At 34.4% G+C, this 142,922-nt stretch overlaps 13 protein-coding genes, 2 long non-coding RNA genes and 1 pseudogene across 23 annotated transcripts; 11 read left to right on the top strand and 5 right to left on the bottom strand.

Moving 5' to 3' along the window:
- Window positions 1–907: 907 nt before the first annotated feature.
- On the bottom strand, window positions 908–3,166 carry LOC112703685 (pectinesterase/pectinesterase inhibitor). Its single transcript, XM_025755246.3, has 2 exons — window positions 1,957–3,166; window positions 908–1,869 (listed from the first exon to the last, which is right to left on the bottom strand). Exons 1-2 carry the CDS (start codon window positions 3,020–3,022, stop codon window positions 1,100–1,102), a joined length of 1,836 nt encoding a protein of 611 aa, XP_025611031.1. The 5' UTR covers window positions 3,023–3,166; the 3' UTR covers window positions 908–1,099.
- Window positions 3,167–30,149: 26,983 nt separating this feature from the next.
- Window positions 30,150–33,110, top strand: LOC112703666 (exopolygalacturonase). The gene is made up of 5 exons (XM_025755222.2): window positions 30,150–31,365; window positions 31,451–31,777; window positions 31,860–32,149; window positions 32,251–32,476; window positions 32,557–33,110. Exons 1-5 carry the CDS (start codon window positions 31,153–31,155, stop codon window positions 32,782–32,784), a joined length of 1,284 nt encoding a protein of 427 aa, XP_025611007.1. The 5' UTR covers window positions 30,150–31,152; the 3' UTR covers window positions 32,785–33,110.
- A 1,211-nt stretch (window positions 33,111–34,321) lies between these two features.
- LOC112703676 (exopolygalacturonase) lies at window positions 34,322–36,426 on the top strand. The gene is made up of 5 exons (XM_025755234.3): window positions 34,322–34,683; window positions 34,774–35,100; window positions 35,191–35,480; window positions 35,578–35,803; window positions 35,887–36,426. Exons 1-5 carry the CDS (start codon window positions 34,471–34,473, stop codon window positions 36,106–36,108), a joined length of 1,278 nt encoding a protein of 425 aa, XP_025611019.1. The 5' UTR covers window positions 34,322–34,470; the 3' UTR covers window positions 36,109–36,426.
- An 8,439-nt stretch (window positions 36,427–44,865) lies between these two features.
- On the top strand, window positions 44,866–46,889 carry LOC140183999 (uncharacterized). Its single transcript, XR_011880644.1, has 2 exons — window positions 44,866–45,128; window positions 46,505–46,889. It is a non-coding gene; the product is annotated as an uncharacterized lncRNA (long non-coding RNA).
- A 14,343-nt stretch (window positions 46,890–61,232) lies between these two features.
- Window positions 61,233–63,417, top strand: LOC112703656 (exopolygalacturonase-like). The gene is made up of 4 exons (XM_025755212.3): window positions 61,233–61,846; window positions 61,967–62,256; window positions 62,353–62,581; window positions 62,664–63,417. Exons 1-4 carry the CDS (start codon window positions 61,283–61,285, stop codon window positions 63,243–63,245), a joined length of 1,665 nt encoding a protein of 554 aa, XP_025610997.1. The 5' UTR covers window positions 61,233–61,282; the 3' UTR covers window positions 63,246–63,417.
- A 4,094-nt stretch (window positions 63,418–67,511) lies between these two features.
- Window positions 67,512–69,530, top strand: LOC112758831 (uncharacterized). The gene is made up of 3 exons (XM_025807640.1): window positions 67,512–67,728; window positions 68,080–68,642; window positions 68,730–69,530. Exons 1-3 carry the CDS (start codon window positions 67,512–67,514, stop codon window positions 69,528–69,530), a joined length of 1,581 nt encoding a protein of 526 aa, XP_025663425.1.
- A 5,828-nt stretch (window positions 69,531–75,358) lies between these two features.
- LOC112703646 (multiple organellar RNA editing factor 3, mitochondrial) lies at window positions 75,359–77,099 on the top strand. The gene is made up of 4 exons (XM_025755201.3): window positions 75,359–75,953; window positions 76,040–76,137; window positions 76,471–76,536; window positions 76,648–77,099. The coding sequence occupies exons 1-4, from the start codon at window positions 75,577–75,579 to the stop codon at window positions 76,878–76,880; spliced, it is 774 nt and encodes a 257-aa protein (XP_025610986.1). The 5' UTR covers window positions 75,359–75,576; the 3' UTR covers window positions 76,881–77,099.
- Window positions 77,100–77,833: 734 nt separating this feature from the next.
- Window positions 77,834–80,760, top strand: LOC112703636 (uncharacterized; annotated as a pseudogene).
- Window positions 80,761–84,456: 3,696 nt separating this feature from the next.
- On the bottom strand, window positions 84,457–85,328 carry LOC112703628 (uncharacterized). The gene has a single exon (XM_025755181.3). The coding sequence runs from the start codon at window positions 85,189–85,191 to the stop codon at window positions 84,610–84,612; it is 582 nt and encodes a 193-aa protein (XP_025610966.1). The 5' UTR covers window positions 85,192–85,328; the 3' UTR covers window positions 84,457–84,609.
- A 1,345-nt stretch (window positions 85,329–86,673) lies between these two features.
- On the bottom strand, window positions 86,674–96,509 carry LOC140176331 (uncharacterized). Of its 7 annotated transcripts, none has more exons than XR_011867516.1 (4): window positions 96,363–96,509; window positions 96,054–96,151; window positions 95,577–95,905; window positions 86,674–86,762 (listed from the first exon to the last, which is right to left on the bottom strand). It is a non-coding gene; the product is annotated as an uncharacterized lncRNA (long non-coding RNA). The 7 variants fall into 7 exon arrangements; XR_011867517.1 differs by having other exon boundaries at window positions 86,674–86,752; XR_011867479.1 differs by having other exon boundaries at window positions 95,577–95,883.
- LOC112703612 (phospholipase D zeta 1) lies at window positions 89,900–96,986 on the top strand. Its single transcript, XM_072206611.1, has 16 exons — window positions 89,900–90,173; window positions 90,741–90,914; window positions 91,003–91,245; window positions 91,363–91,479; window positions 91,705–91,844; window positions 92,206–92,355; window positions 92,632–92,788; window positions 92,882–93,415; window positions 93,790–93,900; window positions 94,511–94,657; window positions 94,748–94,945; window positions 95,043–95,144; window positions 95,708–95,839; window positions 96,117–96,182; window positions 96,345–96,406; window positions 96,482–96,986. The coding sequence occupies exons 1-16, from the start codon at window positions 90,078–90,080 to the stop codon at window positions 96,726–96,728; spliced, it is 2,676 nt and encodes an 891-aa protein (XP_072062712.1). The 5' UTR covers window positions 89,900–90,077; the 3' UTR covers window positions 96,729–96,986.
- A 633-nt stretch (window positions 96,987–97,619) lies between these two features.
- Window positions 97,620–101,045, top strand: LOC112703596 (probable protein phosphatase 2C 41). 2 transcript variants are annotated; one of them, XM_025755132.3, is made up of 6 exons: window positions 97,620–98,235; window positions 98,448–98,701; window positions 98,798–99,109; window positions 99,640–99,757; window positions 100,209–100,432; window positions 100,657–101,045. In XM_025755132.3, exons 2-6 carry the CDS (start codon window positions 98,456–98,458, stop codon window positions 100,849–100,851), a joined length of 1,095 nt encoding a protein of 364 aa, XP_025610917.1. In that variant the 5' UTR covers window positions 97,620–98,235; window positions 98,448–98,455; the 3' UTR covers window positions 100,852–101,045. The 2 variants fall into 2 exon arrangements, with proteins under 2 accessions (XP_025610917.1, XP_072057204.1); XM_072201103.1 differs by having other exon boundaries at window positions 97,726–98,262.
- Window positions 101,046–101,107: 62 nt separating this feature from the next.
- Window positions 101,108–104,148, top strand: LOC112703606 (uncharacterized). 2 transcript variants are annotated; one of them, XM_025755141.3, is made up of 8 exons: window positions 101,108–101,994; window positions 102,079–102,209; window positions 102,485–102,562; window positions 102,857–102,901; window positions 103,000–103,044; window positions 103,160–103,211; window positions 103,520–103,616; window positions 103,788–104,148. In XM_025755141.3, exons 1-8 carry the CDS (start codon window positions 101,694–101,696, stop codon window positions 103,951–103,953), a joined length of 915 nt encoding a protein of 304 aa, XP_025610926.2. In that variant the 5' UTR covers window positions 101,108–101,693; the 3' UTR covers window positions 103,954–104,148. The 2 variants fall into 2 exon arrangements, with proteins under 2 accessions (XP_025610926.2, XP_072057209.1); XM_072201108.1 differs by lacking the exon at window positions 102,485–102,562 and having other exon boundaries at window positions 101,560–101,994.
- Window positions 104,149–115,299: 11,151 nt separating this feature from the next.
- On the bottom strand, window positions 115,300–119,953 carry LOC112703588 (uncharacterized). The gene is made up of 7 exons (XM_025755121.3): window positions 118,841–119,953; window positions 118,566–118,763; window positions 117,573–117,845; window positions 117,231–117,333; window positions 116,633–116,751; window positions 116,338–116,514; window positions 115,300–116,140 (listed from the first exon to the last, which is right to left on the bottom strand). Exons 1-7 carry the CDS (start codon window positions 119,147–119,149, stop codon window positions 115,394–115,396), a joined length of 1,926 nt encoding a protein of 641 aa, XP_025610906.1. The 5' UTR covers window positions 119,150–119,953; the 3' UTR covers window positions 115,300–115,393.
- A 2,399-nt stretch (window positions 119,954–122,352) lies between these two features.
- Window positions 122,353–123,622, top strand: LOC112703583 (uncharacterized). The gene is made up of 4 exons (XM_025755108.3): window positions 122,353–122,637; window positions 122,733–122,784; window positions 122,881–122,948; window positions 123,027–123,622. The coding sequence occupies exons 1-4, from the start codon at window positions 122,488–122,490 to the stop codon at window positions 123,561–123,563; spliced, it is 807 nt and encodes a 268-aa protein (XP_025610893.1). The 5' UTR covers window positions 122,353–122,487; the 3' UTR covers window positions 123,564–123,622.
- Window positions 123,623–123,859: 237 nt separating this feature from the next.
- Window positions 123,860–129,167, bottom strand: LOC112703577 (pumilio homolog 24). The gene is made up of 17 exons (XM_025755096.3): window positions 128,632–129,167; window positions 128,484–128,537; window positions 128,279–128,340; window positions 128,099–128,180; window positions 127,849–127,972; window positions 127,691–127,774; window positions 127,211–127,325; window positions 126,506–126,656; window positions 126,299–126,412; window positions 126,128–126,199; window positions 125,796–125,846; window positions 125,648–125,698; window positions 125,320–125,427; window positions 125,009–125,209; window positions 124,656–124,730; window positions 124,318–124,565; window positions 123,860–124,219 (listed from the first exon to the last, which is right to left on the bottom strand). The coding sequence occupies exons 1-17, from the start codon at window positions 128,854–128,856 to the stop codon at window positions 124,087–124,089; spliced, it is 1,950 nt and encodes a 649-aa protein (XP_025610881.1). The 5' UTR covers window positions 128,857–129,167; the 3' UTR covers window positions 123,860–124,086.
- Window positions 129,168–142,922: the final 13,755 nt, after the last annotated feature.

The following is a 142,922-nucleotide window of genomic DNA, read 5'->3' as shown; positions in this document are numbered from 1 at the left end:
ATATTTCCGAGAATTGAGTTTTTTGAATGGTTTATTCTAGTCGGTAGGTTAAATATTAAAAAGAGGTTGAGTAGATTAGGCGTTATTCACCAAGGTGATAATAATATATATATCCTGTGTAAAAAGGAGATAGAATTTATTCATCATTTGTTTCTATTATGTGGGTTTATGTGACAGATGTAGTGTGTTTGGTTGAGGTATTTTCATAAAGTTTGGATTGTCCTAAGAATTATTAAAGGCCTATTTGAGCATTGGATTGATATGCCTAATAGAAAAGAAGAGTAAAAGATGTGGCTGACTGTTTTGTAGTGATTTAAAATATTTTAAAATATTTAGTTGGAACATAATGATAAAATTTTTAACAATAAAAAAGCAAGTATTGAAGTCATATAAAAAAGGATGTTTTTGAACTATAAAAAATATACTAATATTGATTCTATATATTGATTGTTGATGATAATGTTAGAAATCATAGAAGATTAATAATTGTTGTATTTAAATTTATTTTTTTGTTGTTTATTTGTTGTTTCACTTTAGTACGTAGAATTTTTTTTTTATTTAAAAAAAAACATATATGCATGTTGCAACTATATTAGATATCTAAAAATATTATAAAGATCAGATAGACAGACATAGCAAATATAAATTCTAATTGGTGTGACCAATGAGATTATTATACATTTTTTTTGAGATTATTATAGAATATGATAATGTTATGTACACTTTAGGGATGATTTCATTACCATTTTTACTATTATGGTCATTTTCTACACGTAAGACCTGGCCTGTGTTCTTTTTTTCTTGTGGCCATTAATTTTTTTAAATAAAAACAGAATGAAATTAATATTCTTTTTAACCAGTTATTTTGTTTCTCTATTTCCCTCTCTTGTTAATTAAAAAGTTAGAGTCGCTAATTATTGGAGATAAAATTAATGATAGTGATAAACAAATAGTACCACTCATAACAAGTTTAATTAATCTCCTCAAATAGTGATATAGAGGCTTAAAACGGTGGAGAGAATACGGTTGGTTGGCGCCATATGCATGGAGCAAGAAAGAATTTTATTGGTGACGCATACAGAGTATACGATTTATTTAATTAAACCAACTTAGGGAAAGTTATGGATGGGAGTGAGAATGATAAGGATGGGAGCTTGAAGGGGCTGTTTGGGCCGAGATTGTAAGGGACTCCAGAATCAACGATCCAAGCATCACGCTCAGTATGGTTAGAGATCTCATAGAACCTTCCAGGGTAGTATAGATCAGCCTCGAGAGAGGTGACGACCCTAACACCAGGCCATGTGACTCTACCTTTTGTAACAGCACCAGGTCCCCTGTTGTTGTATTCAAGATACGTGCATGTGTCCCTGAATGCCGTTCCCATCCACGGCATGTACCCTTCTGGACTGAAGATATCATCAATATCAGAGTCCATTATCACAACCTTGGAGAACAGTCTCCATGGCCTTCCAAGGTACGACACCTTGCGGGGCAAGCTCTTCAACTCTGGTGTGCCCGTGAAGTGGCAGTCCTGGAACACCAGGGCGGTTGGGCTATCAATCTTGGTCCTTCCACCAGCAGTGACCATGCATTGTTGGGTTTCCAGGGGCTTCCTCACAATGAAGGTGCAGTTTTGGAACACTCCCGCTGCGTCACCAAACACGAAGTCAATGGTGCCCGTCACCGTGCAGTCGCGGTAGTACTGCCTCTGTGATTGCACGTATAGCGTGTCTTGGTATCCATCCATGTGGCAGTTGTAGAACACTGCTTGATCTGCTGTCACGCGGAGTGCCACCGCTTGGTGCTTCTCCGCTCCTGCTGTGTTCTCAAACCCAACATTTACCGCCATGAAGTTAGCGGCATTTACACCTGCAAATACAAATATTAATGAATGGTTATATATATCTCTCACATGAATAAATAATTATATCTCTAGTTAATAAGTAAAATACTCACTGAAAGTTGAGGTGTAGTAAGTCTGGAGACCATCAACATAATTCTTGCTGCCGGAGAATCTGGTCTTTGTGGGGCCATCTCCGATAATGGTGACGTGGGACATGGACTTCTGCAAGTTAACATACTCCTTATAGATGCCTGCCTTGACGTAGATGACGAAACGCTTCCTGTTGTTCTTAGGAACAGTCTGGAGGGCCTCCGTGAGAGTCTTGAAGTTTCCGCTGCCGTCCTGAGCCACAACACAATCGGGTTTCAGACGAGTGGGGTCTTCCAGAAGACTCCTTCGGCCTTGCTCGATCCACGAAGGCAAACCCTCATCCACGTCAGACAGAAGCCTCCTGCCCGCGGGGACTGGGGATGGGGCGGCGGCACTATCCCCGAAGAAGGCATCCAAGTTGAAGCTCTTGTAGATCTTGCTGGCGCCATTGATGATATCCAAGGCGTTGCTGCTTAGCTGGAGAGAGGTGTTCAAAACCTTAGCCATCTCCTTGCCAGCTTCGGTCGGAACGTTCTCGAAGGCTTCCAAGCAAGTTTGCTGGTGAGCGAGTGTACCGGCGATCCAAATCTTGAGGTCATAAGCGTACTGACCGATCCTTCTCAGCTCGAACTTCTCCATCATGTGAACAGATCTGTGGATATCGTCAATGGCGTAACCAAGAACCTCCTTGCAAATATCCAACGCCTGTTTGCTCCTGTCGTCGCTCACCAACTTTTGGACGAGGCTTGAGTCGTTGATCTGATTCTCAATTTCCTCCGCGGTGGCGTTGAAGGCAGCAATGATGAGTTGTTTCGTGTCGGTGGTGCCGTTGGCGGTGGCCTTCTCGAGGCTCTTCTCGCACCTGTCTTTGAACTCCGCTGATTCGCAAATCACATGCACGTTCTTCTGGTTCTTTACAATTGTGTTTGTGTTGGTGCTGCTGGTTTCTTCTTCTTCCATAGCGCTCTTGTCAATTCCCACTGCAACGCAAGCAACCATGGCCACGAGGAGAATGGAAGAGACGCTAATCAAGGCGATCCTCTTCTTCCTCTTCTTATCGTCCATGGTGTTGAAATGATCACCCGCCATCCTGATTCCTGAGTGATATTGAATTGAAGCTAAGGTTGTGATGCCTACACCTAGCTACGACCTAGGGATGGATATCTACGATGACGAAGATGATAGAAGAGTAAAACTTGTTGGCCCTTTGGGCTATGGCTTTTCTTTCACAGCCCGAGGGGCTATATTCCTTTCAGGCCATGTGTGCCTTCAATTTATACATACACCATACACCTTCAAATTCGGGATGAGCTTGAATCCGTTGCTAAACTTGGCAAATCACAAACATATATAGCCATTCACTATTTTTCATCCCTCTAATTCTGTAGTAAATTTAACAGTGGTAATATATAGGACCTCCTTAAATCGTGGACTTACAACAACATTCAAGCTGTCCATATTGCAAATTATGGATAGATCGTGGTTATATATTCGGTTACATGTAACTACTTTCTGATACCAGACTATAGCTATGGCTTTTTTAATTGTATATATATAGTAACTTCTCTGTATCATACCAACTTAATCAGTAATATTTAATTGGAACTTGTAAGTTTCGATCTCAGCTTCTTCTGGTGTATACTGGCCGATAAATAATTAATTTTTTAGGGGTGTAATTAGGAGAAAATAATTTACAGTAGTTTGATGTACTTGGAATTTAGTATATGAAGAGTAGTAGGGACAGTAACTTTTGTGATTTGTAATTATTATATAGCTATCAATAATGATTTAATGGTGTGAGATTAGTGTGAAATTTCATTCAATGGTTTATTTTTTTGTTGGTTACATGCTGACCAAAATTTAATAAAATTGATGGCTCCTAAACTTCTCCTTTAGTATATATATATATATATATATACTTACTCAAACTGATACTGATGATGAAGCTCTATATCATTATCATTTATCCCATCCCATAAGATATCCTATATGAGTATGAATTTAATTAATTGAAAGTTATTCGAAATTGGAAATTATCATGTTAAGAATCTTATCTACTACACCACTTTGTAGTATATATTGATTATTGAAAAAGTCTAGGGCCAGCAGTTTTATTGAATTTTGGCCAGCATGTAACTAGCAGAGGAAGGTGAGCCATTGGATGAAATCTCATACCAATCTCATACCATCAAATTATCATTGATAGCTAGTTGATGGCTAACAATCACAAAAATTGCTGGCCCCTAGCATTACTCTTGATTATTTTCTTTTAAAAGTAATCATATAGTTGACACAAAATTATTATAGAGGCCACTAGATAAAGACGCTTAAAATAAAAAAAAAAAGATTTTCTTCAAAAAATTTTCGGTGTTCCTTATCACATATTATTAAATTCTTCAAAAGATTTTCTTTCCAAAAACAATAAAAAACATTTAATTTGGATTAAAACAAAAAAGGTAATAGATTAACTATTAGATTTTTTTAAAAGATTATTTACATAAAAAAATATATCACATTCATCAATATATATATATATATATATATATATAAAACAAACTCTTAAAATTTTTATAAATAAAAAAATAATTAATTTTTATTCGTATAATATATAAAATAATTACTATATTATTATTATATTATAGATTAAAATTTACTAATTTAAATTTTGTTTTTATTTTTAATATAAGCATTAGAAGTAAATAATTTTTTTATAATAAGATGTAATGCAACAAAATATATATAATATTAATTAGTTTTTAAAAAATTCTGAAAAGATGATTTTTTTTAATAAAGTGTTATTAAAAAATTAACATTATAAAAACTAATTTCAACCAATATGATATAATAGGTTATTAAATATATTTAATACAAAACACATTGAATATAAATTTTTATTGAGTTTAAATTTTAAATAATTTTTAATTGAATTTCAAATATTTTTATTTTAAAGAGTTAGAATATTTTAACATCATTTTTTTCGTATCTTTTTAATTGAGTCTTTGATTTTTTAAATTATAAACCTTATTTATAATTAAGAGTAATGTTTTAACACCAATTAGTCACACATATAAAAATACAAGAACAATTTTATTGTCATAATTATAATCTAACTTTATAAGCAATACAATACAATGAAACTATATATAAGTAATATAACTAAATTTTATCTACATCTATAATCACATTTCATAAATAATATAATTAAATTATATTTATGTTTATAATTAAAATATGAATAAAAATAAAAAAAATTATCAGGATGGTTAATTTTTTTCGTTCATAATTTTTTTATTATTTTTGTTGTGAAAAGTTTAATTATTTTAATAATTAATTATTTTTAAAAAAGATAATTGAATAACACAAAAAAGTCTTATTAAAAGTAATCTATTTATATATGATTAAAAAATAATTGAATAATTATATACGGTAAAAAATTAATATTATTAAAAAATAAAAATAAAATTTATTTTAAAATTAAAAAAAATTTATTTAAAAATAAAATTAAAAATCATGGTTTTTTTTCTTTTTTCCAAAATTTATCTACGAGTAATTCTATAAATATTTTATGATGAATAAAAATATTAAACTCGTACTAAAATTTATTCTAATAAAATTTATTTTTATTCTACTAAATGTTAAATAAACTATTAAAAAGAATTTTGTTTCCTCCATTAGAGAAGAATGATAAACTTCCATACTTCTATTATGTTATGACAATAATTTGGCCCGTTATTTTTTAATGTACATAATAATAATAATAATAATAATAATAATAATAATAATAATAATAATAATAATAATAATAATAATAATAATAATAAACAAGTATATTACAGTAAAAAAAGAAGCATGTCACCAAATAATTTATCATCCGAATTATATATGAATCAAACTGATAATATGAGGGGCTAACACTACAAAAATCGATAACAAGGTTAGAGACTTACAAAACTTTTCTTAAGATCATAAAAAAAACTTTTATATTTGTGTGATATAAAACAATTATCATATTATTATTATTATTATTACTTTATATATACATGAGCAAAAAAAGTTTAACTGTTTTAAAGTAAATTTTTTTTTTAATATTTGATTAAATGTTCTTGTATTTAGTACTTTTTTTTGCAATTCCTCTTAGTTAAAAATATAATCATTATAATTTTTTAGTTATTATTGCTATGGGTGTTTACAGATGGGATATGACTGAAATTTCGATCCAATTCGCACTAAACTCATTAGATCAAATTCGATATTCGCACTTTTTATGTTTGGATCAGATATCAAATATATCCATAAAATAAAAAATATTAAAAATTTTTATTTTTATAAAAAAAGTCAATAATTTTTTTATTTACTTTTTTAAACATATTTACTTCTATCTTATTAGAGTGTGGATCCGATTCGATCCAATCCGATCATCTTACAGATCAGATCAGCTGGTTCGACCGAAAAACTAGTGAACCGGACTAAAACCGGACCCTAGTTCGATTTACACTTTGGACCATTTAAGGAATAAAACCGGTGTGAACCGGTTGATAAACCCCGTTTTGACGGTTTATCTTGTATTGATTTTAAGAGCTTTTATCACCTTTTACCCACATTTATTCAATGAAATAGCATAGTTTTGTGATTGTCTCCTTATTTGTGCTTAGATGTGAAAACATGCTTTTCAACCCTTAATTTGATGGTTTTAATCTCCCTTTGATTCCACTAGATGCCTTGATATGTTTGTTAGTGATTTCATATTGAAAAGGCTAGGAATGGATCAAAGGAGTGAAGAGGGAAAGCATGCAAAGTGGAGAAATCATGAAAAGTCAAAGAAGTTGAACTCGCCCATGGACGCGCGCGCGCACCTGGCGCTTGCGCGCACCTTGCGAATCACCCCATGGACGCGTACGCGTGCTGTGCGCGTACGCGTCGGTGCTGGTTTATGATTTTTTAATGAAAACGTGACCAACGAATTCTCAAGGGTGGTTGGGCCCAATATCAACCGACTTTGGCGCCTAAACTGCTATTTAAAGCCAAGGATTGAAGAGAAAGGGGATTCCATTCATTACACACACATTAGGATTAGTTAGAATTAGTTTCTAGAGAGAGAAGCTCTCACTTCTCTCTAGAATTAGGATTAGGATTAGTTCTTAGATCTAGGTTTTAATCTTTGATTTCTTTTACTTCTACATCTCAATTCCTTGTAGTTACATTCATCATTCTTCCATTCTTTTCTTGTAATTTCCTTTATGTTGTTCTTATGTTTTGTTGTAGATCTACTTTTGTTCCTTCCTTTCTCTTTCAATTCAATAAGAGGTAATTCATGTAGATCTTTTTTTCCTTTAATTTTTGTTGTTAATTCTTTACATTTGATTGTTGTTAGAATTAATTCTTGTTGTCAATTTACTATGCTTTCCTTTTATGCCTTTCAAGTGTTTGATGAAATGCTTGGTTGGATTTTAGAGTAGAGTTTTATGTTCTTGGCTTGGAAAGGTAACTTAGGAACTCTTGAGTTACTAATGTCTAAGTAATTGATGATTGGAATCCATTAACTCTAGTTCTCACTAATTAAATTAGTGGAGAGTTAGGACTTATGGACTAGGATTGATATAGCTCATTTGACTTTCCTTTACTACTAGTTAGAGGATGATTTAATGAGATTAATCCTTGCCAATTCTCATATTGTGGTTAGTGATTAGGATAGAGATCCTTGACCACCAACCCTTGCCAAGACCTTTTTAGGCCTTAGTTTACTTTCTTGCCATTTATCTTTCATACTTCTTATCAAAACCCCAAAATAATTCACAACCAATAACAAGACACTTTATTGTAATTCCTAGGGAGAACGACCCGATGTTTGAATACTTCGATTTATAAATTTTAGGGGTTTGTTTTAGTGACAAACAACCTTTTGTATGAAAGGATTAGTGATTGGTTTAGAAACTATACTTGCAACGAGAATTCATTTGTGAAATTCTAAGCCGTCAAAAATCCAATCATCAAAATGGCGCCGTTGCCGGGGCATTGCAATGGTATTATGTTATTTGTTATTGTATATATGTGAATATTGTGAATAGCTTGCTTTTTAGATTGCTTGTTAGCTTTTGCTAGTCTTAGTATTTTGTTTCATTATTTCTTATTAGTTTTTGTTTCTTATTTTCTCTTGCTACCATGAATTCTCATTTTGGCTATGAGTGTGATTACAATTATGTTGTAGGTGATGAGAGCTACAATGAGGATGTGTATCAAGGATGGGACAATCAAAGGTGGGAGGAGCAATGCGCATATGATCAATCTTCATGGCAACAACCTCCACCAATGCACTATGAAGAAGAGCCATTTTTTGATGCATATCAATCCAATGGCTATGGTGAATCTCCTTGTGATTTTCAAGAACCACCACCATATGCCTATGAATCATATCCTCAACATAGCCCTCAACCACACTCACAAGCCCATTTTCACCAACCACCTTCATATGACCCTAACCCATATCCATCCTACCAACAACCATATGAGCCATATGAACCACACATAGAGCAACCACCACAACATCAATATTTTCAAGAGCTACCCCCTCCATATTATTACCAAGATGAACCACCTCCAATAAATGAAAATTTTCAACCACAAAGTGAATACTACCTTCCACCACAACCTCCCATGGAAGAATACTCATATCCATTGAACCAAGAGCCACATGATCCTAATCATATTATCCAAGAGGAACAAGAGTCAAGAGATCGTCTCAAGGAAGCATTGGATCAATTTCAAGCAAACATGGAGTGTGTTGTGCAACAAGTGGAAAACATTGAACAACCACAACTCTACCAAGACGAACCACCTTCCTATTATAAACCCTTTTCCCAAAATGAGGAATCCTTCCATCCACCCCAATCTCTAATGGATGAAACCCTTGGTGTTCTTGCTCAAGGACAAGAAGAGATGAAAAGGGATGTGCAAAATTTCATGGCCGCCTTGGATGCGGTAACAAATCAATTAGCTTCCCAATGCTTGAACACCCAAGGAACTCCCATGGCTACATGTGGAGAATCAAATGAAGAACATAGCATGAAGGAGAGATTGGAAACTCCGGTGGGAAATGAGGGAAGTTGCTTTGTATTGGAACAATTGGAGGAAGCTTTAATTGTTGAAGACAAGGAAGAAGTGGTAGAAGACTTAGGAGATGCGGAGCTTCCATGGGAACATAGAGTTGAAGAAAGCCCCTCCAAGATGATTGAAATTGATGCTAGGGAGGAAAGTGCACACCTTCCAAGGCATACTCCATATGAAGACTTGGATGGGATAGAGAAAGAATTGAGTTCCCTTGGTGATGAAGATTAAGCATCAAGTCTTAGTGGTGAAGAATCCTTTGAGCATGAAGAACCTTCTCCGGTTGGATTTGAAAGCGTTGAGGAGGTAAATTTTTCTCACCCTCCCTATTATGATTTGAGTAAAGGAAAAGGTTTAGATAAAATTGTTGAACAAAGGATTGAGATTAAGTGATCTTGTGAAGAGGTGGAAGTCACTAGAATAGAAGGATGGGAGTGGAATACGCTTTGTCAAGATCGTTGGAAGCATCTTTGCCTAGGTTGTCATCTACTCCTTCACTTGAGTGGGTAAAATTAATTTCTATTAGCTTTATTGTCCCACTTGAGTACGGCTTGCTTGAAACAGATGGTCAACTTAGGATGCTTTGTGGGATGAAGCGTAAGCGGAACATGTTTCGTGGTTGGCGTTGCAAATCAAGGCTCATTATGGTTGATGCATCAAACATGAGATATAAAGGTTGGAGTAGTGCTCAAATAGATGGGTCTAGGAGGATTGTTGGCCACTGTATAGAGAATTCACCTTACTCACCACCCGGATGGACTAATAACAATGATCAACTTCAAGACGAGTGTGAAAATAAAGTGTGGGATCCCGGATCGCACAAGGAGAATCAATTTTGGGAGCCCCAAGCTTGTGAAGAACTCCATCAACACTTGGCTCTATCCATGAGAAATCTTGGGGCACAATGGAGAACCAAGCATTGGTGGGAGTTCCAAGATGAGTACAAGCACAAGCCACCTTGATGAGGAGCTCCCCATAAGTCCAACTTAAGGACAATAAACAAAAGTGCTAGGTGGAAGACACCCCACCATGGTAAAATCCTTTCATTTTCTCTTTTGTACATATTGGTAGAACTAGTTTAATTTCATGTTTATATTAGTTGGTTGAGTTTAATTAGTATTTTAACATGTTAAAAAAGGTTTTAGGGTGTTTTGGTAGTAGCTTGGAGGTTTGGAATGCTTGGATTGGTGCAAAAACATAGCAAAAATTTTTGAAAAATAGAACACCATCCACGCGTTCGCGCACATGACGCGTACGCGCACCTGAGCATGTTTTGACCACCCACGCGCACGCGCACTGTACGCGTACGCGTGGATGCAAAATTTCACCTCCAGCAAAAAAAAACCCGAGAGTTAGGCCTGCACTGTGCAAACATTGGGCCTGAGGCATAAGTCTATGCACGCGTGCGCGCACCTGGCGCGTACGCGCACATGATCTTAAATTCGCAATGCACGCGCACGCACACTGTGCGCGCGCGCGTCGATTGCACAATCTGCACCCCTGGTACTTTTACCCGAGAGTTGTGCCAGACTTGGGCCGACACTATGCCTCCGGCCTAACTCGATGCATGCGTGCGCGCACCTGGCGCGTACACGTCCTTCGACCAATATACCCATCGACGCGTAAACGTCCATGACGCGCACGCGTCGGTAAAAAAAAAGAGTTTTTTTTCTCATCTTCCATTTTCTTTTGTTCACTGCATTCGCATACTTCTACTCTTTCCATTTTCATTTTGTTTCTATAGCATGTTTTCAGTTTTTTTTCTAAGTGTCATTTCAATAATGGTGTTGGATTCTTACACTCAATTGTTGAGAAATTCTTGCATTATTTTGGTGCTTCTTGACCTGTTTGATATTGTTGGGTGATGAAACTTTTAAATCAATGCGTCATCTTGTATGACTCTTGTGTCCTTGTGCATTGATATGACCTCATATTGTCTTTCATGACCCACTTCTTCTCATTTGAACTTGATGCTCAATACACTCTTCATGCTTTAACTTTACTCTTGCATTGATCTTAATGATATGCCTTAGCTTACATTGTTTTCTCACTCACATGCTTAGCTAACATGTAGTAGGGAATCATACTCTTAGTTGGCATTAGCCCCCGCCTATGTTCTAATTGCCTTGATATCTTTGTTATAGGCTTAATTTTCTTTCCTTTTCTTTCCTTTTAGGTTGGCCACCAAGGAGGGAGAAAGGAAAAGCTTTTAAATGGGGCAACATACAAGTCCTCCGTGCAACCTTGTGAAGAAGCTCATCAATTGTAGCAACCCGTCCACCTTGCTCTTCTTTGCATGCACCGAGGACGGTGCAATCTTCAAGTGTGGGGAGGTCGTTTGATCGATCTCCATGGGTACCAATTTCCTTTTCAACACCAATGTTAGTTAGTTATTGCATTTGCATGATAGGTTGCATTTTAGTTAGAATTTATACATATTTTTACTACTTCTTTCTTATTAGGACTACTTGGTTAAAGTGATAATTTCTTTCCCAAGAAACTGTTTTAGGGCAACCTACCAATTTGAAAATTTTTTGTTGAACTTGCTTGAAAGAATGTATTTTGGAACATAGTTTTTGAGCTAAGAACACAAGCTTGTGAGATTTGAGCCTAATGGTATGGTTACATCTTATAACCACTTATTTTCCTTTCTTGTGTGCATGATTCTCTTTCTATGATTGTAATCTTTGATCTGTTTGAATATATATGTCCTATTATTCCTTGTATTCATGCATTTATATGATTGAGGCCATCATTTCATTAGCTCACTTATCCAGATAGCCTTACATTTTACTCTCCTTTGTTAGCCGATTTTGAGCCTACGCTTAACCCACTTGTTCTTTAATTTAGCACATTACAAGCCTTAAAGCGGAAAACAATGAATGTCCTTTATTTGGATCTTTGATTGGCTTAGGCTAGTGAGTGTGAGTGTCATTCAAGAGTGGGAAAACTTTGGGACATTGGTTGGGATAAAAGGGTGTTTGTGTTTTGTATTTTTATATTGAGGAATTGGGTACATACTCATGTATTGATTAAATGTATAGACCTTATGCATTGATGTTCTTGTATATAGTTTGAAAGAAAAAGAAAAAAAATGAAAAGAAAAAGAGATCAAAGTGAAAAAGAAAAAAAAAAAGAAAAGAAAAAAAATTGTATATAGAAAAAGAAAGAAAAAGAAAAGCAATAAAGGGGACAAAATGCCCCAAAGTAAAGTTCAATTAAAATTAATGCATAAGTGTTGTGAAATGAATAGAAAATGCATGAGTATGTGAAAAAGTGAGAAATGAGTAGTTAGGTTATAATTTAATTGTATAGGATGTCATAGGTTAGGTGGGAAGTTTAAGCTTATCAAAGATTCAAATTTCAAACTCACTTGACTAAATATGCATCCTACCTTGACCCTAGCCCCATTACAACCTAAAGAAAAGACCTCATGATAGATGTATGCATGCATGAAATATTTGTTGATTGTTAGAAGAAAAATAAATCTTAGAAAGCATGATTAGGAGAAAATTGAGAGAATCAACCCTAAACACTTGAGCGAATAGAGTGCAAACACTTCCGGTGAGGGTTTGATACTCAATTACATGTTTCCACCTATGATCATCTTGTTTCATGCAAGTTTGTAAAAATATTTAATAACTCAATTCAATTGTGAATTAGACTTGCTAGTCCTTAGCCCTTGTGCATATATGCTTCTTGAGAATTTATTTATTTTGACCAAGCAATTGCATTCATATAGATAGTTGCATATAGGTAGATTGCATTTAGTTAGTTTCCATTGAATAAATGCCATGCCCTTTGCTTTCTCTTGGTTTAAGCATGAGGACATGCTTGGTTTAAGTGTGGGGAGGTTGATAAACCCCATTTTGACGGTTTATCTTGTATTGATTTTAAGAGCTTTTATCACCTTTTATCCACATTTATTCAATGAAATAGCATGGTTTTGTGATTGTCTCCTTATTTGTGCTTAGATGTGAAAACATGCTTTTCAACCCTTAATTTGATGGTTTTAATCTCCCTTTGATTCCACTAGATGCCTTGATATGTTTGTTAGTGATTTCATATTGAAAAGGCTAGGAATGGATCAAAGGAGTGAAGAGGGAAAGCATGCAAAGTGGAGAAATCATGAAAAGTCAAAGAAGTTGAACTCGCCCATGGACGCGCGCGCGCACCTGGCGCTTGCGCGCACCTTGCGAATCACCCCATGGACGCGTACGCGTGCTGTGCGCGTACGCGTCGGTGCTGGTTTATGATTTTTTAATGAAAACGTGACCAACGAATTCTCAAGGGTGGTTGGGCCCAATATCAACCGACTTTGGCGCCTAAACTGCTATTTAAAGCCAAGGATTGAAGAGAAAGGGGATTCCATTCATTACACACACATTAGGATTAGTTAGAATTAGTTTCTAGAGAGAGAAGCTCTCACTTCTCTCTAGAATTAGGATTAGGATTAGTTCTTAGATCTAGGTTTTAATCTTTGATTTCTTTTACTTCTACATCTCAATTCCTTGTAGTTACATTCATCATTCTTCCATTCTTTTCTTGTAATTTCCTTTATGTTGTTCTTATGTTTTGTTGTAGATCTACTTTTGTTCCTTCCTTTCTCTTTCAATTCAATAAGAGGTAATTCATGTACATCTTTTTTTCCTTTAATTGTTGTTGTTAATTCTTTACATTTGATTGTTGTTAGAATTAATTCTTGTTGTCAATTTACTATGCTTTCCTTTTATGCCTTCCAAGTGTTTGATGAAATGCTTGGTTGGATTTTAGAGTAGAGTTTTATGTTCTTGGCTTGGAAAGGTAACTTAGGAACTCTTGAGTTACTAATGTCCAAGTAATTGATGATTGGGATCCATTGACTCTAGTTCTCACTAATTGAATTAGTGGAGAGTTAGGACTTATGGACTAGGATTGATATAGCTCATTTGACTTTCCTTTACTACTAGTTAGAGGATGATTTAATGAGATTAATCCTTGCCAATTCTCATATTGTGGTTAGTGATTAGGATAGAGATCTTTGACCACCAACCCTTGCCAATACCTTTTTAGGCCTTAGTTTACTTTCTTGCCATTTATCTTTCATACTTCTTATCAAAACCCCAAAATAATTCACAATCAATAACAAGACACTTTATTGTAATTCCTAGGGAGAACGACCCGAGGTTTGAATACTTCCGTTTATAAATTTTAGGGGTTTGTTTTAGTGACAAACAACTTTTTGTATGAAAGGATTAGTGATTGGTTTAGAAACTATACTTGCAACGAGAATTCATTTGTGAAATTCTAAGCCGTCAAAAATCCAATCATCACCGGTAAAAACCGGTCTAACCGAATTGGTCTGCTTGAAAAATTTTTTAAAATGTCTCCACGAGGTCTTGAACTAAGAACTTTGGAACAAAAGCAACATATACTTGCCACTTAGCTATTGCACTTCAAAGTACTATATTTGACAAATACTAATTATATAGTATACATAAATATATCTAATTTAATTTAATTTTTGTTTTTTCTATTTTTAAAATTAATTATATACCATTATTAATATAAATATAAATTTCACTAAAAATTTATTAATTTACTTGATCTATTTTATTGCTAGTATTGTGATTAAGGTTATTTGTTTTGATGTTAGTGTTAAAATCTACTGATATTATAGTTAGATGATAGGCTTTGTGAATTAATTATTTTTTTATTGTGTCAAAATAAGATACTATTGTAGTATTAAAATTTTATGGTTTTTTTATATTAGTTATTTTTAGAAGTTGAGACTTTATTCTTCATAAAATGTTAATGAAGATATGTATTTCAAATTTTAATTTTAAATTTTTAACTATTTTATATTTTATATTTACGTGAGACCGGTTTTATCGGTTCAACTAGTGATTTATCGGTTGAACCAATAAACTAGTGAACCAGTAGTTTGACTGGTTCGATCACTGGTTCAGTTCTAATTAACAACTATGTTTCAATCTAATTTCAAAAATTTCGATTTACTCAATTTAGTCTCCCAACTTAATAGCTATGACTCACATTGGTTCCTAATCTTATTTTTGTCACTATCTCACAAAATCGTTAACGACATGCTGAGATGGATTAACGACTGCTACATTATACATTCTAGCGACTATTTGATGTAACAATTGAAATTTTTTTTACCTTATTTTTTTTCAACTAAACACTTAAAACCCTAATATGAGTCATGGATACCTAAGTTAAAAAATCAAACTAAGTAAATTGAAACTTTAAAAATCGGATTAAAGCTCGAATATAATTTCAAAACAGAACTTTAACTTAGGTAGTGATTAATTTAAATGAGAATAAAATAAATCAAAATTGAACATAATTTGTATCAATATTTTCAAATTCGAAATTTCTATACCAAAATTAACTAGGATTTTTTTTAAATTAAAAATTTAATAAAATAGTGACTTTAATTATCTTAACCAATATCCTAATTAATAAATTTTATGTCTTAAAAAAACTGTATATGAGAAGAAAATAATTAATTTGTCTACTTTAATAAATAGTTATTTTACTAAAATGAAAGAAATTATTTTTTAAAATTTTTTAAGAACTAATTAATATTATATATATTTTGTTACACTACATTTAGTTATAAAAAATTTATTTATTTCTAATGCTTATATTAAAAATAAAAAGAAAATTTAAATTAGTGAATCTTAATATATAATATAATAATAATATAGTAATTATTTTATATATTATACGAATATAAATTAATTATTTTTTTATTTATAAAAATTTTAAGAGACTTGAGCTTGTTATATATATATATATATATATATATATATATATATATATATATATATATATATATATATATATATATATATATATATATTTTGATGAATGTGATATATTTTTTTATGTAAATAATCTTTTAAAAAAATCTATTATTTAATCTATTATTTTTTTTGTTTTAGTCCAAATTAAACATTTTTTATTATTTTTGGAAAGAAAATTTTTGAGAAATTTAATAATATGTGATGAAAAACACCGAATAAATTATACAAAAACCAATTAAAACACAACATAAAAATATCTTTAAAAAAAGACGTTTTAGACATCTTTATTTGAGTGGCCTTCGATCATTATAATTCGAAAAGAAGAATAGATCAATCTAATGTATATTGTATGTATCAGCTATTGTTTAAAGGAAAACAAAGCAACACTTTATTCAAAAGCAGAAAAAAAAAATTCAGAAAAGTATATATGTATATATACAGAATAAAATGTCATAATTATTTTTGGATCTATACTATTTCTAGTTAGCTTTTTAGTCCAATATTCTTTATTATCATCATTTTTTTAAATAAACCTAGCAATATAGCATTTAAGTATTGTTTAATTTTAAGTTATTTTATATATAGTTTAGTCCTGTAGAAGCTTTTTGCTAAATGAAAAATAAACAATAATAAGAAGGTATATATTCACCGTCCCTCTAATAATTAATTAGCATTGGCTTCAATTTATCTTATTCTCAAATTTGATCAAGAGAACCTTCATCGATCTTATACGTATACGTATTAGTATTACGTAACACAAATAATACTCCCAAACAATTTAAGTGATAAATACGAATATATTCTATCTATAATACTATATATCCGTCAAGTCTACTGATAAACATACCATAATGAAAAACTCAACTTAATTAAGTTCGCTGTAATCATTTCTAAAATTAATATTAAAAAGATAATAATTTAATATTGGTGAATTCTATTCAACCCTCTCTAAAATAACATGTAAGTTACCCTTTTATGATGTGTCACACTTTAATTGGTTATTATCTTAACTTTAGTTGGGTTATTTTTGTAATTTATTATTTGAGATGGGTAATTGTATAATTTTTTAAAATATTAAAATTCTATTCCTTAACTGCGATCTATTGCCTCTCACGCAATCTCTTTCTACAATGCATCATTCCTTAACAAGTCGTTGAATTCCCATGGTTTGTAACTTTCCTGTTCTTCCCAGTATAGCCAGCGCCGACTTCATTGCTATATATATAGGTGAATTCTATCCAACCCTCTCTAAAATAACATGTAAGTTATCCTTTATGATGTGTCACACTTTAATTGGTTATTATCTTAACTTTAGTTGAGTTATTTTGTAATTTATTATTTGAGATGTGTAATTGTATAATTTTTTAAAATATTAAAATTCTACCCCTTAACTGCGATCTATTGCCTCTAACGCAATCTCTTTCTACAGTGCATCATTCCTTAACGAGTCGTTGAATTCCCATGGTTTGTAACTTTCCTGTTCTTCCCAATATAGCCAGCGCCGACTTCATTGCTATATATATAGGTGAATTCTATCCAACCCTCTCTAAAATAACATGTAAGTTACCCTTTATGATGTGTCACACTTTAATTGGTTATTATCTTAACTTTAGTTGAGTTATTTTGTAATTTATTATTTGAGATGTGTAATTGTATAATTTTTTAAAATATTAAAATTCTACCCCTTAACTGCAATCTATTGCCTCTCACACAATCTCTTTCTACTGTGCATCATTCCTTAACGAGTCGTTGAATTTTCATGGTTTGTAACTTTCCCCTGTTCTTCCCAGTATAGCCAACGCCGACTTCATTGCTATCTCTTGTCCTCTCACTTAATCCTTTTTTTTTGCCATGGATCACTCCTTACCAACATAATTAATGGTTAGTTCGGTTATTAAATTTTTTTTATTAAAAATAATATATGGAATATATATTCATATGTAAAATATAATATAATAAAATAAATCTATTCAGAGTACTTAAAAGTATAATTAAAATTAGGAATATACAAATATAATAATAAAATTTGTACTCTAAACAAGTAAACATATCTTTTATCATACATAAATTATTTAAAAAAATATAAATTATTAAAATTAATAACACAAATTTAAAATGATAAAATTCAACTTTCTTACAAGTATTTTTATAGTATTTTTATTCTTTTAATTTTTAATTTATTAATATTTTATTATTTAATTAATGATTAAACAAATTATTTTCATGAAAAATTATTTTTGTATAATCTTAAAGAAGAAACCAATATAACAGTTTAAAAATTAATGTAAAAATTATATTTTAAATAAAAAATAATTAATATTAAAATTTTTAAATACAAAAGCAAATTGTATAGATATTCAAGATATAAATATAAAATACATGTTTAAAATAAATAAAGAAGACAAAAATAATTATTTATTTTTCATGAGTACTCCCATTTTATCTGTTTTATTTATTTTATGCATATATTTATATTTATCTTTTAAATATTTATACAAATTATTTTTGTATTTAAAAATTTTAATATTAAATATTTTTTATTTAAAATTTTATTTTTACGTTATTTTTTAAACTATTATATTGGTCTCTTCTCTAAGATAATACAAAATATAATTTTTTATAAAAATAATTTGTTTAATCATTAATTAAATAATAAAGTATTAATTAATTGTAAATTAAAAGAATAAAAATATTATAAAAAATACAATAAAAAAGTTAGATTTTATTATTTTAAATTTGTATTATTAATTTTAATAATATATTTATTTTTTAAATAATTTATGTATGATAAAAAATATGTTTACTTGGTTAGAGTACAAATTTTATTATTATATTTATATGTTCATGATTTTAATTATACTTTTAAGTATTTTGAATAGATTTATTTTACATATGAATATATATTCTATCATGTAATTAAATAAAAATATATTTTTTTAATGAAAAAATTTTATAACCTAACTAACCATTAATGATGTTGATGTTGGTAAGGAGTGATTCATGGCTTAAAAAAAAGGGATTGAGTGAGAGGACAAGAGATAGAAATTAAGTCGGCGCTGGCTATACTGGGAAGAACGGGGAAGTTACGAGCCATGAAAATTCAACAACCCGTTAAGGAATGATGGACTATAGAAAGAGATTGCGTGAGAACGTGCTTCAATTAACGGGGTAGAATTTTAATATTCTAAGAAATTATACAATTACCCATCTCAAATAATAAATTACAAAATAACTCAACTATAGTTAAGATAATGACCAATTAAAGTGTGACATATCATAAAAAGTAACTTACATGTTATTTTAGAGGGAATTGGATAGAATTCACCTTTAATATTTATAATTTTATATATAATATTTATAATTATATACTTATTACATCTAATATTATGCATATACTACAAATAATAATAAAAAAAGCAAACTATGACTACTTTTGTCCCTCGAAACTTTGGCCCCCTAAACATTTTCGTTTTATAATATGGAGAATGATAAGAGTTAACGTAATATTTGTAATGTAAAAAACAGAAAAGTCGACTAATATTAGTTTAGAGATATATATAAAAAAAAATAAATCACATAAACAAATTGAATGGATTTTAATTTTACATAAATATTTTAAATTTAATAAGCTTATATGTATATCTCGTTTGCATATATTTATAAAAATCGAATCAATTAAATTCGAATTAATATGAAACACAATAAATCGAATTGATTATATTCGAATTAGTAATAAAATTTATTGATGTCAAGTGTCCATATAATAAATCGAAACAATGAGATTCAATTTACATTCTATACTAAATTGAAATAATTAAATTCGATTTACAGTCCATAATATATTGAATCAATTGAGTTCGATTTATAGCAAAATGAGTTTATGGTAAATCGAATATAATAGATTTGATTTAGTTTTGGTGTACCTGTATATACAATTCAAATTTACTTGTTTCAAATTATAATTTAAAATTTCATTTCCCTCTCAAATCCATGAAAGAGAAAAAAATTAGGTCACAACACCACAATATTCTTAACTGCAGACGTGAAGAAAGACTCAAATCGTATATTTATCAGTTGGACGAAATTGTTCATGTTGCTGGTAGTATTAATAAAGAGGTTAATAAGTAAAATTAATTTTGTTCTAAATAGATTAAAAATGTTGGAAATGTTAATTCGCTTAGAGTATTTAATTATAAGCGTTAGTTACAAATGTTAGTTAGAGTAGGTTTTAGTAGTTTGTTAGAGTTTTAAAATTACAAATGTTAGTTAGACTAGTGGTTATAAATGTATGTTAGAGTAGCAATCAGATGTTTTGTTAGAGTAAGTAAGTTATAAGTGTCAGAATGATTAGTGAGTAGAAGTTTAGGTAGATATTATTTTAAGTTAGAAGTGTATGTGATAATAGGAATGATATTAGAATTTTCATTTTGAGCAATTGCAACCAGCAATATTTTTTCATATTTTTCGTATAAGTGGGTCTCATTAATACTAACCAGTGGCTTATAATACCTGAATGCTTTGATGCACGGTGGAAACGACCAAAAAAGTTGGTAAAAATACGATGATGACTTGTCAATTTGGCCTCCAAGTCGTACAAGACTCCTCCTGACGTCTTCAGTACTACAAATACTACTTGGCATCATTATCTGCACACTTAGTATCCATCTTGGTAATTTATTGTAGACCTCTTTTCAATTCTTATAAATCTTTGTAATGGCCTTCTGCTTAACCAATCAAACTGTAACATCCCGAGTTTTTAAAAATTGAATAATGAGTTATTTGTAAATTATTATACTTAATTATGATTTTTTTTTAAAAAAAATTGTTTTACCAAAAGAAATTAAATCAAAGCTACGAGACTTTGAGTTTTAAATTAATTAGAACTCATATAATTTTCATAATGATTGGGTATTTTCTTATTTAGAATTTAAAGTTTAGTAATTGAAAAATAATGAGAATTTTATATGGTTTTGAATATTGAGATTTTGAAGTTTATTTTTATGAAAAAAAAATTAATTTGATTATTTCTAATTTTTAATTATAGTATTTATTTGAAAATAATTGGTAAGTTGATAATTAAATAGTATTCTTAAATATAATTTTATTGGGTTAAATTTGGTTTTTAATTACTACTCTAACATACACGCACGCTCACATTTCACTCCCAACCGCCACCCTCTAACCCTAGCACACCCGTCCCCAACGATACAGAGAAGAGAGAAAAGAAACAAAAGTTGCAGAAAGAGAGATCAACAAGGAAGAAAAAGAAGAGAAGAGAGGAGGGGGTTGTCCTATCGTCACCTCCGTCGCCCTGGAGCCTATCGGAGTCGCAGTGGTCAGGGGTCGTCGTTGAGGAACTGTGTGAGAGAGAGAGAGCGACATTTAGAGAGACGCCAGCCAAGGACCCTGATGAGCTAGAGGAGTTGTGTCTTGTCGCCGTCGTGTTCGTTGCTGCGGGTTTCGAAGAGAGAGAGAGAAATGTGTGGTCAGGGAGAGGAATAGGGGTACCTCGTTCTGCCATTCTTCCCGTTCTTTCCGTTGTTGCCCTGGTTGCTGCTGGAACTCCACGCTGCCATTCTAGCCACAGGAAACTACTACTGGAGCCCTTGTTGTCTTAGTAAGCTCTATCCGTGTTTCAAATTTCCTCCTTTGTCTGTCGATATCATTATTATTGTGAGGGTTATTACTGAGGTTGACTGTGTCAGAGAAAAATAGTTACCGTGAGTTACTCTACCGTTGTTGCCGTCAGTAAAGGTCACCAGAGCTGCTAGCACTCCATCCCCGTCTCTTTTTAATCACCGTAAGTATTCTTGTTCTAGAATCCTCGCCGTTATTGTTTCATTATAAGTTTGTTAAAGATTTTGAGGTATTGGTGATATAGGGCCGAGTTTTGGAAATTGCATGTTTGTAATTAAAGTTGTTGCTATGGTTGCATAAATAATGGAGTTGTAATCACAACTGCCGCTATTGCAGGTCAATAGAAAAATGAATTTTTGACGCATTTAATTTGAAAGGTTTCGACTATTCGAAGTAGAGGGTTTCGTTTTAAAATTAAAATTTTTTATTTAATAATACCTATAAAGCTTATTAAATAGTTGCAAATATGTTATAATATTTTAGAATAATTAATTGATGAGTTTGATTTGGATTTATGAGCGAAATTGTGATTGATTTGAGTGTAGTTTTGTATGGTAGTTGATCGGATAATAATTGTGATAATTTGGTTGAGAATTTTTATTTTAATTGAATTATCATAAGTTAATTATAAGTTAATTATTGATAATCCTATTGTTTTGATAATTGTTGAGAATCTTGAGAATTGTTGAGATAGAGAAACCCGTAAGGGTAATTAAGTCCACTTTTAGGGGAGGTTATACTCGAATTTTTATAAAAATATACAAATTTAATTAAATTAATTGTGTAAGTAGTGCCTGATTAATGAAATTGATAGTTGGAAACGGATATTTAAATACTAGATTGATGCTGGTTATTAGTTGTTACAAGTTTGTAAAGTGAGTATTCTTTATGGTGTTAAAGTTAAATTTTTTAAGTATTTGAGAATGGACCGAAAGAATGCTTAAGAAAGTTAAGAAAAAGTTTAAGGAAATATACGAGAATAAAGGTTAAATTGAGTTTGAGTGATAAAAGATAATTATTTGAAAGTTTAAGGTAAGAAAGTAATTACGTAAAAGTTAAGGATTAAAGTGCACACACAAAGATAAGGTTAAGAAAGGTTTGAAGATTAAGGTTTAAGACTTAAGATTTAAGATTTAAGGAAATGAAGTTTGAGGTTTGAGGAATAAAAATTGAGAAAAAGAATGAATGATTTGAAAAAAAAGATATGATATTGAGCACAATCTCGTGAGGAGGGTGATACGTAACTTTCATTGAGATATTGTGCATGAGATTCAATAGAGACGGCGATATGTAACACCCACTTGAGACTGGAAGGAAGGTTTCCTATAAGGACAACGATACGTAACGCTCATGGAAGGGGCATTGGCTGAGGTAAAAATGGCGATACGTAACGCCTATCTTAGGATCACTGTCGGGTATTGGGTAATAAACCGACACGTAAGCTCACGGCCTGTATAGGAATAAACATTCATCATATGCATCTATATGAATTGCTTGGGTGTGTCTTCTATTGCTGTGTTATGTTATCTGTAAAATTTTCTGCTATTTAACTTGCGTGAATTGTTTGTATGTTTGTATTGTGTACCTTTGTTTGTGCTTGTTGGTTTATAAATGTGACTGCGAACTGAGATGATTGAGGATGAATAAAGTAATTAAAAATTATTTTAAAGTAATGTAATTTGAAAGAAACTACTAAATCGTGTAAAATAAGACTCCGAATTTCAAAGGTTTAATAAAAAAAATATTCTTGAAAGATAAGTGAGCTATGTGCACTTCTTCCTTACTTTTATGCCATTCTCATCCTCTATTGAGAACTTGTGGTTTAGTTCTCATCCCAAAATTTCCACCCTTTTCAGTGACACAGACTTAAAGACTCAGTGTAAAGCTATAGACGAAAAGTGAAATTTGTTTATGAATCAAGTTGCTTTCATCGAGTTCCCTCATTCTTGTTGCTTAAGATTATATTTTATACAGAAGGGTAGGTATTGTATCTGAGTTTCATTTGAAATCACTTGAATATTATTTACTATTATTAATATTTATGTGGTGATTATTATTGTTTGGAGATCTTTGATGAACGATTTTATTTGAATAAAATAAAAATTATTGGAATTTTTTTATAACCGGAAATAAGTTAGCGATATAAAGACTCAGTATTAAATAATTAATATTAGTAAAGTTCACGTAATGTTCTTTCTAGTAGAAAGACCATGACTTAAGCAATGTATTTTGCTGGAAGGGACATTACACAAATCTTCCTGTAAGTCGGTCTGAATCCAAAATGTGCCTTAGTTGCATTCTGCAGTATCTTGATGGACACAACCGCATCAGTTCTGATCATAGGAATGATGAAAGCAGATATCACATCATAATCAACTTTCTTGTGATCACTGGAGATCGATATGGCTAGGCATGTTTGAGGTCTGTTATACTGTGTTACCTCCTAAATACTCTTTCGCTGGCGAAGAGTGATCCGAATCAACCATCTGCAACTGTTTCCAAACTCCTTACACTTTCTATAGTACTTGACATGATTCGATTCCAACACTTTGTACTCAACCCCACGGCGAATGCTATAAATCTTCGCACATAAGATGACTTTCTCTTTATTTTGAAACTATTGACCGACTTGAAACTCAACTAGAGTTGTTTATCATGTGAAATCTCTAGCCCCAAATCGAATTCTACATCGGAACCCATGTTGTTTTGTGGCCTCCAAGTCTAAAGTCGAAAAGCGCGGGGGTACTGCTGAGTTCCTGAGCTCAATACTCCGCCAGCCCTAACAGGAATATTCTTTCCTATATCTTCATTGCTATCCTCATCAATCATGGCGGGCTCCACATCATCGTTATCCCGTAGTATATCTTCTACGACATCTGGTTCTCCAACCTCCCTAGAAATCGGAATCATAGTAGGAGTATATGCCATCGCAATAGCAAGCTGGCCAAAAGATCCATTATCACCTATTTTTCCATTGTCCTCGCAGTTTGGATCAGCTACGAAAGACGGAGATGCCACCAAAACTGCCGCAGACACCATTACATGCACAAATGAAGATGCAACAATAGGGGTTGAACTAAAGGCTGCTGCCATTGCCACTGATTGATGATTCTGATTCGATCTTCCTGGACTAGAAACCATGTCTCCAAACTTTTCCAATAGTTCATGGATTCTTACCTTGGAAAACCAACGATGACAATGAAATAGAATTTGCAAATCATCGTCACTATCTATTACAAAGGAGTCGTACCTTATCCCATCGCGAACAACAAAAATCGAAATTCTATAAAATAATTTCTCTATCCATTTTATTCCATGCAATTCCAATTTCTGGAGTATAGTATTTTGAAACTCAACAAAATTTGTAGAAGGTTTGATAAAGACATTCAACGGATCCTTATTAGTAAATTTTATTCTCTTTCGCATTTTTTTAATCGTCCTTCTATAGTGCACTAGAACTAAAAAACTATGTTTACTAGATATTGTGAATTCTACTCTAATAAATTCTTCACATTCTGATCCTACACGTACTCCTTAATAAATCAAATTAAATGAATTCGATTTAATTAACTGCATGCCTGTATTAGTAAATCGGATCAATTAAATTGATTTACTATGGTTTATTAAACAATGTTTTGATTTAAATAATATAACACTCTTTTTAAATAAATCGAATCTAATGAATTTGATTTACATTGATTTATTGTTACAGTAGTTAATTTAAATCATATAGATTCGATTTACATAAAATTATTGTAAATCAAATTAAATCACTTCGGTGTACATAATTTTATTGTAAAAATGAGAGATGCATATAAGTTTATTAAATTTAGGATATTCTTATAAAATTAAAATCTATTCGATTTGTTTATTTGATTTACCCTAAAAAATAAATAAATAAAAAAGTGTTGTTTATTTAGAATTTCTTATATATTAGTTTATTGTTGTAATATATTATTTACTTATACAGATAATTAAGTTTTGTTTACTCTGAAGTAGAAAATAAAGAATGAATCAATAATATAATGTTTATTTAATTTGAATGCATATATACTTTTCACCATTTTTTTATTTGTTTTATTTTTATTTTATTTTTAGAAAGAGAGCTTGAAGTAAGAGTTGATGAGTTGTATACATTAAGATATTTGTGTATAGGATTTTTTCTTTTACCTAATCAGAATAAGACAATAGGATGCAAATTATATGTAATCAAACTCGCATTATTTCACTTACTTAACAATTTTTTTTTTCAAAAACAATATATACAATGAGTGTACGTATGTATGCGTGTGTGTTTTAGTGTAGATATAATACAAAAGAAAATATGAAGAAACAATCACTTGAATGAATAATATGAACAAAATCTAATAAGATTTGAGTTTAATTTTAATATATTTATAATATAAAATATTTTATATAATTTTATAATTATATTTATTTTTTTATGACTTTAGTGTATTAAAATTAAATTCATAAAATTTTTGTATTATTGTTTTAAAAAAAATACTATTGACTAATAATTTTAGTTTAAAAAAAGATAAAGTATTATTTTAGTCTTCATTGTTTGGCCATATTTTAATTTGGTCTTTTAACATTTTAAAAGTTTTATTTTTATCTCAAAAATTTTAAACAAGTTTAATATTGTCTTACCATTAAATTTGATACTAATAGTTAACAGAATGAGTGACGCAGACGTTAATAACGTTACTAGTTAAGTCATATCTTTTTTTATGTATTAAAAAATATAACTAAAATATTTTTTAATACTTTTTTTTCTCAAAATTTTTTATACAAAACTCTAAATTCTAACAATTAATTATCAACGTTTCAAAATTAAAGAAATTTTTTTTATATTAGTTATCGTTGGTGGATTAATTTTACTTATATATTCAAATCGAATACTATTAACTTTTTAATATGCTAATTGTTTATGTCAAATTTAATGGCGAGATAATATTAAACCGACTTAAAACTTTTTTGAGATGAAATATGACTTTTAGAATTTTTTAAATTAAAATAAAATATTTAAAATGTTAAAAACTAAATTAATATTTGATCCAAATATTAAAAACTAAAATAATATTTATCAGTACTAATTGATTTTCTATTCTTTTCAAAAAATCTTTTTTTTTTTATTTTTTAAAAGAGGTCTGCTACACATACAAGTCTTTTTGCCTTACAAGTCTTACAAGTCCAATAAAACACACGCATTACACTCAATTAACGCATTACACACTTCCATATTCAAGAGTAAATAAAACGCACGTTATTCAATAACTTCCTATTTCCAAAGCGCGCTACTCACCATACATTATGAACGACTCTTCTTCTTCTTCCTCCATGAAAACAATTTTCTTGCCAAATTTGAAGATAATGGAACTTCAGAAATACACCCCAACGATTACAGAAATACACCCCAACGATTACAGAAATACACGCAAACGGTTACAGGAATTCGCTCAAACGATTATAGAAATACACCCAAAGGATTTAAGAAATACACCCAAAATTCGTTGAAGTGCACCTTATGCATATTTCAGAACTCTTTCTCTTTCTCCTCCTCATTTTCTGCTGCTTCTTTTTCTTCAAAAACGATTTCAGAGCTTGATGTAAAAAAAATGAAAATTGAGAATAATGAAGAAAGAAAACAGAGAGAAAAGCACGTAAATGAAGAAGAAGAATAAAAAGAGGAAGAAGAACGTGCAGCAAGAAGAAGAAGAAGGAGAAAGAGAAGGCAAGAAACGAAAGAAAAGAAGAAGAAGAGGAAGAAGAAGAAGAACGAGAAAGAGAAAGCAAGAAACGAAAGAAAAGAAGAAGAAGAAGAGGAAGATGAAGAAGAATGTGTAGCAAGAAGGAGAAGAAGGAAAAAGAGAAGGCAAGAAATGAAAGAGGAGAAGAAGAAGAAGAAGAAGAGGAAGAGGAAGAAGAAGAAGAACGTAGACCTTACACTGCGTTTTTGAGATTTATTCGTTAATTAACTTGTAAAGCATACAAGCCCTAATGACTTGTATACAGAGCTTTTCTCTTTTTAAAAATAATATTATTTTTCAAAAGGAATAAAGGAAGAAGCATAATTTTTTTCCCTTAGTTTTTCTATCGAGGAGTGTTAGGATACAACAAATTTATTAAATTTTAGTCAATATTTAATTATTAAAAAATTAAATAATTTTACACTACTAAATATAATTTTATATTATTAAAAATATTATTAATAACTAATTAATTATTAAAAACCATAAAATTTACTGAATTTCTAGAGCTTCTCTATTCTATATAAGCGGGAGACACGGCTCCTATGATGTAGCCTTAAAAACAGAGGAGAGGGGTTTTGTGTGATTGAAAAGCTGTACGGCACTGCAACTACGACTGCACCCAACAGAAAGAGGGTATAACTGCTGTAACAGAACAACAGAAAAAGAAAAGGAGTGAGTGAGTGACAGCTAGCTAGTTAGAATTACTGAATTAGCCTATTTGCAATGGATAATTAAAAAAAGTGATGTATAGTATATAATTCATTATAGAGAGAAAAAAAATATGATTCTCAATTCTTCTTTTATGATCAATAACAAATCACAAAACTTAATTCTTCTTCTCAGTAGTTTCTTGCTTTCTATTTTTCTGATTCAAGATAATTCCATTTAACTTTCTTGCGAAACCTAATAAGCAGCTCCATGATATAGATATATATAATTTTATTTACCTAAGTTGATTAATTGTAATAAAATAATAATTAAATAAATATATAAAAAGTTGGTACCATATATGTAAATCGTAGTATCAAAAAATATGGATGACTTAATAAAGTAAAGTATAAACGAGTATGCTAAAAAATTTTGCATATATTCTTTATTCTTACGAATTTATTTAAAATAAGCATTTTGTATATAGAAACACTAAAATTTTATTGTCATTTGTGTTAGACTGGAAAAGTAAATTAAATGAAATTTTTTAATAGTTAAGAAATATCTAAGAAATTATAAGTTTCTATTTTAATCGAAATATATACAATAATACACGAATAATTTTTTTTGAGAGGATTTCTTTTAGTTTGGGACGTGGAGTAAAGAGATGTAATTTGTAAAACGGATTGTTGAGAGATCTTTATTTTTGTTAACAATTCTCATGATAATGCCAGGTGTATATAGATCTTTTGCTGTTTAAAATTAGAGATATCATGACTTGGAATTGACACGTTGATTTTCTCTTGATTCTGCGAGATATAAATACAGTGGCGGATACAATGACAAAGATGGCGTTGAGATCGCATTCGTAGCAGGTAGAGTTTTCAGTGCTTTAAAGGAGTTTGAGATGAGTATTTAGAGGGATTATCCTGCGCTTTCTTAATATTTTAATTTTTTTTCTTCTACTTAGTTATTTTAAATTTAGTCACAAAAAAATAAATAGCTTTTTAAAAAGCATATATATATATATATAATTAAATAATTAAATAGAGGTCAGTTTTTATAAAATTCTCAAATTAAAGTACTTAATAATTAATATGCTTGTTGTAAGTTATTGAAATTAAAATAAAATAAAAACTGAGATAGAGTAATGGTTAGGCACAACCACCTATCTAATCATCCCCGGTCCACACATCACTATAGTTGATTAGGAATATGATATAGAGCTGATAAGGCACAAAGTTCTATTTATAAGGTACTGATTCCTTCACGAAATTGAATAAGAACTGAATCACCATCTCATTATTGCCTCTTCATTATCATTTCATTCTCTTTCGGCTCATACATTAATATATAGTCAATATAAAATACATGTCCATATCATTGATACATTACTAGAATAATAGTTAAGTAATAATAAAGATGAAGAGAGTAGAAGTTTGTCCAATGAGATTGAAGTCCTGAAAATACTGATACATCTCTCTTTGTTTTCAACTATTTGGTTATTTTTCTTTTTCTTATTCGATATTATGGTAGTTTATTTTAAAATGATACCCAGGCCAGCATCTGGTCGCCGACCAATGGATTGGAAAGAATAATTTGACATTGAGGATCGAATCATGGAGAGATCTCAATGCAAACTTATTTCACAAGCTTAATTAATTGGTAACACTTGTTGACACTATCCGATGCTGTTTTTCTAGATAAATCTTCTGTTACTGTTACATAATGTCATCATTCAAATTGGTCAACCAAAACAACTAACCCTCACTCCCTCTCTCTATCTTATACTTATTTTTTTACTTCAAAAAAAATGACGTATTAAAATTATGTTTATGCAAGAATAATTTAATAAGTTGGTACTCCCTTAGATAGACCTTGACCCATAGAGCGAGGATCATATCTGAAACGTGTACAAGGGAGGATCGGAATATAATTCCATACTCAATAACACATGAGGCATTGATTCATCAACTAAAAATGTGGTTGTGTTCATCATGTAAACCTTAAATTTAGCACAGAATATATTGCATTTTAATTCCATAATCACGTTGATCTTGACAAATAAAAATGGTAACAATAATCACAAAAGCTCACGACCCCTCACAATTAACCGACCTCAAAGATTTGACCAACCTTTTTATTATGATTCATTCTCCACTAATTTAACTAATCCAATAAAATCTGTTCTCACTCACAAGTTGGGAATGAAGCTGCAGTGCCCAATGTGTGGCCCTATAATAATACATAGCCTTTCTCTTAGAGTTTGTACACACAAAGAACAATTAAGAGAAAAAAAATGATGAAGACTATTCAGAGTCTTATTACCAAGACTAGTACGAGACAAGAAGAGTTGCATGTCTCTCAAATGAGTTCTGCTGGGAGCACTTCAGAGTGTAAAAATCTCTGCCAATACAAATTCTATCCAACTTATTTGGCTGCTAAGGTTATCCAGATAAAAGTAGAAGATATACATCAAGTGCAATGAAGCTGCTTCAAGATTTATAACAGCAAATAATGGAACAGAGCTCCGCCAGAGTGGCTTGCTTGGGTAAACATTATTATCATAAAAGGAGTAATCATTAATTAGCAGTTTAGCACTCTTTTTTTAGAATTGAGTAATATTAGCTCTTCTTTTGTACCAATCCTGCGGAAGACCAAAACAAATTAAGGTCTCCTGCAGCTTTAAGTGTTGACTATATAAAACTGAAAACTCATCTAGGCTTTCTTTGACTCCAGCTAGTTATATATGTAAATACATAAATTATTACTATAAACCATGCAACTTTATTTGCTTTCATAACAATCTTATGGCGCCTCTCTATTACTATAAACCAATAATTCAGTTCAGTGTATTGTAACTTATAACCACCATACTATATAGTCTGTATACTAATCTATTGGTTATTTAAATTTGGAGACACATATTTTTAGAAGAGCGGCGGTTGTTAATTTGTTATAGTGTCAGGTCTTAATGGACATAAAGAATCTATCCTTAAATTGGCTAAACCAATTTGAAAAAAAAAACCAACAATCCAACACAAAAATCTGCGTTGATTTAGATGAACCATTTTTTCTTTAGAGGGAAAAAGCATAGTAGGTAGTAAATTAAATAGAAGAAGCAGAGGAGGGATAATTTCACCCTCCCCCTTCCTTACTAGTTAGCTATAGCCTCCCAATAGGGAGGGTTGAAGTTGAAAGATTTGGATTTCGGAAAGTGGAATTGAGTTAGGGCCCTGGGGAGGAATATATAAATTTGAGTGAGGGCAGAATGGGCATTGCAAAGCAAAATACTCTTTTTATTACTATTATTTGCTTTGCATTGGCCTCTTATGCGGTTGCTAGGCCAAGAGCACGGCCATATAGTGGTCCAGACGTCTACAGGGGCAGGAATGTAGCACGAGATATCCTTCTTCCCGGCGAGAAGGTTAACAATGTGCTCGATTTCGGAGCCCAGCCCGACGGCGAATTCGACTCTACCCAGGTAGAAAACCAAAAACTAGGCTGATTTAGTAGTGACTGATTTTTTATGTGTACGTAACATTACTGTATGATGATGTATGTGAAAGGCATTCATGGAAGCATGGCAAGCAACATGCAACTCAACAGTGCAAAGTAGGGTATATGTTCCAGAGGGTAGATTCTTGGTTTCCCCAGTGTTCTTCTCAGGGCCATGCATGACTCCACATCCCGTAACAGTTAAAGTTGATGGAATTATACTGGCCCCTACCGATCTTTCTGTGTTTGACAACGATGAGTGGATTATTTTCCAGAACCTTAACGGCTTAAGACTCATTGGTCAAGGTACCTTTGATGGGCAGGGTACGGATTCATGGCAGATCACCGAGAAATGTGAATCTAAAAGAGACGGTTTTCGATGCGTCAGAAATCCTAGCGTAAGCTATAAACCAACTTGTTAATTCAAATTAAAGTGATTGATTAATTGAGGTTAATTGTTGTATGAATGCATGCATGCAGAGTCTTTTCTTCAGCCGAGTGAACGATGCGATTATACAGGGGATTAGGTCTGTGAATCCAAAAGGGTTTCACATATTTGTGACTAACTGTGGAAACATAAGGTTGCGAAAGCTTAAGCTGACAGCACCTGAATTCAGCCCCAACACTGATGGCATTCATGTTAGCCACTCCAACAATGTCATCATGTCTAGAAACACCATTGCAACTGGTGATGACTGTGTCTCTATAATCCAAGGTTCTGTCAATATTACCATGAACAGACTCACGTGTGGCCCTGGACATGGTGTTAGGTATGCATGTATTCTCTTCTCTTATATATATTCTTCTTCTTCTTAATTATTTATTCAATCTCTATCTATATAAACACATACATGAACATGAACATGAACAGCATCGGTAGCCTTGGAAAGTATGCAGATGAGTTAGAAGTGAAAGGTATTCGCCTCATAAACGCCACATTGATTGGAACAACCAATGGTCTCAGAATCAAAACTTGGCCAGATAGATTCCCAGGTTCAGCCTCGGATATATTTTTCACAAACATCGACATGGTAAATGTTAAAAACCCCATCATCATTGACCAAGAGTATGAATGCTTTCCAAACTGCCAAAAGAAGGTAATAATTATATATATATTCTTGCATTGCTTAATTATTACATGAAAACTCAATTAATTAATTCACATTTGTGCACTCAGCCATCCCTTGTGAAGCTTAACAATATTCAATTCAACAATATAAGGGGAACCACGATTAGTCCAGTTGCAGTGGACTTACGGTGCAGCAAATTGTTCCCATGCAACGGTGTCGTACTTCGCAACATTGATCTCAAGCTTGGATTCCTTCCAATTCCAACCGTGTCAAGATGTTTTAACATTAATCCAATTTATTTCGGCGGTTTGCAAATCCCACCAGCTTGCGTTTAGGGGCACAAATTAATATCAACACAATTCTTTTAGCAACAGCAAATTCTTTTTTGGGAGGAGTCCTAGGAGCCAGCAAATTTTGTTATTTGTAATCATCAATTAGTTATCATTAATATTTTTAATGGTATGGGATTACTCATTTTTTTTACTGGTTAAGTGCTTACCAGATTTCATAAAAGTGCTGGTCCTAGATTATTTTTTATTTTGTAATTTGGATTGGTGGGGAAAATGGTTAGTTATGTTCTTGAATAATGTGTTTTCAAGAGTAGTAGTGGTTCCAATCCCAGTTCTCTAATTAATCCAATTTTGAACCCTCTTCATTGAAATGCTTTGGTTCATACTATTATTAATTAGCTAGGCCAATTCTCTATCCTCCCCTTACTTCATCGCTACCAATATAATTTCCCTCATATTCTTATTATTGTCCTTCTAATTTGATTTGTGTGCGTAACAGAAATAATAACTTGGCACAACTTAATATCATGGTTTATAAAATCAATAAACAGTGAAGACAAATTAGAAATAGTGAAATAATGTAATATTTAGGCCAGGACTTAAATTTCAATGACATTCCTTGTATCTATTCACCGTTCACAATATATTTATGGATTTAATTTAATTTGTGCATATTAAACTATAATATTGATGGCTCGAAGACTTTTTTTTTATTAAAAGTAGGAGATTCGAAATCGCAACCTCTTAATTGCGTATGAGGAGACTATGTCATTTGAGTTATAACTCATTTGCTTGATGGCTTGAAGACTTGAAGTCCTTTCTGTGATATATATATCACATTAATTTAAGAAAAGTTAGCGTCTATTAGTCATTATTTATCCTAAAATATACTATTTTGTCTAATTTTACAATAATAATGGTTGAGTAATTTTTCTCATGAAGTTGAGCGAAAATGCAAAATAATATTGTTTGAGTAATGAGAATGTGTCATGTGAAGAGATTTTAATTTAATTTTCAGAAAAAGTTAATTTTTTATTCTATTCGTTGAACCGAAAATAAGCAAATTAAATATGACCAAATAGTAAAACTTGAAATTTACTTTCATAACAATCTTATGGCGCCTCTCTAATGCTTCTTATCACTTTGTCTCTAATGACATTGGATTTATTACATTCAATTAAATTAGCCAATTTTTTACTTTTTATCATATTTTGGAGAAAAAAAAAAAACAGGTTGTGGAGCTAAAGTTTCACTATTTTAAAAAAAAAAATTACAATAAACTGGATCCAATAATTCAGTTCAGTGTATTGTAACTTATAAGTTATAACCACCATACTATATAGTCTGTATACTAATCTATTGGTTATTTAAATTTGGAAACACATATTTTTAGAAGAGCGGTTGTCAATTTGTTATAGTGTAAGGTCTCAATGGACATAAAGAATCTATCCTTAAATTGGCTAAACCAATTAAAAAAAAAAACCAACAATCCAACACAAAAATCTGCGTTGATTTAGATGAACCATTTGTTTTTTAGAGGGAAAAAACATAGTAGGTAGTAAATTAAATAGAAGAAGCAGAGAAGGAGGGATAATTTCCACCCTCCCCCCTACCTTACTAGTTAGCTATAGCCTCCCAATACGGAGGCTTGAAGTTGAAAGATTTGGATCTGGGAAAGTTGAATTGAGTTAGGGCCCTGAGGAGGAATACATAAATTTGAGTGAGGGCAGAATGGGCATTGCAAAGCAAAATACTCTTTTTATTACTATTATTTGCTTTGCATTGGCCTCTTATGCGGTTGCTAAGCCAAGAGCACGGCCACATAGTGGCCCAGATATCTACAAGGGAAGGAATGTAGCACGAGATACCCTTTTTCCCGGCGAGAAGGTTAACAATGTGCTCGATTTCGGAGCCCAACCCGACGGTGAATTCGACTCTACCCAGGTACGAAACCAAAAATGATGCTGATTTAGTGACTGATTTTTTGTGTGCACGTATCTTAACATTATTACTGTATGATGATGCATGTAAAAGGCATTCATGGATGCATGGCAAGCAACATGCAAATCAACAGTGCAGAGTAGGGTGTATGTTCCAGAGGGTAGATTCTTGGTTTCCTCAATGTTCTTTTCAGGGCCATGCATGACCCCACATCCCGTAACAGTTCAAGTTGATGGAACTATTTTGGCCCCTACCGATATTTCCGAGTTTGAAAACGATGAGTGGCTCCTTTTCCAGAACCTTAACGGCTTAAGACTCATTGGTCAAGGTACCTTTGATGGGCAGGGTAAGGATTCATGGAAATACACCGAGAATTGTGAATCTAAGAGAGACGGTTCTGCATGCGTCAGAAATCCTAGCGTAAGATATTAACCAACTTGCTCAAATTAAACTCATTGATTAATCGAGTTTAATTAATTAATTAATTGTTGTATGCATGCATGCATGTAGAGTCTATTCTTCAGCCGGGTCAACGATGCGATTATACAGGGGATTAGGTCTGTGAATCCAAAAGGGTTTCACATATTTGTGACTAACTGTGGAAACATAAGGTTGCGAAGGCTTAAGCTTACAGCACCAGAAACTAGCCCCAACACTGATGGCATCCATGTTAGCCACTCCATCAATGTCATCATGTCTAGAAACACCATTGCAACTGGTGATGACTGTGTCTCTATAATCCAAGGTTCTGTCAATGTTACCATGAACAGACTCAGGTGTGGCCCAGGACATGGTGTTAGGTATGCATGTATGCTCTTCTCTTATATATATTATTCTTCTTCTTAATTATTCAATCTCTATCTATATAAACACATACATGAACATGAACATGAACAGCATCGGTAGCCTTGGAAAGTATGCAGACGAGTTAGAAGTGAAAGGTATTCGCCTCATAAACGCCACATTGCTTGGAACAACCAATGGTGTCAGAATCAAAACTTGGCCAGATAGATTCCCAGGTTCAGCCTCGGATATATTCTTCACAAACATCGACATGGTAAATGTTAAAAACCCCATCATCATTGACCAAGAGTATGAATGCTTTCCAAACTGCAAAAAGAAGGTAATAATTATATTATATTATTGCATTGCTTAATTATTACATGAAAATTCAAATAATTAATTCACATTTGTATGTGCACGCAGCCATCACTTGTGAAGCTTAACAATATTCAATTCAATAATATAAGGGGAACCACGATTAGTCCAGTTGCAGTGGACTTAAGGTGCAGCAAATTGTTCCCATGCAAAGGTGTCATACTTGGCAACATTGATCTCAAGCTTGGATTCCTTCCAACCATGTCTAGATGTGTTAACATTAATCCACTGTATTTCGGCGGTTTGCAAGTCCCACCAGCTTGCGTTTAGGGGCACAAATTAATATCATCACAATCCATTTCTTATTTCTCTAGACTTTTTGATTTTATAATTTGGATTGGTGGGGAAAATGGTTAGTTACGTTCTTGAATGTGTTTTCAAGAGTAGTGGTTCCAATCCCAGTTCTCCAATTAATCCAATTTGAACCCTCTTCATTAAAATGCTTTGGTTCATACCATTATTAGCTAGGCCAATTCTATCCTCTCCTTACTTCATCGCTACCAATATAATTATTGGCAATGTGATGTATTATTTGTTTTTTCTTTTTTAGATATCAATTAAATACGAGGTAGCTTTAATTTTCCCTCATATTCTTATTATTGTCCTTCTAATGTGATTTGTGTGCGTAGCAGAAATCACTTGGCACAACTAAATATCATGGTTTATAAAATCAATAAACCCAAAACCTCTTAATTGAGTATAGAAAGACTATGCCATTTGAGCTATTACTCATTGGCAATTTCAACGACTTCCTTGTATCTATTCACTGTTCACAAGATATTTATGGATTTAATTTAATTTGTGCATATTAAACTATATTATTGGTGACTAAAATATATATACACACAACAATTTAAGAAAAGATAGTTTAATTTCTATTAGTCATTATTTATCCTAAAATATACTATTTTGTCTAATTTTACAATAATAATGGTTGAGTTATTTTTCTCATGAAGTTGAGCAAAAATGCAAAATAATCTTGTTGAGTATGTGTCATGTGAAGAGATTTTAATTTAATTTTCAGAAAAAGTTAATTTTTTATTCTATTCGTTGAACCGAAAATAAGCAAATTAAATATGACCAAATAGTAAAGAGCAATGTTAGGAAACTAAAAGGATATTAGCAAAAAATCAGCCAAATACGTTTGGGTGAATCCAAAATTTCTACAAATTAATATATATAGATATTTCTTCTGCTAATTATCAGAATGTTTCTTTTTCATACTAAATGGATGTTATTTTATATATTTTTTAAATTTTTTTGTATTACAAATATGAATGTCTCTATTTCTTTAAAAATTTCATATTTTTTTAATTTTATAGATATTTAATTATTTTTACTAAAATATAATTGGATATTTTTTTTGTTAAGTATTAGGATATTTTTTTCATATTAAATGAATGTTTTTTTTATAATTCTATAATCGTATAATTTGCAGAAAATAAAATTGTTTAATTTTGTATCCTTTGTTTTATTCAACATCAACAAAGTCTTACTTCATTTAAAAAAAAAAAATCCGCCTTACTGCTATTGACTACATTGTGTGCGATGAAAGCAATGTATTTGTCACTAACAACAATGACAACATGGCCAAAATTCTTGCCGGTCGAAGGAGGTATATGGGTCACAAAAGAACTATCAGACCAAATGCCAAGAGGCTTAGCACTCTGTTCATGGAGCGGCATCAGATGGACTGAGACACTTTCGCCGAAAAAGTTAAGGCATCTCAACGAGAATTTATGGGAGAGCCAGATGAGATCAGGCCTAGACGTGGCGGTACTTTCAACAGCATTGGTGAGAGAGAGAGGTTTGTGTGTGTGAAGGTGGGTAGATTAATGTGAAAGAGAAGAGAAAGACTTTTATAGGTTTTAATTAGGTTTACTTAATTAATTTTAAATTTTTTTAATTTTAAATTTAAAAAATTTAAAATTAATTATTAATTTAAATTAACGTGATTTTGTTTAGTTTTTGGCCGATAACCTTTTGATTCCATATACTTATTCAATAGTAAAACTTGAAATTTAATGTTTGGTGAAACTTGATTATATCTGCCGAACAAAAGAATAAGAACAAAGATCCACCAAATAATAAAACCATCATATCAAATGTTAGATACTCATTGTTCGATATACTAATTCTGAGAGTATTATATTGTTACATGACCAATATTTTTTTAATATTTAGTAAGACTAAATTAGATAAATTTATGAATATTTATCTAAATTAATTTTTTAAATTTTTAAATTTGAACACTTAGTTTTTTAGATTTTAAAATATACAAAATAATTTTAAATATTTATTTCTATTAAATAATATAATTTTTCTCTAATTTGAGTCACTGTTATTAACTTGCATATATGACCATTAGGTAATGTTTGTTTTGAGATAATGGAATAGAGACTAATAGACTGATATTTAATATCATGTTTGTTGGTTCGGAGACTGGTACTAAAATTTCTGTCTCTATCCTTAAAATTTCAATATTTCAGTACCTCCAAAAAGTGATGACACATAGGACTGAAACTTTTAGAGACAAAGACTGAAAATTTAATAGCATTTTATATCTAAAATATCCTCATTTCAATTAATTAATTCCAATTTTACTTTTTGTACAAATTAAATTAGAATTTTTTTCTTGTTTTAATTTTTATCTCTGTCTCTCCGTCTCAGTCTTTCAGTCTCTCTCAATTCTATTTCTCCTTTATATAGAATTGAGAGAGAACGCTTTCCCTCAATTCACCCGTTTCTCCCTGGTTTCTCCTCGTCTTCGACTTCAACGCCACCACCTGAAGACGGCAGAAGCATGTCCTGTCATAGGGCTTGCTCCCATGTTCTTCGAGCCCTTCAGAGCTACTATTTTTCATTGACTGTATTCTTCGATTGTTATTGGACATGCCTCTGTTTCCACCATGCATGATAGTGGTTAGGGTTTATTTTTCTGGTGAATTGGGGGAAATGTTTTCTTTCAATTCCATATAAAGGAAAAACGGGATTGAAACCCTTAACAGATGTCACGTTAGAATTCTATCTGCCACATCACCAAGCTCCGTTTAACAGAAAAGGACCCTCTTCAGCATTTTATAAATTTGGGGACATAATTAGTAATTTATTCTTTCTTAAATTTTTGTTTTATGTATTCTCTGATTGTAAGGTGGTGTGAGATACGTGAATGAGCATTAGTAATAGTTTAATTTTTAGTAAATTTTTTTTTGACTTGATTTTTAGATAATTTATCTATCAAATTTTTTTATTAAGAGTAATTTTGCTTTTTCTTTTTATTATTATTATGACAAAGTTTTTATGGTATTGACAGAATAAATTTATTTTTTAATGTTGATGATATTATTGACGAGGAGAAGATTGCTTTTTTTTACTGTCTATCTAACAAAGAACTTTTAACATGTTCAAACTGAAATGGATCGAGTTAAAAAAGTAGTTAGTCATTATATAATTAAGAGACAGATTAAATAACATCTCTAAAACCTTCTTTTGTTAAGTTAAACACAAACGGTTTGGTTTTACATAATAAAAAAATAACTTGTAAAAAAATTATTATAGACATGGATAGAAAATTTTTAGCTAATTTTAATACAAACTTAACTTTTACCTCAGTTACTTTAACAAAATTTTGAAGAATTTTAATAGGTATGAATTATGCTCTATGTTTGGGGTATAATTATATGGTTGTAGAGGTGGAATCAATTGCTATAATAAGGCTTATTCTTCATGATGATATTAATTTGCATTTTTTTCGAACTCTTATTTTACCAGTTAGGGAGATGTGTAACAGACTAATTAACTAGAGAATATGATATCGATCAGTTTCAAGAAACAAACTCTTATATAAATAGAATGACTAATTATAATCATAATTTATTTTTTGGCTATCATGTAATGTTATTTAATTTACTTTCTTATATCTCTTTTCATTTTCATGTTGATTATTTCACATGTCATTTTTAAAAATTGTTATTTTTTAGTTTATTTTTCTTTAAATTTTAAAACCAGTTATTAAAATAAATCTTTACAAATGAAAAAAATTATTTTTGGACTTGTGATTTTTGTAGTGCATATACTTCTAACAAATATGCATTGATTGTGAAAAACCTACACAACAATGATGATTATTTTTAAATTAATAATTTTTTAAAAAAAAATTGGTGTATTTATCTCAAATTTAATTATATATATTTTATGTATTTTTAAAACAAATTATAAATTAATTTTAAAAATATATTATTTAAAAAAATAATTTAAATAAAATAAATTTATATTTATTTTTTATTATAAAAAATACTCATTTGATTTAATTTGTAAGTATTATATTCTATGATATTTTTTAATGAAAAAAAGAGTATAAATTAGTGTTGTTTGAAAAAATAGAAGAACACTTATTTAACATAAAAATTTTCATAGTAACAATTGAAAATATTTATGCAAAACTACAAACACATATAAAGGCAACACTTTAAAATTTATATGCAATGAGAATCAAATTTTTTCTGAAGTCAAATTTACAAGTTTTAGTCAACTATACAATTAGTGTGGATCATTTATAAAATTTTAACTTAAAGTTCTAGATACTTTACAATATTTTTTAAAAAAATATCTTAACAAATCTAAATATTTGTTCAATTTTTGACATCTCCTAATTGCAATATTGAATAAAATAGGCTTATAGTTATTATATTTGTGCTACTATGGTTACTTATTAGCAATTATGTTAAGAAAAATAGATTTTTAATTTAAAATTTTTTTTCTAAATTTATTTAGTATCAATATCTTAAAAGTTTAGATATATAAATAATAATTTTTATATATAATACAATAGTCTCTTAGCTTTAGTTGTTATTATTATTATAATTCTTATATCACTTTAATATAGGTAAATTAATAATTAAATAGTATTATTTTTTATGATATTTTAGTATTAACAAAATAAAATTATTTTTTAATATATATATTTTTGTATTTTTTATTAATATTTTTTAATAATATTTTATTATTCTAATTAATAAATATATTATAAGTCGTTAATATTTGAAAAATATTTAAAATATTTGAAGGGATTATTTTGTAATTTTAAAATTATTTTAGGGATTGTTTTGAAATTTTTTAGCCCTTCTTTTTATTACTATGATGAATTTTTTATGGTATCAAGAGAATAAATTTATTTTGATGTTGATGATATTATTTAAGAGGAAAAGATTGCTCTCTTTACTACTGTCCATCTAGCAAAAAAAATTTAACATGCTCAAACTAAATTGGATCGAGTTAAAAAAATAGTTGGTCATTATATATGTTGAGAGGCTCAGTAAATGACATTCAAAAAATCTTCTTTTGTTAAGCTAAACACAAACGATTTGATTCTACATAATAAAAAAGTAACTTGCAGAGGGATTATTATAGACATGGATAGAAAGTTTTTAGCCGATTTTAATACAAACTTAGTTTTTACCTCGATTACTTTGGCAGAACTTTGAAAACTTTTAATAGATGTGAATCTCGCTGTAAACTTTAGGTATAATTATGTAGTTGTGGAGATGGACTCAATTGCTATAGTAACATTTATTCTTCATGATATTGATTTGCATTCTTCTCAAACTCTTATTTTAGCAATTAAAAAGAGGTCAACTAAAGAATATAATATTAATTTCGAAAAGTAAATTTTTATGCGAATAGAATGACTAATTATAGTCATACTTTATCTTTTAACTATTAACTATTATGTAATGTTATTTAATTTATTTTTTTGTATCTCTATCTCCATATGATTATATTGGCATCTTATTTTTAAAAATGGTTATTTTTAATTTGCTTTTCTTTAGACTTTAAATCCAATTATTAATAAAAAATATCTTTACAAATGGAAAAGATTATCTTTGGACTTGTGATTTTCGTGGTGCATATACTTCTAACAAATATGAAATATGCATTGATGGTGAAAAACCTACACAACAATGATGATTATTTTTAAACTAATAAATTTTAATTTTTTAAAATTTTGATCTATTTATCTCAAATTTAATTTTATATATGTTTTCTATGTATTTTTTAAACAAATTATAAATTATTTTTAAAAATATACTATTTAAAAAAATAATTTAAATAAAATAAATCCATATTTATTTCTTATTATAGAAGATACTAATTTAATTTAATTTATAAGTATTATATTCTATAATAATTTTTTAATAATAAAAAAGAGTATAAACTAGTGTTGTTTGAAGAGATAAAAAAATACTTATTTAACATAAAAAATTTTACAATAACAATTAGAAATATTTATGTAAAAGTATAAACGCTTATAAAAATAACATTTTAGAATTTACATGTAATGAGAATCAAATATTTTTTAAAGTCAAATTTATAAGTTTTGATCAATCATACGTTAGTGTGCATCATTTACAAAATTTTTACAAAATTTCAGTTTGAAGTTCTAGATATTTTACAACATTTCAAAAAAGAAATATCTTGACAAAAATCTAAATATTTTATTCAATTTTTGAGATCTCCTAGTTGCAATATTAAACAAAATAGACTTATAGTTATTACTATTTGTGCTACCATGGTTTATTAATTAGCAACTATGTTAAGAAAGAATAGATTTTTTAATTTAGAAATATTTTCTAAATTTGTTTAGTATCAATATCTTAGTAGTTTAGGTATATAAATAAGAATATTGTTATCCATACAAATTTTTTTTTTCATACAAGTTAACCTAAATCTAACAAAATCTATTTTCATAACACGCGCGTGAAAATCACGTTCCTCTTTGTATCCCGCATTTTTTCTCATCCTCCTCCTCCTATTTCTTCTTCTTTTCCTTCTTTTTTGCGTTTCTCCTCATTTTTCTTCGCGTGTTTCATCTTCATTGTCGTTTTTTTTATTACTGTTATTAGTTTTTGATGCATTTTTTTCCTCCTCCTCTTTCTATTGATTTTGCAACATTATGTATTTTTTTATTCTTTATTTGATTTTTTCCTCCCAAGAAGAATTATGAGAATATGAAATAAGAAGATGAAGAAGAAGCAGCAGCAGAAGATGAGGAGGAGGAATAGGAATAGTTTTGAATTATGCAGATCTTATCAGCACACATACACCGAAAATTTTTAAATAATACACTTAAATATCTTCGTGTTACACCTAAATTTGTTACAAATATAGAAAAATATTTCCTCTAATGCTGCATTTTTTTTTTCTTCTTCTTCTTTTCCTTATTTCTTTCTTACTTTTAGTTGAATGAATGTAAGTTCATCATCTTTCAAGTAATTTTGTAGCATTATGTGTTTTTTTCTTCTTTGTTTGATTTTTTTTTGTTTGTATTCTTGTTAAGAGAATAAAACAAGAAGAAATTTGAGAATGTAAAACAAAAAGAAAAAGATGAATAAGAAAAAAAGAAGAAGATGATGATGATAATGAAAAAAGAAGAAGAAGCAGTAGAAAATGAGGAGGAGGAAGAATAAGAGTTTTGAATTATGCAGAACTTATTAGCATACATTCACCGAAAATTCTTAAACAATACACTCAAATATCTTCGTGTTATACCCAAATATCTTCGTGTATACCCAAATTTACTGCAAATACAGAAAAATATTTCCTCTAATGCTATATTTTTTTCTTTTTCTTTTTTTCCTTATTTCTTTCTTTCTTTTAGTTGAATGAATGTAAGTTCATCTTCTTCCAAGTAATTTTGTTCCATTATGTGTTTCTTCTTCTTCTTTGTTTATTTTTTCTATTTTTATTCTTATTAAAAGAGTAAAACAAGAAAAAAATTGAGAAGATAAAAAAAGACGAATAAAAAAAAGAAGATGACAATTGTAACACCCTAATTTTTAGCACCTCATGATCATACCAAAAGTAAGGCGTTACTAACTTAATAACTTTTATTATTTATTTAATAGTGAGCCTTTACGCGTAAATCTATCGATAGTTTTACTAAAACTTATAACTTCTCTAACAAGAACAAACAACCACATATTCACATACTTAATATTGATAATACATTGTAGTATTATATACAAAAACAATTACAGAACCTACCCTCTGAATAAAACTCTAACTAGCAAGGCGAAGGGAAAATAAATTTAACAACTCAACTTGTAAACATATTCCTCTGTGCTCTCGCAGCTTCGCAATAAGCTTTCGCACCTGTAGTTGAAAGGGGTACGATGGAGATAAGGGGTAAGAACTGGAGAGTTCTTAGTAGGGTCGAAGTTAGGAGTTAAGTTCATTATCCAAATTTGAAACTCATATTTTTCCTTATAAAAATTTCAGACAAAATGACATTTCATATATTTCACCGCTTGCTAAGAAACCATTTTAACCAAAGCTTACCGCTGGTCCTTCTAATCACGGTCTTTGATCCAAATCAAATCAATTCGGTCTCTGGTCTAAATTAAATCAACTCAGCCTATGGTCCAATCCAACACGAATCACCATAAAAACTCAATCACAAAACAGAATCAATCATAGGCACAAACAATGCAAGACAAACACAAATCAGAGAGCAATTACAGAACATAGAATTCAATCACAAGCACACACAATCATGAAAACATAATCACAACAAGTATGCGCAAACAAGTATGATTCATGTCTGATCTTATACAGGTTATGAGCTCATGTGTCGGTTTGTTGCCCGGTTCCTGATACTGGTCTTGAGATAAGCATTTCGTACCGCCGTCCTTATCTCAGCTAACGTCTCCTCCATGAGCGTTACGCATCGCCGTCCTCATGGGAAAACCTTCCTTTCGGTCTCCAGTGAACGTTACGTATCGCCGTCCTTATGGTAGCGTTTGTTTGCGAGACAGAGACCAAGAGACAGAGACAGAGAGACAGAGACCAAGAGACAGAGACAGAAATAAGTATTAGTATTGTGTTTGGTGTGAAAGTGTACAAGACTAATTTATGTCTCAGTATCTTGTTTGGTTCGAAATAAAAATTGGAGACAAAATATTTAAAATTACTAAAATGTCCTTAATTTAAATTAAGAACCCTAACCCCAAACTTCATTTTCATCAGCATCCAACCCTAACCCCTTTTTTCCTCTTCTTTACCGTTTCTCCTCTCTTCTGCCGTGAACTCCTGGAGCCTGACCCGCCGCAAGTAGCACCTCTAATGGTGGAAACCACGGCGGCGCCTCTCTAGTTCTCCTTGGTTCATCTTCGTGGCCCCAGTTGCCACCCTCGGATTCTGACGCTGCTGGTGTATCCACGCCGGTGGGTCTGCGTCACCACCGTCTTGGAGCTGTGCGTCTGGACTCCACTGTTTCTCTGTCAACGGAGCTGGTATGTTCTTTCAATTTAAGTTATTTACTTGTTAATTCTGTGAAGTTCAGGAGAGATTTTTCATTCCCCCATTTTCTGATTTGTGAAACCCTCACCTTCTGATTTGTCGGCATGTTGATGAGAACGTTTAAATCCCTCGTTGGATGAATTGACATTTGCCCTGATTTGCTTAAAATTGATGATTTGTGCTTCAAATGTTGAAGATTTCTGAAGTTGTTATATCCGAATTCTTATTTGCCCTCATTTGCAGATTTATGAATTGTGTATCATCTTTTTTAAAGATTTGTGAATGTGTGATTGCTGATTGCTGATTCCATTGTTTGTGTATCATAAATTTTTTTTAGCTTACTTGTGCTTGTTAATTGCAGATTTATAAATCTATGATTGTTGTTTTTTAAAATTTATTTTTGACGATTACTGTATAGAAAATCAAAAAAGATGATTTGAGAGATATTTATCATAATTATGTTCCTGTTGTAACCCTCTTTTGTTATCGAAATTAGTACTCACTGTTATATGGAAATTTATTGGAAAAGCTAGAGGCACCAATATTTGATTTTAAATACAAAAGATTAGACATTAGTTAGTTTGTTTGTTAATTGTATCTTGCCTGAATTACTAGTTAGTGAAGTTTGTTATTTCCTTCTTTACTTCTCAATCTGATTTTCATAATTGTTTATTGAATTTTTGCTGTCAAGAGTTGCAGTTTCTAATACACTAGTGCTTTTATGTTAATGGTTACCACCTAGTGTGTTTCTCCCTTGTTTTGGAGGCACAGTTTATCTATCCACAGAGCATTATTACAATTCACAAAGTCTATGTACTGCTCTTATTGTAACAAACAGAATTTTTCATTAAATGAATTGACAAGCATTCAGTCTTGATCACATTTCCTTCCTCTTCATCCTCAAAACTGTTCCTGATAGCTATTTACTATCAAATAATTGGTTCTATTAAACACACATGTTGTTTTATTGTTTATTAACAAGCATGGTTTGAAAAGTTACTACTAGTACTGTCATTATGTACATTATAAAAGCATGGACTTTAGCATTATTTGTTAATTAGGCTTGTAATTCTTTGTTGGTTTTGTTGCATTTTTTGTGCTTCTTCTTAATACTTTAGCTTTAATGTTTTTGTATTAATTTACCATTTGGGCTTTCTGTTCTCCGTTAGCGATTCTAGGAGGAATTGAAGGGTGGATGTAGGCAGAAGTGGTCTTTCCCATTCTTGCAAATTGCAATAAGATATATTGAATTGGAAAAATTGTTTTGATTAGATTCGTTGGTGCAATTTATTTCGATTAGTGGATCCATTCTTGTGTTGTGTTACTATTTGTTGTTAACATGCTAAATGATTTTTGCTGATTGTTTAAGGTATAGCCTGGTTAACAATGGCTTCGACAAGAAGAAGATCCACAAGTGGTTTGTATGGCACTGGCAACATAACGGGAGAAAGAAATAGAAAAATTGCTATGGCAGAATGGTGCGACGATGAGTGGCATTAGAAGTTAGAACACAAGAAGAAAGAAGAAAGTATGGGTCTAATAGTGCAATGAGAAAAAAGATGGGGGGCTTGCAATGTGGCTGAGAGTGAGAGTGAGTGGCACAGTTTGCAAAGAGGCACCAACTCAGAACGATTGTGACATATTGTCTCATGTGCTGCATTTGTTGATGTTTTGAAAGTGGATAAATTTTTATGTAATAAGCTTAACAAGAAACTACCATTCTATGTAAATAAATTATTATTTATCTTATGTTACCACTACTTCTTGAATAACAGAGATGATGACATTCTCATCTTAAAGCAATATTTAAAGAGTTAATGAGAAATAAGTTTTTTTCTTCCATAAAGAATTGAAAAGGCTTGTTGTTGGTGTTGTGATCCTGTAATAATTGAGACACATGCTATGAATGTTAAATACATAAGTTGTTGAAAGCGATAAGTGTGAAATTAAGTAGATATAATTGTGGCTTAAAGAAAATTAACAAAAACAAAGACTAGAAGAAGAACTGCATTACTGAGAACCACAAATTATAAGAATGGGATAGTTGCTGACCAGAAACTAAGATAATTATCATTAACATGATCATAACTATAAATATTGTACTTAGTAAACAATTCCTGCTCAAACCACCAAAATAAAGGACACACTGCAATACCAATAAAACTGTACAAAGAACCTAAACCTATTCTGAACAGAGCAAAATAGTAAGGTTTGTCCAAAATAAGGTGAGTTTGCATACCAAATATAAGTTTCTACGTTATATCATCTTAAACATAACCATCTCCCAAAGACCTAAAACCCTACAGTGAAAAACTTAATACCCTAGCCCAAACCTAATACCCTTAACCAACAGTGAACTTCACATAATAGAGCGAACAAGGCCAATCATCTGTGAATCTGACAAGCCCCAGAAGTGAGCATACACGTTAGGACTTTCAGCAAACTTCAAAATTGCCCTCACCACCTTGTCATCACCGAACCCAAGCTGTGTGAGCTTCTAGCCAACCTTCCACTTCTCGTTCACACCAACAATGGCATCAGCTATCAGTTGGGCATTCTTCCTTTGGTCAGCTGAAGATTGCTGAATATGGTCGGCCATCCTCTCCAGTACGTCAAGTTGTTTTCTCTTCCTCCCATATCGCCTTGTGCTTCCTGCACTCGCACCTGCTTCAGATTGTGATGCTTGTCCTTGCATTGCTGGCCCTCCGCCGTTGTCTGGATATGGAGACATATCAGACTCATCAAATCCAACTACAGTGTCTTCTGTCTCTTCGTTAACCTGTTCCTCCGCATCAAAACCACTAACTGCTGCTGCTCCTGTGGCTCTATCCCTGCCAAATATACCCTCCAGCCGGTGAAAAAGAAGAAATGGTTTGCCAGGACTGTAGAACTTGGTCGGATGTGCCTGTGAAAAAATAAACCGCATTTAACAAATTTTTTATGAAGTTAATATTCAAAAGACATGAAATACATGAATAGCTAAGGCTTGTATATATTATGGAGCATGTTCCATTGCTTAGTGTGAAAGCAAGAAGAGAAGGAGGCTGCTCTTGCCAACACCAGAGTCACCCATGAATAACACCTAATACAAGTAATCAAAGCTACTATTCCCTGCCTTTGAAGCTGAACCCATTTCTCTCTTATCTTTTTTTACCCTTTTCAAATTCAATTAAAAAAACTCCAAAAAAAGCATGCAAGTAGACTCTTTCAAAAAGTGAGGAGAGTGAATCATAGTGAGGACAATTCTGCCTGTGAACAAGTGTCCAAATAAATAGTGAAACAACAAATTACCAACAAACTTATTCAAGTCATAGATTGCATCAAATTTTAACTACTATATGAGTACATTATGCAAAAGTGAAATAATTCTGCCTATGTTGTCACGCAAATTCATTCCTCGGTTAATTCAATCCATTGACTCCAGATCTTATTGTAATTAGAGTTTGTGAAATTGTATTAGTCACAATACAAATATAAAAGAATGATATTCCAAATGATGGAAATCACAAATGATGTATTATCAATGTTAACAAAATAAGCCAAGTCTAAAGTTCTCTATATCAGAAGAATACTAGCATAAAGCTTGATCATAGATTGAATTATTACAGAATTATTTTACTAGACTTGTTCAAGAAGGACAAAGTGGCTCAGACTAAATAAAGATATGAATGACACTCACCTTCATCCATGCATCAAGGACATCTTTGCTGTCAACCTCCACACATTGTTTGTCATGGTTCCAGCCAAATCAGCTACAAGCAAGCATGTCAGCGGCGTACTGGTACTTCTCCTTCAACCGCTTGTGCTTATTCTTGCAGTGCTTCGCGGTCAGTGTACAACCGGGGAAGGCCTCCAACATCTTCAGAGCCAGTTTCTCGAATGTTCCGGGTTTAAACTGCCCACAATCAGCCCTCTGACCGTCTACGACAAACTCCTCCATGAAGCCAACAAAAGCGTTAGTCTCTTCATCACTCCAAATACGCTTGTTCTCCATATTCACCTACCAAAATTATCATAATCCAAACTGTGCATAAATTATCTTAATTAAAATAACTTAACATGAAAGAGGTAGTTGCCATTATGAATGAAACAGCAAAAAATTACACAAATATTGAAAATTCTAAAACAGGTCATTGCCATTACAAATGAAACAGCAAAAAATAACAAAATAGTAAAAATACTAAAACAGGTAGTTGCCATTACATATGATAATAAAACAGCAAGCAGTATCACAAACAAGAAGTTGCCATTACAAATGAATATTAGCTATTACTATTTTTCCCGTCTAAACAAGTCATACAAATTAAAATGTGGCCATTACAACAATACTCAATCCCTTACAGGGTTTGTTTTACACTACTCTTACTACTCCATACGATTTGCACACCACTCTTCATACATCTCAGTTGCTATGTTGTCACGCCAGTTAGTCCACTCATTCGTGTTTTCAACCACATCAATCATTCCATCATGTTCTTCGTCTCCATCAGGCATAAATTCATCCAATATGCTACCTTCCTCCTCCGGATCCATCTCCATACTCTTTCGAATGAAATTTTGCAGCAAACAACAGGCAATAATTATCTGAGATTGTGTCTTTAGAGGGTAAAAGCTAGGGCTTCTTAAGATAGACCACCTCTTTTTCAGCAAACCAAAGCATCGCTCAATGATATTCCTTGCAGAAGAATGCACCCTATTAAAATATTCTTGGTAATTGCGCGGAGCACGTGCTCCTTGGGCCCACTCTCTTACATGATAACGAGTGCCTCTATATGGTGCGAGAAACCCCGGACCATTGGTGTAACCAGCATCAACTAAATAGTAATTACCTATAGACAAGTAATGTAAACAAGGTAAGACATAGGCTATCGTGAACTCAAGGTAATTTTATAAGCTTAACTCCAAAGATGGCATCATTACCGTGGGGTATCTTAAGACTATTACGACGAGTTATTGCATCTCGAAGTATTCGTGAATCAGACGCCGATCCCTCCCATCCACTGAGTACATAGACAAAACCCATCTCTCGGTTACACACACCTAAGACATTGGTGCAGATTTTACCCTTCCTTGTTCGGTATCTTGCCTTCTCTGACTCGGGGACTGTCACCTCTATATAAGTGCCATCTAATGCTCCCAAGCAACCCTATCATCCATAGAAAGTTATGATACTCAGATATAGAATCCTTCAGAAAATACCCAAACATACACAACATCGAATAAGCTCTACCTTAAACCTTCTCCATGTGGGGTCACCACAATCCTCTTCAACTGGTGTAGCATTGGCAAACAAAATGCTTTGAATCCGTATCACAGCCTTCAAAACTTTATTAAAATACTTACTAACTGTCTCGCCAGACCTACAAAATCTAACCTGCAGACTACGATTTTTTTTGTGATGCGCTAAGATAATTAAGAAAGTCGCAACCTGCTCCGGCAGGCTTACATGACCATCCTCAGTAAGTCCTCCTTGAACTTGGAGCAACTCACACAAATTAGCAAAGGCATTTGTGTTCATTCTCAACTCCCAGATACAATTCCTATCACCCTCACCAACGATACGCTCTAAAGCCTCACGTCTAACTCTACTATTCATTCTTCCTCCTAACGATAATTGGCCACTAGTTCTATCTCTAAAGTAAACAAACAGCGTAAGCACAAAGAACAACATCAAGTCTTCATGGTTAGATCTCATATCTTCATAAAAAGACACGCATCGCTTAATAATTTCAGACCGCTCCATTTCTTCCTAGCAAAATCATTACATCAAAAATTACATAAACATTTAAAGAAATCTAACAATACTTTATGCAAAATCTGCTATATCTTAGGACAAAAAACAAGATCAAGATACTGAAACCAAAAGACAGTTATCACTATCTAGATCTAATCATATATATTGAAGTTTATCTAATCATATATATTGAAGTTTATCATAACAGAGTATGTATATAAAGCGAGTATGATATAATATAGCATTTATTTGCAGAGAGTATTACATAAAAATTGTTTGATTTGTGTTAGATTTGGAGTGGAAGATAAGAATGAGATCAACCGACCATGTTTTAATTAATTAAAAAAATATACTCCTTAACTAATTCATAATTTCTACAAAAGGCTTGAATTAACGAAAGGGTTGCTGCCATATTCTTCATTTCAACTATTAATGCATCAATAGATAAATGTGATATAACAATAATAATAATTATATTTGAGCTACAACTAAAAGTCTAATATTTAAAGAGAGTATAATATAAACCGAATTCATCCTGTGTACTATCACAAAACTGCTGCTGTAGTGCTGTATGAATTTATCAAATATTTCAAAATTATAGTTAATGGAGTTTAGACTTATCCCTCATTCCTTTAATTTGCAAGTATTTTTGGTATCATCTCATCTTTCTTGGCAGCCACTAAGGATAGAAATAGGTAAAATAAGGTGAGTTTTGACCGAACCTGACTATACCTCACACACTTTTATACAAATCTCAATATCCACCCAAGACATCTTGCAGGTCCTGAATGCAAAATTCTCACACCTTAACCAAGACAGAACTTAAGCAACACCAGCACTAGAAGGCAAATATCTATGCATGGAAAGTTATGGCTAGCATTTTTTGATTTGCAAACTGATCATGCATTGATGATTATTGATAATTGTGGAGCAAGATTGAATTTTAAATCAGTACATCTCATTATTATTTTTGCATCAGAATACTATTATTTTGGCCTATGCCATAGAAGGCAAACTTCAAAACATAAGCTACAATATAATGTTTTAATACACAAAAAGCTAAGGAGACGCAGATACTTATTATTCTCACAGTGGAAGTCTCATTTAAATTCTGGTATTGTAGGAACTACAATACTTCCTAGTTTAATTAATAAGACAAACAATTCACACATTCTCACATCAAACAGAAATAAATTAGGTAAACAGAGCAACCCAGAATTCAGAATCAAAAGATGTATAAGAATGCAAAACCTAAATAACCAATCTGACCAAAACCAATTCATAAGAAGCACATCACAAACGAAATTAAACAAATAAGGCATGAAAACATATACGCATCTATACATCAAAACAAATAACCAAATCGAAGTGAAGAGAGAAAAGCCCAGATTATTTCTATAACGAAATCCACAGAGCAGATCTCGCGAAATAAAAATGCATAAACATTCAAATAAATCTGACACTTCTTCATGCAAAATGTGCTATATCTTCTTAGAACCAAAAACAAGAATAAGAAACTGGAATAAAAAAATATGTAACTATATTTACTTCTCCAAATAGGAAATACAATAGAAACATAACAAAAATGATAAAATTGATTTTTCTCTCTCATTTCATATACTGGAAGTAACTTTGTCAGGTACTTTAAGCACATCAAACTCTTCCAAAAGGCAAAAAAGAAGGAGAAAAAAGAGGAGATGAGAAGTACATAACCTATTTGGATTTAAATTGAGAAGAACATGAAGCACATAAACAATTTGGGTTCTTTAACTCTATTTGCAATGGGGTTTTAGTATCTTCATGTAATTCCTTTCCCAAATTTAAAGCATTTGATCCTGCGCAAATTACTATATCCCATTTCATTTTCTTTCGTATATTTTAAATTCCTAATCATGTCATAAAATAATCTTACTCTTTAAAATGATATATTTGTTTCAACAAGATTAAGAGAAAAATAGATAGATTAAACATTTCAATGTAAAATTTGTACATATATGAAAGAGGGTTAATATACACTCTTTTCCAAATAATGAAAAACAAGTTTATTTGTTAAGAATATATTCAAATTTTGTGAGAGTATGATTCTCCTACTGTTTATATCATTAGAAACTTCAATTGCCATATAGCAAATATTACCCATGAACTGGGAATCTTGGTTTATATGTCAATTGTGAAAAGGTAAAATACCAAATTTGCATTGCTAGATGCAAAATCCTTCTTTTTATTCTGCCTTCATAGCAAATTATGTTCTCAAGTCTAAGTGGGTCCACACTTGCATGCGTAAAGCATATATTAACTAGTACATATTCTTACTCAGGAAGAATTACAATTTACAACCTTATACACACTTCTAGATTAGCAAATAACATTTTATCCTTATGTCTTAGAAGTAAACACTCGCATAAAAGATTTTAAAGATATAGAAAATCTACATTTTCCCCTTTGCTTTTAAAAACAAGCTTGTTGTAAAAGAACGTTTTCCTATTTTCCAGAGTTACACATTCAAAATAAACACTGCAAATCTTATGTCTAGGAAATGAATCACACTCAGTTATACTGATTCCTCCTCTTCTTTAAATTTGATTAAGCACTCTATCAAGTACCACTTATTTTTTATAAAAATATATATAAATAAATTTAGTTAGGCCATTTTTACATAAAAAAGCAGCAATTGCTTTATCAGACTATGATTTTCAAACTATGAGAAACCTTAATAAGGTCTAGAACCGAATCAGCTTTATCCATGAAAATTTTTACAAGTGCATTGTAATAGAATAAACCAAGGTAACTAATAATAGTTTGCTTGCAAATTTGTACTACATATTCAATCATACGATATAAGGTCCAATTGAGTTAGGCTAATGAGAGCTCTGTGCAGATATGGAACAATAGTAGTCGCAGACACGAAAAAATGGGAAAAAAATAGTATAATCCACAATGAAATCAACAAATAGATGTTGTTAGGCTAATAAATTGAGTAATCATCCAATCAGTGGCATTTAAAACGAAGTAAACATCATAAACTCATTAATCATAAAGCTGGAATAAATGGGTTATGTTAGGTCACGAACAAATTCACACTAGGCAAACAACTGCTTTAACTTCAATGCTGCTACTACACACCATTAACAAAAATAATTACAAATCAAGCAAAGAGGTTTTGAGTACAATGCTAGGTCACGAACAAATCCAAATTAAAGATTACGGCACAACAGAAAGGATGAAAGGAATCAGTAAATTAAATAACATTTGCATAAAACTAACCTGGTCAGAGCAGTTTGGAGGAGGAGTTGATGGTTGAGGTGGACAGCTATTGGGGAGAGGCGGCAACTTTGCTCTTCGATTTTACTGTGAAGGAGAAAAAGAGGAGATGAGAAGATGGGGGATACGAAGATGAACTCGCAAGCGGCAAATTACTTACCTAGCGGTGGCGAGTCCAGCGGCGACGCGGTGGCGAGTCCAGCAGCGACGCGGTGGCGAGTCTTGAAGAAGAATGTTTGAGCGTGCAGTGGCTGTAGTGAAGAAGAATGAGAAGATGACTCATGATGGTTGATCAAGAAGCCCTAAATTTACATAAGGGTAATTTTGAAATTATAAAATTTGGATGGGGGTAATTTAGGTACAAATTATAATTAAAATTTCTGTCCCCGTCTTTAAATTTTTCTGTCTCCAGTGTCCCTACTTTTTGGAAGTACTGAAATACTGAAATTTTAAAGACGGAGACAGAAATTTAAGTTCCAGTCTCTAGCTCAACAAACATAATACTGAGTTCCTGTCTCTCAGTCTCAGTTCCAGTCTCTGCAAAGAAACGCTACCTATAGTATCATGTGAGCATTACGTATCGCCGTCCCCAATAGGCACTTGGCACTAAGGCCCAAACAGCATTCAATTTCTTTTCAATCTTTGCTCTCTACTCTACTGCAGTAGAGATCCCTTTAATTAATATATTCTTTCATTCCTGCTCTCTGTTCTTCTTGTGGCAGAGGTTCTTTAGATTCTTTTAATTCTTTTGTTCTTGGTTATTTATTAAATTATATTTTCACTTAACTCAGCAATTGTCTGAGTTTGGCTTCCAGTGTCATAACCTCTGTAAGCAACCTCTGTCTTACAGGTGCGACCATCCTCTGGAGTGGCCGATGTATCTCTGGAAAGCGAATCTCAGTAGGCTCATCACCATATCTTTTCTTATCTCATTTTTCTTTTCGTTCTTTCTTTCTTTTTTTTTTCTTATCATTCCATAGTATAAATTATTTTCTCATTATTCCCTCGCCTCACCCTAAGTGCTTTATGAAAAAGAATTATAAAGTCTTTTAATTAAGTATGCGTTCTCTAAAGTTTTTAAGATTACTCTGCTTTGCTTGCTCTTCTCATTAATATTACACATTATAATATTCTTAAAAATAATATCTTTGATAAATACTAATTATAATAATGATTTATTTTAATTTAAATGAGTAATTTTAAAGAAGTATTTAAAATAATATTCATAATCTTCTTTTAAAATTTAGTTATAAAACCTTATTTTCAAATTTTTATTAATTACTTTCTAAATCACGAACTTTTTAATATTCTATTTTTAACCTCAATATTTTATAAAAATGATATTTGAAACCCTCACTTATTTTTATATTTAAAAAAGAACCCTGAACTTTTATAAAATATCCATTTTTAGCCCCGTACTTTATTTATTACCCAAAATATTCAAAAACTTATATAATTACAAATTGTACCTCAATTTTTATATACAAATACAAAGTTACGCTTCAAAAATAAAATGTAATTACTAATCTTTCTTTTATACCAAAACCGAAATTCATAACCCTTTCCTTTTAAAATATTACTTGTATCTTAATCCGTTTTCGAGCCTTTCAGTTACCAATTAATTTTCCTCAGCTTTTAATTTAATATTTCAAATACCAAATCTCATCAATTTCCTCTAAATACCATATCACAACAGTTCCAAAATTGTTAAAATAACCACAGCTAAGCTGTTCATCATAGCTAAACCAACAAATTACAAGCAACAACAATAATTCAACATAAACTCATTCAAACTCAAATAATAATCAATCAAATCAACATTCACTCATCAAATTCGCCTTTAATTATTATAAAGTTACCAAACGCTACCTCTGTATGAAATCAACACAATGGAAGCTCCGGAGAAGCTTTCTGATCCGGCTGCTGAAGAAGAAAACGTCAGAAATCGTCTGTACCTCCTAAAACTCCAATTGGTCGAACTCAAGGGGAATGGGAGCTACGTCACCGTCAACTTATGCCGAACAAAAATGACACCAACACGTAAAGGAGGAAGATACAAATACTTTTATCGGATTAGATTTTTTATTGGAATTATGGATCTCAAGAAATCGAACGTCGAAGATCGAAGGTTCCATGGTTCTCCTCACGGTTCACTCTCTTCCTCGTTTCCTTTCCTTATGATTCGGTGATAATTAGGGGTGGCAAGCGGAGAATCCCGCCCCGCCAGAAACCCGTCCTTTGGCGGGATGGCCGGCCCTACCCCACCTAATGAGGCGGTCCCAGAATCCCACCCCATCATGCCTAGCGGCGGGGCGAGCTAAGCTCGCCAAATATCCTCTTTATTATTTTTATTTTTAACTATTAAATAATATATATAAAGGTATAAAAAAATCTCTTCTGTTTTTACTTTTAACTATTATAATTTCTAAAGGTATAAACAAGTTATAATTTTTATATTCACAAACATTAAAGTCTTTGTAATTATAAATATCTAATAAACATAATTATAAACTAAGTTTTCATCTAAAATATAATTATAAATATTGTTTCCAAAACAAAATAAACATAATCCAAAATATAATTATAAATATTGTCTCTAAAACAAAATCAACATAATCCAAAACACTCAATTTTCATCTTTATTCTCTTGTAAGTTAGGTTGGGAGAAGTTGGATTTTAACAAAAAAATTATAAAAATACCTCTTAACAAAAAAATATTAAACCCGGTAGGGAAGCTCACCTCGCCCCCATCAAAGCTCGTCAAAGTCCATAATTTAAGCAGTACAAATTAGGTGAACTTTTGTTATTTAACAATTTCAATTTTTCAGTCCGACCTGTATTTTTAGCGGATTATGCGAATCATCCCGACAAATTTATGTCTATTTGCCACTCCAATGACAATAAAGAACAATGAAGCAAAAACTTGGTGATATGTGTCACATTCATATATTTATAAATGTATGCTATTAAGCCACGTTTGGCTTCCTTTCTTTCTTTCTTTACTTTATATATATATATATATATATATATATATATATATATATATATATATATATATATATATATATATATATATAAAATAGCATACATGTATATATGTTGGCCTTCGACCAAAGAAGAGAATAAAATAATAATAATAATAATAATAATAATAATAATAATTCTTTTACTTTTTTAACTTAAATAATAATGATAATAATAATAGTAATAATAATAATTATTATTATAATTTTTTTTTGTGAAATATCTCATTATAATAAAAATTATTTAAAAATTTTAATAAATTTTAAATTCAAAGTATCATAAAATTTAACTTAATTATTTTTTTAAAAAAATAATCTTTTTAATAAAATAATAAATCATGAATAACTCATTATTTAATTTTTCAAAAATTTGGATTGTTATAACAATGATGATGATGAAAAAGAAGAAAATAAGGAGGAGGGAGAAGAAAAATTTTAAATTGTGCAAAACTTATCAGCATACATATACCAAAATTCTTAAATAATACACTCAAATATTTTTATGTTACACCCAAATTTACTGCAAATATAAAAAAATATTTTCTCTAACGCAGAACTTTTACATTATATTTAATTCAAACTATCAATAATGAACAATAATTTTCACAAATAAAAATAATAATCAATTTCATTCTGTTTCAATTGATAATCTGAACTTGAATTATTCATTATCTTCAAGAACGAGATAACTGATGATGGAAGAGAATGAGAAAAAGGAAGGAGGAGAAGAAATTCCAACGAAAAAAGAAAGAGGAAGAGGAGAAAGAGGAGGAGGTGATATTGGTGACAACGACAATGAAAGAGAAAAATAACATGCAGTAACGACACAAAGAAAAACGTGTGCGGATAAATATAAATGACTTGTATAGAATAAAAAAATAACTTGTATGTAAAAAATAATACTATAAATAATAGTCTTCATATATAATGCAATGACCTCTTAGATTTAGTTATTATTATTATATTATAGTTCCCACATCACTTTAATATAGATAAGTTAATAATTAAATAATATTATTTTTTTATAATATTTTAGTATTAATAAATTAAATTATTTTTTAATATATATATATATTTATTATATATTCTTTTAAATTTTATTATTCTGATTAATAAATATATTATAAGTCATTGATATTTGAGAAATATTTAAAATATTTGAAGGGATTATTTTATAATTTTAAAATTATTTCAGAGTTTGTTTTGAAATTTTTTAAACTTTTAAAAAAAATTGTATTTCACCTTAATGATTGATTTGTCTAATTCACATATATAGATATTTGATGGTCCGTATGCATCGTTAATAACTAATAAAGTAAATGTTAGAAACCATTTTAATTTGTGTATTTTAAAATTTAAAAAGCTAAAATATTTAATTTTAAAATTTTAGCTTAACTTAAATAATTACTATAAATTTATTTTAAATAAGAAAAAATAAATAACAAAATATTAACCAAAAGGAGATGGGTATTGGACCACACGTTGGTGGGCTGGTGTAGAGACATTTTTAGGATTCGATATTGGGAGCACATAATATTCACCAAAAAAAATTCACTAGATGCTTGCAATAGCCTTATAGATTATGTTGACATTCTTTACGTATCCAAATAAGATGATCATATTCATTAATTTTGCTTACTTGACGTAAAATGTTTGTAGCGAATCTTTTATATGAGAACAATGGAAGAAAAAAATAAAGCGAAAAATTATATAAAAGATAGAAAAAAATTGGAAGGACATGAGAAATAATTTGTATCATCAATTTTATGATAGCACAAAGACTTTTAAAAAGAATGCCAATAATAAACTATCAGAAATAAATGTGAATCACTGAAAATGATTTTTTGAATACCGGTTGAAAGATGATACAAAAATAATAAATAATAAATTAATATTTTATTATATTCAATTTCAAATTTTTTGAATTACTGTTAAATATGCTGAATTAGTTGTGATAGTAAAAAAATTTCTACTCAAAATATTTTTATTTTATTCTTTTTTTTCGAAACAGTACATAACTATTTCATAGACCTCTCATATTGTATTAATTTATCCCATACACATTTTTGTTTGTTTTTTGTTTATAGGAGAAGTGCAAAAAGAAATTACTATAAATCGTTCAAAACAATGTTACACACATATTGGAGATTTTAAAACATTGGCCTTTAAATTCGTTTCATATTTTTGCTTTGTTTTTTGTAATATAGTGTTATTTGTTATATGATTGTGTCTACATGAATGTTATAGAAGTAAAGACAAAAAAGACGTATTGGTAAAAAAAAGATATGAATCATAGCTCATAAAAAAAAGATAGTTCGTATATAAATGATGATGCGCGTGTTGTTTGTGTAAGACGTGTTTTTTGATTTTTTACTTTTTTTTTTGAATTTACAATAGTGAATTTAAAATTAGTATAACTCCAAATTTTCTATGTCTGCAGAAAACAATTGCACATATTGAGAGACAAGACACATTCAACAAGGAGCTTTTACATAATGATTTTCTTGCACAAATTTTTGGAAAGGAGCACCTAGGAAGAGTTTGTGGACTAGGTTTCAGACTATGTCCCACTCAGTGTTTTTATAATATTGCACAGTAGTCGGACTCTGGCATACAAATTGAGGAGTATCAGAAGGGGATTGCAGAACTTAAAGCAGAAGCAGCAGAACTAAAAGCAAAGGCAGCAGAGGAGAAGGCAAAGAGACAGATAATAGAGAATTTGTTAAGATACCTAATCCAGCAACAAGGAGATAGCCATTTGACATAGCTGCAGATCTGGATTCTTTGGAAAGTGGGCCAATCTTATCCCGAGCAAGATCATCTTTTGGCATTAATGATCTGCATAATAAATCATGAGTTTGAGTCAATAGAAATAAATACACTTGAATCTGATCATTTTTTAATTGTTCACTGTTTAATTACTTTTGAGTTACTTATTTCTACTTTATAGTTATTGATGTACTTAAGACAAATTACTATATATTATATATATTAATTTTTGCGTATATATTTTTGTTCTGTTTTTTATTTTTAGTTTGATTGGTTGTTGTGTATTTTACTAAATTAAAGGAAATTACGTAGTAAAAGAATGTAAAAGGAATTAACGAATTAATCACATCTTTAAAAATTCGGCTTAAAAAATAATTGTAATACATTATTTGGCAACGGTTACGAACCCCCAACTATAATTGAAACAAATAATTTTGGCATTGGATATTTTGCGACGGTTTATAACCACCGCTATCCACAAGTAAGCTTTGTTATGTTTTTGTAGCGTTTAGAACCGTCGCAAAATCAATTCGCAGCAAAATATCAACTAAAAGGGATTATTCCAATAGTTACTATTAACAGCCGCTAAAAATTTTTCGCACCCTATCTTTGAGCGGGTTGACCGCTGCTATTCGTTCTGCGACGATTAAAAATCACCGCTATCCCATTTCATAACTGCTGCTAACTGCTGGATTTGGTGTAGTGCATAGAAATATAAAGAGAAATTAACATGTGAATTTCTTTTTGTAATTAATCTTATAATATTTATTACTTGGTATCTAAATTTTTAATTTATCTTTTATAATAAATATTTAACAATTATTTATTTTTTATATTTTTAAATTAAATATTTTTTTTTATTCTTTTTAATAAATTAAACATTACTTTTTAATACTATATCAATCAATTTTTTCCCAATAAATATTCTTTATATCCTATGCACTCTTTTGATATATATATATATATATATCTGAGTATTTTCCTACCAACCAGTAACACATATACAACTGATACGTTGCTGTCACATGTTACAGCACATTTTTACGGTGTTCAGAGAGCTAAACTTGAAAGTTGCAATGCTACATGTTTTTTTTTGGTTATATTTTCTGTCATTTTTATTATTGATTAGTTACGCTGGCAACTGCTTAGGAGAAAACTGAATGCAAAATGTTCACCCCAAAGATAGATAAATTTCTAAATTTGGTAGAATCCAAAACAAAAGTTAGCAGAACACAATCTCCATTAATAGAGATGCATACAACTGCTTTAGCATAATACAGAATCCTGATATTCACTATTTAATAGAGAAGAGTTGGAGGTTAGGGAACGAAAATCACAAAGAAGAAGAACAATAGAAACAATGATTATCACGAAGAGAGCTACGATATATACACTTGTTCTTATTATTACTCTCTTTGCATCATCATGTTATGAAGCAAATGCGGGACCGATCAAGACAAGAAGCAAGCCAATAGGTGGTCCTGATATTCATGCGGGACAAGACGTAGAACGTGATCATCACGTGCTTCTTCCGGGCGAGAAAATACACAATGTTATGGATTTCGGAGCCGTTCCCGACGGCGAAACGGACTCGACTCAGGCTTTCATGGATGCATGGGCGGCAACTCGGGAGTCCACGGTGAAGAGCAGGTTTCTTGTTCCTCCCGGGAGATTCCTGATTGGGGAAATGTTTCTGAATGGGCCATGCAAGTTTAATGGGCCGATAGTAATGCAGATTGATGGCACTGTCTTGGCTTCCACGGATATTTCTGAGTATATGAACGAACATTGGCTCAGGATCGAGGATCACTTTGACCTCAAGATTACCGGTGTAGGTACATTTGATGGCCAGGGCCATAGTTCTTGGAAAATAGTGGAGGACTGCGACAAAAAAACTCAAGGCTCATGTGTTAAGAATCCTGCTGTAAGTTATTATTAACTAGATATATAATTATTTATGAGTCTTTTTATCGAAAAAATAAATTATTCTATGACTTCAAAGTTACATATCGTCTAACTTTTCCTTACTTGTATGGGATTGCAGAACTTATACTTCAGCAACGTTACGAACGGGATTGTGCATGGCGTTAAGTCGGTAAATCCCAAAGGCTCTCACATTTTTGTAACTAGCAGCGCAAACTTCAGGATCACCAATGTTCAAATCACTGCACCAGAAAATAGCCCAAACACCGATGGCATTCATATTAGCCACTCCGACAATGTCATCGTTTCTAAAACTTTCATTGGAACAGGTGATGATTGTATCGGTATGATACAAGGATCCTCAAACATTGTCGTTGAGGACGTAACATGTGGCCCTGGACATGGAATTAGGTAACTAATTAATCAAATATTTTAGAACAAAAAAGTTTAAGATGTTGGTTGAGAGAGTAATAAATATCTTTACTTATTTATATGCATGCGTGGCAGCATTGGTAGCCTTGGAAAGGAAGAGGGAGAAGCTGAGGTGAAAGGCGTCCATGTTAGGAACAGCAGACTTGTTAGGACAACGAATGGCCTTAGAATCAAAGCATGGCCAGGTCACAAATTTCCGGGTGCAGCTTCAGATGTATTTTTCAGTAACATCACCATGGAAGATGTTAGGAATGCTATCATCATTGACCAAGAGTATTTGTGCCCTAAAGACTGCACAAAACAGGTGGGTTTAATTTGCTTAATAACATTTAATCTTTTGGAAGAGCTAGTTATGCTAAATATATTTACTCATTCTATGTGTGTAGCCATCACTTGTGAAGATAAAGAATGTACATTTTATAGATATAAGGGGGACCACAACTTCAGCAACTCCAGTGAACATGAAGTGCAGCAAGCTGAACCCATGTGAAGGAATTATATTTCGTGACATTAATTTTCAGTTTGGAAACACGCTTAAAAAGCTGACGATTCCGCAATTAAACTCATCATGCATCAATGTTAAACCTATTTTCGAAGGAATACAAATTCCACCACCTTGCCTAGATTTACCATTAATGCCTAAATTACCAACAGCACCGGTGACATTGCCAGTGCTAGTGCCAACAAAGCCAAACTTGCCACCAGTGCCAGTGAAATTGCCAGCACTAAAAAAATCCACGTTGCCAAAAGCAGGAACAACGCTAAAGATGGTAAAAACTTCAGTAACAACAAAATTGCGAGCACCCAAAAAGCCAACACCACAAGTACCCACAAAGTCAAAATTGCCACCGGTGCATGTGGCATTGAAAAAAGCACCAAAGAAGCTAAAACTGCAAAATTCAAGAGTAAAGAAGGGGGCACCGAAGGCCAAAAATATGCGTAATATCAGAAAAAAACGTCAACACTAATAGGCCTATATCATTAGATAGGCATTCATATATGTGTTCCAAGAACAACGTGTCATATATTTTTATTGATCTCCCTGACATTTTCTTTCTTTAAATATGTGTCCTTCTTTAATTCTCGCTATGTAACAATTAAACTATATACAATCAATTATATCATTTCTATTTTCACCTATTTAATGTTATGAATATTTATTTATATTTTTTTAATATTTTATGTTCTTTCATGTATATATCTTTCTTGCTTGATCGAGTCATAATAAGCTTATATTTCCAAAATTATACTTTTTAAAATAAAAAATAAAAACAGCTTTCCTAATCTTAATTATATTCTTTAAATTAGAATCTTTACTTAATATAGTTTTGGTAAGCGGAATAGCATATCTTTATACAAATATTTAAGAATAAAAAAATTGTGTTATGTGAAATGTATATTTCACATTAGCACCTATTTTTTTTTTTAAATTTATATTATATCATTACTTTTATTAAAATACCTTTATAATTTAATGAAAATAAAAAATATTTTTTATTTAATTTTTTAAAAGACTTAAATATCCTTTTTTTATATGTTAGGCAAAAATTATCTTTTTAAATTAATCAAATTGTTTGATTTTATATTTTTAAAATTTAAATAATTTATAAAACAAAAACAAAAACACATTTAATTATTTATCTCTACTTAAAAAAATTATTTCAATCTTATTGACATCCTCCATAAACCTTAATAATCATTCATACAAAAAAAAACAAAAAATCAAATCTAAAAAATATTAAAATAATAACACTTGTTCTTTATTTTCCTAGATTTTTTACCCAATCTTCATATCTCTTCTCTGAGTTAGTGTTTTCCTCTTTTCTTTTCAAACTCATCTCTTCTCTCCGGTAAAGAAGACGAAGAAGCTTCCTCCACAAGTGGCCTACCAAAGTCACCGCAACATTTGTCGCATGCCTCACCCAATCGAAAAGAACGTCGTCGTGTTAGAGAACGTCATTGTTTTTCTCGTTCTAGAGAGCACCACCGTCTTCCTCATTTTAAAAAGTGTCACCGTCTTCTTCATTCTACATCACTGTTGTCAACCTCTCCTTTCTAGTAACTCCCTTCCTGTAATTTTTGTGATTAATGTAATTTGATTTGATTTTTTTTGTGTTTTTATATTAGTTGTTGTTAATTTTGACAAAACAAAAACTTAAAAAAATTGTATTTCTCAATCTGTTTTTCAAAAGCCTTCATATGCTGGTAAAAAAAATTGTTATAAGATTCTGTAATTGAGAGCTTCATTGTTTTTCATATGACTCGGACTTATAACTTAATGGGTGAGCGCCGTAATCGACAAACTATAACACTATGGTAGAGATTACACTAACAATGCAGCCACTTTAGCGTCTTAGTGGGGATTTTTTGTCAAAAATTAAAATTTTTCATTTCATACACACATATTTAGTAAAGAAATTCATCAATCAAAATCAAATTAATAATCAGTAATAATCATAAAATTCTAATCGCTACAAATTTTTTTAGACCCCTTTTTTCTCTTTTGTGGAGCTTTACCAATTATCAATGGAGGTAAATTTCAGAACTATTCATTTATTTTGTTGAATTTTGATCAAAATTTGTGTTCTTTTCTTCTTCTTTTAAATTTATGTTTCAAAGATTAATCATTTATTAGATTGAGTTCATTCTAATTGCATCCTTACATGATTCCTTTACATGTTTTTTTTTTTTGATGATCCTTTACATGTTTGTTCTTTTACTCTGAGGATAGAAGAACTTCTGTACTATATCCGGGGGTGTATCCGGGATCGATTAAATTTTAATTGTTACTTTATCCTAAGTGCATAATACTCGGGATCTCACTTTAATTAGCTTTGGATATTAGTACTTGAGATGTGATGCACTACACAAAATGATAAAATATTCTATGTGTTACACATTTTAGAAAAATAAAATATTTAAATAATTTAAATAAAAAAATCTTGTTTTTTGTCATAATATTTATATTAGCTCGATATTTAAAAACAAATAATTACCCAAATCAGTTATCAAATATTTTAAAAGTGAACATTTTAGTCTAAAAAAAATTAATACACAAATCAACCTCCAACATTTTCTTGTTAGACATAACAGTTTTTCATCCGTTTTTCGGCATGACTCACTAACAAAAATATGCTGAATTAACACGCAAACTCGCACACATAGCAGTTAAGTTTCCACGTGTGTAAGGAGAACAAATCAGTCCTTAACCTTCTAATAAAAAACCTTAAACCCTCCATCACCTTCCTCCATCTCCCTTAAGTTGCACTCCCCACTGATATCTACCTCCACATCTTTTGTATTAAACTCTCTCGCTGCAACAACCACAACCTCCACCAACCCTTCCACTCCATTTCCAAAACCTTTTGGACATCATAAACTCCGCCGTCACCACGGAAGTCACCAACAAATTCTAATTCCTAGGATACTTAGAATTTCCACCGATGATTACCCCAATGTAATTAAGGATCGTGAGAGTAGTATTTATCGAGTTTTTCTTGACATGTCCAAGACCATGAGAGACAGCACCAGGATCATCGTCAATACCTGTAGCAACAACAATACCTTTAACCATGGACGGTGTCTCCAATAACAACAGTTGGATCAGAGTAGGGGAGAGGCACAACAACATGAACCGACAGCTCCAGAGGCAAAGCCAATTGTGCCAAAGATTAACCCTAGACTGTCAGAGATTATGAAAATGGAAAATTTGATGAGCTTTCATGTCAATCTAGGAAGAGAAGGAAGAGGGAATAGGGACGAGGGTTGCAATGAGACTGAGTGATTAGCAGTTAGAGCAAGGAGTAGAGAGGGAGGCAACAACAAGCAATGAGGGCGAGGAACGAGATTGCGTGGTGCCGCAGAGGGGTGACAAGAGGCATCGTGACATAGAGAGGTCGGCTAGCAGCGCGATAATGAGATGGAGGTCGGCGAGAGGCGGCAATAGAGAAGGCTGAGGCTTTGAACTCTGCCTTTGCTGTGTTTGAGTGCTGTGAGTGTGAGAGACTAAGTTGGAAGGGAGGGGGCGAGCAGCGCAGCACCGAGACGGAGGTTGGTAAAAGGCGTCGACAGATAGGATTGAGACTTTGAGTGCTTGAGAACTGAAACTTTGACAGTGAGCTTGTGAGTGTGAGAGAGAAAGTTGGGGAAGAGACTTCTATGGCCGTAGGATTTTTTTATATATATAAATAAAAAACGACGTCGTATTGCTGATAAGGACAGAAACTTATTTATCCATTTATGTTTTCCCAACACGTTATGTCATATGTGCCACTTCATTATTTTCTACTGAGTATATAAATGGAGAAATTATGGGCTCATTAATTTAAATATGGGAAATATTTTGGTGTATTGGGTGAAAATGGACTTACTGTGTGTATTACAAATATATGGACGTGTCAGATGAAGGGGTAACACGCAGGGGGCGTGGTGCCTTCAACACGTAGGGGGCGTGGAGGCTAGGTGGCATGCTGTGGTTGAGCCATGTAAGCAGCACGCAAGGGGCGTGCTGACGTGGCAGAATGTCGTTGGGCAGGAGGTGGAGCACGTGGCAGCATGCTAGGGGCGTGCTGACGTGGCAAGGGCGTGGTGAGTTAGCACGTGGGGGGCGTGCTGACGTGGCAACGAGTGATTGGCCAGGAGGTGCAGCACGTGGGGGCGTGATGAGTCAGCACGCAGGGGCGTTCTGACACGTGTCAAAGCGTGATTGGTTGAGACATGCAGCACGTGTGGGGCGTGTTAAGTGCACTGCTCTATATAAGGAAGAGCTCGAGAGTGTTTTCCATAGTGAGTGAGATTTGAGTGTGTTGTGAGGATTCTTTGAGGCTATTGTTGGTGTAATGGAGGGAACTGCAAATTTGGTGGTGTATCGCAACGGTGAGATAATACGTAATACTCATGAGGGAGTGAGGTTTGTGTCCCAAAATCCGTTTTCATTTGTGGTTCCATGTACGATGACATTAATGGAGCTGCAGAACGGCCTCTGTCAAAGCATGGAGAATGGTACGTTAATGAGAGTGAGCAGAATTCTGTACCGAAATCCGGTTGTGGTTTTTGGTGGTCTAATACAGTTTGATGCCATGCCGATCACTGATGAAGCGAGTATGCAGAAGATGTTTCAAATTCACCAACAGACTCAGATGCGACACCTACAGATCGAGGTGTATGTTGATTTTGAAACTGTAGAGGCATTGGCGGTTTAGAATGATATAGATATACATGATGATAGAGCTACAATGTACCAAGGAATGAATAGTGACAGCGAAGATGACTTCGAAGCCACTTATGAGGCCGGCGACGAAGATGAGGATGGTAATGTGGGAGTTGAGGCAGCAGCAGAGAATGTAGTGGTGGGTCCGTCGAGCAGTCAACCGATGGACGTTCCACCTTTTATGCGTGAGTTGGATCTCGAGGCCATGCATGCCCCCGAGTTTTCGGAATATACAAACATAGGTACATGGTGACTAAATAATAATTTTTTGTTAGTTTATACGTTCGATTGAGTAATAAACAGTGTTGTCTTAACTGGACTGGACCGGACTGAACCGGCCGGTTCGATCGGAAAACTGGGGAACCAAATATTAAACTGGTCCGATCCGTTAATTAAACCGAATAAGGAAACGAACCAGTATGAATCGGTGAAACCGGAATTGAACCGATGAAAACTGGTCTATCTCGGTAAACCGGTCTAACCGAACCGCTGAAAATTAAAATAGTTGAATATTCTTAAAATGTTAGTAAAGATATGTATTTTAAATTTTAACTTGAATTTTTTTTTACTATTTTTTAATTTTGTTGACATAGGCGTTGCCGATGGTGAGGACGGGGAGTTCCGGATTGGAATGGAATACAGTTCTAGAAAGTCGGTCGTCGCAGCAATTAGAAGTTTCACTATTGCTAAAGGAGTTGACTATGAGGTGTATGAGTCTGAGCCACAGACGTTCTATGCAAAATGCAAGATGTATGGGCGCGGATGTGACTGGCTTATCCGAGCTAGCTTGATACGGAAAAAAGGTTGTTGGGAGATACGAAGATACAACGGTAGCCACACGTGCACGATCGGAACAATTTCACAAGATCATTCCAAGTTGGACTCAGATACAGTTGCTGATGCTATAAGGCCATTGGTCGAGACGGACCCGTCCATCAAGGTGAAATCTATAATTGCGGAAGTCCAGTCAAGGTTCAACTATACCATAAGTTACCGAAAGGCTTGGTTGGCAAAGCAGAAGTCCATAGCCAACATTTTCGGTGGTTGGGATGATTCTTACCAAGCCTTGCCATGGTGGCTATCGGTCATGGTGCAGAAGATGCCTGGTTCAGTTGTCCAAATAGAAACACGACCATTGTACAACGGGAATGAGGAGGTGCAAGGTGTAAAAATACTTCATCGTGTATTTTAGAGTTTCAATCCATGCATTAGGGCATTCAGGCATTGCAAGCCCCTGGTTCAGGTTGACGGCACACACCTATACAGAAAATACAAAGGTACACTTCTAGTTGCTGTTGCACAAGATGGGAACCAGAACATTGTGCCTATCGCATTTGCCTTGGTGGAAGGGGAGACAGCTGATGCGTGGCACTTCTTTCTCAGGAATCTGCGAATGTATGTTGTTAGAAAAGACGGCGTGGGTATGATCTCAGGCCGACATGAGTCAATACGGGCAGCAGTAAATCGTTCCGGTGGCGACTGGCAACCTCTAAGAGCATGGTGGATGTTTTGTATAAGACACATCGGCAGTAACTTCTTAAGGGCATTCAAAGTCCCTCACTTGCAAAAGCTTGTTGTCAACATAGGGTATTCAAGAACGGTGGAGGAGTACAATATCAACTATAAGAGGTTGGAAGAGCGAGGCGAGGCATATGCCAGGTGGTGCGATGCCATTGGACTCAGACATTGGGTATTGGCATTCGACGAGGGACATCGATGGGGCTATATGACAACGAACCTTGTCGAGTGCATTAACTCAGTGTTGAAGGGTGCCCGTAATCTACCTGTGTTGGCGCTGGTACGAGCAACATATTATAGGTTAAATGAACTTTTTATGCGGAAGAGTGCCGAGACTCACGAACGCAAGCGTGCTAGATATACTTACTCCGCATTTACGCAACAGCGGATAGAAGCAAGTATGCAACAGGCTGGGAATATAGTTGTGCACCGCTTTGATAGACGAAATGAGGTGTTTGAGGTGCGCGAAATGACTACTGAAAACGAATCAACAAAGATATCTGTAGTCTATATCAATAATGGTTGAAGAAACGAATCAGAAGAAACATAACTATTTATCTCCTGCATGTAGTCTATATCATGCCTGAATGTCTCTACAGTCTTCGTGGTCCGTTCCGAATGACTCCATCTGAAACATTGTTAATTGAAAAAATTTAAATAACTCATCATATGTCAAACATCCATCATGAATATAACACATAACTAAAATAAGACTTATTACCTCCTAACAACTGGTATCTTGACCGGTGGAAGCGTTTGTCTCGGTACGGGAGCAAGACACGGCATTCGCTCCCATGCCCAAACAAACAACAGATTCAGAGGGTCATCCATCTCCATTGTATCATATCATGATGCACGGCATAGTACTCTGTAAAGATGTGCCAGACATGCTGACCCCCAACTATAAGTATGGATCCGATCGAAATCGCGAAGCAACGGTAGATATTTCGCATGGGCATATGCGGTCGACTTGTCCGTGAATAGAGTCGACCCTAACAAACAAAAGATCTAACATCTGATGTATCGCCTGATGGACTCCTTAGTCTCCAACAGCTCTGCGTCTCTAATAAGTCGAACCCAACCCAGCTTTATATAGGACTTCGCATTCTGACTAACTGATGGCACATGACCGAATATAGTTATGCCCTGACTTTGAACGAAGTCGTTACTGCTATCTGTCCATCCACTGACAGGCTCTCCATCAATGGGTAGGCCGAATATATTAGCGACATCCTCTAATGTCACTGTAACCTCACCGATCGGCAATACAAAGGTGGGGGTCTCAGGCCTCCACCTTTCAACCAAAGCAGCTAACATGGGGTGAAATCCTCTTATGACTCCAATTCTAGAGACGTGGTAGAATCCCATGGCGCGTAAGTAGTTCTCCACCATCGGATTCCACGTCTGTGGCGGATCCAGTTTACGCACCAACAAATTCCTGTTAGGCTGCATCAACAAAGATATCTGTTAGATTAATTAAATAATAATCCTTATAAATATATTAATAAACATTCACATATTTATTTTAATATCTTATTTATTAAAATATTCAACATACCTTATCTATTTATTTATTAAAAATTTAAATTCCTTATTTATTATAAAATTTATTTATTAATATACGTATTCTTTTAATATTCATAACAACAAAAATTAAAAAAAAATATTAAAAAATTACATATTATAAAAACTATTATAATATTATTAAATATTTATAAAATATTTATAAAATATTACGAAGGAAGGAGTAGCAGAAATTATTTTTGTTAAGGTTTATTACATAAAAATTATTATAATATTATTAAATATTTATAAAATACACACAATAATAATATTTTCATAACAAAATATATATATACATTAAAAAAATATAAATACATTTTAAACACAGAAAAAAATTAAAATTTACCAACTTACATAAATGGGATGATCCAAATAGTTGATAATATGTTCTTCAGGCGCCAAATAATTACGTACCATTTTTTTGTAACTCTTAAACTAAAACTTTTTTCTTTTTACCGTTTAAACTTAGCTCACTAATACTCACTACTACTCCTCAATAGTGAACCCTATCACTCACACTCTCCTACACAGATACACTTCTTTCTTACCTTCTCTCTTATTTTCTGTTTTATGTTTGAAGCGTAGCCATGGGAGAAGAAGAGTGAGCAATATATATGCATGAAGGCAGGCCTGCACCACGCCCCCCATGGGTTAGCAGCATTGGAACTCCGCGGCGTCACGGTCTTCGAGGCACCTCGCCCCCCCGTGGTGACTCACCACACCCCTGGTGTGTTGAATGGGCGCACGCCACGTCGCTCTCCAGCTAATGCACCACGCCCCCGGCGTGTTGAGGGTAGCCTCCACCCTCCGGTAATTCTCCTCCTTGGCCAATATTCGGCCAAAACACCACCCATACAACCATAACAAAAATAATTACTGGAAATTATGTCATAGATTGATTTATATACGAAAAAAATTATAGAGGTGTTTTTATTTTTTGGAAACTAAAGCATCCGTCTTTAAAATCTTAAAGAATTGATTTGAATAATTACTAAAAAAATCCTTGTAGAAAAAAGTAAGTTTTGATTTCTTCATCATCACCATAATTATCAAACTCGGCCAGTTCGACTGGAAATTCGGTCATCTGGCTAGACCGAGTCATCCTGCAGACTGCTCAAGTATCGGACCCAGAAAAATCCAGTTTGACCCGTACGGACATAATAAAAATCGGTGACCCAGCTGCCGATGCAAAAAATCGATCCGGGTCACTTTGATTTTTTTTCCCATTAGCTTGAAACGACGTCATTTGGTCCCCCTCCACCCAAATGCCCTAATGACGTAGTCTGATGGTGATGAACGTCCCTCTTCTCACTTCAGTCTTTCTCTTTCTCGTCACCGTCACCCTTTTCTCTCCACCTCTCTCCCCACTGTCGCACTCACTGACGTCTCCGAAACTACGCCGGTCCAACTTTCTGGTCTCGCTCGCTCGCTCAGTGTGTCGCACTCAAGGTTGCCGTCGCGCGCTGTGTCGTCATTGCGATCTCACTGCGTCGCCGTCGCCCTCCCTGCCAACGTCTTTGCCGGCGTCAGAAGCAAAGGGAACCAATCAACCAGCGTCTGAGGTCGTCGTCGTCTTCTACTCTTGTTGCCGTCGTCAGTTGGTCAGCTTCTTCCCTGTTCTTTCTTTTTTTTTTCAATTTCATTGAATCATTGTTGTAAATAATCAATTCACTGATTTGTAGTTACTGGTGGTTGAATTTGTTGCTCTGTTGCTGAAATAATAACTTCCTCAAATTTTTTGTTGCTGTATACCTGTATTTACTGATTTGATTCTTACATAGGTGCTATTGATTTGGTATAATTAGTTGAATTTAGTTTTTAATTAGGCTTCAATTACCTTGTTGACAATAGATACAGTATGTTTTCGCCAATATTCTAAAAATCGGACCGGATCGGCCGGTCGAACCAATTTAACTGTAAACCGACAATATTAACGATTCCGTCAGGCATGTAAGGTAAAAAACCATTGAACCGGTCGGTCGGACCGAACCGGAACCCGGCCAGTTTACACAAAAAAACGGAAGCTCCTTCGTTTCTTACACCCTTTCTCTTAGGGGTGGCAAACGGGCCTAAACCCGCCGGCCCGGCCCGCGTAACCCGCCAAAAAAGTCAGGCTGGGCTTCAAAATTGGGACCGCCAAATAGTAAAAGCCCGCCTAACCCGCACCGCTTAAACCGCGGGTTTTGGCGGGCTTTGGCAGGTCGGGGCGGGCTTCCCCGCTGGGCTTAGTATTTTTTTGCAAGGGGTACTTTTACAATTTTTTTATCAAAACCCAACTTTCCCCAACCCAACTTACAAGAGAATGAAGATGAAAATTGAGTGTTTTGGATTATGTTTATTTTGTTTTAGAGACAATATTTATAATTATGTTTTGGATTATGTTTATTTTACTTCGGGAACAATATTTATAATTATGTTTTGGATGAAAACTTGGTTTATAATTATGTTTATTAGATATTTATAATTACAAAAACTTTAATGTTTGTGAATATAAAAATTATAATTTGTTTATATTTTTAGAAATTATAATATTTAAAAGTAAAAAATAGAAGAGATTTTTTTATGCCTTTATATATATTATTTAATAGTTAAAAGTAAAAAAAAGGATTTAGCGGGCTTAGCCCGCCAGCCCGCCAGCCTGCCGTTAGGTGGGGCGGGCTGGAATTCTGGGACCGCCTCATTAGGCGGGACGGGGCGGGGTTCTGGCGGGGTGGGCTTCCCCGCTTGCCACCCCTACTTTCTCCCTTCCTTTCTTTCATTTAGAAAGAAATCACACAAACCCTAGCACTGTAAGCCTACATCACCGCCGCAAGGAGTGGAATACTGCCGCCGTCCGTCGCACTCAAAGTTCGCCATCCGTCATCTATCTTCCCTCGTGCTCCAAGTCTTCAACCCCTGTTCGCTGTCACCGATCGCGGCTGCTTCCTCGAGCTCGGTGTCCGTCGTCTTTGTCTGCTCAGCCGTCCTTCCGTCGTCGTTTGTTTGCCGTTCACGTTCATGTCTTCGTTCAGCTGTCGTCTTCGTTCGCGTTCTTCGCCGTTCACGTTCGCTCGGCGTTCATCGTTCGCGTTCACTCGCTGTTCACTGTTCGAGTTCGTGTTCGTCTGGAAGCCACGTTGCTCCGCTTCAAACTCTGCGACCAACCCGCGCGCTCCACCCAGCCGTCGAACTGCTCTCTTTTGTCGCCGTGAGTTCCCTAAACCCGCCACCAGACAATACACTCACACAACACCAATACTCTTCTTCAAACTCTGCATCTTCTGATTTCTATTACAATAAGTAATTATTTGATTTGGAAGTGGTTTGGATTTTTTCATAGACTGAATAAAGTTACAATAGTTATGTTCTCTTCTCTGTCACATTGAAATTAATCTTTGAATTCTCTTATTTCGTTTTAATTTTACCGCACTCAACATGTTTGATGAAATGCTTTTACCATATTTATGGTTGGTTTTATAATTTCTAGCTTTTAGAAACTTAGTAAGTTGATTGCATGTGAAATTAGAATAATTGGATCATAGTAATTAAAAAATTTTAGCTGCACAAATAACATCTTTGCAGAAAATATATAGCATGATGATTCCACTTGCATTAGTGTTCTTCTGGTAGATTTTAATTGTTATTGTGAACTTGTTAATTTGCTAATTGTTCTTGTGTTCTTCTGTTACTTTTAATTTTTTTGTTTTTGTTGTGATTTTCTGTTCTTGAACTTGTTAAGTTGATAATTTGCTAAATTGTTGGGCTGCTGTTGTTTTAATTTGCCAAATTGTTAGATTGCTGCGACTTAATTTGTTGGATTTTCAATTTAGGTCATGTTCTTGTTTATTTGCTAAATTGTTGTTGTGTATTTATTGTTTATATGCTGGATATTGGTAATCATTGTCTTTGAGATTATTTACTATGCAGGTTTAGTGTCATCACTGTTTTGGAATGTTTTATAATATACTAATGTTTGTTGCTGTTTTGTAATTGCTGGTTGCAGGTTTAGTGTGATTATTGATTAATGTTTTGTAATGTTTGGTGCTGAATGCTGATTGTTGAGTTCAGATATGGTTGTTTATTTTGACTTGGGTAAAGAGACTTATGGTCATTTTTTCCTACCTTATACCAATTCAAATTATTATTTTCAGAGGATGAGCACTTATTTATGTATCTTGAGAAACTGTCTTTGTGTGTTATGAGCATTTGGTGAAGCTTTTATTGTACCTATTCAAAGTTTAGTTTCACCAAATGGTCTTCAAAGCAACTCATCCAAAATGCTGATGCACAAACCCAAGTCTATTGTCTCTTAAAGCCTGTATGCTCCTTCATTTGGTGAAAGCCTTTCTAGCACTAGTCCACTACCAACTTTGTTATTAATAATGTTATCAAATTTATTTATCCAAGTACTATGTTTATTTTTTAGTTGGATTTGTGATAACTCATTTGATATTCTTCCTATTCTTGTCAGATATTTCTTTTAACATTGTGTACTGATGAGGAATTGTATTTCATTAGAAAAATTTCATACTACCCTATACCCTCAACTTAATACTTGCATATTTATAATTTATTATTCTATTCTAAATCGGTTTTTTCGGTTGAATCACTGGTTGAACCAGTAAATCAGTGAACCAGTGACTAAAACGGTTTGATGATCGGTCTGGTTCTCAGAACCTTGGTTTTTGCACTTTCTTTGCTTTGTGTTTGTGTTGCTATGCGTCACACAGAGATTATTATTTCAGATTCTTGTTATTGATTTTGGATTTGATGATGATTATAAGATATGAGATGTGTGATCTTGTTGCTTTTGATTGTTGTCACTCTGAATGAAATGAATATTTTGTTGTTAGATTAACGATAGGGTTTAAAGAGATTCTTCCTTTAATTATTTGGGTTGACAAAGTGGCCCAACGGCCCAAGGGTCCAAGAGGACAAAAAGAGGAATACAAAAAAACATCACCCCTTCCTTAGGCCGGAGCAAGGAACAGCAACATCCGCCGTGTCACGGATCAGGTTACTGGAGGCAAATGGCGTACTGGAACGCCCGGCGCATCCTAGCATCTACGCTCTCACGGGCTCTCTCTTCGTCTTCCTCTGCACCTGCAACCATTTCTCGATGTCGTTCTCGCTTGCCATTTGCTCTGTGTGCCGCCAAACAAACCCTACTGGTTCCTGATTGTGCGAGGCTCCACGGGGTTCGGACCAAATCGTCGGGTTCGGGTTACTCGCCGCTGAACGATCCCTCTCCCAATTGGAGCAACCGTCCTCCCAAGGAGACTATTCTTCTCGATGGCTGCGACTACGAGCACTGGCTCATCGTCATGGAGTTCCCCGAGAATCCCAAACCCTCCGAACAACAAATGGTTGATGCCTATGTCAAAACACTAGCTCAAGTTCTTGGAAGGTCCTTCTTTCTCAATCTCAATGCCTAATTTGCTTCTTTTTTCTTTCCTCCTGTTTTGATTTTTGAGTTTTCTGCTAACTATGTAGTGAGGAAGAGGCTAAGAAGAAGATATACTCTGTTTCCACTACTACATATACTGGTTTTGGCGCCCTCATTTCCGAAGAGCTTTCTTACAAAGTTAAAGGTAGGTTTTTACCGCTACTTTCTTTCTGATTCCTCTTCCCATCAGCCCTTGTCTTTCATTAATGTCGAAGCTTATTAGATTTGTTTTCATTACTTGCATGTGTTAAATTCTGATTTGCAAAGCATTTTTGATATCATAATTGCTTTGTATTCAAAAGACTTCTCAAATTATTTCTGTGATGTTTAAATACCTTTTGGAGTTAGGGCACAAGTATCATACTATATATATATATAATCAGAATTGGTGTTTCACATTTATTTGCCTGTCATTCACTCTGTATAATTGTGTGTTGTAAAATATGCTTAACTATTGCTATTTTTCCTGCCTTAATAGAGTTACCTGGAGTTCTTTGGGTGCTGCCGGATTCATATCTTGATGTTCCCAACAAGGACTATGGAGGTGAGTTTTGGACCCTGACATAATCAACATGTAATTTGATTGTTTGATCATTTTTTCTTTTTTTTTTTTAATTGATATTGGTTGTTTTGATCATGTAACATGAATTTTCAGGTGACTTATTTGTTGATGGGAAAGTGATTCCAAGGCCACAGTATAGATATTCTGAGAGGCAACCAACTAGGAGCAGACCTCGGCCACGGCATGACAGGCGTCGTGAAACAATGCAGGTTGAAAGGAGAGACCCTGTTCAAAGACAAGACTGGAACCAAAGTCAGGGAGGACCTATGCAGCAATCGACTCCAATGAACAGTCAAAACTCTCCTTCTGGTGGACCAAAATGTTAAACATGATTTCTGCTTGACAAATTTCCCCCATAGTTATAGTGGAGAATTCTGATTTAAGTTCTGAATCTGCGGCATGTTGTATGTCCATGGTTTTTTGTTTGGAAATGACTCTGCCTGAACTTGGACATCATATGATTAGAATCTTTAGTATCATTATGATGATGTGATATCCAATTCAGATCGTTTACTATTAAATTGATAAACTTTTGGTTGCTTGTACTTAGTATTCAAAGTCTCGCAGCATGGATCCTTAGTAATCTGGTTACTTTTTGCCAGAGACAAAGCAGTTCGCCTTTTGGGATACTGATTGTTTTACATATTTGTGTCTGTAGCCTTTTTATCTGGTCAAGTGTGAAATCCAAGTGTATATGTGTCTTGGTGAGTTTTGATTATGACTAAGAGGAGTTCTTTGTTTATTTTGTTGGGGAATACTAGGTAAAAAATGACTATCTTGAACAACATGAACAACCACCAATCACACTACACCATAATTTAATGTTACTAATTAAATTTAAGATTAATTTACTCTTTTAACCCTATTAATTCACATTATTTAAACATTGTTCAAAAATGTTGTTAGTTACTTATACTTTTCCTATTTTGTTTAAAGTTTTGTTACTAGCAGCTGGCTAAGTCTATAACCAACAATTAAGCACCATTAGATAATAACAGAGCCAAGGATTGCTCAGATATTTGCTTCAATAATTTCCTCCGACCTTGGGCTTGGAGTGACGTAATTGAAGATTGTTTATTTCGAATCTATGGTAAAATGACTAGCAAAACAAGTTGAAGTGGAGAGACGCATGTGGCATTGTGAATTTTGTAAATCTCTGCTCTAGACTGAAAAACGGAAATATATTGTGAATCACTGTATCCCATTTACATCCAATATTTGGAAAATAAAATAAAATATCAAAATCAATTGAATAACTGAATAGGCAAAGTTATTTATCCAATCTGTTGTCATGTTATTTGAGACCAAGCATAGATACGGTGTGTGTATCATACGATCATATCACATTACCGGATGTCTGAAATTAATATAAAGATAAAAAATAATACAAAAAAGGGTGTGTTAATCTGATCTTACAAACAATAAAACGGATCTATCTCCTTAGAGTAATATTAAAACTCAAAAGAGGAAGCGAGTTCAGACAAGCGTTTCATCATCATAACGATAATTCAACAAACAACCGCAACCTGCTCTATCTTGAAATCAAAAACAACAAAAAGAAGGGTTTCCTTCTCTCACTCAATCATCAGATCAGATCCCAACAACGTAGATATGAATTCCAACCAAAACAAATCATCCCCTCTTTCACTCAACAACTACAATTTCGATTTCGATCTCGGCATCGGATCCAATCGCCCCAAGTCCCTCAACGACCAGAAAGCCCCCAATTCCTCCGCCCCTTCTTACTCCTCCTATTCTTATTCCTCCACCGCCACTTCCTCTTCCCAACCGAGGCCTTCCTGGCAACCCAACAAGCCCTCATGGTCCCACAAGCCCGTCTCCGCTCCTGCCACTCAGACTGGGTTGCCCGGTGGTCCCCCTTCCATGGTCGGTGACATCTTCGGCAAGTCATGGGGTTCCACCCAACCTTCCGCTTCTGCCTCCGCCTCCGCCTCCACCGTCGGCATCGCTAACAAAAACCCTAACCTTTTCGGAGACCTGGTCACCTCTGCGCTTGGCCAAGGTCCCAGGAGCTCTTCCAATGTTCCTCTAAAAAACGCAACCCCTGCTTCCAAGCCTTCAGCTCCCGCCACTTCCACCTTTTCCATGGGAAAAATGGAAGATTCTTTGCCCAAAACTGCTAACACCGCACAGAGTAGTACAAATTGGGGATCTTCTGCCAATTTAGGGGGTTCTAGTACCGGGTATGGTGGTACCAGTATGAATTCCAACAGAAGCCCGAATCTTGGGGTCCTTCATTAAGTACTATGGGTGTTGGTGGTTCAGCTGGTAGTGGATTCAGTTCCAGTAACAATGATCCGTTTAGTTCTCTGTCTGGTATTGGATCAAAGCAATCTGGTGCTGCTAGTCTTAATTCAGCTGCTAAATCCCAAAAGAATGATTTGGGGGATGATGGTTTTGGAGATTTTCAGAATGCTTACAAGCCAACCTCTGCAGCTTCTGTTAATGTTGGAATTGACATTGATTTTGGTGGATCTGCCACCTCGAATCAGACCCCAGTCCAGGGATCTGCTGGTGGTGCTGATCCAATGGACATGTTTTTCTCATCTTCCTCAGCATCTGCCGGAGGCACTGCTGCGGCTACGTCTCAAGGATTTGGAGGACAGGCACCTGCAGAAGTGGAAGATTGGGGTCTGGATTCTGAGTTTGGTGGAGGAGGGCATGATTTGGGTGGCACAACCACTGAGCTTGAAGGGCTTCCCCCACCTCCTGCCGGGGTGTCTGGTGCCGCTGCCAAAAACAAGGGGATGGACAATTACAAGCAGGGCCAGTTTGCTGATGCTATCAAGTGGCTTTCCTGGGCCGTCATCCTTCTGGAGAAAGCCGGGGATAACGCAGGCTCTGTGGAGGTTTTGTCATGCAGGGCTTCCTGTTACAAAGAAGTTGGGGAGTATAAGAAGGCAGTGGCAGATTGTACAAAGGTATACTTAGGCCTGTAGTATTACTTTGTGTTTAGAGTTTGAATTATATAGTAGTTGTTAGATCTATAAATGTAGCTTTTTGAATCACTAATAGTGTGTTTAGTTTCCCTTCCCATATGGAATTCCAAAACATTAGTTTAGCTGAACTGCAAAAGACAAGCTTTAGTCCATTAATTCTCCAAATCGCAAACTAAGCGCATGCTAAGTATCTGCTGACTTATGTAATTGAATGTTGTTTCTTGTTGTAGACATGAATTAGCCGCCACAATATGGTATGGTATGCTATTGGCAAACTTATTTGCTAATGAAAAGAAAGAATATCTCATTAGATCTATTTGGCTTACAATATGAGATCTTCTCCTGGCTTATAATGTCATATCTTTGTTGAGACCATAGGTAGCATGTATTGAGTTCAGCTATTGACTGTTGTAGTTGGGAGAGGTTAGGATTTCCCTGTACATTTATGTTGGCTCCACGATGAATTGCTGCTATGAGCCTATGACTTCTAGGATGAATCAAACCACACCAATTTCTTGATCACCATTTATTTTCAAGTAAGTGTTTTCATCTTTATGTTGTTTTGTTTGCAGGTTCTAGAAAATGATGAGAAAAATGTGTCCGTCCTTGTACAGCGTGCTCTCTTGTATGAGAGTATGGAGAAGTACAGACTTGGTGCTGAAGACCTGAGGACAGTGCTAAAGATTGATCCTGGGAACAGAGTTGCCAGAAGTACCGTTCACCGATTGGCTAAGATGGCCGATTAGTGATGATTTTTTCTCCTTTCATCCAATTTTTACAATATATAGGTCTATCTATACCTACACCTTTACCCCCGGTAGCCATGATTGTCAGGGGGTTCATACGTATGAACTGCTTTTTTGATTTCTGGTTAGCCTTCATATGCATTTCTCTGTGTCCTTTATTTCATTCTGGCCATCTCACGAGATTAATTTTCTCGTTTTCTTCAGAGACATAAACAGCTAAACGTAATGTGAGTTTCCATATTCTTTTCCTATTTATGTTGTCCCAAGTGTTTAGATTGTTTGCATGTTATGAAAGTGTTTATTGGTTGCACTTTCGTTATTGAGTACCCTTGACGAATTCTTTTGGATATAAAGAATCAACCTTACGCCATGCTTCCTCATCTCTTGAAGTCATCTATGGACATGAGATTTGTTCTGGGTTGTTATAATATATGTAAAGGATTTTTTGGGTCTAGAAGTTCATGAGAATTTTATATAGACTTCGTTATTGTTCTGCTGCATTCTTTTTTTTCTATACGTGATGTGTGCGCACTAATCAGGAATCACATCAATTCTGTATTCCCTTCTCCAAAGAATATTTATGCAAATAAATATCCAATTCAATCTCTATCTATCATCTCGACGGATACTACTATCTCTGACTAAAATAATGACAATGCATTTCATAATCGTTCATACCGGAAAATAAATTGGTAAAAATACCACGTTGTTTTTGAAGATAATATGCTCTTTAGTTATCATATGCAATTGACTTTTCTTCAATAAGGTTACCGGTTTTTCGATTCACCATACCGAACGCTAAAACTGGAAGGTAAGAAAAATCCCTAATAGGCTAATACACAACGGAAAAGTCCCTACTAAAAACAATTCATTAGTTATCATTGTTACTGTTTATATCAATCTTTGCATACAAAGAGTGAGTATGTAATCCTCCCAATTGGTCCTTGAGATTTGCACGTTTACTTATTTTGGTTCTCGAAATTCAAAATTTCTTATAGTGGTCTTCAGATTCAGGTGCAGGCATCAATTTGGTCTCTCGACCCTTTTCGACAATGCATCATCAAACTGAGTGCTAAGGTGGCAAAAGTTTGTCATGTTGGACTCTCCAACAATTAGGTAACATAGCAATATTTGATTTTGGACCTCATTTAGTCCCTACTCCCTAGAGCCCTAAATTATTCTTCTTCTTCTTCCTCCTCCTCCTCCTCCTCCGCGCCGTCCCTCTCCTCTCGCTTCCCCTTTTCTACTTCCTTGTCTCCCGCCCAATCTTTTTCCCATAGTAATATGATTCATGCTTGCTGCAGCACCTTCTTCCCTTGCTTAGTGCATTTCATGTGTCTTATTTTTAGGTGGAAATAGCTTACTTCGATAATGGAGGCATTCTTCCATACCTGATAAGGAATCTCATCAAGTAGTGAAGTCATTGTTAATGAAAAATTCTAGAGCCGATTGTTGTTGCAGGCTTTTCAGTTCTCATGTTGTAAAACGTGTGATAATAAGTTTTCAATAAATTGGAAAACATCCCTTAAGCAGGGATGTAATTTTTGACTTTCTTCTCAAGCGTTTATTAGTTACTCGGCTTATAAATAGTTACTATATTCAGTTTAATGTCTTAATTTTTGTGTCATAACTCTGTCTATTGAAAAAGAATGTGGGATAATCATATTCATTAAAGCAAAATGAATAGAGATTTGAATTTTTTGCTAATAATTCTTAAAGATATCTACTTTTGATTGAATTATTGTAATTATAAGACACTCCTTCCATTTCAATAACCTCTTTTAAAATTGATCAAGAACCCTACCGGAAAAATGAAATGATCAACAAAAGCATATTGCTATGGGAAAAGAGGAGATCGTGTCAGAAAAAGGGAAGTAGCGTGGTGGAGAAGGCGAAGATAAAGAGGAAGTCAAGAAGAAAGGAATGGTTCAGGTGAGAGACAAGAAGAAGAAAAGGGAAAGCGAGAGGAGAAGGATGGCGCTGAGTAAGAGGAGGAAGAAGAAGAAGTTAGGGTTCCACGGATCAAATGGGTCCAAAATCAAATGTTGACATGTCACCTAATTGTTGGAGAATCCAGCGTGTCAAGATTTTGCCACCTCAGCACTCCATTTGCTAACTCATCGCTAGAAAGGATCGAGGGACCAAATTAGTACCCAAACCTAAATCTGAGAGGCCACTATAAAAAATTTTGAATTTCGAAAATTAAAGGAGGTAATCACACAAATTTCAAAAACCAAAATGCAAATTTACTCTTTGGTGTTTCATAGGGATGTCAACGGGGCAGGGTGGGGGTGAGGGATGCCTCTCTGCTCTCCATCCCCTCCCCTAGATTTGTTCCCCGTCTCCGTCTCCGTTCCCGTTCCTCGCCGTGGGGAAATATTGCTTCCCATCCTTATTCTCTACGGGGACCCTGTTTCCCATCTATTTGATAGTTCTAACTAATTATTAATTTCCATATGAATAGAACTGCAAGTATTCATCCTATACAAAATAGCAAAATTTTATACAAAAAGTCTAAACAACAAAATGATGATTTCTTTTGAAATAACGTAGTGGGGGATGCAACGGCGAGCCAGAGGACAGAGCAGTGGATAAGGTGGGAGATGCAGCAACAGAGAGAAAAATGGACATGACGACAGAATTACGAAAAGGGACGCTGCAAATAGAGAGCACGATGCGGTGAAAGTAATGGCACCGTGAGGCGTGATGGTGCGGTGAAAAAGGAGAGTGACGAGAGAATGACTGCAGAGAGGTTGGATGAAGTATGGATAGTGTTAGAGGTCTCTGAATTAAAGAAGGATTATATAAATGAGAATTAGGAGTTTTAGGTTTATATATATATGTGTGTATGTGAATTGACTAAAAAGTATATATGAGAACTAAATTATTAAGGATAATTTAGTAAATTTATGAATTTCAGGAATTAGTAGGGATCCTCGCTCGGATCCCCGTGCCTGCCTCGAGAAAATTTCGTACCCCGTCCCCAGTCCCGTGTCTCGAAGAGTTTTGTCATCCCTAATACTCTTCTAGTTATAATAAGCCACTATTATTACTCCAATCCAAAACCCGTTCCTGTCTCTTGCTACGCCGTGATTCACTTCCACTACTTAACTATGATTCTATTAATTACCGATGGGTCATGGGCTCATGGCATGATTCAAAAATCAAAATGTGCAAATATGAAAAAAAAAAAAAAACAACATCAAGATCAAGATCAATCCTTTTCCAATAAACTATTGGTAATAATAACGTCACCTAGTTTGTAATGTACAAGGCAATATAATGTCCCTCAACCTCCTCGGGAAAGATATAAACCTTACAAAACAACAAATCAAAGAAGCAAAAAAATGACAAAGAATAGAATCGAGTTGACACTTTCTTTGACACAATTCGAGAAGAAACATATGGGAGCAAGCAAAGAAACACACATACCCGGCCTTCATTTTAAAAAAGACTACTACTCAGCTAACAATAAATCATATCGTAAACACCGAACCCAAGTTATGCAAACAAGCATACGAATAAGTTACCAAGAGTAACACAGAAGTTCAATGGTCATCGTGCTTTTGGTCATGTAAAAATTCCTTATTCTATTTGCAATGAATCATACACTGAGGTTGAGGCAATTTCGAACAAACAAGCCAACCAAACTACTGAAATCAAAAGAGCTCAAAACGATTAAACACTTCAACTCCGGTAGGTTCAAACTTTAAACAACCAATCAATCCTACAGCATACACTCACTATACAAGTACAATGATGGCAGTAATAAGAGAGAGAAGGGGGGGGGGGGGAGGGAATGTTCAAGAGTAATGTGATCATGATTCCGCGATTTTGGAATAACGACAGTAATATTCAAGCATCTGCTATCACTACATGGCATTCCAATTCAATAAGAACTATCATCAGTCCAAGACCTTACCTCAAGTCACAAACAAATCAAGACAATAAATAAAGACACATACTTTTCTACATATAACTTATAAAAGGCCATGCTTTGCAAGCAGAACCCGTATAGATTACCCTAAACCCATGCACCAATGATCAATAAGAACATCAAACCAGAATCACGTCTCTTAAACTATTCCAAACTAACTGTTAGGCGGGAAAGGAATTTGCAAGAAAAAAAAAAGACTAACACAACCATGAAAGCAAAAAAACTAACCAGAACAGAATAGCAAATCTAAATGAAGCAATTACCATGAAATTTTATGATAAATAAGAAAATTATTATATACAATATTTACATTTAAATTCCCAATTAAATAGAGAGGTAATTCCAAGTTACCAACTAACAAGCGTTAATTCGACGAATTTCTTTTCCAAGCTATGAAGTATGAACTAGCAAATCAACAAATTGGGGTCAATCTAGCAGGAACTTTTTCCCTATCACCAGAATCCACAATCGCACCATCCGCAAGGATTTGAACGATCCTCTTGAACGCGAAATGGATGCAATTCGAAAGCATGATCCAAGACAGCACCTGGTACACGAAATCGAACGCAGGGTCCGGAATCGAAGACGAATGTTCATCCCAATCATTATGCCCGTCCCCAAACCTATTGAAATTCCAACGTCCGCCGCTTCCTCCGAACCCTCCGCCGCCGCCTCCTCCGAAAACACCATCGCCTCCGTCGCCAAAGAAAAAGCCCTCGTTTTCGTTGTCCCCGGCGCCGTCGCCCGACAACTTGCGCTTCGTTCGTCGTTTATTCCGAAGAAGCGTCCGACGCGGCATCCTGTACGATCTAGGCTTCACTGGCGGCGGCGCCACCGCGTCGTAAGGCTGAAGGATGGCCGAGATCTGGTCGGCGAGGGAATCGGTGACGGAAACGTTGCAGGTGGAATTGCAGCTACGGAGGACGCATAGGCCTTTCGCAGCGGTGACTGCGACGGTGTCAGCCGCAACGAGAATGTCCGCAATCATCGCCATGATCTCTCGCCAAACGGGGAATGAATGAATCCTGTAAAAAGTGGAATTGAATTTTGACTTTGAGAGAAGAGAAAGAAAAAGAGGGGAAGCAAAATAAGAATCGGAATAGGTTTGCTTTGAGGAATGTGAAGACTGCAAGTTTGGCCAAAACGCTAACGTGTCAGTTGGACTGTGACAGCTTCCTCTGTCGTTTTTAGGAAATCTCGTTATGTGGTCACAGGTCAACTGAGGTCCAATGGATCAGAATTGATTTTTTTTGTCATGGGTTAGGATTTTGGGCCAGCCCAATTACACTAAACAATGTGGTCATTACCATCTGATCTGATTATTACTTACTATTTTTTAGCATCTTTTTTGACCGTTAAATTAATAAAAAAAATTTACTATTAAAAATTTATTAAATATATTAAAAAATAAAAAATATATATTTTTTAAAAAGTTATCGTTTGTATTTTTTTAAAGATTTTTTTCTAAAAAAATATGTTTTTTATATAATAAATGAACAAAAAAGTACTTTTATTTTATTTTACTCAAATATAATTGATAAATAAAAAAATCCTTTTACATAAAATATTCAAATATAAAATTATTTTTATTTTTGTAAAAATTTTTTTTAAAAAATATTATTTAAAAAGAGATATTTTTCGAGAATGGTGTCCAAACAAATCCTATATCTTTTATAATTTTACAATACCAAAAAATATGATTTTTTATTTAAATTAAATAAATATATAAATTATGAAAATATATGAAATATGAAGTAATTACGTAAATCCGTAACTATACATATCTCGAACGTTGAGGAGTAAGACAAGAAATGAGTATATCTCATTGTTTGAGACTCTGTTAATGACATATTTTAGGTGCATCCAGAATATGTTTTACATGGGAGATCAGATACTAAGTAGTTGAGATACGTTTCAATTTAAAAGGGGGTTTCAGTACCGAAAATACATGCAACATGTCTAATTGGGGCATCAGCATTCGAGATGTAGTTGAAGAATGGACTGTATAAATAGAGTTATTCTTTAAGATATCTTGGGTGCAGAGATACTTAAAGCATAATACACATATTCGGATGCTGAGAGTAAAATTACACGTTTGACCATATTTCGGATGCTAAGTTCCAAATTAGGGATGTTGCACGTATCTCAAGTGCTGAGACTCCATTTTAAAATTAAACATATCTCGGGTGCTCAGTATTCGATCTCCTATGTAAAAAATATTCTGAGTGCACTTAGGATATGCCACGGTATCGCTCGATCATAAAATGAGATCTCAGACCCCAAAATATGCTCATTTGTAATCTTACTCTTCAGCGTTCAAAGTGTGCATGATTACGTATTTATGTAATTACTTTATATTATATTATATATATATATATATATATATATATATTTGACTTAAATAAAAAATTCAAAAATATATGTTTTATATTTTTAATATAAAAGTAATCATATATATAATTGTTTCGAGAGTTACCTGAAACGTTGATATCTGAATATGAGGTCCAGGTTCCTTGGTGTGATAGTGTTTGTCTTCTTTGGTGCTGAGGTGGTATCTACAAGAGACTTCAATATTTAAGTGAGTAAGGACTTTAGACAGATTTTTAATAGAGTAAAACATAAGTTATGCAGATGTCAGTGTATTTATAGTAAAATGTGATAACCTTCGTGGTAACAATAATTTTATCTTATCTTATATTGTAAAAGTTTATTGAGATTTTATCTTCTAAATAAGATAAAGATAATAAAAAAAAGATTTAAAGAAGCAGTTAAATAAGTATACATCGATTTCTCCTTTCAAAAAAGTAAATCCCTTTGAAATAGACCTTATATTTTTATTGGGCATAATTTTATAATTTGAATTGGGTATGAACAGTAATATTTGTGTTGAGTCTTTTAACTAGCAAACCAAACACGCTGGGAAATACTAATTGCACACGAGCTATATTTTTTCGTCCATATCTAATAGAAGGGAATTACTTATTTATTTCTTAAAAAATATTACAGTTTTGGGGAAAATATACTACTATGCTAGTAAAGATATAATATTTTTTTTAGTGACTGAAATAAATTAAATAAAGAAAAATAAAACAAATAAAATAAGTAACTGCTTAAATAGATGGATAGTTTTGTTTAAGACTACTTTTAAACTCCTCCCAAGGTGAAAAAAGCTCCACATGCGAAAGTTGTAACTTTATTGCCATCTTTGTCATAATATCTGCCACTGTGTTTGCATCTCTCATAATCAGACGAAAGTCAACACGCCAATTTTAATGCATGATATCTCTTATTTTGAGCACTAATGGATCAATAAACCCAAAACCATCTTGAGTAACAAGATTAAATGCTTCCATACAATCCGTCTCACAAATAACATCTCGTTGACCCACATCCCAAGCTAAGACAGATATCCTCTCCAAATAGCAAACAATTCTCCTTGAAGAATACTATTACTCTCAATCATTCCCAAACACCCCCTTTGTCAGCTCTCATTACAATCTCTAATAACACAAGCAAAACCAACACTATCACCTGAACCAAAATAACTAACATCACAATTAATCTTAAAAGTACCAATGGATGGGGATTTCAAAAACCATTTAGAATAGAGGAAAGGGATATACGTTGTAATTTAAAAATATTCCTAAACTTTTTTTCTAAGGTTAATGCCAGACAAATCACTTTTTTCGGAATAAACTGTATACAAATATGCAGATACCAAAAATTAGACATCATTAAGTTAATATTCTATTTAAATTATAAATATAAATTTAGTAACGAAAAATCCTAAATGAGTTTTACATTCTTAATTCATCAAAAATTAAAATTTATAATTTGATTCTATCAAAAGTTAATCCCATTGTTAAATAATCCATTAAAAATTGTAAATAAATATGCAAAATAATAAAATTGCTATTGGCTTTTTCTGTGTAAAAGATTTGTCCATTTCAGTGGAAAAGAAGGTGGAAAGGGCAAAGCGAAGAAAGAAAAGAAAGAAGCGAAGCGAAGCCATGCACATGTCGAACCTCGACGTTCAAGCTGCCGTACCCATCTACTTCTAATCAATCAAAATTAAACATAAATAAAGAAATAAATCTGTACGTGGATCGGATTCGAATCCACCCAAACACGGTTCATGGAATCGCGAATTGCCGGTGGCAGCAGCAGCTGCCACCAGTACCACCAAATTCAGCCGGAGGCTTCGACGTCGTCGTTCTGGCCACCGCCGGAGCCTAGTCGGATCTTCGATGAGTTGCCGGAAGCCACCATTATATCCGTGTCTCGGCCAGAGGCCGCCGACATTACCCCCGCTCTCCTCTCTTACACCATTCTTTTTCGCTACAGACAGGTACGTCTTTCTCCCGTCTCCATTTCTTCTCAATTCCGCGATCCCGAGATCACGTGACATAATTGCCGCACGTGCCAGCTTCATGTTGAACAATGTTCACTATTATTTATTTATTTACTTATTAATGTTCATTCCATCATCATCAGTTCAAGTGGCAGCTGGTGAAGAAAGCTTCCCAAGTGTTTTATTTACATTTTATGTTAAAGAAGCGCGCCTTTATTGAGGAAATTCATGAGAAGCAAGAGCATGTATGTGTTTAATCAGTTCTAATTTTCTATTGGAAGCTAAGTGCTTTTGTAGATTATTTATAATGTGATTCTGATTGATTACACCTTGCAAAAATTTGGATTTTAATGTAATCTTTGCTCAAATATTATATTAAAGGTTAAAGACTGGCTTCAAAATCTAGGAATAGGAGACCTTGCAGCTATGGTGCACATTGATGATGAAGCTGACGATGAAGTCATGCCTTTAAATAATCATCATGATGAAAGTGTTAAAGAAAGGTGATCACCCTCAACACCAGGATCTTAGAACTGCATCTATGATATCCTGTGTGGCTGGAATCGCTCATCAGTTGCTTTTTGTTCCAGAGATGTTCCATCTAGTGCTGCTCTACCAATTCTGCGGCCAGCTTTAGGAACACAAGAGACTACAGCAGACAGGGCAAAGATTGCGATGCAGGGGTATCTCAATCACTTTTTGGGAAATATAACTATTGTTAACTCAAGAGAGGTATGTGCTGTGCATTCACTTTGGAATTTCAAGGACTGTGCTTTAGTTTGTTAGTGTAACATGTGAAATGAAGGCAATTTGCTTCCATCTGAGGATGACCGAGGCACCCAGCTAGTATTAATTCATTTGCATGGACGTCATAGCTAAGATATAAGTATAATAACTAGATATATCGCAAAGACAAACTGATGAAAATTTAACAGAGGCTTCATTCAGTTCTTGCATGCTTATTATTTTATTCTTCAATTTAACTTCATATCATATTTGACAGCCTTAATAAAGGAAAGCTTAAAAAAAGGCCAAACAGGGGGAGAAAAAAAAAAAAGAAAAGGAAGGGGGGGGGGGGGGGATAGAAAATTAAAAGTTTATCAGTTTTATTGAAATGTTGATTGACCAAAAAGTAATTAAATTTCCAAGATACACATCCTTGTTTGTGAAGTTCAAGTAAAACCAAGTGTGCACCCTACAAAAATACCACTCAAGTTGTTGGAAACCTCCTTCAAACCTTCTTATTTTGACTGTTGCTTCTGTTAGGCTCAAAGTTACTTTGATGTTTAGCTACCATATTTGTTATGTCATACATCTCATATGATATGGACCTTGTTACCTCTAAATCTGTAATAAATTTTGTTTTCATTCAATGTTCATGCCTATTTACCATTTGTTATTGAAGAATCAATTGTTTGACTGGTCTGTAATTTCTTGTTGCATTCTTGCTGTAGGTTTGCAAGTTTCTGGGGGTATCAAAGTTATCCTTTTTACCTGAATATGGTTCCAAGCTACATGAAGATTACGTGATGGTGATGCATCTGCCAAAATTTTCAAAGGATGATAATTCCAGAAAGTGTTGTTTGTCTGATTGTTTTCGTTGTTGTAATGATAACTGGCAGAAGGTAACAAAATCTTGCTTTTGAGACTAGGCAATATGCTTCATTCATCTTGATCTGTTTTGAAGAATGTTAGACAAAGTAGGTTGCATCTTGCATAGTAACAATAATACATTGGAACTACTGAAGTAGTCAGAAATCTTGTTAGGACTGCTAAGTTACTGGTACTTTTATCCTCATATATTTATTTCCATAATTAAAACGATAAAATATTTGTTAATTGTTATGAATCATCTCTCTAAAAGTTTAAGTTTTTTAGGTGAAAACATGTGCATGACTTTATACTTAAACCAGGATTTCAGGAATACCAGAATGCAGAAATTTGAGACTAATATGATAAGGGACAATGTTCTGTCTATATATAATACTACAGTAATACAAATATCAAATGTTGAGATAAACTTAAATTGTAAGAACGTTCTGTTTTTATGGTAGATCAATTGATTTTTGATATTTGTGTCATGAAGCAATGATGTTATTATTTTCACTATTGTTTCATGAAGTTTTTTGAGTAACACTATTATATTTGGTTTGACTTTACCATGTATCAGCTTCCTGTCTTGTTCTGTGCAGGTTTGGGCAGTACTGAAACCTGGATTCTTGGCACTGCTAGCAGATCCTTTTGATGTACAACCTTTGGACATTATTGCTTTTGATGTACTACCTTCCTCGGATGGGAATGTGGATCATCGTCAATCACTGGCACAAGAAATGAAGGATCGAAATCCCTTGCGCCATTCATTTAAGGTAAGAAAGGTGCTCTTGTATTTTTGTTGTTGCCTCATTGTCTTACTCTTGTCACTTATGACTTAAGAGGATATAATGCTAACTGTAGGTAACTTGTGGAAACCGGTGTATTAGAGTTAGAGTAAAAAGTAGTGCTAAAGTTAAAGATTGGGTCACTGCAATTAATGATGCTGGACTCAAGCCCCCTGAAGGATGGTGTCATCCCCACCGCTATGGTTCTTATGCTCCTCCAAGAGGCTTAATCAAAGATGGAAGTCAGGCTCAATGGTTTGTAGATGGTCGTGCCGCATTTGAGGCAATTGCTTCTTCAATCAAGGATGCAAAATCAGAGGTTTGTATAGTCTAGTACCAGAACATTTGAGGCCACTTATTGCATAATTTTTTTATCACAAGAAGGAAAATAATAATCAATTTTGAGTTCTGTTCAATGATCGAGAGATTCATGCAGATATTTATTTGTGGCTGGTGGTTGTGCCCAGAACTGTATCTAAAGCGCCCTTTTCATGCTCATGCTTCATCAAGGCTTGATAATTTGCTGGAAGCAAGAGCTAAGCAAGGGGTCCAGGTAACTGTTAATGTGAATCCTATCAGCCATCTGCTTTGCAACTTACTGATTAGTTTTGAAGGTTTCTGAGAATGTTGGCTTTCATTTATTTTATTTGCATTTGTTTCACCTGTGATAATATTTCCTTAGTTGGAGTTGCTACTCATCAGCTATTTATTCATGATTTTTTCTCCCCAAAGACATGTTGAGATCTTCATGATTCTTTTTATTTTTCCAAACATGCAGATTTTCGTTCTTATCTACAAAGAGGTAGCCCTTGCTTTGAAAATCAATAGTTCTTATAGCAGGAGAAAGCTTCTTAGCATTCACGAGAATGTGAGGGTATTACGCTATCCTGACCACTTTTCTACTGGTGTTTACCTGTGGTATGCAAACTTAATTTCCTAAGCTTAATTGTATATCTTGTTATACTATTATTATTATTATTATGTGAAGAATATCAAAAATATTATTATCCTGACCACTTTTCTACTGGTGTTTACCTGTAAGTTTTTATTTACAAGTATAGAATATCAAAAATGTTATTCGTACACCAAAATCAGCTACTAAAATCAGCCACAAATGTATTTGTGTATAAATACATATATAGTTTAATTTATTTTGAATGTGTATTTGTGTTCCAATATGTATTTTATACTAGTGACTGATTTTGTTGTACACGTAGCATAGTCAATAAAATATGTTACAGATTTATGGTTTCTTATATGGGTTCATGATTATATATAGGTCGCATCATGAGAAACTTGTGATTGTTGACCACCAGATTTGCTTTATTGGAGGACTGGATTTGTGCTTTGGTCGTTATGACACCCCTGAACATAAAGTTGGGGATCTCCCTCCTATTATCTGGCCAGGAAAGGACTATTATAATCCAAGGTAACTTTTGTGCGTAATTGGAAACTAAGATCACAAGAAACTTTTTATAGGTTTCTTTTTATTGGTAATTCATCTCATTGCAGTTCTATACTAGCCATTAATGTTGTTTAATGAGTTTTCAGAGTAGTTTAGTTGCCTATTCAAATTCACTTGGATACTTAGTATAAAACTTCTGGCTTTTGCACTAGGCGTGTATTAAGATTTACCCATCATTACTTGATCAAATGTTAATTTTATGTTGTTAATGCATGGATTTGTTTTCAATTTTTTTGGCAGGGAATCCGAACCAAATTCATGGGAAGATATGATGAAAGATGAATTGGACCGTGGAAAATACCCGCGTATGCCTTGGCATGATGTTCATTGTGCACTTTGGGGGCCACCTTGTCGTGACATAGCGAGGCACTTTGTTCAGAGATGGAATTTTGCCAAGGTAGACTTTGTCTGCTATTGTGTTGAAGTATCCATGCATTCTAGTGCTAAATACTCAATAGGAAAGAAATAATGTCCTTTTTTCTCCCCTCAGAGGAACAAAGCTCCAAATGAGCAAGCGATACCATTACTTATGCCTCGGCATCATATGGTTATTCCACATTACTTGGGAAAGGACACAGAGGTGAAGATTGAATACAGGAATAATGACAACAACAGAACCATGATGAGGGAAGACTCCTTTAGCTCAGCAACTGATGATATTCCTTTACTATTGCCTCGGGAGTCTGGTGGGCTCAATACTTCTGAAGAAGACCCCAGAAGCGGGTCAAGCTCATTTTCATATCTGCGTGACCAGACTGCTAGTAGGCTCAGCAGCGGTCTTTCTTTCTCTTTATGGAAGACCAGAGTTGAACCACTTAGTTCTGATACACCAATGAAGGGTTTTGTAGACAATCTTGATGGTGTGCAAGTGCGTCATCAAAGGAAAATGTCTCTGGATAGAGTATCTCTTGGTGATGTCCAGAATTCAGATCAAGAGTGGTGGAAAACACCAGGACCTGGTGAGCATGGAGGTTTTGCAGAAGACTCTGGACAAGTTGGCCCTCGTGTTTCGTGTCGTTGTCAGGTGTGGTGTTCTCTTTTGTGCACTGACCACACCTTAAACAAATTTTGCCAATGAATTATGGCATTGTGCAATTTCTTTCCTGTGTGTATGGAGATGCGACATCATCTCATTAAAGTTCCAATGAAATATAATTATTCTATTTTCAGCATCAAATATGATTGTTAAGAGAAGCCAGGTATTTGTTGGTAGCATCTAAACTATCTCTCTTTTTATGCAACATAAAAACTAAATCCATTGGACATCAATGATATTTCTGATTCTCTGACAATTTTATTTTATTAAGGATGTAACATATCTTATTCCTATACTATTTGGTATATATAATTCAATTTGTCATTGTATTTTCTACTATTAAAACATCATCTAATTGATAGGTTATTAGGAGTGTCACTCAATGGTCAGCTGGAACAAGCCAAACCGAAGAAAGCATCCACAAGGCATATTGCTCTCTAATTGAGAAGGCAGAATATTTCATCTACATTGAGGTATCAAATTTTACACTTCTTTTATCATATCAATACTGCATGGTAAATAATTTGAAATACGATGGCTTTGCGTATGATCATGCCAAAACTAATTTTGCTTATTAATGATAAAATCTGTCTAGAAGCTCATGATTGTACTGAAATAACATCTAGTGGATATGGGTAGCAATTACATTAAATGCCATACTAATATTTCCTACAGAATATCTGTCCTCTCAGAATATCTTTAGACGGTTGTTTATCAGGATTATAGCAGTATGTGTTGACTTGCATTTTGTTTATGCTATGTTGACATTTTTAGAGTAATGTCTATTCTAAAGCAGTAATCAGTTCTTGTTTCATTGATATATCTTGCATTTATCATCTCTTTTATGTAAGCTGATTGTAGAAATTCCATAGTGTCTGCTGCTATGACTTTATTTCCCAGTTTCCAAATGCTTCTCTCCTGGTTTTCTCAACGAGATAATTAGTTCCTTTTGACACCTTAATGGCTTCCAATTTTTCAACTTTCACTTTCTAATTTTGATTGTGATGCCTTCTTTTTCTCTTCTGAAGTCTGTTCAAGGACATAGTTCTGATTGTTCTGTTTTGTCCTGGGCAACTTCTCCAGAATCAATTTTTTATCTCAGGTCTTTCACGGGATGATGTAATACGAAATCGTGTATCAGAAGCTTTATATCAACGGATTAGGCGAGCTTATGATGATAAGAAAACTTTTAGGGTTATAATTGTCATACCTCTCCTTCCTGGCTTCCAGGTTGGTTCCTTTATTTCCTCTTCAACACTGAAAGAATGTGTGAGCGTGTGTGTTGTGTGTGAATGGTTTTCTCACTTCTTTATTGTGTAGGGGGGCCTGGACGACAGTGGTGCGGCCTCTGTGAGAGCCATAATGCACTGGCAGTATAGAACTATCTGCCGAGGACAGAATTCTATATTACATAATTTGTATGAACTTCTTGGTTCAAAAATGCATGACTATATCTCTTTCTTCGGCCTCAGGGCATATGGTAGACTTTGTGATAGCGTTCCCTTGGTAACCAGCCAGGTACTCTTTCGCGATTATGGTCTTATACCAAAGTTGTTACAGTCAGCTTAGTCATATATGCATACTTCAAAGATTTAATCATATGTGAATATTTCAGATCTATGTTCACAGCAAAATCATGATTATTGATGATTGTACATGTTTGATTGGATCTGCTAATATCAATGATAGGAGTTTACTTGGCTCCAGAGATTCTGAGGTACATTCCAAACGTTTGTTTCACCCATCTTAGGCATTCCAAATTTGTTCGGTTATTTGAATTTTTTTCTTTGCTGATTCATCTCACTCCCCTCTAGAACTATATCAAGTGTAGCTGATGTTTAATTCCAGCCAAAGTAATTTTTATACTTTCGGACTGATGTAGTCAACATCTTGCAACAATTTTTTCTTACTCTGTATTGTTTTTTTCTTGTAACAAGCTATTCCACATTTGAGTTATAGTTTTAAGTTTAAACATAACGGAATTTCCTAGTCCAAATTGTCAATTTGATGCATATTTCAAAAATTGTTAGGTAACAGATTTAGCCTACAAAATGCAACTGAAATGAAGACAGAATAATTTTCATCAGACTTGCGAATCAATATAAGTTCTTTGTTTTATCATAGGACTCTCGATTAATTATTATCTCACCCTTAAAATCTTCAGGAATTGATCTGTTGATTGTCATTTGAAAAACTTTACTTGGGCTTTCAAGTTGTTTATCAGAGCATAATTTTTGCATCACCTTCTGTCCTCTTAATTCTCCCACATATGCATTTCAGATTGGTGTAGTTATAGAAGACAGAGAACTGATTGATTCCTATATGGATGGAAAGCCTTGGAAGGCAGGAAAATTCTCCTTGACTCTCCGATTGTCACTATGGTCTGAGCATTTAGGTCTTGGAGCAGGAGAGGTTAGTAAATTTCAATTCTCTGGAGAGCGTTCATTTCGTGTGGCCTATTTGTAAGCAGTGACGAATCTAGAAAATTTTAATAAAGTATATATAACATAAAATAAAATAAGAGAGACAGAGTAGTGGAGTAAAATTTAATAACATAACGAGGACAATTATACATAATTCTTATGTACTACTTAGAACATTTTTAAATTTTAGTGAGGGCACTTACCCCCACAATTATATAAGTGTATCTGTCCCTGTTTGTAATGCAAATTTCCATCTCTTTCCTCAGGCCAATCAAATAATGGATCCAGTTGTTGACTCTACCTACAATGACATTTGGTTGGCAAGAGCAAAGGTAATTAGAAACATGTGTATGCATACAAAAAAAAAATAACAGAGATGGTTTATTCAAAAGTTATGCATGGTTGGTTATTATGTGAACAACAGTGAACATGTATACCAATGTAATAATAACTTACTAACATTGCTGATCATTGTTCATGGTTGCATTTTGCAGGAAAATACTAAAATTTACCAGGATGTCTTTTCTTGTGTTCCTAATGATGTGATACACAACAGGTAGGAGAGTGGGTGAATGAGTCATGCTCCGTCCTCTTGTCTCTTGTTCTTACATGCTTTGTATTGTATATGCAGATATGCTTTCCGACAAAGCGTTGCTTTTTGGAAAGACAAGATAGGTCACAGTACTATTGATCTAGGGATAGCTCCAAAAAAGTTAGAATATCATCATGACGGAGTTACTGAGAGCATTGATCCCATGGAGAGGTTAGCGTCAGTGAAAGGTCACCTTGTTAGTTTCCCCCTGGAGTTCATGAGCTTAGAAAATCTAAGACCTGCTTTCAATGAAGGCGAGTTCTATGCTGCCCAAGTTTTCCATTGACTATCATGTCTCAGCAAGAGATATGTTTCACCATTACACACACTTTTTTTCTTTTTTTACGTGAGGTTTTGTAAGTTATCGCTTGCAGAGATTTTTCTATTGCAACTCTGCAAGAGAGAGAGAGAGAGAGAGAAAGAGAGAGAAAGAACCCCTGGCGAGGGGGACTCGAGTTACAATATCAAGGAAAAAATATGTATTAGAATGTTTATGAAATTCATCATTTTTTACATAAATGAAAATAACATCAATTTTAATATATACTGATATTTGCTTTTTGTTATTTTATTTGCCGTTAATTTCAACAAATATATCAACTTTCATTTTTTCTTTCTACTTCACCCCTATTAGTTATTACTATATGAATTTAATTTTAATACATTCTCAGTATAAAATAATAACTACTTTTTATATTGACTACATGAATAATCATCTAAAATAACGAATATTATAAAACATTTCACACTATCAATGTATCAAAATTAAACTCTTATTATATTATGCCAAGCTATAAATCATAATCAAAATTATTGTTGCTATTTTTACTACTAATTATAAAGAAAAAGGCCTAGTTTTCGTAATGTTTGCTAATGTAAATGTTAAAATGACAACGTGAGTTTAAATTCCTCTTGGGAAAAATCTGGGAAACCTATGCTTTATGAATTTTCTAAATGCTTTCACCTAAGTCAACCGCAGCCATAAATGAAGATTTTTTTGCCTCTGTCCATTGCCGTGATAAAATAAAATATTCCCCCGAAAATGCACTTATTTTGAGCCTCGACCTCGTGGGTCCCCCTAATACAACTGGCAAGTTGATAGCCTTGTATTTGGTCAATTAGTGGGGTTGTGTTATTGGAAAATATATATCTAAACAGATTGTCTCATTATTGACGTGTTCACTTTGTTGAATTTGTTTTTAATCAAATTAAAAAAGAAAAAAAAGGTGAAGGACTGAAGATGATTTTATTTAACGCCGACCAGTGACCACAATCTAAATTTCATCCACAGAAATAAGTTATTTATTTTTAAGGTACTTGTCAAGTCGTCATAGGCACAGTTGTTAAGTACCGACCCTGCATCACAAACAATCGCAATAGCGGTCCTTCAATTGTATTCTTTTGTTTTTAATTTGTATGTTTTTATTTGGTGTTGAGTCCTCAAACACTCTAATTTGTATCCAAATTCTGATAGCTATACTAAATTTGCCGTCTGATAAGTAATTATTAGAACAAAAGAAGTTGGGGTCGTTATTGGTAACTATGACATTTATTCATTTTTATTGTCCAAATTGCCCATGTGTTCCGTATCTAATGGCTGCCAAAGCAAGGATAGAATGGTAAATTAAACCAGCACAGCAGCAGCTACTACAAACTACAAAGTACAAAATTACAATCAAAATTGTGAACAAGTAAGTCACGTTGGTATATGACGGTTGCGCTTGTAACTTGGTTGGTCAATGGAAAGTGAATAACTTCAGAGGAATCATATTAAGTTGCTCAGGTTCTTGCAGGTAGTTGGAAATCTCAGGCACACTCTTGTAACTGTCCCTTTTTCTCTATCAAATTCAGTTTCTTTTGATCTCATATTGTTTTTAGTACTTTCATTGTGAAATGGGAATCTATAAAACTATGAACCATGATATCATGAAAGAATTAGCTAGGATAATATGTAGAGTCACATGTGTGTAAATGTAAATAATCTGAGACTATGATTTGAATGCAGTGGTCGTCATGGTTCTTTTCCAATCGTTTGTGAATGAGTTGGCACGAAGTGTGTCCATCAAGAAAGAGAAGAAGTGTCAGAAAGATGATGATGGAAGAAGAGCTGTGAAAGAAATGGCAAAGGCAGCAAAGAAGAATGGTTTGTTATTGAAATCATGTGGAGTTGTAAAGTCCACAAAGGCCAACAGCTTTGCTTCTGTGTTCACAAATAAGGGCCAGAAAGGAGTCAATCAAGATCGTGTCCTTGTTTGGGAGGTATGCCTCCACTTTCTCTAAGAATTGATTGCTTTTTAGAATGTTTAAGACTGAGAGTATCAAATTAGAATGTAATGATTTGTTTTCTGATGGTAGGAATTTGGTTGCCAAGGGGACATGATGTTATGTGGAATTTTTGATGGACATGGCCTTTGGGGACACTTAGTAGCCAAGAGGGTGAGGAAACTAGTACCAGCTTTTCTGCTATGCAATTGGCAAAAAAGTGTGGCTGCAACATCATCACTTCACTTGGATTTTAAGATGGAATCAGATGAATATATTCATGGATTTGATTTGTGGAAGCAATCCTACTTAAAGTCTTATGCTGCCATTGATCAAGATCTAAAGCAGCACACTGGGATTGATTCCTTTCGAAGTGGTACTACAGCTTTGACAATTATCAAACAGGTTATTGATCTGTTTATCTTGTTACATTTTCCATGCCCAAAATTTTAATTTGTTAGGAGGATGAAAACAAATCCTTACACCCCACTGTATATCAGAAATACTGAAAAAAACATGCTTTAAGAGATTGTGCAATGAAAGATTTAGAATTAGAATTTCTAGTTTTGGTAAATCATAGATGGAAAAAAACTTTTGGATATTATGGTTGATGAAACTCCACATATGATGAAAGTTGACCTTCTCATAGCTGAGAAGATAGGTATCAAAAATAGTACATGATATTGTTAGAATAAAAAATGTTTGTCTTAATAATGGAGTGGGTCCTGAATTAAATATGGTTAAATAGAAGTAGAGTAGGTGTGGTGCTTCGGTTAGCATACCTATCATTATAATAGATAGCTGCTTTATAAATTCTTTATGTTATCACCACTACTACTACAAAAATTCATTAGTGACAAGCTAAGATAGAAGTATTCAATATTAAATATTAATTAATCAGAATAAAGTAGCCTAAAGTTTCATTTCATTTTCAGGGAAATTATCTGATTACAGCAAATCTAGGTGATTCTAGAGCTGTGTTGGCAACAACTTCAGAGGATGGAAAATTGATTCCAATTCAGCTAACAACAGACTTGAAACCAAATTTACCAGGTGAGGATCTCTCTTGAGTAAGCCAAGTCATGCATGGCTTTCCTTTTTACTTGTTAGAATATATTAGGATATTTATAGGCACTAACAGAATCGTAATAATAAATACATAATATTCTATAATAAATAATTTTAATGAATGCTAATATGAAAAATATAAAAAATACTGTGATTTTACCAGAAGAAAATCAACTTATCCTCTTCAAAACGGATATCATGACTCTGATATTATGTTAGAAAGGGAAGAGGGACCCGAAAAGGTTTGTAAGTATTCAAGTTGTGTAGAATGATACAATATAAAATGGTATTTATAGGTACTAAGAAAATTGAAATAATAAAGACCTAATATCCTATAATAAATATTCAGATATTTTAAATAATGCTAGTTAATCCTAATATATTTTAACGTTACTGAAGGTTGTAGAGTCATATATTATTTTCGTTGAATTTATAGAGGAAGCGAATCGCATAATGGAATCAGGAGGGGAAGTGTATTGTATGGAAGATGAAAAAGGAGTGTACAGAGCATGGATGCCTAATGGTAGATCACCAGGGTTTGCAATTTCAAGAGCTTTTGGTGACCATTGCATGAAGGACTTCGGATTAATATCTGTCCCAGAAGTCACACACACAAAACTCACCAAAAGGGATCAATTTGTAATATTGGCTTCAGATGGGGTATGTATGCAAATCATGCAAATACATGTTATGTTTATGCATGTGATAATATAACTATGGTAGAAACTCAGGTACAATTAATTTAATGTGAAATTGATAGCTGAGACTTAGAATTATTAAATGATTTGATATCTTTGACTAAATTATCATCTAACAACTTGTAGCTATCAACCATACGTAAAGTGAGTTTTCACTTATAATTAATATGAATTCATTATTGTCAGGTATGGGATGTTATGTCAAATGAGGAAGCAGTGAAGATTGTGTATTCTTCAGGGGGAGAAAGAGCAGCAGAAAGGGTAGTGAAACGTGCAATCCATGAATGGAAACGCAAGAGAAGTAGCATTGCTATGGATGATATGTCTGTCATTTGCCTCTTCTTTCATTCTCACTCTCTCTCATCAGCTTCCTCCCACTAACACTATAAACTTGTTCAATTACAATCACTCAAATCACACACAACACAAACAAACAGGAATACATGTATGTATAATAATAATAAATGTATTGATTAAGTTTATAAAGTTATTAAAGGGTATGTATTTGTATCTATGTATTATGTATTCAGGATCAATTTTTTTCCGGTGAATTAACTTGACTCGCTTTTTTATTATTGCACAGAGTTGTCAAATTAAAAAATGAAAGGTATTTGTCAATCATTCCGGCGGTAAAGGGTTTTTTTTTTCTTTTTAAATGTAATAACTATTTTTGGTAAATTAAAATAAAAATAATTGTTATAAATACAAACTAAAAAATAAATTTCATAAAATTATTTTTGATATTTAAATAATTTTAATAAACATGAATATAATAAAAAGTAAATATAAATATAAATATAAATATAAATATAAATATTTACTAATATATAAAACTACATTAGACATTTTAACTTAAAAAATAAAATGTTTTATATTTTTTCAGAAACACAAATATCTCTCCAATACATTTTAATATATCAGACTTCAATTTGATGTAGAAATAATTAAAAAAAAAAGAAGAAGAAAGCTTTGAGTATGTTCAATAATTTCATAATTAGAATATTTATTTAACCAACACTGTTATAAGCCACCTATCACGATATTGAACATACTTCAATGCTATCAAGTATCACCTTCTATAAATATAACATCTTAAAATTTATCGTGACATACCGATGAAAAAAAAAAGCTGAGGTTCATGAATCATGCATAATTGGCAATAATTAAGTGGAAATTTATAATGGGCCTTCAGACCAGATGAGATGAAATGACGAAGATGATGGATGCATCCGGAAACGGATCAATGGCCCGCCACCAGATCACCTTTCCAACTGTCTACTGTCCACGTCACATCCTCAACCATACACTCGCTCAGTTTACGCGCGTTTCATGCACGCTCGCTCTTCTATTTATACACGAGTCACAAGCAGCGCATTTTCAGGTACGAATTCCTTCACTCGATGGCTCCGTCGTTGAATCTCCCACGCCACTGCGTTAAGGAACTCAATGACGAGTCCGATTTCGAAGCGTTAGCTTCACCGGACGGTTACATCTCCATATGCGGCTTCGGTTCTCTCCTCTCCGGTACTTTGCAATTCTCACCCACACTCCTCTTTGCGTTGTCGTTTAATGCGTTTATGGATCTAACTTGATGTCGTTTTATGGCAGAGAAAAGTGCCAGAAGCACGTTCCCTGACCTTATTAACTTCAGGATAGCCAAGTTAACTGGCTTCCGCCGTGTCTTCACGATTGTCGGAGGTTTCTTCTTCACTCACGGCATTGCCAATATCAAAACTCAGGTCGTTGTTAGTTATTACTTTCGGTTATGCTGGTTATACTATACTACTTAAATTGAAATTCAGCTTACAAAACAAAACTAGAAAAAAGTATTTTAAGTCAGTTTAGCTAGAAATGTATGCATAGTAGTATGATTAACGAATATCATCAATGTTATCAAAGTGATCTGGTTCTGATGTTTACTCAATTTAATTTAATTTAATTTAATTTATTGTTCGATTTGATTAAAATGAGCTCTGTTGTTTGATGTGATGGTTGGGTTTTTGATGTATGGCAGGAAGTTGCAGCACTCTCCGTGGAGCCTTGTGAAGGCGAAACAATTATTGTCACTGTTTTTGAGATTAAAAAAACAGAGGTTCTGGCCCTGAACTGCTCGGCTCTGAATTATTAGTTAGGAATATTTTTCTAAGGTCAACTTGTATTGCCTTGTGGCAGAAATTTATGAGATTAAAAATCTGGATTCTTCAATGTTTAAAATGAACATCAACATGAGCATGAGCTTGTCATGGTGTTGTTTATAGTTGTTATGAGTTGTTTATAGTTGTAGCTTTTTATTCCTTGGAAGTCATTAATAATAATTTTGAATAGTATAAATTTTTATCACGAAACTGAATTTTACTAATGATTTTAACTTTTTGCATGGATTCAGATACCAGCTTATATAGAAAGAGAAAGGGAATATCGATTTTTGGCTGTGAGTAGCTCCTTTTTTCTTCTTCTTACTTGATTCGGTGACAAAATCCAACTTGTCAACTGTTCAATTATAATTTGATATATTTTCCCCCCTCTCAGGTTTTTCCTGAATCACTGGATGGGGAGCCTTTTGCCAATCCAGCAGTATGTCACTCAAACTTTACATTTTTAGTAATCTTTTATTATCTTAAGTAACTATGGTTGTTTTTTACCATGCTAAAATTAAATATTCGATGGTTTTGTGGTGTCATCAATATAGGTCCTTTGTGCCTCTTACACCGATGAGGAATTCTTTAAATTTAGATGCAAAGGTAATATGCTCAAGACTACTTTCAACTTGACATGTAAAGTGGGATTTTTCTTGGTCTGCATCAAGCATAAAAGCACCAATTTGCAAGCATATACATTTTTTTAATGTGCACGTGGTCTCAAGCTGCTCTTCTTCTAGTTGTCAAAACAGTTTATAATTTATCGACTATTCTAAGTGTACACCAAAATCAGCAACAAAAGTCGGGTGTAGTTGATTTTGGTGTACGAATATCATTTTTTATTATTTATATATCATCATCATCAATATGAGTGAGAAAGCCACCTTATAACATTTCAATTTCTTCTGCAGAGAGCAAGGAAGTATACTTTCAACAATATGGAGAATATGAAGTCCACAAAATTTGGCGGGATGATGTTTTACCATGCCGTGTTTATCTTCGTCACTGGTACTTTTTTAATGTTACTAATTATTAAATAGTAAAGCTATTGACTTATGAGGGGGTTAACTTGGCTTATACCATTTGGCAACATTACATTTGTGGACCATATTGTAATTCAAGCTAAGATACACGTTTGTGTCCGGAAAACTAACAGATGGTAATGAATGATGATTGCAGCGTGCTGGCAGCAAAAAGCCTTGGTGATGAAGCATACAATAATTTTCTGGACCACACGTACCTGTCAGACCGTGAAACAAGCATACGCAAGTACTTTGAAAGAGTAGGTTCAAGCATCATGGATGAAGAGCCTCCTCAGTCTTTGAAAACTCGTTACGGTGGTTGATAAGAAGACATGGGGCCGGGGAAGCAGGTTCAAGCCAACCAATGAATCGGAGACATTTGAAGTTTAAATATCAATTGATAAATTGATGGGAACAGCCACGTAGAGGCAGGCTCCACCTATATTATTGAAAATTGTTTAGATCCAGAACGTATATGTACATTTATTCCTTATGAAATAAAGACTGTAATTTTAATTTGGATCCTTCTGATATATTCATAGCGAGAGTCAAATAATTATAATAAAATAAGTATATAATAATAATAATTGGATAAGACCTTGAATATTTAAAAGTGTATTTATACATAACAAAAGAAAATAGTGGAATTGTATTTATATCAGCAATGGTTTGGAAACCTGGCCGTTCGCGTTGTAGCATGTTGCATTTTGATTTAGAGGTAAATAAGAAAGGGAAACTGATTTCACTATTTTGAGTGAGAAAGAGAAAATCGAGATTTTATATCAAATCGAAAAAGTAAATTAAATACGTAAAATATTAAATTTTAAGAGTTAAATTTAGATTTTAGCTATTATAATTTTGAGAATTTTTTTAATTTTATAAAGTAAAAATTCACATATTAAATTATTATTTAACAATTTTTAAATATCAACTTCACACGAAAAAAATTATTAATAAATTTTTATCATTATATAAACTTTGTAGCATACATCCTCTTGCTCGTTACAGATCGTTTTCCTCTTTCTAATTGGTTGTTGTTCATATCCTGACCCAATGATAAGGCACAGGACCCAACGAAAGGCCCAATCCAAAGGATTGAGCCTCGCCCTATACCGACCTTCTACCTACGAAGTCGGTTCTTACCACGACTTACCCCAAAGAAGTCGGGGACAAAGATTAGTTGGCCGATAAACACTCATTCAAATGAGTAACTGCTCCTAAAATCTCTCTACTCACTTCCAGAAGCCATATCGTAACCTCCCTAAGATAAAGGGACGGTTATACCCCTAAAAAGTGGAACTACTCCAACGGTGGTTATTGGTTCACAACTATAAATACACTGACATCCCTCAGGTATCTCTAAGTTCCAATATTCTCAAAACCTGCTTAGGCTCCTACTGACTTAAGAGTGTCTTTACAGGTACCACCCCCCATTCTTTCACATATACAACTCGGACAGCGGCTCCCATATGTAAACCAAGTCAGAGACCACCCTCCTCTAGCGCTTGGGCCTCACAAACAAGTCCAACTACCATCCGGTTCTAGGTATGCCCCGGAACATTAGCGCCGTTGCCGGGGACTCGAGAGATCAACCAGTAATGGCGGACAACTCACCAGAAGATGGACATACAGCGTCTGATTCCGAGCAAGAAAATCCAGATACCGGAAACAATGACGCAGACCTGACCCTTCATCAAGGAACCAGCGACCAGCATAAAGAAGGCACCTCTGGGCTCAAAAACCCAAAGGCAAATTCCTCGGAAGGACGAGAGTCCGGAAAGGAAGGGTCACCCCATGCAACCGAGCTAATGGGGCTGGTCCACGGCCACCAAGGTCGTCTGGAGCAACTGGAACAGGAACTAGAACGACAACGAGAGGCAGAGCGAAACCTCAGGGAGGAAATAGAACGACGAAAAGAGTTGGAAGAAAAACTCACAAAGCTTGAATCCTCCCTTAAAGGCCGAAACTCCCGCGGCAACCGAGAAGAGTCGCCCTTGGGAGGAGAGGAATCGTTCAGCGAGGACATAATGAGGGCGAAGGTTCCAAGAAACTTCAAAAGCCCTGATATGAACCTCTATGACGGAACCACAGACCCAAAGCATCATTTAAGCAATTTCAAAAGTTGGATGTATCTGGCTGATGCTTCTGATGCAACACGTTGCAAGGCTTTTCCGACCACCCTGTCAAAAGCGGCGATGAAATGGTTCGATAGCCTCCCTCCAAGGTCGGTTACCAGCTTTGAGGACCTCTCAAGAAAATTTCTGATGCTATTCTCCATCCAGAAGGATAAAGTAAAACACGCACCGAGCCTCCTGGGAGTTAAACAAGAGGTTGGGGAACCTCTGCGTGATTACATGGAAAGGTTCAACAAAGCGTGTTTAGAAATTCAAGATCTGCCCACAGAGACAGTTATCATGGGATTAGTAAATGGACTTAGGGAAGGACCCTTCTCACAGTCCATATCAAAAAGGCACCCGACCTCTTTGAGTGATGTACAGGAGAGAGCGGAAAAGTACATCAACATGGAGGAAAATGCCAGACTGAGAGAGTTGAGTTGGCGACCTGAGCACCCTCCCTCGATAAAAGAGAGGGAGAGGGAGCCCAAGAAGAAAGAAGACCTCGGTCTTGACAGACCCAGGAAATATCACTCTTATACTCCTCTAAAGGTTTCTATAGTGGACGTATACAGAGAAATTTGCAATACTGAAAGGCTGCTGCCTCCCAGACCCATTAAAAATAAAAAAGGGGGGAGTCGCAGCGATTACTGCGAGTACCATAAAATATATGGTCACTCAACAAACGACTGTTACGACCTCAAAAATGTGATAGAAAAGTTGGACAGAGAAGACCGACTTGACAGATATCTCATGGAAAGGTCGGACAATCATGGGAAGAGAAAGTGAGATGACGCGGATAGAAGAGACCCACCACCGCAGATTTCGGAGAGACATATACATATGATCTCAGGTGGATTCACGGGAGGGGGACTCACCAAGTCCTCTCGCAAGAGACACCTCAAGCGAGTCTACCATGTCGGGAGCGAATCGCCCGACCTTCCCACCATCTCATTTACAAAGGAGGATGGACAAGGAGTAATCCCTGGACACGACGATCCAGTGGTGATAACCATGATCCTAGCCAATGCCCATCTCCACAGAACTCTAGTAGATCAAGGAAGCTCGGCGGACATCCTTTTCAAACCCGCGTTTGATAAGCTAAGGTTGGATGAGAGAGAGCTAAGAGCCTACCCCGACACCTTATACGGGCTAGGCGACACGCAAATAAAGCCACTGGGATTCTTACCCCTTCATACTACCTTTGGAAATGGGAAAAAAATCCAAAACTCTGAGTATAGACTTCATAGTTATCGACGTGGGGTCAGCATATAATGCCCTAATCGGAAGAGCTACCCTAAATCGACTCGAAGCGGTGGTATCCACCCCCATCTCTGCATGAAATTCCCAACAACAGCGGGGGTAGCAACGGTGCGGGGAGACCAGAAATTGGCAAGAAAGTGCTACAATGAAAGCCTGAACCTGAGGGGAAAAGGCAAAGAGGTTCACACCATAGAGCTCGGCGGTGCAAGGGCCAAAGAAGAATTGCGACCACAGCCAGGAGGAAAAACTGAGGAAATACAGGTCGGCAAAGAGGAGGGGAAAAATACCAACATATGAGCCAACTTAGGGGAAACCCTGAAGCAAGGAAAGCCTGGAAAGCCTCTGACATGCCTGGGATAGATCCCGAGCTTATGTCCCACAAGCTCTTGGTGTATCCAAGATTCCGACCTGTACAACAGCGAAGGCGCAGGCTCGGCCTGGAACGAGCCCTAATGGTGGAGGAGCAAGTACAGGCACTCCTAGAAGCCTGCTTCATCAGAGAAGTTAAATATCCAACATGGCTAGCAAATGTAGTGCTAGTCAAGAAGCAAAACGGCCAATGGAGGATGTGCGTCGACCACACCGACTTAAATAAGGCGTGTCCCAAGGACCCTTATCCACTCCCAAGTATTGATACTCTAGTAGACTCTAGCTCGGGGTATCAATACTTGTCATTCATGGATGCCTACTCGGGATATAATCAAATCCCTATGTATGAGCCAGACCAAGAGAAAACATCGTTCATCACGCCCCGAGCAAATTTCTGCTACGTGGTCATGCCATTTGGATTAAAAAATGCAGGGGCCATATACCAAAGACTGATGAACAAGGTGGTCGCCCCCCACCCCCCCACCTCGGGAGCTTAACGGAAGTCTACGTAGACGACATGCTAGTAAAAACTAAGGAAGAAGCTGATCTCTTGACAGACCTCTCGCAAGTCTTCGACACCATAAGGTTACACGGGATGAGGCTAAATCCCGCAAATTGTACCTTCGCAGTGGAGGCCGGAAAATTCCTAGGGTTTATGCTGACGCAAAAAGGGATTGAAGCAAATTCCGATAAGTGTCAAGCTATACTGGAAATGAAGAGCCCGACTTGCTTAAGGGAGGTTCAACAACTAAATGGCCGACTTGCAGCCCTCTCCAGGTTCTTGGCAGGATCAGCATTAAAATCCCTTCCACTATTCTCTTTATTAAGAAAGGGATGCCAGTTTGAATGGACTCCAGAATGCGAATGAGTGTTCCAGGAGTTCAAAAGGTTCTTGAGCCAACCTCCAATCCTAACCCGACCTCTAGTTGGGGAAGATCTCGTCCTATATCTGTCCATAGTAGACAAAGCTGTCGCATCAGCCGTGATAAGGGAGGACGAGGTTGGACAACATCCAGTGTACTTCATCAGCAAAGTTCTACAAGGCCCCGAACTAAGGTACCACAAACTGGAGAAATTTGCTTACTCCTTAGTAATAGCCTCACGGAGGCTACGGCCTTACTTTCAAGCACATACGATAAGAGTCTGAACGAATCAACCCATGAAACAAATCCTCTAAAAGACGGATGTTGCAGGGAGAATGGTTCAATGGGCAATAGAGCTCTCCGAGTTTGACTTGAAGTATGAAACTCGGACAGCAATCAAAGCCCAATGCCTCACCGACTTCATAGCAGAATACGCGGGAGATCAAGAGGAAAAGCCAACTGTATGGGAACTTTATGTAGATGGATCCTCAAACAAGACAGGAAGCGGTGCAGGCATAATACTGGCTGACGAAAGGGGAACCCAAATAGAGGTATCCCTCAAATTTGAATTTCCAGCTTCAAATAATCAGGTAGAATATAAAGCCTTGATTGCATGATTGAAGCTGGCAGAAGAAGTCGGTGCAACAAAAGTAATGATATACAGTGACTCTCAAGTGGTGACCTCCCAGATAAATGGAGAGTATCAGGCTAAAGACTCGAACATGAAAAGATACTTAGAAAGAACTCTGGATTACCTCGGGCATTTTGCGAAAATCGAGGTTAAGCACATAACCCGGGATCTCAATAGCAGAGCAGACGTCCTCTCCAAGTTAGCAAGTACCAAGCCAGGAGGGAATAATAGAAGCTTGATCCAGGAAACTCTCCAAGAACCCTCTGTGGTAAAAGTAGAGGACAAACGAGATGTCCTTGAGGTAACTGGGCTAAACCTCGGATGGATGAACCCCTTGGTCGAATACCTAAAATTTGACATTCTCCCCAAAGAGAAAAAAGAGATTAAGAAAATCCGGAGGGAAGCACAACATTACACTCTGGTGAAAAATATCCTTTATAAAAGAGGAATATCAACGCTATTGTTGAAGTGCGTACCGACCTCAAGGACCACTGAAGTACTAGAGGAGGTTCATAATGGGATCTGCGGAAACCATCTCGGAGCCAGGTCGCTAGCTAGGAAAGTAATTCGAGCTGGATTCTACTGGCCGACCTTGCAGAAAGATGCCACAGAATTTGTGAAAAAGTGCCAACCATGCCAAATGCATGCAAATTTCCACGTGACTCCCCCCGAGGAGCTCATTAGTATAACTTCTCCATGACCCTTCGTAAAGTGGGGAATGGATTTGTTAGGTCCTTTTCCCCAGGCGCCAGGACAAGTCAAATACTTAATCGTGGGAATAGATTACTTCACAAAGTGGATAGAAGCAAAACCATTAGCCACCATCACAACCCAAAGAAGTCGGAGGTTCCTCTACAAAAATATCATCACAAGGTATGGAATACCTTATTCCATTACTACAAATAACGTAACCCAGTTCACTGACTCCACCTTTAGAAACCTAGTGGCTAGTATGAAGATCAAACACCAGTTCACCTCGGTGGAACATCCCCAAGCAAATGGACAAGGCGAGGCAGCCAACAAAGTCATATTGGCAGGGCTAAAGAAAAGACTACAAGATGCAAAAGGAGCCTGGACAGAGGAGCTCCCCCAAGTGTTGTGGGCTTACCGGACGACACCACAATCTGCCACTAGAGAAATGCCCTTCCGACTTATCTATGGTGTAGAAGCTATGATACCAGTGAAAATTAGTGAACAAAGCCCAAGGGTGATCCTCCATGATGAAATCGGGAACATACAAGGGCACAAAGAGGAACTTGATTTGCTCCCCGAAGTCCGAAAGCAAGCCCAGATAAGAGAAGCAGCATTGAAACAAAGGATGACTATCAGGTACAACAAAAAAGTCATTCGAAGGAGCTTCGCCGCAGACGACTTGGTCTTAATCAGAAATGACATAGGAGTCAACAAGTCTGGGGAAGGAAAGCTCGCCACTAATTGGAAAGGACCATACAAGATTAGGAAAGTCCTAGGAAAATGCTATTATAAGGTGACCGACCTAAACGGCACCGAGTTACCAAGGTCGTGGCATGCTTGTAACATGAAAAGGTACTATAGTTAAATGCAAACTCTACTCCCTGATGTACTCTTTTCCCAACTTCACGATTTTTTCCCAAAAATCAAAGGGTTTTTTTCTGAAGAAGGGTTTTTAACGAGGCATCACAGTAGAGACTAAGGGGGAATAGATTATTAAAAACCCTTAGTAGCAGTAAGGTACCTTCCCAAATAAATAAAGATCTTTTACAATATCTCTTATAAATTCCTTCTCGTCTGTTTTTCTTTCTACGAAATGCGCCGACTTAAGCTCGACAAAGCGTGAAAATCCCATGAACCGACCTAGATGGTCGTCAGGATAAAACGACGAGGTACAAGTCGGTGTAAAGAGGTTATAAAAGTTGATCATGAGAAACTCGGAGACACTCCGACTCATAAGTCGAGATGAAAAACCGAGTAGGAGAAAAACACATCGCAAAAATAACCTAAGTCATAGGAACTCAATGAATCAAAAAATTGAGTATAAGGAATACCAAAAAGAGATCGAAAAACCTATTAAAAAGCCAAAGCTAAAGGTTGTCCTAAGCCCTTAAAACAAAAAGGCTCAAAAGGGACAGACAGCCTAGAAAAAGGTTTTCAAAAGATCAAAGGGGTTTTTCAAAAACGCCAAAATCAGAAAAGCATGCACACCGAAAGGTAACTAAAACCCTTATCCAAAAAAGGGTATTTTTTGTTAAACTTAAACCCTTATCCAAAAAGGAGTATTTCTAAGTATTTTTTGTTTACGGCCTTAAGAGGCCAATGAAAATGTCAACGAAGTCACCACCACAAAAAAAGAGTTTAAAAAAGAGGGGACCCACAGGCCGGGCCCCATATAGCCAACAAATTTTTTAGAGAACATCACCACCAGAGTCGGGAAGAGTAGTCGGAGCGCCATCAGGACCAGAGAAAGAAGTGTCCATAGGAGACGGAGAGGAGGTTCTGTGAGACCTTGAGGAACTCGAAGCATCCTTTAGACGAGGAGGGGACTCAATGATTCTCTGCCCCGAGTCTTCAAATCTGACTCAGAGACAACCTCGGGAGCAGGAGGAGAAACTATGGCACCATCAATGACGACCTTGTCAGGATCCAAAGGAGAGAGATCCAGGTCGGGAGCAAGGACTTCGACCTGCTCCTTAAAAATCCTCCAGGCCTCCTCGACTCCTTCATCAATAGAGTCCTCCAACTCGGCGTAAGCATTCCGAGAATTCAACAAGTCCTTCCTCACCTCCACGAGGTCCTCGAACAAGCTCGAATAACTCTCCTGCGCCTTCTTCCTCAAGCCCTCCTCCATATTGCATTGGGCTTGTAACTTGCTCTCCTTCTCCCGAAGGCCATCCCTATCCTCCTTCAACTTAGCGACCTCCTCCTTCAACTCCTTCTCATGTTTCTGATATATGACAAGCCTTTCCTCCAACTCTTCAACCCTCGAGGATGAACCCATAGAGCTAAGAGGAGTCTTCTCAAAAATATCAAGAAACTTGGTGCACACCACCGCCGCCCTGATATTCTCCTGAGCCAGAATAGTGAGGTGGTTCCGGATAGAAACATCATCCATACCTATACGGGCATGGGGATAGATGTATTTTCAGATAAATGCAAGAGCATCCACCTTAGCCTCACCTTCAAAAGAAGAGCTAGACTCTAAAGTCTTACGCTTCTTCTTCTCTGGCTCAGGAGAAGGTCGGGGGGAGGGGGCGGCTGAGAAGAAGCCGAGGAAGAAATGACGATGGGTTGAGAAGGAGTCCCCAAACTTCAGGAAGAAGGGGAAGGAGGAGGAAGAGGAGAGCTAGTTACCCTGGCGCCGCCAGCCCTAGCATGGGACCTCGCCTTGGCCTCCTAGACTCTCTGGTAAGATTCACTGGAATTCTTCTTCGCCATCTCTGTAAAAAAACAATTAGCCAAAAACGTTAAACAAGTCGACAAAAACAAGTCGCAAGTCGGAAACAAAGCAGAAAAATAAAAGCTACCTAGTTGTGTCTGGACAACGGTCGGCGACCCTTGGAGAAATTTTTTGGTATCCAGATATGGGGCCCTCTCCCACACTTCTGGGAGGAACCCCACAATGGCTGCCTCCACTTCATCTAGATCGTCCAAACCATATTTCTCACAGGGGGAGGCCTCTAGCCAGTACGGAGGAAAGCGAGGGGAAGAACTCTCGTCTAAGAAGAAGGGGGTAGTGACCCTCTACGCCTTGAACTTTAAAAAAATAATTTTTGAAGTCATGGAAGGATTCATCAAAAAGGGTGAAAACTCTCCGACCTTGTATAGCTCGGAAAGACACCCATTGTTGCTTGTTATTTTGCCCACTGAAGGGCTTGGTCATGTGGAAGAGATAAAAGAAAATCCTCAAGGAAGTCAGAAAGTCTAAAGCATGGCTGATAAACTGGTAGATTTTCAGAAAACCCCAAGAGTTGGGGTGAAGTTGGGTAGGAGCAAATCGGGAGTGACGTAAGACAGTCATTTCGAAATCAGAAAATGGAAGAAAAACACCCAAACGAGTAACCATGCTCTCATACATGTAGAAAAAATGAGGAACCACCTCAGTGTCCCTCCCAAAACAAACCCGGTCTTCCGGACCCGGGACCACCAATTCATACTTCGGCTCATCCTCCTCGGAAGTACAAATTTGGTGATGAGTGCGAAGGTTGGTGATAAATTCGGTATCGACCAAAGGTTCCTCCCCTAAGACCGTGACATCGACCCATTGAGCAAGAACTTCTACAGAAGACATTCTTTCCTAAGGTATGATGAAAACCTACAAAGGGAAAAGAAAAAGAATAAAAAATGAGAGTTCCTAAGGGGGCATGGAATTAAACAGAAGCCTACGACGTCACCTTCTCTCCCTCTAAATAATAAAAGGCATGCAAATAGAAGCACTTAGTAAAAGAGAAGGGGAGAAAGAACCAACCTTTGCCTGGAAAAGGTAGAGGAAGATGAAAGCCTTCAAACAAGAATTCCCCACGAACAGATGAGAAGCGAATTTGAAAAATCGCAGAAATGAAACAACGACAAAAAGGGAAAGTATTTATAAACACGTTAGGGGCATAATGGTAAAAACAGAAGCGGTCATTAATGAGTGCACCGTTACCAAGGTAATCAATCCATACGCGAACCTCTAACGGACGCGACGTTTGATTAGACGTAACTGTGAAAATCAAAAGCCACGAAAAGTCACGTCGGATCACGTCGGTTCCCTCACAGGTTGGCTACGACCCCGAGTAGAATACTCGAACCCAAGTCTTAAAAGAAATTGGGCTCGAGTAGGGGTACTGTTCATACCCTGACCCAATGATAAGGCCCAGGACCCAACAAAAGGCCCAATCCAAAGGATTGAGCCTCGCCCTATACCGACCTTCTCCCTACGAAGTCGGTTCTCACCACGACTTTCCCCAAAGAAGTTGGGAACGAAGATTAGCTGGCCGATAAACACTCATTCAAATAAGTAACTGCCCCTAAAATCTCTCTACCCACTTCCAGAAGCCATATCGTAACCTCCCTAAGATAAAGGGACGGTTATACCCCTAAAAAGTGGAACTACTCAAACGGTGGTTATTGGTTCACCATTATAAATACACTGACATCCCTCAGGTATCTCTAAGTTCCAATATTCTCAAAACCTGCTTAGGCCCCTACTGACTTAAGCATCGGAGTGTCTTTGCAGGTATCACCCCCCATTCTTTCACATATACAACTCAGATAGCGGCTCCCAGACGTAAACCAAGTCGGAGACCACTCTCCTCTAACGCTTGGGCCTCACAAACAAACCCAACTACCATCCGGTTCTAGGTATGCCCCGGAACAGTTGTATTAGATTTTTATTCTTGGGAAATACCCGTTTTGTATACTTACATAATGGATATCTTTTACATAATTGGATTATGATGAGACTTTTACATTTTAGATAGTGGCAAATGATAATGGATCAATACAATATTCATGTAAAACAAATGCAACAAATATTTTCAAAATAAAGATTAATATCTTAGGCTGCGTTTGTTTCTGAGAACAGAATATGATAAGACATTGATGGACAGAGACATAAAATTTTATGTTCTTGTATTTTGTTTGATGATAAACTAGAACAAATTATAAAAATATAATTTATTCTCATTTTTTTCATTTAAAAAAATTGAGATGAAAAATATAATAATAAAAAAATATAATTATAAAAAATTAACAAAAATAATAAAAAAAAATGAAAAATAAATTGTGTCCCTTGTTAGTGTCTCTACGTCCTTCTTGTCAGAATAGACACAAAATACACTAATTCAATGTCTCTGGACATACTGTCTCTATCCATGTCTCCTCTACCAAACATAATTTTGTGTCTCTGTATCCATGTCTCTGTGTCCATCTCTCAGTGTCCTAGTGTCCTGCTTTGTAAACAAACGCAGCCTTATAGCTCTTAAGATCTACTTATTGCAAAATTATTGGCACGTAACCCACGGTGGAAATTCATTTCTAATTCACGGGTCGAGGAAAATAATCTGAGAATGGGAAGATTGATATCTTTCAAAATTCCTTTTTGGAACTATACAAACCCCACATCGGAGATTCTATAGAGGGAAGAGTAGAGAGCTGCATATAAAAGAAGGGAAGCAGCATGATAGACTCTTAACCTGTCCTGTCAGGGGGTGAAAGGCGACTCGTTAATGAACGTATAGTGACGACGGGCCGCGCCAACACCGATTAGTGCGAACACACTACTCTCCGACGAGTAAGACCTGCCCTACTTTGGCGGGGCTTGCCCGTCAATTTTTGGAAGCTTCTCCACTTAGGAGAGGCTACCCAAGCCTAATTCAATTCTTAATTGTTACGTTTGTTCCATCTATCTGTGTGATGGTATTCCTCTTCTATGCCAGTTAATTGAGAAAGGGGTCCAATTAGACATTGAAGTTAGATCAAAATTATTATATAATTAGGCATTCCCCAATCAATAACATCCTTTGTGGCCATATTTGTTCTGTAGTATTGTATTTACAATTGTATTTCACATTATCACGTCAAAGCTACTATCTTTCTCTAGTTCTCGAATTAGTAGTTCCATCATCCTCTTATACATGGGCATGTAATGATCATTTATCATCGTTTTTGAAAGCCTGAGCTTGCTATATAGCTCTCTGGGTGTTTCATATAAGCAGACCCGCTCCTCAACGGGTCCATTGGAATTTGAATTAGAATCACCAGATGAAGGTACAGGGACAATATGCATGATTCTTCCTGGGGGATAAAATCGTTGGTTATCCAAGTTGTCGGATGTGATCGAATTACTGCTTTCTGCTGCATCAACAAACTGATTCTCTTCTTCGATTATTTCTTTTGCTGCGGCTGCCTCTTCTTCCCGAGCCTGAATGTCGGTGATATTGTCCTTCTGCTGGAGCTCCTGCTCCAGTTGGGACCATAATTCACCTTCAGTGATGCCATCCACAGTGGAAGTGGTCACGTACTGATTAGCAGGGAGGAGTTTTTCCTCTTCATCTGTGTCATCGTGGACAGATCCTCCACTTGATGAACTAGGTTCATCATTACTAAGCATATGATCTCTAACTACCTCTTCAGTAAAAAGAGATTCCGCATTTCTCTTGGGTACTACAGAAGTTTCTGCTGAGTTCTCCAGTTTGGAGTTTGGTAGTGGGCCAACATTCCGACGACGTGCACTCATGCAGGACCATGATGACAATGATGAGCGAGTTCTGACTACAGCTTCAGCAACACTTTGTGCACGCTTCATCACAACCTGCGAGTATAAATCCTTCTTTTGAGATGCTGTAATTAATATCGTTGAAACTGCTTGAACACCAGCATTTATCAAGATCCATGGACTTGGATGATTGCAAGGGAAAAAACTTGCCAACATCCAAAAAATATGTATTTGGAAGAAATTGCATCTTTGAAGACTTTCAACATCAAATAGAGAATGAAGGCTGATACAACCTGGGTGCTACTGGTTACTGGCCTCAAAAGAGCTCCTGCACCAGCTACTCTTGCTTTGGCGCTAGATATAGATGGCAACCGGGATCCAAGTGCAGTCGCAGAGCGGTAGACAACATTCAGGACCTTTGTATGCTCAACTTGATCTCGTAAATCATTCAACCATGATGATGCTGTGACCTAAATAAAACTAAAGTGAGTAGAGAAAGAATAACTTCCTTACACATAAGGTCAGAAATTCATTGACACCAATATTCCACAAAACCATATAAAGTAGGGAGAGAACTTAATAGAGCACCTCAGAACGAAGATCATCGACAGAAGAAGTTGAGAATGTGGGCACTAGATCAGAACCATTTATAACAGTGGTGATAAAGTGCTTCCCTGATTCAGCTAATTCCCATGTCATACAGGCAGCTGAAAAATGACAATTAAGAAGGAACTTAGAAATAATGATTATGAAAAGAAGGGCAATGTTTCCTTATTAGAGAAATCCAACCTCATAAAACATATGCAATAAGCAAAATATTCGGTTAGAATCATGAGCAAAGATCACATATACACCGAGACCAAAATAGGCATTCCCACTGGGAAAACAAACTGAATCCTTTGGTCCCAAGTTATGACCAATATCAGACTACGTAGCTGAACACATCTCATGATTGGACGTCACAAATTTGAAATCGCACATCACCACCAAACTCATTACAATAGCACCATCTTATGGCCACTAAGCAACTTATTATTGATCCATTATAAAAAGAGGAATTTCAAGTAACTTGCACAAATTAGTAAAAGATTATTTATTGAGTTTCACAATGCAAAATATACTGAATTAGCACAATACTCAATTCAAAATTAACTTCAGATATTAAGAATTCAGTAGAGCTACATACCTGGGGCAAATGTGACACATGTGCTTGAAGAGAACTCTTTTTGTTCTCTAAGAATATAAGTTAACAGTGCAGCAGTACCACCACCAAGTGAGTGCCCAACAATCTATGACAACATAAACGGGGATGTGTTGCACAATGAAATAATTTGTATGTTTTCAATTGGAAGAAAAAGAAGATCCTGAAAGAATATAGAGTCTAAAGTGACAAAGTTTAAAATAAGAAATAAATAATAAAAGGAAAAAGAAGTACTCCAATATTTTTTTATTATTGAGTGAGTTCTTAGTTCAGCATACAGAGCTGTAGCATTAATAATGTTCTTCCAAGCACAATGAAGAATAATACCTTGACTTTAAAGTCAGCACATTCACCAAGAGCCTTATGCAATGTCGGAGTGCAGAGCTTTGCAATCCAACGAGCTGCAGCCACCATACCACAGTGTGCATATCCTAAAACCAAGTTGCTCACCCCACCGTCATTTAAAACAGAGTGGTGGAAAGGAACGACAGCACCCATTGCAGCTGTTAGAGTATCTTTTATGCTATGGGTTCCCCGGATCAATAGAAGAAAACATTTTGATTGTGTATCCCGTATAATTGTGAAAGCAGGCTTCAGAAGCTGTTATAAGAAAAGAGTTTTTTGTAAGATGCATCGAGTAACACATGGAAATAGATTAATTATGGAAAATAGAGTCGCAATAATAATTCAGAAGTAGAAGTGTAGAACACATGTTAACAACACTCGGCACCCAGCAGCCATGTCTAAGGAACGCAAAACTGACGATTTAAAATTATAAAAAGCAACAATAATGACATCTAGCAATCTTCATGGCCCATTTTGCCATTACCCTACTGTGAGAATTTTTATCAAATCGTACAGTAAGCACACAATGATTAAGAAAGATTTAAACAAAAAAATACTACGAAAAATATGTCCGATACAATAAAGCTCTCCACCTACGGTTTATTTTCTGACACAAACACACACACACACACACATATATATATATATATATATATATATATATATATATATATATATATATATATATATATATATATATATATATATATATTAAGGCAGCATGAAATTCTGTTTTGGAAAATAAGTTTACATGTATGTAAATAATTGTAGTCCTAAAAAAATTGTATTTTATATTCCCTTAAAAAATATATTTTTTTTAATTTTTTGTAGGATTGTTTATGGTTATTTTAGTTAGAAAGCAAGACGGAACCAAGCCCAAAAAATGTCACAAAATCTCAGCATGTGATTCAATTCATTAATGAACAGAGTATATAAATAACTGAGAAGGAGAGTGAAGAAGGAAGAAGAACGCACCGCAGCTTTGGGCTTCTGAAGGAGAACATGCTCCGGGGAGAATCCGGCGGAATCTAAGAACACCGGAAACGGCTTCTTTGAGAAGAGCATGCACATTATCAGCAACCTCAACAGCTCACGCAGCTCCCCAATTATTTCACGCCCTTTCAATTCCACACAACCACTCCCTCCGTATACACTCGCGACTTCCACATTACCCTGCAAAGTTCAAAAACCCTTATAATTGAAGAGGAATTGAGAATTCCGAATTTGTAATTTGGAAATTGGAGATGAACCTGCTTGCGCATGAAGTAGTTGATGCCGAACGCCAAGTCTCCGATGGGCCACTTCCCGAGAGTCTCCGAGTACGTGAACCTCAAAGTCTCCGAGAGCGTCACGATCGACTCCAAGAGATTCGCCGGCGCCTGAGCTGGCCTCCGAGCAAACCTCCTCCTCACCGTTCTGCTCAGTCTCGTCGAATCCATTCCTCCTCCTCCTTCTTCTTCTTCTTCTTCTTCTTCCTTTCTAGAAAGGAGCTTCCTGCTGAGCACGAGGTACATGAGCACCGCAGCTCCGGCGGCGGTGGCCATTGTCCCGGCGGCCATGGATTCAGCTGGGAATGGCGATTGGAGAAGCCAGTACGTAATGCGAATGGAATATCTCGCCTTCAAGAAATTAGGGATTTAGGATTGGGAATTGGAGAGGATTGAGTGTGAATTGGAAAAATTGAAACGTAGGTGAAAGGGTGAAGAACTGAGACCGTGCCTTTCTGGGAGGGAGATACTTGGTTCATTATGACCATAATGTCCTCGCTTGATTTTAGAGTGTTCTAGAAATCATGGTGGGTAAAACGGTCATTAGGTTTTGTGAAGTGTGGGAGAGTGGGCACGTCAACGTTATGGAATGATATAAAATAAATTGGGTCCCATGCACACGCGGGGTTTTCTAGCTAACAATATGCTCAACATCCAACATGACATTACAAATTGACACAACAATCTCATTTAGTTTGACTCCAACAATAATGAGATCAACAGAGATTCAGATTTATATAAGCTATGGTGCACTGGATCTGGTAGGTTTAATAATTGAGCATTTAACAACTGTATTCCAATCCAATAATTGAGTTTATCCGTGTTGCCCTCTTGCATGGGTATTAAAAATCTCATTCGTATGATTAAGTGGGTTGGTATTTGTGAATATAAGATAGTAATATTTTTAATGATAACAATGTTGCCTTAATCGAGTTATAGTTCAAATAGCATGGTCTATTCACATTTACCTAAGTTGGGAATTGATGGCCGGATGCTACATGTGAAATACCGGTTGTGTTTATATATACAGATTTTTGTTAGGTTATTATTGGTGAAAGTTGTAAAATCCTTCTATAAATGTATAATGAACCGTATTACAAATTTAAGTTTTGTATATTAGTTAAATCCTTAATTATATTACTACAAGAAAGGTTCTAATAGCTACAATATGTACTAAATTATACTATAGTTTCCAAATATATATTGAAAGACCAAAAAGATGAGTCTAATTTTGTTTCACTTTGAACTAAATTCATTATTGGTAATCAGTAATGACAATTCAACTAAATAGATGTAAAATGTGACCTATTTGATTGATATGACAAAATATGAATAAAAATTATTTATGTAAACTTTCCTTGCATAAATCCAAAATAAAAACCAATGAATTTTCTTTTTCTCTTTGGACAGGGCCAATCAATCAACCTTCATTCGTTTCCATTTTTATTTTCTTGGCTAGCTTCCAGACTCATAACTGTTGCTATGTTAGAAAGACATGTGGCCCAATAGTCCATAAAAAATAAAATCTTTCGGTTTTTGGTGAACGGGCTGAGATTAGTGCTGAACTCACACTTGAGCCCAACAACTCTCCTATGTTAGAGAGTGCCTTGGTCATATGTATGTAGAAACCAATTGTTTTGAACCCAAAAAATAAAGAGGAAAAAAAAAACGACTATCTGAATGTTGACCAACAAGTAGCCTATAGAATCAGGTGTTCTATTGATTTTCGTCATTAATCTTAATTATACAATTAATTTTAGTTATTCATCTCAATCATAATTAAGATTAATGAAATACTTAATTCTGTGGTACTCTTGAAATGCTTCTAACAAATTATATCCATTTATGAATTTATCAACTTAAACAGTAGCTATACCTTTTTATATCTTCAATTGAAAGTTACCATTGGCGAGTCCCAATTCCCAAATACGTTCAAAATATGAAGGCTCAAAGTGCAAAACTTTTCCTTCCTTTATTACATCTTATTATTAATCCCCTTTCTCTTTTTATTTTCTCTTTTCCAAAGGCGTCGAAAGCATATGTTATAATTGACCCTAATGTTGCAAAATTAATCAATCAACTGGTAATACATAATTACATGTTGGGACATTCATAAATCATAATTAACCAAATAACTATCAGAATGGCATACACTTCGATTTTCCACCCCAAATTCCGCAAAATTTTCCTCTTGAGTTTTGAAATCCAGCAGAGCATGTTGACCTATATATTGGATTATGGAGCAGCATAAAATAATTTATATAATAATAAAATTTGTACAATCTTACCTTACGGGAATTTGTCCCTTTGCACAAAACAAAAGCTTATGTTTGGATACAGTTGCTTCACTTACCAATGCATTAACGGAATAATAGAATTGATTCTATTTCTTGGATTCAAACTAGTGCAATATTCAATGAATTAGTAGTTTGTAACACTCGAAAAGAGTAGAGTTTTTTAGAATAATATAAATTCAATAATTTCCACTTACTCAAAAGATGATATACATTAAGCTAAAACCTATCAATCTCAATTATATGCATACTTGAAATGGTTCCAAGCTGTGTAAGAATTTAAGGCCAAAACCAACTTCAACGGGGACAAACTAACTTTCCTCTCAAAAGCAAGTTTGTTAAATTTTCCTTCACCTAAGACCCAACCAACACGTGATAATGAATTCCAAGAACAATGAGGAAAAACAAATTATACGATCTTTTGAACATAGGGATACAAGGTGGGGACCTATTAGTATTTTTTTAAGCCTATAGCTTCAACAGGGCATTATATTGAGTGGGACAACACAACCCTACTTGAACGCTCTCATCCCTTCTTCACGGGTAATTTCTCATTGAATTTAAAGATATGGTACAAAAATAATATTTCCATCTACCTACTACATTGCCACAACCTCCAAAAACTCTTCTAAACTTTCATATCACATATTTCATCTGCTTCAGTTAGTGTTATTAAACGGGTTTTCCCTACCACAAAATGCAAGGTAGTGTTTCCTTTTCATAAATGCTACTAATCTAGAACCCGGTGGGCGGGGGATGAAGTAAATAAAGAAATATATCCCAAAATAGAATTCTTGAAAAAATAAATAAATAATATTTTTTTAATATTTTTTAATCCATCGCATATCTAAATTCATCCACAAAACATAATTCAAACCTTCGATACTTGTTTAAACGAATGAGTAAGCTAATCAATTAGTCTATGTAATTTGCGAGTTTAACTTAGGAGGTTCCGTTTTTAGCCATAGAGGCAGAGGGTATGTTACTACCAATTTGTTGCAACAAGAAACAATAAGGGGCAAAATGCACCACCCTAGATCCTAGTAGCTCTCAAGAATTGTCACGTGGAGACAGTAACATTAACCTCGCTGTGTTCGTAGCAAGTGAGGCAGGCACAGTAAAAAATGCAAAATCTCCTCCGTAAAGGTTGCATCTTTTATCTTAATTAACGGCACCACCTTTTTATTTATTACTGTCCTCAAAAAACCAACAAGAAGAAAGACACAACCTTCATATTCATTCACTATTTGTGAGCCCCCCCTCTTCTCCTCTCTCTCTTTTTAACGTTTTGTCCTTCACTTTCGCATTCCAAAAACATATCATATCACCTCTTCAATGGGGATAATGGGACAAGATTCAGATTCCAAGACCCAGTTGGTATTACAGATTTGCTCCATTGCCACCCGTTCTGTGGTGTGTGCTCATAGGCTTCTCTCAAACTCACCCAACCCATCATCTTTCATTGACTGGTATTGCATTCTTGGAGTAAGGTTTCTCACCCTTTTATCCTTCTAGCACTTTTCATGTCTTGGGTTCTTTCGCAATATTCAAATGTTTCTTCCCATATTGGGTTCTCATAGGTGGAAGAAAATGCAGGGATAAATACCATTCGCAAGAGATACCATAAACTGGGTAAGTTCAATTGCTTTTATGGTTATTGTGTAATCTGCATTTTCTTTCTCTCCAAACTCTGAAAAGAATGAGCAATGTTCTTTTGTGTGTCCTCAGCTCTGCAACTTCATCCAGATAAGAATCAACACCCCAAGGCTGAAATTGCCTTCAAGCTTGTCTCTGAGGTTAGTTTGTGCTATTTTCTATTTCTTCCATTGGTTAAATGGAATTCATTCTCATCACCATCCCCTATTTTTGTGTAGGCCTATACATGTTTATCCAATGCTGCAAAGAGAAGAGCATTTGACTTGGAGAGACTCAAGAGCTTATGCTTTGAATGCAAAAGAATCCCCAACACATCCAGCAATGCCGGTGGTTCGGGTTTCAAGGCATGGAATATTATCAACATCTCAAGGTCTTTCAAGCTCTGGAGAAACATAAGGGACATGAGAGAGAGATTCAAGGAGGAGGCAAAGGTGATTGAGAACTGTCTGCGAGCGAATTCCATGTCAAGGAAAGAATCTCCTCCCTATAATCCGGTTGGATACCTACAAAGAAGCAAGTCCCTGCACAGATTTGATAGAGAAACCCCTGTTTTCAATCCCTCAGATTATTTGTACCAAGGCTACCCTCATCTGAGGAGCAATGTTTACAAGAATTCTTCCACATATTGGTACCTGCAGACAGAGAGTATGCTGCATAATGCAAGGGAAGGAGCACAGCATGGCTCCCCTATTTTTGAGGTCAAATCTAGGAGTATGTTCACAAGCAAATTTGCTCAAGTCCCATCGCAATGTTAGCTCCATTTTTTGTTTTCTAACATTCAATCAATGCAATGTGATAGCCACATTCTTCGCTACTTTAAAAGGGTTTATTGCATTTCATTACAAATTTGTCTCGTGTTCTTTTGAGCCCGCTAGAGTCAAACAGCACAATGATTGATTTAAAAAATTAAGGGCAACATAACTTTGAAAAATTGAATGAACGGGGACACACACAAATTTAAAAATAAAAATAAAAAATAGACGGTTCAATAGCCAATACTTAATGGTGCCCTATTGCTGTAACTCAGGATATGAAAAACCACAATCATTACTTCAAAGTAATCTCAACGAATATATTCTATTGGTTGCCAAAATTTCAACAGAAGCTTTCTCGATACAAAATTTAGTTTAGGCCTTTTAACTCATTCCCTACAATTCAGAGAGAAAGGGGGGGGGGGGGATTACAGGAACCACCACAGCAAGACACGGATACGCGTATATTAGCCATTGATACGCTGTGTCATGCTTCAATCCCTTCCCCATGCATCGTACATTACAATTATTTGGTTGATAGTTTTCTGGGCCTCTGGTTCTTGAGAACTCCGCTATCAATCAAAGGCTGCAGCTCTTTCTTTACAAGTCTCTGTAACTTTGAATCTGTTGACTCCAAAAATGCAGAGATAACTTTACAGCTGCATCAACAATGTCAAGCAAAAAATTAAAGATAAGAACTCGCAGTCCTTAGTATCCTGATCTGATTTAAGATAACAGAAGAGAAAATGAAGCCTACCTGTGACCTTGTGCCCACAACTCACTTTTCCCTTTTATAGCTTTCTCCCATAAGGTGGAAGCAAACTTGGGGCAATCCAAAACCAGTTTTCTAATGGTCCGACTGGAATGGAAATTTTCAAGGACATGATCCTCTTCTGAATCATCTGATTTAGGCATTGCTGAAAGAGATGCAACTGCTTCGTGAAGGGAAGTTATCTTATCATCCAAGGTTGGATGCAGTACGCCACCAGAACCACCTGTTGCAACCTGCATTTACCATTCAATTTAACAATAAGGTAATGCTTGGTAATAGATTTACAAAACTTGTAAAATTATAATACACAACTTATCTACTACCTCATATAAAACCTCTCTGCCAAAATTTGATCGTATCAGTTCTCCCACATTCTCAATACATATATCAAGAAGACTCTGCATGGTAAGTTACAAGCAAACACAGTTTCAGCAAGACTTAACAATTCACAAAATCACAAGCAATTGAACTAATAAAAAAAAATACATATTAGTATGTAACCAAAACCAGTATAATTATGTGAATATAATATGAAGAAACATTTAAATGATCACTTTTTTAGATTCAAACAATTTTAATCAGGTGGATAAGATTTATGGGCGGAAAGAGGCAATAAAACTTTAAGGAAAGCATGAAAAGAAATCAAATTAGTAGAAGGAAAGCTAAAGCAACCCACCTCAGCAAGTCCACTTTTGATCAATAGTTCTTGCCTTCTGACAAATGGGTCTTTTTTCCCACTCTCAGCTACATAAGAATCATCCTTAGGAGTGTCATCTTTACTAGGTTCATCCACTGCCATTTCTGTGTCTTCCTTGGACTTCTCATCATTAAGTGAGACCTTCAAAGCCTCTGTCTGAGTGCTTGTTTCTGACTGATCCTGACAACAATAAAAAACAAATACCTGAGTTATAGAGCTGCTTTAAAGTACATATAATTAAAAGGTTGATAAAAGAATAAAAAATAAATTAATAATAAAAAATAAAAAACCTTCTGAGACAGAGAAGGAATAGATGAACTCAGGGAAGCAAGTTCATCAGGACTGAAATAGCGTGAACAATTAGGATGTAACAATTGAAGAATTGGACGTCTTCCATTCTGTAAAAATTCACAATAGAAAACAGAAGTTAGGAACAAAATTAAAACCAGAAAGCACATTTGGCAATTTTGTCAGAAACACAGAATAACATTTCTACATTTCCTGCAGCGAAGGGTTGGAAAAGCTAGGCAGGGATAGAACAGAATGCTAACTGCTAACATTCTACATTTAGCTATTTAAATGTTTGATACATCATATGTGAGGTATAATAGAAGAGACCTTATCCAAAATAAGCTCCCTTAGAGTTGGTTGAAGCTCACGAATGATAACCTGCAACAATAACGCTTGAGTGCTTGATATTAAAAGAAGTCCTAATTTTGTACACAATGACTACCCAAGAGAAAAATCAGAGGAAGAACCAAGCTACCTTTGTTACAAGATTTGTGTCATCAACAACTGAAAATATGCAAACAAGCACCTGAATGTTCAATGAAAGGAACATTCATATTAAAATCTAAATGAAAGAACTACATATGATAAGCAACCACTCAGTCAATACACAAGCACATAACCTAGGTCCAAATTCTCCCAATAGTTATTTCTATATTTATTCAGTCCTCAAATCAATTTTCTTTGCAACTTCCTGTGGGATGGAGGGGCCAGCACAAATCATTCTGGAGCCCACTGACATGTCTAAAGCATAACAGAACTTTAAATAGGCTGGGAAACAAAAAAATAGTGAGAAAACAAGTTACTTACCAAACAACCATACTGATGATAAGCTGTTTTGGCTATGTGCCCTTTCAATCCTTTGATAATCTTCTTTCTTTCCTGAAAGTGGAACATAAAGAAGAACGAACCATGTTAGACACAAACATCAAGAACACTCTAGTCAAACTTCAATTGATAACAGAGATATTGCAAAGAAACCTTGGCATTCCCATATTTTGCACACAGAATTCCAATTTTAGCTCCATCCTTTGTACCAATCATTCTAACAAGGAGTGGACTGGATAACTGCCGTATTATATCTGTGACAGATGACTTTTGAAAAACTCAATTTAGATAACAATAAGATCTATTGCTGTAATTAAAATTGTTGGCTGTAACATTATTGGGGGGAAAGGAGAGAAGTACCTGATCAGCAACGCTGAAATATTCCAACAAGACTCGTTGTATGATAGAATGATCAACAATCCCTTTCTCTAGAATTGGCTGAATCACTGACGTCATGTGTCGGATAACTGAACCCTTTTGTAGACCCAACTTGGAAATTACATCTAACAACCTGAAATACAATTAAAAAATAAGAAAACATTACAGACACAGAAGTACATAGAGAGAGCAAGCGAACCATAGTGAACAAGATAAGTAATATCAGGAGGATTGCAAGTGGTTTTTGAATTTCAGGCTCCATAAAACATATGGATCATATTAAAATGAGAAATATTCACTAGCAAATATATAACCAAGTTGAGTTTAAAATTTCAACAAACTCTGCTTTCCGAGTTGTTTTTTAGTTTTATTTTATAAGCATTGTAAGTACTACTATATAATCAGTCAGGAAATAACTAATTGACTTAAAGTTGCATAAGCTGCAAATGTTGCACCCCTTTTTCTAAACCCCCACCCAAAAATATCAGACAGTAAACATATAATATAAGATCTCAAAAAGAGGAAGGTAAAAAAACGTGGAACTGAAGTTCCATCTTTCGTTTCTATCAACCACCATAGATCGGATTATGTTCTTTTGTACTATTGATACCCTCAAAAAGAACAGCTGCAGTAATGGCCAATAATTTTTCAAATGTTTCATCCAATTAGTATCAACATAAGATTTACCTGCTCTCCTTCAGTGAAACTAGATCCTTAAACAATTGAAGTTCCGTGGAGTACAACTCTGACAGCAGCTCTTGCTTTTGTGCAGCATTTGATAACTCATAAGCATGCTCAACAACTGCATGGCATGAAGTGGCACATAAACATATAAGGAGAATTAATTTTGGCTAAATGTCGAAACAGTCATATGATCATATCATATCATTGCATTTGAATTGCACAGCGTATAAAATGCTAACAGGTGACAATCCTTATCATGCTTTAAAATTAATACAAAGCCATGAAAATAATATCATTTTTGGATCTTTTTAATTTTTTCCCATCTGATTTATTCACACCCGATGCAAGCTAGATTCAAACTAAGCTTCGTGTGAATATACTGCTAGAGATACAACACAAGGAAAAAAGGCGAAAACCATTCCACTTGTAAAAACTTTGAATCTGAAACACGTGGTAAACCATGAACAAAACACTGATACATACCAACTGACCCAACCATGTGGCGAAGAAGAGGAGCAACATGGCCACGAAGAGTGGAGATAAAGCCTGCTAGTTGTTTCTTGGAGGCTGAAAATGTGGAAGGATCACGGATAAGAAAAAAGTAACATATCACTAGAAACATATTTCAGGTTGACTATTACCATTGTCCAGCATCTTCTTTACTAAGTGAACAGAATACGCATTGTACGATAGGGATAGAAAATGTGGCCTAAGTTCTTCGAACACTGCATCTCTTTCAGCTTGTGAGCAATGCTTGACACAAGTCTACAATTAAAGAGAGAAATAATTGAAAATATTAAAACTGCCAGCTACTCTGAAAGAATGTGAAACCAATTTTTCCTTTACCCTTAAATAGAGATAGAAATTCAGCAAGTTAGCAACATTATATACCTGAAGAACCCGAGAAGAAATGTGAGACCCTGCAATTTCAGGAATTTTCCCCTTCATCTTTTGCAGAGCTTCTGTCACCAGCCTTGAGTTATACAAAATTCCAAAGTAAAAACATGAGGAATGGAAAGAAAACAAAGATAAGGAATTTCATTACTGAAAATCTTTCCTAAATATACATACTTGGCTCTATCCTCTTTGGCAATCTCATGACGCCTCATCTTTTCCCATAGGTGTGCAAGCTCCTGTTTACGATTATTTATTTAATTAACCATAATATCCCAAAGCTATAAAGATTTTAACTAAAGATATCAACAGAATCCAAAGCTTAAAGTTAAATCCCAAATATGAGTAAATAAATACATGATGAATGAGCATAAGAACTCACTTGCTCAAGAGTGAAATGGCGCTTCCTCTTCTTTTTCCTAGCCTCCGCAAGTTCCTGAAACCAAACAACAAAATGTTCCACCGATTCATACCAATAACAAAACACAGATTCAAATGCATTTGAAAGCAAATTGGTAACGTTTTAAGACCTTAGCATGAAGACGACGTTCTCGACCTGTAAGGGGAGCCTTCTTGGTCTTGTCTTTGGGAACGGCGTCTGGTTTGCGTGTTTTGAGGGCTTTGAAGGGTTTCTTAGAGGCAGAGAGTTTAGGAGCCTTAGAAGGGGATTCATGTGATGCTTCGGCGTTAGAGCCCGAAGCTGGAATCCGCTTCCTCTTCTTGGTGCTTCCATCGTCCTGCTTCTTCGGCGCCATTGAAGCTCAAGCTCTGAACCCTGAAGTTGAGTTTAGTTGGAAGAAGAGAGGGGCTCTGTTACGCAGAGCATGAAGCTGAGGTTTTCGATTCCTACCACTAGGGTTTATCTAAGTACCAACAATTACTCGTAACAAATAAAAAATCACAACAAAAATATTAAAATTAAATACTGATAAAAGGTATTTCTATTTTATTCGTTCTGCAAATGCAATGAATCAAATGAAAATGATTATGTAATTTGATCCCTTTTTCTAAATAAAATATAAACTGAGAATTTTTTTTTTTCCCTTGATACATTTCAGACTTGTATAAAAAAAATTTAAAATTCTGGATCTTGTTTTATCTATAAATTTTAACAAAAATTAATCTAACTTAGAATTTATTTATTTTTGTTTTTTTCAAAATTTTGTGAATAAAAGAAAAAAAAGTAAAAACAAAAAATATAATTTTGTTTTTTTTTCTATTTTTGGGTTTTATTTTTATTCCTTCCAAAACGAAATCTCTATTTTTTGGGAGTCCAATTACATAAAAGGCCCAAAACAGACTGGGCCCAAAATAACCTTAGCCCAACAATACATGACGAAACTGTACTTGGACTTCTTTTCCATATAATTGAAAATGTACAAGATTATCTGTGGTCCACATTGCCTAATCTTCTTGGGCATGCATGTCTCTGACAAAAAAATTAAAAATAAAAAATAAAAATAGAATTGATTCATGCCAATATGCCATGGTGGTACGATTCTAACAAAGTTGGGTTGCACTTTCCACTAGCATCGACTAGTCCAACAACATTTGGTGCACGCATGATAAGTACCGGGAATCGAAAATTTAAATTTGGATGTGAAGTCCACGTTGCTGTGTCTCAATTCTGAGGAGTAATTAGCGGCTGTGAAAACTGAAAAGAAAGTTCATTGCAGGATGAATCAAACAAAAAACATTCCATTACAATTATTTGTTGTTGTTACTTTTAGGCATGGTAGATTTTGGCGTGATCCGCGGCATATATATCTTGTATTATTTTTGTGGCCATGCATAGTAGGGGCTATAAATTTCGAATTGATATTGAAATGTTGTGGCCTTGTGGGGTTAGAATTAGAAACCACCATATATCTATTTATAAAAATATTATTTACACACTAAAATCAGTCATTATATATTTATGTATAAATATACGTATAGTACTATAGTTTAACTCATTTTTAATGTGTATTCTACCTTAATGATTAAATTTAGTAGCTGATTTTAGTGTATACCTAACGTGGTTGTTTATTTAATATATGTATTATATTGCATGCATGCAGAGTGCAGAATCGTGTGAATTTAGCAGCAAGTGTTTTTTAGTTATTTTTGGTACGTACATTGAACCACAAAATCTTTACTTTGTGTTTGTGTTTGTGGTCCTGTGACGGTGTGACCACTAAGGTGTACATTTAATTTAATGCTTAATGTTTTGCTTGCTTAGGAGCGCTAGTCAAATAAGTATATATATAACTGGCGAGGCTCAAACTCAAGATAACTTAGTCCTCCCCATCCACCATTATTGGTGAAGCAGATATTGGTCCACCTCACTATCTAATATCTATCCATTGACCGTAACATGTGTCATGTTTTATCATCAACTGAGCATAGTAATTAGTTCTATTACCCACCTTGTGCACCAAAAAGAATTTCTTAAATATTTCAAGAATAAATAAGAGTTCTTATTCTGTTGCATTCACAGTTTGATACCCAAAAAAAAGTAATTTTTTAAAATTTGAAAATTTAAGTTTGAAGATATTATTATTCTCTTTGCCTAAGAACAACAAGAGTTTCCCTTTTGAGTTTTCACAGTTTGCTCCCTATGTCGTTTCTAGAAACACACGAAGTAGGAACATGTGGGTTGCTGGCAATGTGAAAGCACGTAATATATAGAGTTAGCATGTGGTTTGAACAGGATGGGAGTACCACCCCACCTTTTTGGCTTCTTGTATGCTCGTCTTTATTATGGTATTGGGCTATTGCCTCAATATGGTTTAACAATCATAGCATGCCATGTGGATAATAAAAAGCTAACATTATATTTAGGGATGGCAGAAAAAACTCGAATTTGCAGGGACCCGCAAAAAAATTCGCAACGGGGAGCAAAATGAGAATTCGTGAAATTTTTACAGGGATCCGTCCCATGAATAAACGAGAATGTTAGCGGAGATCGAGTTATCCATCCTATGGAACTCGTTAAATTCTAACCTAGTGTGAAATTATTAAAATATTTTTTATATATATACACACTAATTATTTAAATTTGTATTATTATAGGAATGGAATACTACATTGAACTATGATATCGTCGATTAAAATTTGTTATATTATTATGTTAAAAAAAATTATTTTATTTTATTTTAATTTGTATGTGGAAGATTTTAAATTTATGTTATTATATTAAATGTGTTTGAATTATCTTTAATTTGATACATTTTAGTTAAATTATATGAAATTTTATTGTAGTTTTTTTTTCATTTTTAAAATCTAATATCCACGGATAACCGCGGATATTTGTCTATCCCACAAGAAAAATAAATGGGCCCTTGACAGAAATAGAGCGAGGACGAAAGACAATTTTTTAAACGGGGACGGGGAATAGGGAGAGAGTTCCTGGCCGCCCCATGGATACCCATTGTCATCCCTAATTATATTCAACTTAATTCCGCTAGGTAGACAATGAGGGTGCGAACAATATAAATAACGGGCTGCACCCCAAGGCCTGATAACCATGCAAAAAACATCCCAACCTGATTACTCATTTTTATTCCCAATTTCACTTTTATCTTTCACCTTCACCTACCCTAAACCCTATTTTTACCGCAGTCATTCTACTGTCGTCTTCCCTGTCACGTCACTCACCATCGTTAGCAACAAAGCTTCTCAGCGCCACCCTCACCTGCTGCAACGAATCCCCCTTCTTTTCTGTTCCGCCGCTGTCCCAACCCTCTGCTCCTGTGTTCCCTGCAACCGACGCTGTCGCTACACTTTCTTCTTTCCTGCGTCGCGCCGTCCCTACTCTCGATGCTACTGAACCTTCTTCTCCTATACGTCGCGTCACCCTTGTTCTCCTTACAAGTGACGCTGCCACTACGCGCCTTCTTCTCCCCTTTGTCGCGCCGCAAACGTTCTCTCCGTAAGCAACATTGTCGTACGTCTTCTTCTCCTCTGCATCGTGTCGCACGTTCTGAACGAAGAAGGTGGTCCTCTTCTCTCCTGCGTTCGATCCTCGTCTGCCTATAGTGATAATGAATGTTTCTTGTTATCGGATGTTTTTTTAATAATGGATTGAATGTTTCTTTTATTTTAGATGGATATTTTTTTATTTTAAGTGAATGTTTCTTTTTTTAAATAAATATTTCTTGGATTTGATGTGGGTGTTTATTTTTAGATGGATTTTTCAGGAGAGCAATGCAAGGGCGGGGTGCAGCGTGATGGAAGACGGCAACGCAAGAGAGGAAGACGACGACGGCGCAACGGATGGCTACGCTGTTTTTTATTATGATTATTAAAAATCTAATTTTTAAAATTAATTTAACATTTTTTTAACCGGTTGTTTACATTGTTTAGTATAAGCGTTATCTCCTTATACTTTCTCTATTCAATCCCATCATGTTTCTGTATTTCTAATTAATCTAGTTTTCATTTCAAATCCCAATTGACTCCTCTTATATATATGGTTGTTAAATTTTCGAGTTAACTTGTAAAATCATTTGAATTTATAATTTCAGAAGTTTACTGTCAAATTTGCAATTTTAGTTTTTATCGCATCTCCTTTGAGCCAAAACAATTTTGTTTGGGTTTGAAAAAATTACTCTTTATTTGTCATGTAACTCTACTGCTCCAAATCTCCATCTCTTTCGTGCTTTTCGACCTTGTTTTGTCCTTTTCGTCTCTACTCTTCTTCATCGTTTATTCTTTTTGGTTCTATTTATTCATCATTCTGGTCATTGCTGTATCTATTTCTAAGTTATGTCCCAATTCAAGTTTCTAAGTTCTAACTCCTGCTCTTGCTTTTGTTTCTACTTCGTACTTGTGGTTCTGCCTTTGATTTGAGCCTTCACTTATGTTTTGTGCTTGTGTTCTGTTTGATATTTATTTTATGACAACTATATTATATGTATATTAAAATTAATTATTAATATAAAATACACATTAAATATAAATTAAATTATATATTTATTTATATATAAATAATTAAATATAAGATAATTGATTAGTGTGCACATAATATTTTTTATTCATAATTTTAAAGAATTTAAATATGTTTTTATAACTTATAATTCTATTTTAGTTTATTGTGTATTTTGTAATAAAATTATTAATTTTAAATATTTAAATTCGAGCAAATATATATTTTATTTATGATATATTTTACACAACAGATAAATTCATAACAGGAATCTACAAATAAAATTTAGGTGAAGTCTATAAATTTACTTAGAGTCAAGAGTGTATAACATAGAAAGTGACATGATATGATGAGTCCATATTAGATGGTTCCATCCCTACCCTATATGATTTGAGGATCTTATGCCTTGTTTGGACTTGTTAAATTGTCCCCCTCACCCTGGGGGGCCTCTTCTCTGCCATAATGGGAGCTCCTCATATATTACCCATCACCTTCGCCTTTTTCTGTTATTCTTTCTTTTCAATATGCTTGTGTAACTCTTTCTTTTAAGTTTTAATTTTAACCTAAATCACACAAACACTCATATTAGGGATGTTTACGATTTGAATTCTACTTTTTTTAAATTAATTAATACCCAAATTAATCATAATTGGATATTATCAAATTGATCTAATTATACTCAATTACTTGTTAAACGGTTCGGTTCGATTCAATTCGATTTGGATGGATAATTGAGTTATTCGAGTTTGACTACTATATTATTTTTACTCATCAAGATGGACTTGAATCGCTTCACAATTTATGAGGGAGGAGGGACCTTTATTAGTACTAATAATTATTCTTTTACTTTCAATAATTGAATCTTTTTTGTTTCTGTCAAAATCTTTGCTAAGGAGAACAAATATCAAATTAAAACCACCACTTAATAAACTTATAAATATTTATATTCAAGAGAAATTTTGCTCAACAAGAATAAAGTATCCAATCTCTTATATACAATGTTTATACATTTATTTAACGTGTTCAAATTTAAAAAGCTCTCTTATTAATGCAATCTACTATCCAATAGTTAAAACTTTTCGGCCTAATTGTTAATATATAACATACTTATTGTATTCTTTAAAAGCAGAGATCATATACATTTATAATTTGTTTTTCATGTTAGGATGTGTTCACGAGTTTGCTTTTAGAAAATTTTGGAGAAAAAAAAAAGCTCTGAAAATTTTATTATTCGAAACACAAAGATTTTTAAAAAAAAATTAGTAGTTCTTCTTCATATCCCTAAGACTTCCCATTTTAACAAGTTTCTCCCAAATTAATTTTATTTTAGTAATTATATTAACTAATTTATCTACTCTAGTTACTTGTGTTAAAAAATATTAAATCTAGTATATTATTATAGCAAACGATAAATTGTAAAAATATATAACAATTTCTCCAACCCCTTTTTTTTGTGTTTACTTCAATATGATAACTAATTTATATATACTAATATGATATAAAAAGTAGATGAATAAAAATTACCACGTGAATTATATTTATCCTCACCAACATTTATTTTCTATATATTCTTAAAATATATTATATCACTACAAATACAAAAAATACTTTCAAAAATAATTATAAAAAGATAAATATATCTTTATAACTATTTTTATTAAATTTTATTGTTATCACAAAAAATACTTTATAATAATTTCAAAAAAAAATATGAAAACCAATTCACCAAAAAGAAAATCCCTATTTTAAACTTGTATATATACAAGAGGAATATTAAACCCTACCCTTCCCTTTCCCTTTGATTTAGCCTTTTCTTTAATTTTCCCCTTGCAAACACACCCTTAATAGAACCATCGTTTTCACCCAATCATCTTGTTGTATATTTAAGAATCTTTTGATAAGTTTAAACTACATTCTAATCATTAATTATTTGATGATTGTATGTGAATAAACAATTTGTCACATCAGTCTGCCAGCAAGGGCAAATCATCATGTTAGTTAGTTCCAAATATATATAACTACGTACTCTTTTATTTGTATTCAACAAGCATATTATGAAGACTTCAATTTGGCGCGTTGCTTGTAATTATTGCTCCATTGGCAGCTGCTTAATTATTGTGTTGTGCTATTCAAACAATCATACCACTATCCTAGCACGTGGGCAGATGTTAATGCAACTAATAATATATCAATTATATTATTGCGGGTAAAAAAATTAAGTCATTAAATTAATTATTTATATATTTTTATAATATATAATAGGATAAAATATTGAATTGGTCTTCTATGTTCGGTCATAATTCTGTTTTAATTCTTAAAGTTTAAAGTGTCCTATTTGAATCTAAAAAAAATTTATTTAGTATCACTTTAGTCTCACAGTGAGATCAAAGTTAAATAATTAAGAGAATATTCTACATAACAACAATACAAGAACAAAATCGATAATCTGGAGAACAAGTATAAGCTCTAGAGGCACAAAATTAACCGTAGATGCATCAATACATTTATTTATTATTTTTCTTATAATATAAATAAAATATTTTCTATAGAACTAAAGAGAATGATAAATAAATGTATTGATGCATCAACGGTTTATTTTGTGCCTCTGGAGTGTGTACTTGTTTTTCAGATTATCGATTTTGTTCTTATACTGTTGTTATGTAAAATATTCTGTTAATTATTTAACTTTGACCTCATTGTAAGACTAAATTAATGCTAAATAAAATTTTTTTAAATTTAAATAAAACACTTTAAACCTTAAGAATCAAAACACAAATACACAATTACACTCAAAGATAAGGGAACAATTTAATATTTTATCCTATATAATAATACTCCACGTATGTCAATCCATGCCAATCGACCCTCTAAAAGGTCTCTAATAGCTAGCTGTGTGTAGAAATGATATATCATCACTTGGAAATTCTCTCTTCGTGTATATATACTTTTTTCTGTTTTGAATAAATTTTTTCGGATAAAACTAAAGAATAATGGGAAGTTGATTAGTAAAATAAAATTCATATAAAATAATAATACAAATTAAATGACTAGCTATTTTTTTTGTTTACATTTACTTTATAATTTATATTAATTTAAATCAACTATGCTCAAAGCCAGAGGCGGTGCTTCATACATATTAATTAAGGGGACAATGCCCCCCCCCCCCCCCAAAATTAAAATCTTTTTCTGTATATAGTTGTTTAACTTTTATATTAGCACTCTTTAATTTTATCTTTTTTCTCCTTCTAAAGTTATGTTTCTATATTAATCTCCTTTAAAAAATTATTCTAGATCCATCCATTACAAAAAATTTAATTATTCATTTAGCAATAATTTTTTAAGTTATATTTAAAAAGAGAAGTCTATTATTCATAGAAAAAAATACCTTTAACTATATTAAATATAAAAAAAGTTAATCACTAAATTAATTATTTATATAAAATATATGTTCTAATATAAAATATATATTAAAAATATATTAAATTATAAATATATATTTACATAAAAATACATAATAATTAATTTAATAATTATATTTTAATTAATACTAATTAACACTTATTTTTTTTATTAAAAATATTATCGTCTTATAATATCCTCTTAAAATAATTTCTAAGTTTTCGTTTCCATATGCCTCTCTTAGTGACAAACATGTATGGTAGAGAATGTGCATGATAAGTCTATAAGCTAGTTTACTGCTTTTTTTATATAAATAAATATCACAAATAAATTATTTCATAAAATACGCATGAAAAAAATTGGTTTTAAAAATACGCATGACTACTTTAAAAGGGGTGCATGCGAATTGAATTTATACTCCAATTCAAGTGTGGTGACCACAAAATAGGACTGACAATAATAGATTAAAAAGTTATGTCACTAATCTGCTACTAACATCCACGAAATGGGACACATCACTATTGGCGCACACGAATTGAGCGACTTCAAAAAAAGCGACAGCGAAATGAACCCAGTTTATTGGTGGCGGTCACGGAATGAGCATTTCGTTTTTGGAAGCCACGAAGTGGATGGTTAAGGCTGTCAATTTTCAAAAATCATTAATACCTGTACAAGATATACGTTGGTTGCGCTGGATGGCAAAGAACACTTGGAAAGGGACTCAGAACACATATAAGAGTGAAAAGGAGGGGACCGTATGCATTCGGTTGAAAGGGAAAGGGGATTTAAAAAAAAAGTGGTGGTGGTAAAGAAAATTTGTGTTGTGGTTTTAATATTTTGTGTTGTGTTTAGAAAAAAAATTAACATGAGTAGGGGTGGGATTAATGTGGAAGAGAACCTTAATCGGTTGGACGAGTTTCATATTGAAGCACATTTTCTTTTTTTCAACCATTCTAGTATTCATGAGAATCAAATTCTTCAACTCTTGCAACATGTCGGTGGCGGAATCATTATCCAAAGTGAATCGTCACAAACAAACGTAATACCTTTTTCAGTATGAAAATTTTTTCCATTAGGGTATAAGATCACATATATATTTTCAGAAGCCATACACACAGCAAAACAAAACCAAAATCCACAATATTTTAGACAAAAAGAAAGTAAAGAGGTTGAGAGATATTTCGGAGTTGGAAGAGAGTGCAGGAGAATGGCTCCTACCGTGAATGGTGCACAAGTATTTATATAGACAAATTAGGAACGAACTTTGCAGGCGGTACACCTGAAGTGCACCATTTCACATGTAATACCATTGACTTGGACTCCAATTCGTGGATGTTCCACCAGAGTTGGCCATTTCACTGGCGCCAGCCACAAAATGGCCTCCCCTCTCATTTCGTGGGCGCCGAACCAAAAATGCCTTCTACTCCTATCAGTCTCATTTCATGGGCGCCACACCTGAATTGGAGTGTAAATTCAATTCGTATGCGCCCCCTAAAGTGATTTTGCACATTTTCGAAACCATTTCTCTTCGTGCATATTTTGGGAAATAATCTATTTATGATATTTATTTATATAAAAAAGTCCTAATTTATCCTCACTCTTCATGCAGGGTGTATTCTTGATCTTGTTCACTCATATTAGAAAAAGTAGTATAAATATTGCATCCGTATCTTTTTAAATCATTGAAATTAGCGAGAAATTTCATAATCGAATGCATTTTAATTTGTTAAATACATAAAATATATGAAAAATAAATATATTATTTTATTTAAAAAATTATCTTTATTTTATGGTATATGATTGGGCGATGGAGAATGCTATCATAAAGATGCGTAGAACGTTTTTTTGTAAAGACACTTATATGTCATATTATTGTTGGACGTATTAATGAACCGGTTATTTTTAATTTCTTAACAAATTAGAATAAAATCGATTTTTTTATAACAATAACAATAAACCCAATTATTATCAGATCTGGTCGAACCGACCAATTTACATAACCTATTGAATCATGTTTTTTTAAGACAAAAATCAGGGATATATTTATCTTTTTATCAAAAAATTTAAATATGATTCGGTAAAAATTGTGTAAATCGAATGGATCAAATCAGGTCTTATAATTATAATGTAGATAGTTGGATTTATTATTGTTGCTATAATAAACCGATTTTGTTCTGATTTATTAAAAAATAAATTATTAACCAATTTAATAAATATGTCTAATAATATCATAACACATATAAATGTCTTTGAAATAAGACATTTTTAGTATCTTTATCGAAGTGATCTCCTTGAGGGATACTGTATGTATAAGTATTTTCAATAAATAAGTCTAACTAAATTAGTATAAATTCGACAAATAAAAAATGCATGCATTTATCTTGTAGTTCTTTGTTTTCGTCTTTTTTAATACAGAAATTTTGATACAAAGCTCATAATTTACACGTAACACATAAAATTTTGCACATAATATATAAATTTATATGAATATAGTAAAAAAAATTTGTACATAACACAAAAATTATTGATACAACACAGAAAATTCTGTGTTGTGTATTAATTTTTTGTATTGTACAATAAAATTTTTTTGTTATGAGTCAAAATTTATGTGCTCAGTATCTTATTGGACATTTTTGTCGATAATTTGTCTTATAAGCTCGATAAAAAGTAGCAGTGGACAAAACTTTCCTAAGACAAAGCCAGGTCAAGAATTTATGTTTTTTCGGAATAAGCTAACGCCAAAGGCAAAGCCAATTTTTCTGGTCCTCGTAACCAAATTTTTGTTTACTGAGCCACAAGTAACCACTACGAGAGTCATAAACTTTTGACGTTACACTAGACCAAAACCATCTTATCACTGAACCTTGCACATTCAGATTATAGAAAAGAATGTTACTTTGCAAAAACTGGTTATATATTCTGAAGGTACCACTATCCAGATAACCAAAGATCCAATATCCGAAGATCCAAATCAGAAATGTATAATCCATCTCATGACAAAGCTACCCCTCTTTTCTCCAATTAGAAAACCAAAAGTTTTGGTTCAGATATTTGATGCACCAAACAAAGAAATCCTTCAAGAAATTCCAAGTTTTGCATATGCTCTTCCAAACATAAGAGTCCCGTGTCTCGAGACTGACTGAAATAGTCTCCGGGAGAAGAATAATTTTTTTCTACAAACACTTGAACTCATAACTTGTTTGGATGATGAAAAATTGCCAAACTACCTTTCCAAGAAGAGCAACATCAGCACAAAATGGATATTGAATCCCCAAACCTCCAAACTTCTCAAGGGTGACCAATACCTTCCAAGTTCCAACTAACCTTATACATGCCTCTACCATCAGCTTGACCTTTCCAAAGAAAGCTCTGCATCATAGATTCTATCTTATTTGATATCCCTTTAGGAAAAAAAGATACTTGCATGTGGTAAGAAGGAATCATGGCCATTACTGAATTGATTAAACATAGTCTTCCCGCCTTATTAAGCAATCTCCTTTTTCAGCTAGCCAACCTTTTCTGAATCTTGTCCAAAATATCATTGAACGCTGCTTGCGTCACCCGAGAGTGACTAAGGGTAACTCCTAAATACTTACCTAAATTCTGGACAAATCTGATAGATGACACCCCAGTAAAAATCTCTTTTCTTGTCGTTGAGACATTCTTGGAGTACAATGCTTTAGATTTCTCCATATTAACCTTTATCCCAGAGGCTCTGTAGAATTTATCTAAAGCAACCATCACATTTTGAACTTGGTGTTTTTCATCTTTACAAAAAAGAAGCAAATCATCGGCGAACATTAAATAAAAAATTCTTGGACCCCCTCTAGAAACAACAACTGGCTTCCACAAGCCCATATCAACTTGATGATTAATAAAGTAAGACAACTTCTCCATACACAATACAAATAGATATGGTGACATCGAATTTTCTTGCCTAAATTTCTGGCTAGGGATGAAACTATTTAATCTATCCCCATTTCACAGGATAAACAACAAAGAGGCAATGACACAATGCATAATCAGATTGATTGTAAGGATAGGAAAGTCAAAACTCACAATGGTATATTTTAGAAACCTCCAATCAATTCTGTCATAGACTTTTTCCAAATCAATCTTAAAGACTAGCGTACTTTTCTTGGACTTCGTCTTCTTCATGAAGTGGAGAATCTCTTACACAATAATAATGTTGTTAGGGGTTTCCCTTCTTGGAATAAAACCTCCTTAAAAGGGCCCAACAATGTCTATGAGATGAGGTCGAAGTCTATCAACCAGGACATTTGTTATAACTTTGTAAACCACATTACAAAGACTGATAGGCCAGAAATCCTTCATGGAAATCAGGGCTTCTACCTTCAGAATAAGAATAAGGAGAGTTTCCATCATTCTTGAATCAATATCCATACCAGAGAATGCTTGACTAACCATAGTCCAAACATCAAAACCAATAATCTCCCAATATTCCTTGAAGAAGAAAGCTTGAAACTCATCAGGATCCGATGCCTTAAAAAATGCATATTAAAAATAGCTGACTTAACTTCCTCCAGTGTAACTGGCGCTGTAAAGTTACAAAAAGCGTCCTCATTTAGGAAGGAAGGGTCACTTCATTAAGACATCCCAAATTCACATTCTTCGATTGGCCAAATAAGCTTTTTAAAAAGGACTCAGCTTTCCTGCAAAGGATATTCAGATCCGTTTTCCATACCCCATCCTGGAGAAAGAAACCATGAATTTTGTTATACTTCCTTCGTACCAGAGTCTAAACATGAAAGAAATTGATATTTTTATGCCATAATTTTACCTACTACTGCTCTTTGGATTTCTGTAACCATAGAAGTTTCTCTTGTACAAGAGTGTTATTGTAATCCTCAATCAACTATCGCTCTTTTTGTCGCAAAGAAGAATCTTCCATCACTTCCAACCGCTTCTGTAGAAATTAATTTGGCGCTTCAACACACTTTTCCTAACGAAAATATTGCCGAACACTTTAGAAATAAACTCTAGAGAGTGCTTCTGCACTTCTGAAAGCTTGCCATGTACCTCTTTATAGCCAGACCGCCACGATTGGTTCACAATATCTTTGTACTCCAGATGGGTAGCCCAAGCTACAATAAACCGAAAAGGTCTATTTCTTTTTGGCTGGGGCTGACCTTTTCAGCGAACTAGGATAGGACAATGATCAGACTGAAGTCTACTTAGTATTTTCATATAAGCCTCCGAAAATAGAGATAACTATCCACTATTGATACAAATTCGGTCAAGCTTTTTTACTACCTGAACATAATTTTTCACCCTTCTGTATCAAAAAAATCATCTTCTGATAGTCTTTAAATCAAACAGGTTGCTATCCCCTAATGAGATAGCAAATCGATCTGCGCGCCAACTTGAAAAAAGACAACCCTTACATTCATGAGAGAAGAGAACTTCATTAAAATAACCAAAAATGATCCATGGCCCACGAAAAGACGAGGACTGGGTCACAATATAATCCCACAGAAGAACTCTGGTATTAAAATGAGGACTATTATAAATACCATTATACCTTCAAATCACAATATTTAACTGAACCTCCACTGTAACACACTGATCAAAAGCATCTACCCACTTGCAGCAAGCATCCGACATTGTAGAAAGGAACCATATACTCCCTTTATGCCATGTTGCTTCCACTGTACCAATAGAATAATAATCAAGCCTTTTTCATAATAGTTTTAAGTGTTGAAAAGGACAATAAGTTTCAACTACAATAAAAAAGACAGAGTTAAATTTTCTAACAAGCTCTTTGTAATTTACATGAACTAACTTATTAGATGCAATTCTAATGTTCCAAACTATTATATTTAAACTATCCATAATATAAAGATAGAATACTAGAACAAAATGAATATAAAATTGGTTCATCAACCTTAAGATGAGGCTTGAATTACGGGACAACCTCCCTCGCACGTTATTACTGTCGATCTCTCATGGGAGGCCCCCTCATCGTTGCCTTCCCATGTTGCATCATTCGACGGCAAGACTTCCATCCCCGGTGGTACTGCCGTTGAAGCAACCTTCGCGGAAGCATTCCCCACCTTGCTTCCATTCTTCTCTGTCAGCTAGCTTTGCAAGGACGGTGGTCTTGGCCATTTCCGTAGGGAGGAGCAGCAGGGTTGCGCTGGGGTCTGGTGAGAAGGCAGCATCGCAAACGCATCTCCATTCTTCACACGGAACCCACACTACTAGAACATGGTTTGAGATCCGACCCTGGATTGTGAAAAAGCAGACCCATCAACATGAGGAGCATACCATGTGGGCCTTGCTTTTTTATCTGAACCTTTATTTGAGTGTTCCATTTCTTGGGCCTTAAAATTTGTTTTTGGCCCATATTTCTCCTTCCTTAATACTTGTTCTCAGTCCACTTCTTCATTCCTGTATGCGTCTAAAAGATCAAAGCCACCTTTGATCCATGAGGGCGTCCAAAACTTATGTGAAAGAATTGTGTAACTGTAGTTCTTGTCCAAGACTTTGATC

The sequence above is a fragment of the Arachis hypogaea genome, chromosome 1 (assembly GCF_003086295.3).
Source record: "Arachis hypogaea cultivar Tifrunner chromosome 1, arahy.Tifrunner.gnm2.J5K5, whole genome shotgun sequence".
In the NCBI taxonomy this organism is placed as follows: Eukaryota; Viridiplantae; Streptophyta; class Magnoliopsida; order Fabales; family Fabaceae; genus Arachis; species Arachis hypogaea.
Note: the sequence above shows the minus strand (reverse complement) of the source record. Positions and strands in the feature narration are given on the sequence as shown.

What these genes read in the sequence shown, in the direction of transcription:
- LOC112703685 (XM_025755246.3), bottom strand. Translation starts at nt 3,022, where the DNA reads ATGGCGGGTGATCATTTCAACACCATGGACGATAAGAAGAGGAAGAAG. An exon ending in TTACTACACCTCAACTTTCA is followed by an intron (nt 1,870 to 1,956) that starts GTGAGTATTTTA and finishes TTGTATTTGCAG; the next exon opens with GTGTAAATGCCGCTAACTTC.
- LOC112703666 (XM_025755222.2), top strand. Translation starts at nt 31,153, where the DNA reads ATGGGCATTGCAAAGCAAAATACTCTTTTTATTACTATTATTTGCTTT. An exon ending in GCGAATTCGACTCTACCCAG is followed by an intron (nt 31,366 to 31,450) that starts GTAGAAAACCAA and finishes TGTATGTGAAAG; the next exon opens with GCATTCATGGAAGCATGGCA. An exon ending in GGCCCTGGACATGGTGTTAG is followed by an intron (nt 32,150 to 32,250) that starts GTATGCATGTAT and finishes GAACATGAACAG; the next exon opens with CATCGGTAGCCTTGGAAAGT.
- LOC112703676 (XM_025755234.3), top strand. Translation starts at nt 34,471, where the DNA reads ATGGGCATTGCAAAGCAAAATACTCTTTTTATTACTATTATTTGCTTT. An exon ending in GTGAATTCGACTCTACCCAG is followed by an intron (nt 34,684 to 34,773) that starts GTACGAAACCAA and finishes TGCATGTAAAAG; the next exon opens with GCATTCATGGATGCATGGCA. An exon ending in GGCCCAGGACATGGTGTTAG is followed by an intron (nt 35,481 to 35,577) that starts GTATGCATGTAT and finishes GAACATGAACAG; the next exon opens with CATCGGTAGCCTTGGAAAGT.
- LOC112703656 (XM_025755212.3), top strand. Translation starts at nt 61,283, where the DNA reads ATGATTATCACGAAGAGAGCTACGATATATACACTTGTTCTTATTATT. An exon ending in GGCCCTGGACATGGAATTAG is followed by an intron (nt 62,257 to 62,352) that starts GTAACTAATTAA and finishes CATGCGTGGCAG; the next exon opens with CATTGGTAGCCTTGGAAAGG. An exon ending in CTAAAGACTGCACAAAACAG is followed by an intron (nt 62,582 to 62,663) that starts GTGGGTTTAATT and finishes CTATGTGTGTAG; the next exon opens with CCATCACTTGTGAAGATAAA.
- LOC112758831 (XM_025807640.1), top strand. Translation starts at nt 67,512, where the DNA reads ATGTACCAAGGAATGAATAGTGACAGCGAAGATGACTTCGAAGCCACT. An exon ending in TTCGGAATATACAAACATAG is followed by an intron (nt 67,729 to 68,079) that starts GTACATGGTGAC and finishes TTGTTGACATAG; the next exon opens with GCGTTGCCGATGGTGAGGAC. An exon ending in TGTACAACGGGAATGAGGAG is followed by an intron (nt 68,643 to 68,729) that starts GTGCAAGGTGTA and finishes CCCCTGGTTCAG; the next exon opens with GTTGACGGCACACACCTATA.
- LOC112703646 (XM_025755201.3), top strand. Translation starts at nt 75,577, where the DNA reads ATGGCGTACTGGAACGCCCGGCGCATCCTAGCATCTACGCTCTCACGG. An exon ending in CTAGCTCAAGTTCTTGGAAG is followed by an intron (nt 75,954 to 76,039) that starts GTCCTTCTTTCT and finishes CTAACTATGTAG; the next exon opens with TGAGGAAGAGGCTAAGAAGA. An exon ending in GCTTTCTTACAAAGTTAAAG is followed by an intron (nt 76,138 to 76,470) that starts GTAGGTTTTTAC and finishes CTGCCTTAATAG; the next exon opens with AGTTACCTGGAGTTCTTTGG.
- LOC112703628 (XM_025755181.3), bottom strand. Translation starts at nt 85,191, where the DNA reads ATGGCGATGATTGCGGACATTCTCGTTGCGGCTGACACCGTCGCAGTC.
- LOC112703612 (XM_072206611.1), top strand. Translation starts at nt 90,078, where the DNA reads ATGGTGATGCATCTGCCAAAATTTTCAAAGGATGATAATTCCAGAAAG. An exon ending in AAGGACTATTATAATCCAAG is followed by an intron (nt 92,356 to 92,631) that starts GTAACTTTTGTG and finishes TTTTTTTGGCAG; the next exon opens with GGAATCCGAACCAAATTCAT. An exon ending in TAGGTCTTGGAGCAGGAGAG is followed by an intron (nt 95,840 to 96,116) that starts GTTAGTAAATTT and finishes CTCTTTCCTCAG; the next exon opens with GCCAATCAAATAATGGATCC.
- LOC112703596 (XM_025755132.3), top strand. Translation starts at nt 98,456, where the DNA reads ATGGTTCTTTTCCAATCGTTTGTGAATGAGTTGGCACGAAGTGTGTCC. An exon ending in CTTGAAACCAAATTTACCAG is followed by an intron (nt 99,758 to 100,208) that starts GTGAGGATCTCT and finishes TTGAATTTATAG; the next exon opens with AGGAAGCGAATCGCATAATG. An exon ending in TAATATTGGCTTCAGATGGG is followed by an intron (nt 100,433 to 100,656) that starts GTATGTATGCAA and finishes CATTATTGTCAG; the next exon opens with GTATGGGATGTTATGTCAAA.
- LOC112703606 (XM_025755141.3), top strand. Translation starts at nt 101,694, where the DNA reads ATGCATCCGGAAACGGATCAATGGCCCGCCACCAGATCACCTTTCCAA. An exon ending in GGGAATATCGATTTTTGGCT is followed by an intron (nt 102,902 to 102,999) that starts GTGAGTAGCTCC and finishes CCCCCCTCTCAG; the next exon opens with GTTTTTCCTGAATCACTGGA. An exon ending in CGTGTTTATCTTCGTCACTG is followed by an intron (nt 103,617 to 103,787) that starts GTACTTTTTTAA and finishes TGATGATTGCAG; the next exon opens with CGTGCTGGCAGCAAAAAGCC.
- LOC112703588 (XM_025755121.3), bottom strand. Translation starts at nt 119,149, where the DNA reads ATGGCCGCCGGGACAATGGCCACCGCCGCCGGAGCTGCGGTGCTCATG. An exon ending in TTCAGAAGCCCAAAGCTGCG is followed by an intron (nt 117,846 to 118,565) that starts GTGCGTTCTTCT and finishes TTCTTATAACAG; the next exon opens with CTTCTGAAGCCTGCTTTCAC. An exon ending in ATGTGTCACATTTGCCCCAG is followed by an intron (nt 116,752 to 117,230) that starts GTATGTAGCTCT and finishes GTCATTTTTCAG; the next exon opens with CTGCCTGTATGACATGGGAA.
- LOC112703583 (XM_025755108.3), top strand. Translation starts at nt 122,488, where the DNA reads ATGGGGATAATGGGACAAGATTCAGATTCCAAGACCCAGTTGGTATTA. An exon ending in ACTGGTATTGCATTCTTGGA is followed by an intron (nt 122,638 to 122,732) that starts GTAAGGTTTCTC and finishes GGGTTCTCATAG; the next exon opens with GTGGAAGAAAATGCAGGGAT. An exon ending in CAAGAGATACCATAAACTGG is followed by an intron (nt 122,785 to 122,880) that starts GTAAGTTCAATT and finishes GTGTGTCCTCAG; the next exon opens with CTCTGCAACTTCATCCAGAT.
- LOC112703577 (XM_025755096.3), bottom strand. Translation starts at nt 128,856, where the DNA reads ATGGCGCCGAAGAAGCAGGACGATGGAAGCACCAAGAAGAGGAAGCGG. An exon ending in AACGTCGTCTTCATGCTAAG is followed by an intron (nt 128,538 to 128,631) that starts GTCTTAAAACGT and finishes GTTTGGTTTCAG; the next exon opens with GAACTTGCGGAGGCTAGGAA. An exon ending in TTTCTTCTCGGGTTCTTCAG is followed by an intron (nt 127,973 to 128,098) that starts GTATATAATGTT and finishes CTTTAATTGTAG; the next exon opens with ACTTGTGTCAAGCATTGCTC.